This window comes from Taudactylus pleione, unplaced genomic scaffold (assembly GCF_031769625.1).
Source record: "Taudactylus pleione unplaced genomic scaffold, aTauple2 ptg000018l, whole genome shotgun sequence".
Lineage (NCBI taxonomy): Eukaryota > Metazoa > Chordata > Amphibia > Anura > Myobatrachidae > Taudactylus > Taudactylus pleione.
In genome coordinates, this window is record NW_028284420.1 from 8,273,310 (window position 1) to 8,417,488 (window position 144,179).

At 43.5% G+C, this 144,179-nt stretch overlaps 1 protein-coding gene across 1 annotated transcript; it reads right to left on the reverse strand.

The window, feature by feature from the left end:
• Positions 1–1,256: 1,256 nt before the first annotated feature.
• On the reverse strand, positions 1,257–75,151 carry APCDD1L (APC down-regulated 1 like). Its single transcript, XM_088482670.1, has 4 exons — positions 75,006–75,151; positions 15,750–15,924; positions 10,477–11,008; positions 1,257–2,030 (listed from the first exon to the last, which is right to left on the reverse strand). Exons 1-4 carry the CDS (start codon positions 75,040–75,042, stop codon positions 1,272–1,274), a joined length of 1,503 nt encoding a protein of 500 aa, XP_088338796.1. The 5' UTR covers positions 75,043–75,151; the 3' UTR covers positions 1,257–1,271.
• Between the last annotated feature and the right edge of the window lie 69,028 nt (positions 75,152–144,179).

Sequence of the window (144,179 nt, forward strand, 5' to 3'; positions counted from 1 at the left end):
TTTTTCATGTTACCTGAACTAAACATATGAGGAGTGCTCAGGAGAGAATATATTAAAGCCACTTGTTTATTAAAATGGTATGTGTGTACTTTTAAGAACTCCACGTTGTTTGTAATTCAAGTTTCGCATAAATATACTACACTAGAGGGCGCCATTTCTCTCCATTTTTTCACACGTCTATACTATATATAGAGGTTGAGTCTCCCATATCCAAATATTCCAAAATATGGAATTTTTTTTGCATGATTGATATAATTAAACCTTTGCTTTTTGATGGTTCAATGTACATAAACTTTGTTTAGGGCTCAAAATTATTAAAAATATTGTAAAAAATTACCTTTGGCTGTGTGTATAAGGTACTGTATATATGAAACATAAATTAATTTCATGTATGTACATGAACTTTGAGCCACAAAATTATTGGAAATATTGTATAAAATTACCTGCAGGCTGTGTGCATAAGGTGTATATAACACATAAATGAATTATTTGTTTAGATTTGGGTCCTATTCCCAAGATATTTCATTATGGTATGCACATATTCCAAAATACAGAATATTATGATATCCAAAATACCCCCGGTCCCAAGCATTTTGGATATGGGAGACTCAACCTATATATATATATATATATATATATATATTTTTTTTTTTATTTGTTTAGGCAGTCTTAGAAGAAATATATAAATGTATATTGTTTGCACAATTGTCAGACTTCTAATAGATGTCATTAGTACGTTGATTTGGCTCATCGGGGGGTCCTCTGACATAGTGGCTTACACAGGACTTAATTTTAAAACTGTCTCCCGTCAATCTTTCAAAAATATATGTATTTTAAAGTGTTTCGGAAGACCAAATTTTGCCTCCGGTAGCTCATTGTAATGAAGAGACGTATCTATTTCAGGATTACAAACACCTGTTGTATGCAGTTCACTTGCAGGTTGCTTCTGGAGTCCTGTCAGAGAAAGTGCAGTGTTTACAGCATTAGGCCAGCAAATGTCAGCCATTTTGTTTTCCCCAGTGCAGGGTCTGCTAGTTTTCACTTTAGTCTTTTGTCTCTGTGAGAACCGAGACATCTGCAGAGGAAAATCTTCTCTTTAAAAAAAATATATATATATTTTCAGCAAGTGCATTAGCTAGATAGAATACTATGTACAATATCTTTAAACAAAACAAACAAAGCAGAACCTCAACTCAATTTGTTTTAGTGGAATATGTGTCCCAGCTCTGACAGGGTCAGAAAGCTGCACCTGAAAAAACAGCCTGAGTGAATCAGTGCAGTCTTAAAATATGTAATACAATAAACATTAAGAGCAGAGCCCAAAAATGTGGCAAGAATAAGGGTGCAATGTTCAGTGCAAAATCCATAGAGAGACTTTGCTTGGAAGGTAGTGTGAGCTCATCAAAGCATTCGATAAGAGGGGGCTGGTATGATGTGGGCCGTTTGTCGGGTGTCGATGGGCTGGAGCCATCGGTTGGCCTCTCACCCAAGTACAGGAGATGGCGTCCAATGTTGTCTTGCTCAATTTTAAAAAGTTCATATTCAGTGTGTGGAAGGCTTATACCCATCACATCACAGCCTCCTGTTATTGTTATGTCCTGTTCCTCCCCTATGACCCATAATCCAGCCACACCACAGTTTCCAGACGGAGAGGTGTTCAACATCTGCAAAATTTCCTGGCTTAATGGTTTAACCCAAACTTTGCTCACTATAAACACTAGTTCTGTGCCTCCATTAACTTGATTGGAGTTCACTACTTTAGCGTAGTGTCCTTTAGCATGAAGTGTGAAAGTTGGCTGTTTACAGAGAGGGTCAGCATAGTGATAGTAGAATCCTTCCCATGTGCGGTTATCCTCATTGAATATCAGATAGCGGGTGAGGAACAGGACAGCTGGGCGCACTTCACACTGGCTGCTCACCCATTTTCCTATGAGATGGCCTCGTGGTTGCAGAGTCTGGGGAAGGACTGGTGGTTGGTGCTCATCAGCGTTGTATATAATTCCACAGACATGACATGGATAGACATGGTGCTGTAAACAAAATAAGTGGAAGACTGAATTGAAATGCGAGATCATTGTAAAAGATGTTCAGATTTCAAATGACCATTGGATATCTAGATCATTCTAACAATGCATTAACAATTGGTGCAAGTGCTTTGTGCCATGGGTGCCAATTTACCCTAGTGTACGAATCTTAGTGCATTGGTGTAATTCATTCCAGATGTCAAAGCCCTGTATCCCTATTTAAGAGTTTTAATTGCACAGGATGCTCAAAGATAAATATTAATGCACACATCTATGTGCTTATCCACCATAAAGAAATTGTTTAAAAATAAAATGTATTTTCTGTGTATTTATTACATAAGATCAAGTCAAGCAGATGATTGTGATCAACAAGTGTGGATTATTTCTGACATCAGACATTGTATCAATGGACATTTTTGTGTGATGAGTGATGCATTGCTGAACAATCTGATCACTGAACAAATAAATCTAAATGTTGTCGCCCTGTGTATGCTAAAATTCATTGCCAATGATCACTTGGTCAGTGAATTAAGAAGTTGTATCCCAACAAATACACTTATTTTTTAAAATGGCAGGTAATATGTAGCAATATACACATGAAAATAATACTTTCATATATTATGCTAGCTTAAATCAGTTTTTGCCATTACTGCCTAGATGTTGCAATGATGAACCTCAAATAGGGATGTACGGTTTTTTATCTATGTATATAATGCCTAAAGCTACCCATACACTGTGCGATATGCACCTTGGGACGCGACGGAGTGATCCGCTCCCTGAACGCCTGATATGCCGCCGCCCCACCAGCATAGCGCTGCATTGGATCTTACATCGCATCCCCAGATCAAGTGAACATGCAGTAATATCTGGAGGTGTGATGTACGACCCCACGGGAGCACGCACTGTCTGATATCATGCCCACACACGATATCATGGTATTGGTATGATATAGCGGCAATATTGTACCAATCTGTCGGATCGACTGCTATATTGCACCCTGTATGGGCACCATTAGTGATGCCACCAGCACCTAAAATAATCCATTGAATCATTCTCAGGAATATTGAATATGCCCACTAAATGGCTCCAAAGTAAGGACAATATATCCAATATAATACAGGGGATACGTTCAGTATCCCAACGCAGGGGATGCTGGTGCTTAGAATACCGGCGCTGGAATCCCAACACCTGTCAGAATCCTGACTGTCAGCATCCCAAAGGTAAGTAGTGGGGTTGGGGGGAGGGCTAGTATACCTACCAACAAGTGTCGGTATCCTAACCCTGTCGGGATGCCGACATGTGGATTTTGACTACTGGGATCCCGAGCGCCAGCATCACTCCTCTTTAGGTGGTCCAGCTGAAAAATGTACAAAGGGTCTCTCATGCCAGGTAAGTAATTTCTTATTTTTTGTAATTTTTTAATAATATATATGTAAATCGTGTGTGTATATTGTAATAGAAGCACTGGAGAAGTGTGGAATGGCTTCTGTGTGTGTCCCAGGTTCCTGTCCTATGTGTTTTAGCCCCCAGGAGAAGTCTGTTTTACAAACAGGTTTGAGTGTCGGCTTTTGGTAAAAGCCAGAGAATGGGTCCTGGGGGTGTGGATGTGAGAGAGAAGGGAGGGCTCCATCCACAGGGCTGTTTCAGGTGTTAGGCCTTTCAGCCTGAGAGCAGGCTAAAGAGTGATTGCACCTGGAAGTGGCTCATAAGAGCTGTGTAATGTCTTGGTGCAGTGTCTCATACCTGGGAGAGCAGGCCTGCAGGTTAGCTTGCTCTGAGACACTGTCTGATACAAACCTGAAGGTACTGTGGACGTGAACTTGGTTTGTGTTCTGTTAGTGAGGGAATCCTACTGTCTAGTTCAGGGGTCCTCAAACTTGGCCCTCCAGATGCTGTGGAACTACACATCCCAGCATGCACTGCACATAGTTTTAGCATGCTGTTATATCAAAAAGGTGGCAGTGCATGCTGGGATGTGTAGTTCCACAGCAGCTGGAGGGCCAAGTTTGAAGACCCCTGGTCTAGTTAGAGCCCAGATGGGCTAGGAATTATTTTATGTTTTGTTTATTTGATTATTGGTGTTGCACAAAAAAAACTGGTGCCATGACTGGAGTGCTGTTTCCTGGCTGCTGTGTGTAAGGAGGTGTCCATCTACCCCAGGAGAGAGACCCCTACCCCGATCATATCACAATTGGTGGAGAAAGCGGGTATGCACACCGAAAATTGCAGCAAGAGGAAAAGCTCTACGTTTAAAATAAATTTAAAGTGACAGACACCAATTTGTTGTGTGGGATATCAACTCATGTTCTGTGAAGTCCATGAAGGTGGCGTCAGCAGATGCTTAGAGAAGCCAGCTTCAGCTTCCAACCTGCACCTAAAGATAACATGGAGGATGTTGTTAAGGCCTTGCTCCAAGCTACTGCAGCTCAGCAGGAAATGAACAAACTTCAGCAGGAAGCTACCAGAGCTCAGCAGGAATCTACCAATGTGCAACTGTTGGCCTTGGAGACAGCCCAGAGGCAACAACAAGTCACTATTGAGGAAACCCGCCAGGCCTTAAAAGAGGTAGTACAACACTTGGTAGCCCGGTCTGGAGATGCAACCACTGACCCTCCAACCCACACTCGCTCCATACGCACCAGTCATTTTTTACAGAAGATGACTCCAAGTGATGATGTGGAGGCATATCTCACAGCGTTTGAGAGAGCCGCAGAAAGGGAGAGTTGGCCCAAGGAACAGTGGGCAAGTCTTGTGGCACCCTTCCTGTCTGGAGAACCACAAAAGGCCTACTATGACTTGTGCCTGGCTGATGCAAAGGACTATGTAAAACTAAAACGGGAGATCCTAACTCGCTTGGGAGTCACCACATTTGTTCGTGCCCAACGAGTCCACCACTGGGAGTTCCAAATGGAAAAGCCTCCATGCTCACAGATGCATGACCTCGTCCGTCTAACCACAAAATGGCTACAGCCTGAGATGCTGACATTACCACAGATCGTGGAAAGAGTCGTGATGGACCAGTATCTGCGATCGCTACCTGCAACTCTGTGCAAGTGGGCAAGCCATGCAGACCCTAAGTCCGCAGACCATTTAGTTGAATTGGCGGAGAGGCACGTGGCAGCCGAGGAGCTGTTGTCTGCACCACCGAGCACCGATGGCGCATCGGCGGACTCCCATCGACCCTGGTAAGACTGTTCCAGGGTAGAAGGGTGCTGGGCATTGGAATGTACCTAAGACTGAGGGTGTGGAACCTGGAGACAGGCCAGCCAGGTCAGGAAGGTTTCTGCCCCGTAAAAAACGATAATAATATGATTCAGTGTTTCCGATGTGGTGGTTTCGGCCATATTGCGGCTAATTGTTCACTCACCTCTGAACCTATGCAATGTGATACTGCTCATGTCAACCTCAGGTTGTCTTTCTTTGCACAGCCAGCCTGTACTACTGACCAGCAGGCTGAGACAGATAAACACGTGTGTACTCACTGTAGAAGGCAACCGAGTAGAGACGCTGTTAGATTCTGGTAGCCTGGTTACACTGATGAAAGCTTAACTGTTGAACCCCCTGAAGCGTAAAAGGAAAACTGTTGGTGTGACCTGCATACATGGGGATACTTGGTATTATATTACTACAGAAGTGAACATCGAGACACCATGTGGTTCCGCGATAGTCTCTGTGGGTTTGGTACATGGCTTAATGTATGATGCAATATTGGGGAGAGACTTTGCTCACTTCTGGAAGTTGTGGGAAAGCCGATTTTGCACAGTGGTAAATCACCCTGACCCGTTTGAGAAGGTTACTGGTGTAGTAGTAGAGGAAGTTTCTTCAGAGTCAGAAGTGTTCCCTTTTTCTAGTATGATTAGTGAACTAGAGAATGCGGAGCATGATGGTGGCTCGCCAACTGATTTGCCTCCCACTGAGGTGGGAAGTGTTAGTGAGCCAGTTGATCGTCTGCCTGATTTAGAGGTCAGAAGAGAGGTCTTTGCCGTAGAGCAGTTAAATTACCCTACTCTGGCTAGAGCCAGGGAGAAGGTCAAAGTGATCGATGGTAAACCCATGGACCCCGATAGTCCTCTGTCATATCCTCACATGGCAGTATGTCGGGAGATTTTTTTGTATCAAGTGACTAAGAAAGGGGAAGATATTGTGGAACAATTAATAGTTCCCAAAGCATACAGAAGAACAGTGATAGATCTAGCTCATGGTCATATAATGGCAGGCCACCTGGGGGTAGCGAAAACCACTGAGCGGATTTTGCAGAGGTTTTTTTGGCATGGGGTCCATAAAGAGGTATCTGACTTTTGTGCATCTTGCCCTGAATGTCAGTATAATGCTCCCAGACCACATTTTAAAAGTCCTCTAGTCCCATTACCCATTATTGAGGTACCGTTTGAAAGAATAGCAATGTATTTGGTTGGACCCTTAATGAAGTCTGCCCGAGGCCATCAATATATTCTGATGATAATGTATTACGCTACCAGGTATACCATTGCGCAATACGTCAACCAAGTCCATTGCTAGAGAGTTAGTCCATGTCTTTATAGGTCGGGAATACCTAAGGAAATACTGACTGAGCAGGGTACCCCATTTATGTCAAAAGTCATGAAAGAGTTATGCCGCCTGTTCAAAATTGAACAGTTAAGAACTTTGGTCTATCACCCCCAAACTGATGGATTAGTGGAGAGGTTTAACAAGACATTAAAACATATGCTAAGAAAAGTAGTCGACAAGGATGGTAGAGATTGGGATTACTTGTTGCCTTATTTGTTGTTGGCCATAAGAGAGGTTCCCCAATCCTCCACCGGGTTTTCATCTTTCGATTTGTTATATGGGAGACACCCAAGGGGGTTACTAGACGTTGCCAAAAAGACATGGGGGGGGGCAGTCCAGCCCGTATAAAACAGTTATTGGGCATGTTTCCCAAATGCAATACAGAATTGCTGCTGTGGTGCCGATAGTAAGAGAGCACTTGGAACAGGCTCAACAGGCACAGCAGAGGGTATACAACTGCAATGCTCGGTTACGCAACTTTGCTTCTAGGGACAGAGTCTTGGTATTGGTCCCACAGTGGAAAGTAAACTTTTGGCTAAGGACCCCTTTGAAATCTTATAAAAAGTGGGGCAAGTCAATTATAAAGTTTACCAGCCGCGGAAAAGAAAGCCAGAACAGATATACCATGTAAATCTTATAAAACCCTGGAAGGATAGAGCAGCACTGTCAGCTGTCCGAGCCCCTCCAGTAAACCCAGGGCCTGTGGTTCCCAAAGTGACAGTGGCAAAAACCCTGTCAGCAAGTCAACAGCAGGAAGTTAAGGAATTTCTGATCAGAAATAGGGTGCTGTTTTCTGACATACCAGGCAAACCACGGTCATTAAACATGACATAATCACTGACCCAGGGGTTAAGGTTAACCTAAAGCCCTATAGGTTACCAGAAGCCCAAAGAGAATCAGTGTAGAAGGAAATTAAAAAAATGTTAGAGTTGGGTGTAATTGAAGAATCGCTAGTGAGTGGTCAAGTCCCATTGTGCTCATTCCAAAACCAGACCGGAGTGTGCGATTCTGCAATGACTTCCGGAAATTGAACAGTGTGTCCAAATTCCATGCCTACCCTATGCCTAGGGTGTATGAACTAATTGAAAGGCTGGGGACAACCAGATATTTAACCACTCTTGACTTAACCAAAGGGTATTGGCAAGTGCCGTTAACTGAGAACGCCAAAGAAAAGACAGCTTTTTCTGCACCAGAGGGTTGTTTCAATACAAGATGTTGCCCTTTGGGTTACATGGGGCATCTGCTCTGCTACCTTTTGAAGAATGATGGATAGGATTCTAAGGCCCCAGAGACCGTATGCTGCTGCTTATCTGGATGATGTGGTCATTCATATGCCTGATTGGCAGTCTCACTTGCCCAGAGTACAAGCGGTGTTGTACTCCATCTATAAGGCAGGTTGACAGCCAACCCAAAAAAGTGTTCTCTAGGGATGGAAGAAGTAAAGTGTCTTGGATACACCATTGGCAGAGGTTTGATAAAGCCACAGCTCAATAAGATTGAGGCAATATAAAACTGGCCACGACCCCTGAATAAGAAGCAGGTGAGAGCCTTCTTAGGGATTACTGGGTAATATAGGAGGTTTATACCCAATTTTGCCACCATTGCAGTCCCACTGACTGACCTTACCAAAGGCAAACAGAAAGGCATGGTGGAATGGAGTCCTGAAGCAGAGAAGGCTTTTCAGGAGTTAAAAATAGCATTATGTACCCAACCAGTTCTGATGACCCCTGATGTTGACAGAGAGTTTGTTGTACAAACTGATGCATCAGACGTAGGCATAGGAGCGATCCTGTCCCAAAGCAAAGAGGGTGTAGAACACCTGATTTTTTTCTAAAGCCGAACATTAAATATACATGTGAGAAACTATGCTACGGTCGAGAAAGAAGCATTAGCCATAAAGTGGGCGTTAGAAACTCTCAGGTACTACTTGGTGGGAAGGAAGTTCAGGTTGATCACTGACCATGCCCCTTTGAATTGGATGTCACAGAACAAGGACAGCAATGTAAGAATAACAGGGTGGTTCTTGGCATTGCAAACCTTTAAGTTCACAGTAGAACACTTGCCAGGAAGCCAGCTGGCCAATGCAGATGCTTTGTCACGTGTGCATTGTTTGGGGGCTGCAGTTGTTCCACCCCACAGGTCGAAACAAAGGGGGGGATATGTAATAGAAGCACTGGAGAAGTGTGGAATGGCTTCTATGTGTGTCCCAGGTTCCTGTCCTATGTGTTTTAGCTCCCAGGAGAAGTCTGTTTTACAAACAGGTTTGAGTGTCGGCTTTTGGTAAAAGCAGGAGAATGGGTCCTGGGGGTGTGGATGTGAGAGAGAAGGGAGGGCTCCATCCACAGGGCTGTTTCAGGTGTTAGGCCTTTCAGCCTGAGAGCAGGCTAATGAGTGATTACACCTGGAAGTGGCTCATAAGAGCTGTGTAATGTCTTGGTGCAGTGTCTCATACCTGGGAGGGCAGTCCTGCAGGTTAGCTTGCTCCGACACTGCTTGATACAAACCTGAAGGTACTGTGGACATGAACTTGTTTCGTGTTCTGTTAGTGAGGGAATGCTACTGTCTAGTTAGAGCCCAGATGGGCTAGGATTTATTTTAGGTTTTGTTTATTTGATTATTGGTGTTGCACAATAAAAACTGGTGCCACGAAAACCCACGACTGGAGTGCTGTTTCCTGGCTGCCATGTGTAAGGAGGTGTCCATCTACCCCAGGAGAGGGACCCCTACCCCGATCATATCACAATATATATATGTATATAAATATATATACACATATATGTATAAATGAATGTGTGTATATATATATATATATATATATATATATATTAATGTGTTTATATATAAATTTATATCTGTATATAAATGTGTGTGTATAGGTCGGTGATTGCCTCCGGCCAGCGTGCACATTGAGCTTATAGTTATATCTGGACCGGAGCAGCCAGCACATAGTAGGATATCTATTTACAGGCAGGATTTGGAATACAGTGACATACAGGTGTATGATATTTTGATGGGATGCGGTCATAAGCCCAACCGCAGGGATCCGGCGTTCAGAATGCCAACACCGGAATCCCGACACTTGTCAGAATACCGGCGCCGGCATCACAACAGCTGGGATCCCATAGGTAAGTAATGGGGTTAGGGTTAGGCACTAGGGGGAGGATTAGGTTTAGGCACTAAGGGGGAAGTTGGGTTTAGGCACCGGGGAGGGAGGGTTCGGATACCAACCAACGATATCCTAACCCTGTCAGGATGCCGGCGTCGGGATTCTGGCCCTTGGGATTCTGACCGCCGGGTTCCCGAGGGGGGACGTAGGGTCGGGGGTCCCAGAGATATCAGTGTACTGGGCCTAAAGTTTTCTGTTGCCAGCCCTGCCCGTACACATCCCTAATAAAACATATTGTACACCAGGGGTAGGCAACCTGTGGCACTACAGCTGCTGTGCAACTGCACCTCCCAGCATGCCCTGCCACAGTTGTGTTGTTAGAGCATGGTAAAATTGTGACGGCATGCTGGGAGGTGTAGTTCTACAGCAGCTGGAGTGCCACAATTTGCCTACCTCTGTTGTAAATAAAATGGTCGTACTGTGTGCTAAAGAAACAATAAAGCTATAGCAGTAACTGGGATCACTTATTTCAATTAATAAAAGGAAGGCTTTTATAGTTTACATTTATTTATGTAGTGCCAACATATGCTGTAGTACTTTTATGTTTTAGTCTTCAACTAGCCTGTAAGCCCCGTCAAAGTACTATAGTTAGTTGACCTAGTAATGTGTTGTAGATTGGTGTAGGTTACAAGTAGGTAAATCGGGGATGTCAGGCATGCCCTGCCAGCACTTTGCTAGGGCTTGTTCTATAGTTGTAGGGCCTTATGTTTCCTAAACTTAAGTGTAGGTGAAACTCACCAGGGCACTCTGTAGTGGCTGCTGGTATCCATTTGGTCGGTAATGCATTCTTTCCGACATCTCTGTGTGGATGTCTCCCAGAAACAGCTTTTCCACCAGTCCCCCCATTTGCTGAGAGTTGTATTGTTTTTCCAGTCTCACCAGGCTTAACTCATGCATAGTGAAGTTGATGGCAGCAGTACAGTCTCTATCTGCTTTGTCACTGAGAAGCTCATATACTCTTCCTGGTGCCCAACTCCTGCCAGTGGATACAAAACCAGCACATGTCCTGTTCATCTGTGCTCTAATGTTACTCATGGTCTCCTGGCTGTAAAACACAATTCCAACTTTGTGCAAGTGATGGTCTGCCTCTGTAGCCCCCCTCGTTATCCATGACGCTTGACGCAAGCGCAATTTTCCCTTGATCACAAGAGAATAAGAAGGCTGATGGCACTGGGGGTCCATGTAGTAAAATTGGAGAGCTTTAAACAAATGATTAGAATAAAACATGTAGGATCTGGTAAGAAATTCTGGTCCAGGTCGGACTTCGCATCTAAAGGTGGTAGAGTTAGAAAAAAAAAAAAGTTAAACCATATGTACAGTATATGCTTTTATCATTGTCTGCCAATCTTTATTATTTTGCAACAAAAATGTACTAAAATGCTTCCTAAATTAAATGCTGACTTTTCAAACTCATTTGATACTCTATAGTCAGCTAAAACATTCAACTCAAAAAGAAAGTTGTGACCAGGATTAATAAATGTTTATTTTACCGCCAAAGCAGAGGTATAACATCTACAAGTCATCTTAATATCATTTGGGGTATAAGAGTTCAAAAAATAAAAGTATGTCACTGTGTTATTCTACACAGATGCAGTATTATTATTATCATTTATTTATATGGTGCCACAAATGTTCCGCAGCACCTTACAAAGCACATAAACAAGTTGTAGACAAGCGACTTACAGAACAATACAATACAGGACCAGGACATGGATAATACATATTGCTACATTAGTGATCATAACACCCAGATAAGCAACAGAGCATAAGCAACCAAGTGTTAGGTGCCCTAGTGATGAGTAAGAAGTAGATGAAACTAAAGTAGGGAGAAGTACAAGAGGTTAGAGGGCCTACTCATAAGAGCTTACATTCTAAAAGGGGAGGGGAAGGCAAACAAGGGTGACACAGATGGGGAGGAAGGTGTATGTATCAGGGAGTTAGAATGACAGCTGGAAGGTTTTTATGAAATAATGAGTCTTGAGAGCCCGTTTGAAGGATTGCAAAGAGGTGGAGAGTCTGATGGGGAGTGGGAGAGAGTTCCAGAGGTGGGGAGCAGTGCGGGCAAAATCTTGGAGGCGGGAGTGGGAGGAAGTAATCAACTGGCATGAAAGGCGGCGTGCATTAGTTGAACGAAGAGAGCGGAGAGGAGAGTGAAGGGAGATGAGATCAGAGATGTATATGAAGATTGGGGAAGATTGGGTGAGGGCTTTGTAAGTGAGCGTGGAGAACCTTAAATTGGGTTCTAAAAGGGCAGGGGAGCCAATGGAGGGCTTGTAAGAGAGGGGAGGCAGATGTAGAGCGTTTGGAGAGGAAAATAAGCCGTGCAGCAGCATTGAGGACAGACTGGAGAGGAGAGAGATGGGATTTGGGGAGGCCAGATAGGAGGAGGTTACAGTAGTCCAATCTGGAGATGACCAGTGAGTGTATGAGGGTTTTTGTAGCATCCTGGGTGAGATAGGGTCTGATCTTAGAAATATTTTTGTGATGGAAACGACAGGACTGTGAAAGGTTCTGGATATGTGGTTTGAAGGAGAGGGATGAGTCCAGGATTACTCCAAGACAGCGCACTTTGGGGCTAGATGAGATAGTTATACCATCAATTGATAAAAAAATAGTGAGAAGTGAGGTTATGTGGGAGGGTCGGAAGACGATCAGCTCTGTCTTAGACATATTAAGTTTAAGAAATTGCTGGGACATCCAGGAAGAGATGGCAGAGAGACAGTGGGAGATACAAGTCAGAAGAGAGGGGGAGAGATCAGGGGAGGAAATGTAGATTTGAGTATCATCAGCAAAGAGATGATAATGGAGGTCAAAAGAGCTGATGAGTTCACCTAGAGAGGAAGTATAGAGGGAGAATAGAAGAGGTCCAAGAACAGAACCTTGAGGAACACCTACTGTAAGAGGCTGTGGGGGGGAAGAGGAGTCATGAGAGGAAACTGAGAAAGATCGGTCAGAGAGGTAGGATGACAGCCAGGAGAGGGCAGTGTCACGTAGACCAAGGGAGTGAAGGATATGAAGCAGGAGAGGGTGGTCCACAGTGTCAAAAGCAGCAGAGAGATCAAGGAGAATGAGAAGAGAGTAGTGGCCCTTGGATTTTCCAGCAGGGAGGTCGTTGCTGACTTTTGTGAGGGCAGTTTCAGTGGAGTGGAGAGAACGGAAGCCGGACTGAAAAGGATCAAGGAGGGAGTGGGAGGAAAGAAAAGTGGTAAGGCGTTTGTAGACAATCCGCTCAAGGAGTTTGGAGGCAAAAGGGAGGAGAGAGATGGGTCGGTAATTAGAAAAAAGGTTAGGATCAAGGGTAGGTTTTTTAAGAATGGGGGAGACAAGGGCATGCTTGAATGCAGAAGGAACAGTGCCTGATGAGAGGGAGAGGTTAATGAGGTGGGCAAGATGGGAGCAGGCAGAAAGAGAGAGGAAGCGGAGGAGGCGGGAGGGGCTGGATCAAGGGGGGAGGTGGAAGGGGGGAAGGACCGGATAAGGGCCATGACTTCCTCTCCAGATACAGGGGAGAAGGATGCTAGAGTTGGTAAAGTTGATTGGGAGGGGTGATCTGGGAAAGGAGGAGGTGGAGAGCTGGGGGACTGGTTGGATATGATGTCCTGACATATGGAATCAATTTTAGATGTAAAGTAGGTAGCAAAGTCAAGGGCAGAGAGACGAGGAGGGGAGACGAGGAGGGGGTGGGCGAAGGAGGGAGTTGAAAGTGGTGAAGAGACGCTGGGGATTAGAGGACTGAGAGGAGATGAGGATCTTGAAATATGACTGTTTAGAGAGGGAGAGAGCAGCACTATAGGATGAGAGCATAAATTTGAAATGGAGAAAATCTGCCATAGAGCGTGATCTTCTCCACTGTCACTCGGCGGTTCGTGAACACTTTTTTTTCAGGTATCTGGTGCATTTGGAATGCCAGGGTTGAGGAGTAGATCTGCGAGTGTGAGTAGTGATTGCAGGAGCAACAGAGTCCATAGCAGAAGTAAGGGAGGCGTTGTATAAGGAAGTGGCTTGGTCAGGACAGGAGAGAGAGAGGATAGGGGAGAGAAGAGAGTCAAGCAGGGAAGAAAAGGAAACTGTGTCGATAGCGTCAATGTTACGCTTAGTGATGGTGGCTTTTGGAGGTAGAGAAGGAGAAGGAGAGAGGGACAGGTTAAAAGAGAGAAGGTGATGGTCAGAAAGTGGGAAAGTGGGAATTGGAGTGATCAGAAATATCACATCGGTGAGTGAAGACCAGATCAAGCAAATGGCCACTCACATGGGAGGGTGAGGAGGTCCATTGGGAGAAACCAAGTGAAGATGTGAGGGTGAGGAGTTTGGAGGCCGAGGATTCTGTGGGGATATCAATTGGAATATTGAAGTCACCTAGGATAATGGAGGGAAGGTCTGAGGAGAGAAAGTGAGGGAGCCAGGAAGCAAAGTTGTCAAGGTACTTGGAGGGAGGGCCAGGGGGACGGTAAATGACAGCTACTCTGAGGTGTACTGGGTGTAAGGCATGGACTTCAAATGTAGAGAATGTAAGGGATGGTTCAGAGGGTATGGGTTGGTATGAGTAACCAGGGGATAGGAGGACCCCAACACCACCACCATGGCGACCCCCAGGTCGTGGGGTGTGGGAAAAGGTGAGGTCCCCAGAGGAGAGAGCTGCAGGAGAAGTGGTGTCAGAGGGTAAAATCCAGGTTTCAGTAATGGCTAAAAGATTCAGGGACTTGGAGATGAAAAGGTCATGGGTTGGGACCAGTTTATTACAGACTGACCTGGCATTCCAGAGGGCACAGGATAGAGGGACAGCATTTGTTGTAGAGATTTGGATGAGTAGAGAGCTGAAGGGAAGCCCAGCCCTCTCCCTCCCCTTTACAGCTCTCACTGGATGCCTGATAGACACATCATCTTTTCTCCACCAGGACTGTACAGATGTAAGGAGTTTGGGAACCTCTGCTGTAGTGTGTTTTTGGACAACATTTCTGTTTGCTCAAAGAGACTGTTCAATTTATCAAGATAAAACTGGACAAATTCATGTGTACATCAAGTGGGGCTTTCTCAATGGTTGGAAATTCTGAAATAATTAATACATTTAAATATTCCAAGACTAGAATAAGAGACATATGACACCATTGTAATAGCTATTTTGGCCATATCATTACACTTGGTCATCAGATACCAGTCACAATGAGACCTGTTTTTAGATTGAATCCTGTTACCAATTTTAAGGTTAATTCCAATCAATCATTCTGTATAGTTTCAAAAGTTCTGGATCAGGAGTTCTCACCTATAATGTGGGAAATTAGACTCAGGGACAATGTTCCTAAAAGATTATAAACATATTTGTGATAGGAAGGTTGGTATGAGTTTTTTTCCCCCAGAAAGGCTGCCAACACTATTTCAATTAACCCTTAAATGTGGAGCAGATAGAAATACAAGTTTGGTCATTTGTTCATTTATGCCCCCATAATAGTGCCCTAGATAATGTTATGCCCAATAGTAGTGTCCTAGTTATTTTATGACCCATAGTAGTGTCCTAGTTATAATTATGCCAAACAAAACCCGCAGTTCACATTATGCCAAATTGTAGTGTCCCCAGTTCACAATATGTCATATCTTTGTGCCACAGTTTATATTATTGCCCTTGGGTTCTACATGTTTAACCTGCGGCATACCATCCACTGCGAGGCGGCAAGCTGGTAGAAAGGGACAGTCTGATGGTGATGTGAGCTGGGTGCAGAGGAGGTTGGCTGATCAATGCAATACAAATGTTCAGAGAAGTGAATGTTGTAAAGACAGTTCCAACTTCAATTTACCCTCATAATTAAATTAAGAAATAATTGAGATTTAACTGAGCAGTATTTTATAAGTAAACAATAAAACATTGAAATGAATTAAAGCTCACTACTACAATGCCTGCGACATGCCTGTGGGGAATGGGCCAAGCTTTCAAATGTGCGGAAAAAAGAAAAGTACCACAGGGGACACAATCATACGTTTTGTAAATTACCTCCATAGGCTTTATGCAGTTCTCTTACCCTGTGGAGATCCAATGACCTTCTATGTTTGGTGGCAATATTGCAGAAATACGGGCTCCATCCTGCAGGTGGCGCAGTTGGTATTGACATTGAGGCTCCCAATTCATTTTACCAGAGCCAAGGAACTTGTCAGAAGGAACTGGAACATCCCACAGTTTGTCCCCATACACCATGGCTGCAAACAATATATAAACCACATGCATTAAATGTATCTGTAATATCTGAAAGCTATTTATACAATTTAAGGTTAATTACACTGAAAGGTAGACAAGCAGTGAATTTAATTGATAGCCAATGTATTATATAGGTAATTTACGTTTCTTTATGGTTCTAGTACAGGGATGATATTCGTTGATATACTGTATATTGTATGTAATTGGTTTTCTCCCTTGATATACCACCTCTTGGTGTACACAATTCATTTTATTTGCTTGGAAATCGCATGTACATTATTCAAAAGATCCTGTTGCCAGGTTAGAGATTGGGGGGTCTATTTACTAAGCAGTGTTAGGAGACAGAGTGAAAAGTGATAAGGTGCCAGCCAATCAGCTCCTAACTGTCATCTCACAGGCTGTGTTTGAAAAATGACAGTTGAGAGCTGATTGGCTGGCACCTTATCACTTTTCACTCTGTCTCCTAACACTGTTTAGTAAGTAGACCCCTAGGTTCCTTATTCAGAGTCGTTAGTGTAAATTGAGACCTTTTTTCTGCGTTTTTTTTTTAAACTGTACCTGACCATTTTTTTGCAATCTGCATCTTATTTTGTTGAGTGCTCCTGTGCTGTCTCCTTGGTTGTGACAGGGTCTCCATAGTAAAGGTGGTGAAATGCTGTGCATGTGCGACCTCCAACCCAATGCGCCTTCGGTGCATGCACGCCTTACCACATGTTCTCCGTCCTCCATGACATGCCCCTGAGTGTCTGTCGTAGTGAGACCATGCCTCAGAGATACCGGTCCCACATTTAGCAGCAGTTCTGCCACTATAAACCATTGTGCCACCAACGCTGGCCGAACTGCAAGTCCCACTGCCACCACTACATGTACCCTGCGGGTGCATACTACAAACACTGCATACTGCCTTTATTAACCTGTTCCTGGCTGAATCTGTCTTCCATTGCATGTTCCTGTATTGTATTACATTAACTGTTGGTTGTCTCACATCCTGCTGTTCTACCTGGTTAAAAAAAAACAATCCCTTGTTAAGATATTCATTGCATGGACTGACCTTCATCACAAACCGCTAACACTTGTCAAAGTAGGTTCTGCCAATAATTTTGTATTAAGTCTGACGTGCGGCTCTCTATGACTAGGGGGCTGAGACCATGGCTGGAATTGGGGTGCATTCGTGGTAAGTGGGAATGTATGAGAGTGCAGTGAGCATGCAGTCATTACTAAAGCATAGTAAGAGCCTGTTCTGAGCATGTAGTTTTAACTTAAGACAAACATGATGGCCGAAAAGTCTCAAACACAGCCTCATGGAGGGGTCTAAGGGCCTGATCCAGAGGCGGTCGCTATTTGCGAGTGCTCGCTCTGAATCAGGGCGGATGTTTTTTAAAAAAAATCTGCCTCCAGGCCGCTCTTATAGCTGTGGGTGACCACCCACAGCTTTTGCAAGCGGCCTGGCGATGGTCGCGATTATCGCAACCATCGGGCTTGTGACGAGACCCTTGTGGTAGGGTCTCAGTTCCGGAAGCCCGAGTGAACTTCCTACTCTAATAGAGCAGGAAGTTCACTACTGACATCACTCAGTAGTGAACTTCCTGCGAAGGGACACACACAAACGGCAGGCGTTCCTTCATTTGTCCAGCCACCTCCCCCTCCCCGCCTACAAAACAGGGCGAGCTGTCGATCAAATAGACAGCCACCCCGTTTTGTAGTGAGCCCTGGAGCGAGTGAGGCTCTCACTCGCTCCAGGGCTCGCGCACGCTGTGTGTGCGCACTGGCCGACCATCGACCTGCTTACGAGCGCTATACGCTCGCGAGCGGGTCTGAATCAGGCCCTAAGTGTAAAGTTGATAGTGTTGCATATGAAGCTGCTAATGATGACTGCATCCAATTGGTCGCAAATGTGAAAAACACTCGCATTTATTCAAATACATGAAAACAACTGGAGCAGTGCTTAAGACACTTTTAACAAGGAGGACGTTGGAGCTTGAGATTTGAGGATGCGACTGACACAGAGTTTGGTTGCAGAGTGGAGGCTTTTAAAAAAATCACATATTGCAATTAAGTTTCATAGAGTGACTTGTGCACAATGCATGTATCAAGAATCATGCCCCATTGTGGCGCCCCTTTAACACTTGGGATATCATTTATAAAGCGTACCTGAAGCATACTTACCTATATTCCGGGAATGTCCAGGAGACTCATAATTTGTATTCACCCGAGCTTCCAGAAGAGTGGGTAGATCTCACGTATCCTACCTAATTCCTAGTGAAGTGAGCAGGATAGGGAGTGTAATGCTGGGAATTGTAGATCTGTGGGGTGAGGGAGGGGCCAATATGACACGATTCTTAGACACAAAGCGCCTGGGCCATCCCCTCAATGGCCAGCTGCAACTTTTAGAGGTTCACTGAGCAAGAGTGTAAATTATATATCAAGTACCTCTCTTTCATTGAATAAACTTTTCAGTTTTTCATTAAACACTGCAGTTCTCCGCCATAGGCTGGAGGAGAGTGAGGCCCCCATTTATTAACGATAATAAACACCAGTTATATTTTTAGTTTAGTATCACTGTGATACAAACGAAATACTTACCCCACCGACAAGGTCCCGCGAGGTCCTCTGCTGGGCTGCTGGCAGCCGAATGCTCCAGCTTTATGCGCATGCGCGGCTGTCCGTCTGCACATGTGCATGACATGGGGACCGGGCAGTGTTGGTAGGCTTTGCTGAAGCCGTAAAGGCACCACCCGGTCTCCATTGCAGCAGGGCCGGATTAACAATGGGGCGGGTGGAGCTACAGCTCCAGGCCTCCCTTTGAAAATAGGCCCACATACACTGGCTGCGGTGGAGACAGGAAAAAAAATACTGTTTTTTTTCTTGTCACCACCAGCCCAGCTAACCTGCCATGGCCGCCTGCAGCTAAGTTTATCCCTCTCCCACACCCCCTTGCCTACCTTCCATCCCTTCCCCTCGGCCGGTGGACGGACCGGCCAGCCGTAGCCCCACCCACCTCCAACCCCCTGGAAGCTCCGCCCCCCGACTCATCCGAAGCTCCGCCCACTGACACCTCTGCTCCCACCATCCTGTCACCTAGCTCAGGAAACAGGAAGGAAGGCAGCCCAGCAGGACCATATTAACCTCCCACAGGTCAGTGTAATGTCTGGCCCCAGAGTAATTATTAATATATATAGAGAGAGAGAGAGAGAGAGAGAGAGAGAGAGAGAGAGAGAGAGAGAGAGAGAGAATGTGTGTGTGTATACATATATATATATATATGCTTTATATGTGTGTATATATATATATATATATAAAAAAAGTCTATATATATATGTGCGTGTGTGCGTGTATGTGTAGATATATATATATATATATGAGTGTGTATGTATGTAAGTATATAAATATAGTGTGTGTGTGTATGTATGTAAGTATATATATATATATATATACTGGGGCATATTTATAATGGGTACATGGTGTGCGGTGCACACGGGCCCCTGGGTCCAGGAGGGACCTGCACCGCACACCCTGCACTTACCACTCAGGAGTCCCACGTCAGCGCCGGTGTCAGCACTGGAAAAAATGACTGGAAAAATGCCGCCGTGGCCATTTTCCCGTTGTTTTGCGCATGCTCAGTACAGGGGAAATGTTCGTCACAGCCATTTTCTTGGTGACCTGTGCATGCACTATAGACTCTGGACACACTCTAGTGCCCAAAGTCTTATCAGTGCGGCACTGCGCTCAATGGACTCGATTCCCGGCGCTATTCAATTCAGCGCGCTAAGTCGGGGAATGGCCATTCTCGCACCTTAAACAGGGTTTTTAGGCGCGAGAACGGGCATTCTCCAACTAAACTTCCCGGCGCGATGCTGTTTTCCCGGTGCTAAGGGCAGAAAACAGCATCGCGTCTGGACTTTTGTCGGATTTCAGGAGGGATGCGAGAAGAGATCCTTAGTCGGGCTTAGCAGTGCGATGAATTGAATAGCTCCAGGAGCTGATTCCCCGCGCTATTCACTTCGCGTTTAATAGAATTGAGCCCCATGTGTGTATATATAATGTATATATATAAATTGAGAGTGGTGTTTGGAGGAAAGGCGTTAAGGTAGGTGCCAGCAATACCTTCCATGGAACTAAACACACCCTCAGCACAGGCCACACCCCTATGTAAACCACACCTACACCACATTGGTCATGACCCCACATCACCAGTCACACTGCTGCGGCACTTGTCACACCCCCAACAGCGCCACACAATAGGCCCCTCATGAATTTCAGCTCCAGGCCCATGTGGACGTTAATCTGGCACTGCATTACAGGCAGAGATATATACATTAAAATGAGATTATTAGTATCAATTCCCTATGGCTGCATGCATTTTCTGATAAGTATCAGAGTGTTTTCATCAACAAAGAGATTTTACTGACGACTTTGGGGCTTATTTACATTTGGTTGTAAATTAATTTTATGACACGCCTCTCACATGTAGCAGTACACGTCCACTTTACCGCTGCACTCATAGATGTTGCTTTCACAAGTAGGCAAGTACTGTATGACAAGACCTGATTTCCAGCTCTACACTGGTTCAGAATGCCCTACAAAATGAGCCCTACACTGACCTATATCTCATTACAGTAACTTTGCACTGCCAAATGAAATTTTGTTTGTGGACTGCTCTCTGTTTCTACAAGCTGCTGCTTCTCTGCAAATGTGGGATCTAATTCTGCAGACTTACTGAATGTGACTATGCGTCCCAGGCAGTTCAAGGCATGCAGTAGATCTAAAGGTGCATTTGTGGTGCAGAGCTCCTCTGTGCTTATAGCTAAAGTCGCATTTATAAGTGCTAGTAACATACAGAGGCCCTGATTCAGAGCCGGACGCTCTGACAGAGCGCTCGCTCTGAATCAGGGCCGTCCCTGCTCCTTTTTGGAGCGCTCGCATAGCTGTGGGTGACCACCCACAGCTATAGCGAGCGGCCAAAATGATGGTTGTGATGGTCAAGACCATCGCGACCATCGGGCTTGCGACGAGACCCTGCGGTAGGGTTTCGCTGCCGCAAGCCCTGGAGTCCTTTTGGCTCTATCAGAGCCAAAAGCACTCCCACTGACATCACTTGTGATGTCAGTGGGGCCGGCCCCAGATGGTAGGCATTCCCATGGGAATGCCTCCGTCAGGGCAGCGACGCCCCCGGCACGCACACCAAAGGGGGCGTGCTGTCAATCACCATCGACAGCACGCCCTTTGGTGCGAGACCCATGTTATTCGGGTCTCGCACATGCGCACTTGGGCAACATCGACCCACTTGCGAGCGCTCGCGAGCGGGTCTGAATCAGGCCCAGAGTTCAGTAATTTAAAGGAACAGAAGGATACATTTCTATTTTATTTGACATGCATGCATAATGCAAAAGCCTCTATGGGGAGAATTCAATTAGCCACAGTACTTACCGCAGGCTTTTAGCGCCTGGGTTAAGTGCCCAGAGCTATACCATTACTGTTTGTAGTAAGTCCACGCTAAGCCCTGAGGGTGCACTTAATGCAAATTTCTGTTTGCAACCTGCTGAGGTGCAAACAGAAATCTTGGTCAAGTGTACCCTTGGGGATTAGTGCAGGCAGTAATTGAATAGCTCCGGGCGTTAAACCTGGGAGCTAAAAGCCCGCTGGAAGTCCAGGGGGTAATTGAATCCACCCACCCATGAATTTAATTATGGCAAACTCAATCCCCAACTTGGTGATAGACTATCCTCTGATGGTATCATAATTAAAATGAAATGTCTAAACTTAATGAGGAGCCGAGTCTGTGAAAAATATCAGTCAAGTAAGAGAAATAGCCAAATTGCCCTTACAGTCCAGGTTTTAAGGATATCCATGCTTGAGTCTAGATGGTAAAATCAAATTGACTGAGGTACTAATTAAGTCACCTGTGCTCAAGCATGAATATCCTTAAAACGTGGACTGTAATAGCAGAGTTTGGGAACCTCTAGAATAAGCAATGGATCTGACATTTTAAATTTCTATACAGATATCAAAAGTGTAGATCATTGGTGCTCTAGGCCAGGGTTTCACAACTCAAGGCTTCAGGGACCCTCAACAGTGCATGTTTTACAGATCTCAGTATCACAAGTGAAATAATTAGCTCCACTGTGCATCTTTTAAAATGTGTCAGCCAGTAATTAGGGTTGCCACCTATCCAGGATTACTCTGGACTGTCTGGAAACCAGTCAATCTGTCTGGAGTACAGATGCTACCTAATCCCAACAAGCATCTGGAAATCCACTGGCTACTTAGTCACATCCAGCCTTTTTTTTTGCTCCCATCCATGGCCTGCATCCTCTTCTGGCCACCTGACTGCAGGAGAAGAGGCACTTGCTCACATCACAAGCCCACTCAGTTCTGGTCTGACTTAGATTACTGGTGGTCACCTGGGGCACCCCAACAAAACCATTACTGTGTTTGTACTAAGCACTTGAAAAGGTGATCAGATCCCAAGTGCCAACTTGCTGACAGCTGCAGTACCTGTTACGCACAAATTTGTCAGCATCGCATCTCCCATAGAAATCTATTGGGCATGCAGCTGTCTGCGGGAATGGAGGAATCTCCGATACCTGCTGCATTCTCTCTTTCATACATCTGGGGAAAACTTAATATTTTCCGAAAACGGGTAGAAATATACAATGATAAATGGGCCCTTAAACCTAATGCCATATGCCGTCTGTGCAGTGCAGCTACTGTGTGTGTGCGTGCACTGCGCCGTGGAAGGTTTTTTTTTCCATATACTTTAACATTAGACATTTTTCAATATCACTACTTTTGCACATTATGCATAAAAAACACAATAATACCAGAACTGGGATGTAGTCAGGATACCGGCGGGCACTATCCTGCCCGACGATATCCCGACACTGACATCCCGACATGGGACTAAAGATAGGCATCGAAATCCTGATGCCTATCATTAGCCCTACTACAAAATCTCGACACCCGGCATACCGAATGAAGGTAAGCCGGGTGTCTTAGCGTGTAGCCGCGAGGGTTAGGTTTAGGGACCCCCAGGGGGACTTAGGGTTAGGCACCCCCCCTAAGTCCCCCTGGGGGGGTTAGGGTTAGGCACTCCCTCCCCCCTGGGAGGGATAGAGTGCGGGGAGGGGAGTTAGGTTTAGGCATTAACGGGGGGAGGTTAGGGTTAGGCACCACTAAGGGAGGGTTAGGGTAGGGAGAGGAGAGGGTTAGGGTACTTACCTGCTGCAGTCAGGATTTCGATCCGTCTGGCTGCTGCTGTCGGTATTTGATTCAGCGGCTAAACAGTCACCGGCATTACATACAGATTCCACCGGAACTACATCTAGTTATTTCAATTATGAGATGTTAGTTCCTAGTTGCCAGCTTTTCATTAATATTACCAGTAATATTCTGTAATTTATCCATTACTTGTTGTGATATCTAACACCATTTGGTAGCTGTTGCAGAGCAGCCAGAAGATTTCTATTGTTCTGAACAAAATGTACTGCAGAGTCTCCTGCCTGATCCGGCAGTGGTTGAGGGAGAACCAGGCAAGCCACTAGGCTGCTGCTCCATCCTCTAATTGAGACATTGGAATGGTATTTTTTATTGTGCGAGGGCAGTGCAAGGCAGATGCGACAGTGAGTGGATCAACCACCATGCGAGTCGCGGCGCAAACCTATCAGTCAGACTAGTTATTTAAGTCAAAAAATTTTTTTAGCCAACTTGTCTGAACAATTTATCTTACCAATATGTGTGGCCAGCTTTAGGGCATGTTGTGATAAGTGGCGTCGGGGTACAGTATAGCTGTTTTTCTTATTGTTGGAATTAAGGGTAATACTTATGCAGCCATTGAAATCTAATTGCTCATGGCGTCCTGTGTGAGAGGCTGTGTGTCTTTAGATGCAGCCGCTGTTAGCAACACACCTGCATCTGCCTAAGCACCCCCTTTTACCTCCAAGGAAAAAAACACACTCCCTGCATCCAGGTGTGGTAACAATCGCGATACATGCACAGTGTGTACTTAAAACATCAGCCAACTGCGTCCATATCGGCATAGCCTGCGACTGATCAGGCCCTGTGTGCCTTTGCTACTTTAATAGAGACCTGTGTAATACTATTTTTCCACCAAAAGTCTGGGTCCGACCTGGTTTTACAGACATGGTTCTAACCCAGGTCAGACAACATTTATACCCCTTTTACACCAGAGCAAAAACCTGGGTTTTTGCTGGGTCTACCCGGGTCGCAGCTCAGTGTAAAAGGGTCCCTGAAAAATAACCCAGGTCAAGTGACCCAGCAATCCAACCCAGGTAGCTACCAGGGTTGGACCCAGGATGGACCAGGGTAATGGCGTAGTGTAAATGGTTCAACCCGGGTTATCTGACCTGGGTCATGCCTAAAATGAGCTGATTGGTGGTTGTGGGGCATTCACCTCCCACTTTTTATGACCTCACAGGTTTAGCAGGGCAGACCTGAGTTCAGTGTGAACAGGGCTGACCTGGGAGTAACCCAGATCGAAGCTGCAGTGTAAATGGGTCTGACCTGGGTCTGACCAGGGTTGGAACCATGCAAAAACCCAGGTCGGACCTGGGTTTTTGGTGGAAAAGAGGTATTACACAGCACCATCGATCTGGGTTATTCTCAAGTCAGCTCTGTTCACACTGAACCTGGGTCTGCCCTGCTAAACTTGTGAGGTCATAAAAAGTGGGAGTTGACTGCTCCACAACCACCAATCAGCTCATTTTAGGCATGACCCAGGTAGGATAACCCGGGTTGCGCCGTTTACACAGCACCATTACCCAGGTCCATCCTGGGTCCGACCCTGGTAGCTACCTGGATTGGATTGCAGGGTCACTGACCCAGGTTATTTTTCAGGGACCCTTTAACACCAGAGCAAAAACTTGGGTTATTGCTGGGTCTACCCGAGTCGCAGCTCAGTGTAAAAGGGGTATTACACAGTAATGCTAGCTACACACTGGCATCTTTAATGCCTTTCCTCTCTGTCTGAGTTTGTCTGCAGGAATGGATTTATTACATTTATTTATTCCAAGGCACACAAATTGGAAATAAAGTAACAGGAATAACACATTTGTCTTAATAATATTCTTTAAGCAGATGTGAGGTTTGACCAGACAGGCATGTTGGGCTGCATACTGCCATTAGACTTTAAGCTTTCTCTTGCTGACATAGAGGAGTATTACCTGTTCCTGAGTGCAAACCACCACATGACATGTCTTTATGGCCCAAAGAAATCCTCTCTGACACTACTTGTGCTTTCATTTACTTTCTAGTATAAGGCTGAGACAGGATGGCACCCTGTTAAACCATCTAATCCTCTCTGAGTCTCCAGGAGTACAGTGCTCCTCTATCACATAGCGGCAGGAAGATTACAGCAATTCCCTGCATATTATCCTTTTCACTAGGCTGACCTTTAATGCACTTTCATTTGTTCTGGTGACCATATAGATGATGACATTGTATATTGATATATTTATAAAGGGCCATATATACTCTATAGCAATGAGTACCCAGGTGAAATTGCAGACAATATACGTACAAAACAACCTTACATAAAAAAAGCTCAAATGATTCATTTATGTACAATACTGTGCAAAAGTTTTAGGCAGGTGTGGAAAAAATGCTGCAAAATAAGAATGTTTTTAAAAAATAGAAGTGTTAATAGTTTATTTATATCAATTAACAAAATGCAAAGTGAATGAACAGAAGCAAAATCTAAATCAAAGCAATATCTGGTGTGACCTCCCTTTACCTTCAATCAGCATCAATTCTTCTAGGTACACTTGCACAAAGTCAGGGATTTTTAAAGATTATAGTCAGGTGTATGATTAACCAATCATACCAAAAAGGTGATAATGATCATCATTTTCATATGTAGGTTGTAACACAGTCATTAACAGATACAGAAACCACTGTGTAGGAGGCTTAAAACTGGGCGTGAAACAGCCAAACTCTTCTACAAAGTTGAGGTTGTGGAACACAGTTTCATGTCATACACCATGGCAAGACTGAGCACAGCAACAAGAAACAAGGTAGTTTTACTGCATTAACAAAGTCTCTCCCAGGCAAAGATTTCAAAGCAGACTGGGGCTTCAAGATGTGCTGTTCAAGCTCTTTTGAAGAAGCACAAAGAAACGGGCAACGTTGAGGACTGTAGAAGCAGTGGTCGGCCAAGGAAACTTAGTGCATCAGGTGAAAGACACATCATGCTTACTTTCCTTCAAAATCGGAAGATGTCCAGCAGTACCATAAGCTCAGAACTGGCAGAAACCAGTGGGACCCGGGTACATCCATATACTGTTCGTAAAAGTCTGGCCAGAAGTGGTCTTCATGGAAGAATTGCGGCCAAAAAGCCATACCTTTGACATGAAAACAAGGCCAAGCGACTCAACTATGCACGAAAACATAGGAACTGGGGTGCATGAAAATGGCAGCAGGTGCTCTGGACTGATGAGTCAAAATTAAAAATATTTGGCTGTAACAAAAGGCAGTTTGTTTGCGGAGGCTGGAGAGCGGTACAATAATGAGTCTCTGTAGGCAAAAGTGAAGCATGGTGGAGGTTCCTTGCAAGTTTGGGGCTGCATTTCAGCAAATGGAGTTGGGTATTTGGTCAGGATTAATGATGTCCTCAATGCTGAGAAATTCCATCATGTAATACCATTAGGGAGACATCTGATTGGCTGAAAATGTATTCTGCAGCAGAACAACGACTTCAAACATACAGCCAATGTCATTAAGAACTATCTTCAGCGTAAAGAAGAGCAAGGAGTCCTGGAAGTGATGATATGGCGACCACAGAGCCCTGATCTCAGCATCATCAAGTCTGTCTGGGATTACATGAAGAAAAAGATGGATTTGAGCAAGCCTACATCCACAGAAGATCTGAGGTTAGTTCTCCAAAATATATAGCAGAAGAAGTTGTAACTCGTGCCCTGGACTGCAGCTTAGTTCAATCCTCAGGAACACCCCTCCTATATATTTAAACAGATGACACACAGAATTTTTGGGATAGTCCACAAGACCTGTCCTAACAGGTGGGATTAAAGAAAATTAAATTCCTCCAGTACGTGTTCCTTCTCCAGTCAGTGAACTTCCCTCTTGATTTCTTACAATCTAGCTGTATTATGGATGGCACTCACCATAAATCAGAGGTTAAGGCTCATTGAAAGGTTTATTTGATGTTCTATCGTAATATTCTTATACTCCAGCAAAGTAACTTCTCTCCACCCCTTGCAACTAGATGGACATGTACTCACCAGTGCACCCCTTGGTTCCTTCACAAGCAGGTTTCTTTTGGTCCTGGACACACAACCCCTGAAATCCTCAATTCTCAGACAGGCATCATAGTCTCCATAAAAAAATGATTTGTACAATCCACATAAAGTAATACATAAAAATAGGTGAATATCTGTCCAGTGTTACAGCCCAAGGATGCAACTTCACGTACCCGGGAAGTGAAGCTACAATCATTGTCAAGATGGAAAAGACATAGGCATGAAAAACAACTGGAGAGTCAAACAGATAATACCATTTCCACCATCATCTACGTGTTTCAGACCAGAAGTCCTTCCTCAGGATGTCAGTGATGGAACAACATCCCTGCCAAGTTTTGGCTGACACAAATATTAACGTAAGACCACATTTGGAAGTGGAAATCAGGACCGTACTGCTTAAATCAGAACTGCTTGTAAGTATGGTAATTGGCAAATATCCAAAAAATGATTTTGAATTATTTACTAATATGTTAATTTATTAATCTTCAGTAAATTTACTGGCAAGCAGAAAAAGTGAAGTTCATTATTTACCAGTCAGGAAAGGTTAAGAGCATGTAGGAGTTGTGTATTGGTAAATGTTAGAGACATGTAAGGGTTATGGACATGTAATTGTTAATGGGCGATAAGCGTTATTGGCATGTCATTGTTAATGGCTGATAAGGGTAATGGGCATGTTATTGTTAGGGACTGGTAAGGTTTAAATGCTACAAGGTAAGTGGTAAGGGCTGGCAGAGATTCAGCACCTGTAAGGGCTAGGGAAATATAAGGGTTAAGACTTGTAAAGACTAGGGACATGAAATGGTTAGGAACTGGAAAAGTTAGGGGCATGTTAGGTTTATGGAGTGATAAAAGTTAGATATACAGCCATGGCCAAAAGTTTTGAGAATGATACAAGTATTGGTTTTCACAAAGTTTGCTGCTTCAGTGTTTTTAGCCCTTTTTGTCAGATGTTACTATGGTACACTGAAGTAAAATTACAAGCATTTCATAATTGTCAAAGGCTTTTATTGGCAATTACATTAAGTTTATGCAAAGAGTCAATATTTGCAGTGTTGACCCTTCTTTTTCAAGACCTCTGTAATTCGCCCTGGCATGCTGTCAATCAACTTCTGGGCCACATACTGACTGATGGCCGCCTATTCTTGCCTAATCGATGCTTGGAGTTTGTCAGAATTTGTGGGTTTTTGTTTGTCCACCCGCCTCTTGAGGATTGACCACAAGTTCTCAATGGGATTAAGGTCTGGGGAGTTTCCTGGTCATGGACCCAAAATTTAGATGTTTTGTTCCCTGAGCCACTTAGTTATCACTTTTGCCTTATGGCAAGGTGCTCCATCATGCTGGAAAAGGCATTGTTCGTCACCAAACTGTTCTTGGATGGTTGGGAGAATTTGCTCTTGGAGCATATTTTGGTACCATTCCTTATACATGTTAGGGTTATTGACTGGTAAGGGTTAGGCAGATATAAGGGTTAGGATCTGGTAAAGGTGTGACACATGTAAGGATTAAGTATATGAAGAGACTGGTAATTGAAGGTTGAGGTAAATATCCTAATTTGTTTCACTTTTTTCTTTTTTAGAAGCTCTCCTATCCAGAATACAATACAAGATAACCTAGTGATTATCCTACAGTTATTGTGGCATAGGGCAACTGTCACTGCCTTTGTATTAATATGGGCATCCTTTAAACAATGAGGGTAGACCATAGGGGGAGATGTAGACTGAGAAGAGTGAGAGGTCCAGGAAAGAGTCGTAATCTTTGTAAGACCTTGTACACATGGGCATGTATCAGTATCCATGGAGTGTTGCACCAAAGTAACTTCAAACGTGCATGTGAAGGCACCAAAGAAAAGGGATAATTAGTCTCATGGGGGAAAGAGCTCTCTGTACACACATATACTCACTATGAATGTTGATTAAACTTTGAACGTGGGGCAGCTCTACAAGCTACATCACCTCATCTCCAAAGGCTGCCAAATATTTTACATTAATGCCCGTGTTTACAGAGAGCGCTGTCATCAAAAGGATTAATGATCTCTGAGCAAACCATAGGGTGTAGGCCAAGTATGGAAGGAGCTGTTTGCTAATTGCTAACTAAGTAGTAGATGCATAGACACCTGTCAGGTGTATCTCTTGCAGGTGCTGGAGGGCAGGTGCAACGAAAAGAGATTATGACAATCAGCAGTACTAGCTAACTACTTGTGGATTGACCCCTACTGCAGTGCTGACAGTACTTAATTCAATAGTGTGAAGGGCTCACCAGGGAATGCAGTGATAGGGGCCTAAACTTAAAGGGTGACTCCACTGAACAGAAAGGGTGTGGCCAGCCAACACAGAAGGACAGTCAACCATTAGAGAGGCCATTCAAAGAACAGGGCCCCTTTATAAAGGAAGAGGTTGGTGTACCTGCGCACTGAGTGAGATGATCACTTTGTGTTAGTGGCAAGCTGCCGCACTGGATAGCTGACTCTATCAAATAAAGTATGTCAAATGGAAGAAGGTAGTGCTGCGCTTAACCTGATTGATGTGTACAGGCAAAAAGTAATGTTCATCTGTGTATTGTCACATATCTTAAATACATATCAATTGTCAAAACCAGATGACAAGAAAAATATTAATAATATCAATGTCTTTACTTAATTTTGCAGGTAGAACATACAACAGTCAATAATTTCCTTAAATGACCTCTAACAATTAATATATAGATTGTTATCAATGAGGATACAAATAAATTAATAAATAGTCGGTAGATGATTCCAAAAGGTGCTAAATCAAGAATGCATAAAGGTATGTACAATAAATACAGAACATTGAGACTGATATTGATGTCCAGCATCCAAATGTGCTTGGAAATGGGGAAATTAAATTAATTAATTAAAATGATCAAATATAAGGAATACTAGATGGTGGTTATTAATTACTTAATTAATCAACTGTCCACAGGGGCTAGTTGCAAAGATGTGGTATGCAATAGATGCCCGGTAAGTATCTAATGTCTGCTGAATACAAAGTCTATTCAGAACTTAGAAGGATCCAGTGGAATCTTGTAAATTAGAATTTATACGGTGAAACCAATGTGTCAATAGTCCATTCATATAGGTGATTGTGGCGTCCCGCTATTCACCTAGATATAATAGTTAATATAGGGAGGTGACCCAAGTTAGTTGCTGATGGTAGTATTGCCCAGGGTAAACTTGTTGTGGTAAGGTAGTATGGTAGCCGGAGAAGTGCAGGAGTGCTCTGGACTTCGCTCTCCTCTGACCGGGAATGGATGCCAGTGATGTACCTGTCTCCAGGCCCCCACTGTGACTGTGCCTCTGTCTGGGTAGGGGATGTCGCGGTAGTGGTTCCTCCGAACCAGTTGCCGGGTACCCCCTCCAATACTGAGAACTTACCTTGAATGTTCTCAACAGCCGACCGCTCCTTCCCCTTACCGACTCAATGCTCGTCTCCTCGAGCATTGAGCCAGTAAGAGGAAGGAGCGGTCGGCTGTTGAGAACATCCAAGGTAAGTTCTCTGTATTGGAAGGGGTACCCGGCAGCTGGTTCGGAGGAACCACTACCGCGACATCCCCTACCCAGACAGCGGCACACCTCTAATACAGTTTTGATAATTGATATGTATTTAAGACAAGTGACAATACACAGATGAACATTACTTTTTGCCTATACACATCAATCAGCTTGAGCGCAGCACTACCTTCTTCCATTTGACCCCTTTATAAAGGGACAGGGATGTGTCAGGACCACTCTTTGATTGGCAGGATGGCTAAACCTGGTGTAGTTCCCATAGAAACAAACCAAGCACCCAAGTTCATCCATGGTCCTGCTCCACCAAGTCACTGATCCCTAGTGTAGGGGGTGGACCCTCAGGCAGTGGGGCCCACCAGGGATTTCCCATGTACACCTGTGGGCCATTTAAACCCTGTGTGGCTGCTATATGGTATGAAGTTGCATATGCTACTTGAGATGTGTTTGGCTGAACATGTGCATGTAAATGTGGGCATTTTTTCTTGCTGACAAATGTGTCCAACAAACATGTAAACACCAAACCTGTACAACAAATGCTCAATAATTAATTGTTATGACTCATGAGCACAAATATATACATCATCATAGCAAATTCCAACAGTAAACAATAGAGTTTACATTTTTTAGGGGGTCATATTCAAATCTGCAACGTGTGATTCTCTCTCATTGGGTATTCTCCTATGTATCTTTTAGGATAATACATACAACTTTTTTATTTTTTAAAAACAATAGTCTTTTGTTTAAGAACCTATGCTCATGTACAGACAATTATTTGGCTGAAGTTTTCTATTAATATGTTATTATGGTCTTTTTAACAGCTTTTGAAAATAAATTAATCTTGGAATGTTATTATCTATTTAAATCAAAACATTCCCAAAGTCAAACCTCTTTCCTTGATGCATATTATTGGGATGACTTTCAAATATCCAACACTTTTTGATCTGGCTCACACAGAGTTTATCAGTGTTTTACTCTGTACATTAGGCCAGACATTTGTGGGAGCCAGCAGACCTCCCATGGGTGTCCCTTGACACTGATTAAGCCAAACAGAACAATGGAATTCATATATGGTTGAAGAAATTACCAAGCCCTAGAAAATGAACTTAAGTATTAAAAGCTCTTTCTAAGCTATACTATTAACATTGTCACATCATATAATGCTTATAAAAATGTTATACTGTGTACTGTTTACAGCGGAATATTGGTTATTCGTTCATACTTTTTTGGTAACTTACAAAGAGTAGTATTTAATTATATACCTTTTTCATATAGTCATTGCATATCTTTTTGATGAAATAAACATATTGGGGGAGATGTATCAAGCTCTGGAGAGAGATAAAGTGGTGAGAGATAAAGTGCCAACCAATCAGCTTCTGCACAGCCTATAAAATGGTAGTTAGAAGCTGATTGGTTGGTACTTTCTTTCTCGCCACTTTAATTCTCTCTGAGGTTTGATACATCTCCCATTGTGTTTATACCTTATTGTACTCCAGATGGTGCCACCACACCATAGTCAACATATATTTCTACGATAGTTATCAACACTAGGTACTCACTATCCTATACAATATTTAAGCCAAACACGTATATAAACACAGCACATACTAAAATACAAGAGAATTATACTATGTAATGAAAAATCACTAATGTTTCTGTCAAATTCTTGGTTTCCAAATAGATGAACCAAATTGTTCTTCATGCTAATTGCATCAACATGCAGAAAAACCAGAGTAACTGTGTTACTGGTTACCTTTGAGTATACAACTCGTACAGTTAGACAGTCTATACTGTGGCATGTCTGTTGATTTTGTTGGTGCAACATCCTCCATCTCTATGATGTTACCTTGGAGTAGTATTTACAGGCCAGGCATTGCCTATACTAGTATTTACTTATTGTGAAACTGCACCTGATACATTATTAGAACTTTGAGTTTAAATCCCAGGGAAAAGTACCAGCTATATGTAAAAATATCATCAAGCTTGGTTCTGATCATTTATGTTGCGTATTAGTTTTGTAACATTATCAAATTAATATTTTATTATTAACATTAATAATGTCAAATTGCAGTGCTCAATAACTTGTTTAGTAAGTATAATAGTACATTGTGTGCATGGTAAATCATATTAGCTTGTCTGAGCATCAGCAAGACATAACCCACTCATATTTAGAAGTACAATACATGCAGAGAAATGACTAAGTTACATTTGCATTTAAAATAAATTCCAGATATAAATAGAGAATTTTGTTTATTTAATAGAGGAAACACATTGAACTAGTTTTCCCGGCGATAACACTGTAGTTTTAGCTTTATCTGGAGTTGCCCTTCATATGTTTGTTATCACTTTATTTCTGGATTTATCATCTGACTCAATTCATGGCTGAGCTGATAATCCACACATGCAGTTTCCTTGTCTTGCCTGGATAAAAAACAGATTGTGTGTATGTGTTTTGTTCCTGCAATACAGGGGTCAGTTAGATCTTATACTTTGCTGTCACCATCGTACTGAAAGAGGCTCACAACTTACCTCATATATTTAAGTACAGATGTTTTACTACTGTGGATTCTAGTGCAAGAGATGAAACATATGAACCCAAAGTCGGACTGGCCCACAGGGGTACGGTTTGACCCACTGCCTAAGGGCCCACCTCCACTTCTAGGGATCAGGTTCCAGCCTGTGCATTTGCTTAAAACATTATACATAAATTACATTATGCTGCACAGAATTATGGAGTATTTTGTACGGAATGGGTATGCAATACCTACAGTTGGGATTCCTCCTATCAAAATACCGACAGCGGCATTCTGATGGTCGGTAACCCTCCCCCCTACTCCCACGAACCCTCCCATCTTGTAGCCTCATTCTAACCCTCCCCACCCATCACCATTACCCTACCCATTAGTGCCTAAACCTAAGCCTCCTCCCTTCGTGCCTAAACCTAACCCTCCCCCCTTAGCGCCTAACCCTAACCCCCCCAGTGGTGCATAACCCCAACCCTCCCCCCCTAGGGGTGCCTAACCTTAACCCCGCTACGCTTCCTAAACCTAACACCCCCCCCGCGCGGCTAACAGCTATGATGCCCTGGACTTATCTCGTTCGGGATGCCATCCTTCTGGATTTCAACGCCCATCTTAAGTCCTGTGTCGGGCTTCCCCTTCAATCTGCTAACTACATCCCATTTTGTACAATGCGTTGCAGTTGTTAATCTGGTACATGCAACAGCAGTATATACTATATATATATTTCTAAAGGGGCCCAGACCATGCACTCTCTAATGGTTAGCCATGCTAGCGGAGGCTGGCCACACCACCTCTGAAGGCTGACTACATCCATAAGTATGGGCCCCTATCACTTTCCCCAGATGGCCCTTCAAGTTCCAGTCCAACACTGTATGTACCTCTCTGTTGCCTTATATGTAAAGCTGTCACAATTGGGTGTACACTTGTATGTGGGTTTCATTACTTACTTACCATAAACTGGATAAGATCTGATGAAAAGAAAAAAATCACAGGTTTAGTTTTTCCACTATAAATTAGGGATGTGCGCCGGACCATTTTTGCCGGATTTGGATTTGGTTCTAATTCGTCGTCCGGCTTTGGATTTGGATTTGGATTTGCCAAACTGCGGTGACTGGTTTTGGATTTGGATTTGGATTTGGATTTTTTTACAAAAATTGACAAAAAAAGCTAAAATCACATAAATTGGTCTTTTTTTTCTTCCTAGAGTATTATTAACCTCAATAACATTAATTTCCAGTCAATTTAGACCATATAACAGCTCATAATATTGTTTTCAACATTATTGGCCAAAGGTTGCAGTGAGCTGACTGGTTCCTAAGCGACAGAGCAGCGGCACAATGACACAGACACCACAGTATAAAGCACATCTATGACACATTGCCACACAGCAGTGGCAGAAATGAAAAGTAGTGCACCCACCCAGTGGGGTACGGCCAGCAGAGTCACAGTACTTGTTTACATAGTGGGCTACGGCCCAAGGAGTCACAGTGCACAATCTTATTCACATTACACCGCACGTAGGGCCTGATTCACATTACACCATAAAGTAGTGTCTCTTATTTATGTTACGACACACAGTAGTGCCCCTTTTACACAATGCCCACAGTAGTGCCCCTTTTACACAATGCCCACAGTAGTGCCCCTTTTACACAATGCCCACAGTAGCGGTGTTCTTTACACAATGCCCCCAGCAGTGGTGCCCCCTATGCAGTCCCCTTAGTAGTAGGGTCCCCTATGCAGTGCCCCCAGTAGAATGCCCCCCAGTAGAATGCCCCCCATTAGCAGCCCCCCCAGTAGTATGCCCCCCATTAGCATGCCACCCAGTAGTATGCCCCCCTTTAGCAGGCCCCCCCAGTAGTATGCCCCCCCAGTAGTATGGCCCCCCAGTAGTATGGCCCCCCAGTAGTATGGCCCCCCCAGTAGTATGGCCCCCCCAGTAGTATGCCCCCCCAGTAGTAGGCTGCCCCCAGTAGCAGGCCCCCCTCAGTAGTAGGCTGCCCCAGTAGTAGCCCCCCTGTAGTATGGCCCTCCCTGTAGTATGGCCCCCCCAGTAGTAGTAAGCCCCCCCAGTAGTATGCCCCCCCAGTAGTAGTAAGCCCCCCCAGTAGTATGGCCCCCCAGTAGCAGGCCCCTCAGTAGTATGGCCCCCCCAGTAGCAGACCCCCCCAGTAGCAAACCCCCCCGTAGTATAGCCCCCCCCAGTAGCAGGCCCCTCAGTAGTATGGACGCCCAGTAGCAGACCCCCCCAGTAGCAGACCCCCCCCAGTAGTATAGCCCCCCCCAGTAGAAGGCCCCTCAATAGTATGGACCCCCAGTAGCAGACCCCCCCAGTAGTATAGCCCCCCCAGTAGCAGACCCCCCCAGTAGTATAGCCCCCCCCAGTAGCAGGCCCCCCCAGTAGCAGACCCCCCCAGTAGCGCCCCCGGACCATTGACAAGTAAAAAAATAAAAAAAATAAAACTTACCTGATTCCCCACTCCCGCGCCGTCCGCTCTGCTGTCACACGCTGCGGAGGGAGCCGGAAGACGGAGCTCATGTGTGAGCTCCAGCCGGCTTCCTCCGTACAGCAGCCAATGAGAATCTGTGTGACTCTCATTGGCTGCTGTGACAAACACACAGCTGCCGCTGGCGGCTGTGTGTCTGTGTCTGTGTAGGGCAGAGCGCTATCACTGCGCTCTGCCCTACACAATAGGAGCCCTGATGTCGGATTCTCTAGTGAGAATCCGACATCAGGCGGCCGCCGTTCGGCCCCGAATGGGGATCCGAGTCAGGCGGTGAACACCCGAACAGGGTTCGGGTGGACTCGGATCCCCAATGTTCGGAGCGGTTCGGATTCCACAGAATCCGAACCGCTCATCTCTACTATAAAGTAGAGATGTGCGCCGACCCCCGTGTTTTGGTTTTGGTTTTGGATCATTGGTTTAGCAAAACCTCACCTCCGTGTTTTGTTTTCATGTTTTGGTTTTGGATCTCGATTTTTTCTTAAAAAATCAAAAAAACAGCTAAAATCACATAAAATGGGCTTTTTTTTGTTCCTACAGTCTTAATAACATCAATAAAATTTATTTCCACTCATTTCCAGTCAATTTTGACCACCTCATAGCTCACAAAATTGTTTTTTTCATCTAGTTATAGGGCCAAAAGGTTGCATCCAGCTTGCTGGCTCAAAACTGATTGATATAATTATTAATAGAGTTGAGGACTGTGTAGAGATGATGTTTGGGATACCCTTGAGGATTGAAGAATTGATAGTTGATAGTTGCTGCAGCCCCTGGCTGTAAAATTGATAATAAATGAATTAAAAAACAATTCATTGGTGCATCCCTGGGCTGAATAATTAATAATAATTTAATTAAAAAAGTAAAAAACAATTCATTGAGTGCAGCCTCTGGCTGAATAATTAATAAAAAGAAATTAATTGGTGCAGCCCCTGGCTGTTAAATTGATAATAAATTAATTAAAAACAATTCACCGGCTGCAGCCCCCGGGTGTAAAATTGATAATAAATTAATTAAAAATCAATTCATTTGGTGCCATACCCGGCTGAATAATTAATAAAAAGCAATTCATTGGTACAGCCAATGGCTGTTAAATTGATGATAAATTAATTTAAAAATAAATCATTGGTTCCTAAACCAACCATAACATTAATTTAAAATGTCAGGCAGCAATGCCCCAATCAGCACATAATGGAATGGAAAAAGGTGCAAGATGGAATAGTCCGTGGGCCTCCCACCCACCCTTATGTTGTATACACAACAGGACAGTTTAACAAACCAATCATTTCAGCGACAAGGACTGACATTAATAAGGTTTTTTTAATGTCTTGTACAGATTTGGAATTGCTCTTCTAGCAAAGTGGAAACTAGAAGAGATCTGGTAGTGAGGACACAGGACCTGAATTAACTGTTGAAAACCCACTGCAGTAATGGCGGATACTGGACGCACATCTAATACCAGCATAGCTGTTATGGCATCAGTAATCCGCTGTGCAACAGTGGTGATTGCTGTCATACTTGTTTGTCCTAGCAAACGATTGTTTGACAGTTAATTATTTTTTGGAGGATACGCTACAAGTAGTCTTCCTCCTGGTCTCCTTCTGGGATGAAGATCCACTGACAGCAACAGCAGCAGCAGCAGCAACGGGTGTAGTCATCAAGGATCCTTCTTAGGAATCATGGATAGGAGAGGAGTCAAACATGCTTCGAATACAAACATTGGATGCAGCAGGACTACTCCAGATGACGAATGAGGATGTTGATGATGCAGGTGTTGGAGATCGAAATCGCTTGGATCTCACAGAGAGGGAGCAGGTAGGTGACACTGGATTTGTTATGTTTTGAGTTTTGGAACTTGGCTACGTACTTTAATATTTGGTGAATGCGCTCCAAGTGACGTAACATGGAGGAGGTTCCTAGGTGGTTTATGTCCCTCCCTCTACTCACTCTGGCATGGCAACGGGCACATATGGCTTCACAACTGTTGTCCTGTCAGGGTGGAAATAATTCCACACGTGAGAAGTGGATTTTTTTGTCTTTTGTCCCGGCATGACAACAATGGGCTTTGGCTTTTCAATCCATGGGCAACAGCTGTTGCCTTACTTACACAAAGGACATCCTCGGCATCAACATCCTCATTACCAACATCTTCACCATCAACATCCTCATCATCCTTAGCGCCTTCAACTACCAAAAATCCTCCTCCTCCATGTGCAATTCCACAGAAGCATCCTCAACGACTACATCTGCAAGATGTTGACTGCCCTTCCCCACATTTACAGAGGGCACACAAATGTTGGAACTTGAAGGATCCTCCAGTACACTATTATTTAGGTCTGGCTCACACATGGCAACCGCGGACACACTTGCACTCTCCTCTGGGATTTGTGATTTCGATTTCTCAGGGCACACAGTTGTTTTTTTCCGAAGGGCTATCAGAATCAGCAGTCTTCCTAAAGAAAGTCCAAGGCCTTATCCTTTCCTTGCCACTTCGTGTAGTGAAGGGCATATTGCAATGTTTTGTTTATCTAAAGGCAACTTGCTTTTGATTTTTTTTTCTTTACTTCTGTAAAAGTAGCTTTATCATATCGATAGCGTGACTAAAGCCCCGGGGCATGGGCCTTCATAGAGGACGAAGAAGTTGACGGTCTTGCACTGCTGGCGGCAGCTACAACATGTGGTTCTCGGCCTTGCTCTCCTGTCATGTGACAGGCCTCCATATTTTCTGCAGTCTTGAAGCAGTTGCGTTGCGTTGCCCACTTGATAGATCTTGTGCGACTAAGCCTAACACGCACAGACAATTATTTATTATTAGAAAAAAAAACAAGTTTTTTTTTTTTTTTCTGCTCCAGAACTTTGAGCTGGAATCGGGCAGCACTAGCTTGCGTTGCCGACTTGCTGTATTTTGTGCGGTTAAGCCTAACACACACACAGACAAATATATATTACAGAAAAAAAAACACAACTTTATTTGGGTCCAGAACTTGGGCCCAGATGGACGCAGCAGACAGCACCAGCCCAAATGGATCAGAACTAGCCCAGATGGATCAGCAACAGCCCAGATGGACGCAGCAGACAACACCAGCCCAGATGGATCAGCAACAGCCCAGAGGGACACAGCAGACAACACAGCACCAGCCCTGATGGATCAGCAGCAACAGCCCAGATGGACACAGCAGACAGCACAACACAAGTTACACAACACCAGCCCAGAATGGATCAGCAGCACCAGCACTTCTCCCCAGCCCTACACTACTCACCCTCCCTGTTCAGTCTCCACAGCCGGAGTGAAATGGCGCCCGCCGCGTCCCTTATATATAGAAGAGACGAAAGCTCATGAGCCGTGAAATTTTGTCTCTATAGTTTTGCCTCGATTTGGAGATCTGAGTCGGTGGGAACAATCTGAGCCCGCTTGGATCTGACTTGGATCTCCTCAGTTTGGGTGGGTTCGGATCTCTTAGATCCGAACCCGCTCATCTCTACTATAAATGCTTTCTAAACTTTTAATCAATGTGATACATTTTAGAAGTCTAATTTGTGTTAAGAAAGGGAATTATGTGAAAGTATGTTTACGTAAAGCATTCTTTCATCCACTGTCAGGAGCCGTAGCCCAACTGGTGGCGACTCGCATGCAGGTAGTCTCTGCCATATTTTGCGCAGTTCTGGCTGCTCATTGCCACTTACAGGTTTATTGGCGATCACATGATTGCAGTTTCATCAATCTTGCTTGGAGGGCTTGCCCCTAAGAACCTCCCTATTATTCTCAATCTGTCCTTCTAATGTCAGCTGTGCAAACATTCTGTATGAATTACTGCTAGGTTTGGATATATATACTGGAATATGCTCTCTACTACCTGTACTGACCATTATCTACATTTAGCGGTATATGCTTACTTCCTGTCTACCCAAACCAGTAACTTATCAACTAAACTAAACACTCTTTCAAAGTACACACTGGAGGGGGGGCAACTCAGGTAAAATAGAGCCAGTTTGTACAGGGGCCTCCAAATTGCCTCTTTTTCCTGCCAGTACAGCTACGGACTGTCTGACATCCCTACTTGGTGCTGCTACTTTGTTGATGCAGGTGCGGCTACTGCGCATACATTTCGCACACAAACACAGAAAAAAAAGAATTGTTTATTTTTTGTGGAGCGCACTTTGGGGGTTACACCACCCGTTAACAGACAGGCGCACGCTTGGTGCTGCTCCTTTGTGGATGCAGGTGCAGCTACAGTGCACACAATTCACAAAGACAGAAAAAAAAGAAGAATTTTTTATTTTTTGTGGAGCGCACTTTGGGGGTTACACCACCCTTTAACAGACAGAGGCACGCTTGGCGCTGCTGCTTTGAGGATGCACGTACAGTGAACACAATTCACAAACACAGAAGAAAATGTTTAATTTTTGTTGGAGTGCACTTTGGGGGTTACACCACCCTTTAACCGACAGACGCACGCTTGGCGCTGCTGCTTTGAGGATGCACGTACAGTGCACACAATTCACAAACACAGAAGAAAATGTTTCATTTTTGTTGGAGTGCACTTTTGGGGCTACACCAGCCTTTAATAGACAGATGCATGCTTGGCACTGCTGCTTTGAGAATGCACGTACAGTGCACACAATTCACAAACACAGAAAAAAAAAATATTTTTTGGAGTGCACTTTGGGGGCTACAGCACCCTTTAACGGACGAGCCAACCGGCCCTTTACTTATGACACAGGCGCACGCTTGGCGCTACTTTGTTGATGCACGTGCGGCTACTGTGCACACAATTCAAAAACACAGAAAATAATTTTTATTTTTGTTGGAGTGCACTTTGGGGCTTACACCACCCTTTAAGAGATGAGCCAGCCGGCCCTTTACTTATGAGACACAGGCGCACGCTTGGCGCTGCTCCTTTGTTGATGGACGTGCGGCTACAGTGTACACAATTCACAAACACAGAAAATAATTTTTTATTTTGTTTGGAGTGCACTTTGGGGGTTACAGCACCCTTTAACAGTCAAGCCAGTCGGCCCTTTACTTATGACATAGGCACACGCTTGGCGTTACTTTGTTGATGCACGTGCGGCTCCTGCGCACACAATTCGCAAACAGAATTTTTTTTTTTTTTTTTTGGAGTGCACTTTGGGGGAGCACCCCTGATGGACAGATCACCCCCTGGACAACACTACAGCACCCCTCTAGGACTACAGCCTTTATGGGGCACTGCACAACACAGTCCAGCCAGCCCCTATAGACTTTGGAGTGGACACAGCCCCTATGGACAACTGACTGCACAACACAGCCCAGCCAGCCCCTATGACAGCAGCACAACACAGCCCAGCCAGCCCCTATGGACAACAGCAGCACAACACAGCCCAGCCAGCCCTGGCTCCCACCCTCCCTCTTCACTGTCCACAGCCGGAGTGAGAAATGGCGCCGACGCGGGGACCTTTTATAGAATCCAAAACCCACGAGATCCGGAAGGTGGGATGATGACGTTTTTCCTCAATTTCAGTTCCGAGTCAGGCGGGAAAACCCGAGCCGGACTCGGTTCCCGGCTCGGATCGGGGGGGTTCGGATTTCAGGAATCCGAACCCGCTCATCCCTAATAGCAACCAATCAGCTTATAGCTATTATTTACAGTATCTAGTCTGATTGTTTGCTATGGGCAACATCTCTGCCTGTCCTCTATAGAAGGTTTACTATCTAAGCAGCAGTAGAGAGATAACAGTATCTGCAATACAGCTTCCAGCATTACAATTACAGCTGCATATACTATTATTTTGTATATGATGGGCTTATCTTGAGTCCAGCGCTACCACCTCTATGTAAATCTACCACTGCTTTTTGCTCTCCAATCTAACCTCCCACATTTGTCGTAATGAAAATAACCTAGATAGCCAGCAATGTGCAGGAAATGCTTGCAACACATTTGAGTGAGGAGTACAGATTTTTTTAAATGACAGATTTACAATTTGACATAATTACTGGCATAAAGAAAATTGCTGCAAAGGAAAATGTAGTGCTGCTCATAGGTAGTAATCAGCCCTTTCATTTATGCACTATAAAAGAGATATGCAGAATATGGTTGGCTACATATTCTTTTTCCTTTGTGTCATTTTTAGAAATGTCTTGAATATGATGTCACTGAAGGAATTGTGAACAATTAATGTTTATTTAAAAGGTACAAAAGTGTCACAAGTAATCAGTGCAGTTCCTAGACATTTCAGTTACATGGCCAGGCAGCACCCCTGTTCTCTCTGACACCTCTACAACCTGCCCCCATCTATGGCAACTTTACAACTTCTCTATTCCGTGGCTTTCACCATCACCTATACAGCCAAGTTAAATTCATCCCCACCTCTCACCGGCACATCTACTTGGCTCCTCTCGGCTACTGTTCCCTCCAGGTCACATGCAGCACAGCAAGGGAGAGAGCTGACAGGCCCTCCTTACTGTCCAGAGACCATACCGCTGAGGCAAATACAGTAAGGGGGAGGAAAGAGTCCAGGATCTCCGTCGGCTGATGGAGATTTCCTGGCCTCTTTTGAGCAACTGCGATTGTCTGTTTGAGAGACCCCATGGTCACTCAGCCGGCAGAGGACCACACAGATGATATGATGCTGCTTCCACAGACAAATTTTTAATTGCATGTGTGCTATTGTTTAACACTGGGCTTGCTTGGACATTCACTCCACATTACAGATCCTGTGATATAGGCCCTCATTCAGACCCACTCGCGAGCGGCTGTCCGCTCGCAAGTGGGTTGATGGTTTCCACTGCGCATGCGCAAGACGGAGGGAGCTCCGTCGTGCGCATGCGCGAGACGCGACGAGCGAATGACTTTCCTTCGCTCGGACTTTCCTTCGCTCGATGTTGACTGACAGCACGCCCCCTTTGGTGGGCGTGCCTGCCAGACGGAGGCGTTCCCAAGGGAACGCCTACCGTCTGAAGCCGGCCCCACTGACATCACTAGTGATGTCAGTGGGAGTGATTTTGGCTCTGATAGAGCCAAAATCACTCCTGGCCTTGCGGTTGAAAAACTCAACCGCAGGCTTTTGCTCGCAGTTTCGATGGTCGCGATGGTCAAGACCGTCGCGACCATCATCCTGCACGCTCGTATATGCTGTGGGTGGTGACCCACAGCTATACGAGCTTCCAGGAGGACGCTCCATATTAATGGAGGTGGGCCCTGATTCAGAGCGAGCGCTCTGGTCAGAGCGTCCGGCTCTGAATCAGGGCCATAGTGTACTGTATAGCTGTCTGCACCTTGGTGCTTTTTCGCTTTCCTTCTAATTGCCTGGACTGACTATCTCTGTTTTGCTACCTGCCCTGATCTTTGACTGTTTTGCTACCTGCCCTGATCTACCTGCCCTGATCTTTGGCTGTGCACAACTGAGTACTGGTGATCCTTATAAAATAAAATCTAAGGTCTGATGACAAGGAACAGTACAAGCAACCTGGGTTTTGGGATTTATCCAAGAGTGTTTAGTCATAACAAAGGCATAACATTTATGGCATAAGAAAGGACCATTTATGGCTGCCTGCAGCGTGTAAACAAACTTACTGTCTACAACAGAAATGTCTTTATCCAAATAACATTATTTTGAATTTATTTTTACATTATACGTACTGCACAACCCACATTATTTTGTAGCGTAGTGTACCTTTATGTATGCAATGCAACATATGGACATAGGCAGTGTTTTTTTTCTGATGGTACTCATTTGCACACAATAACCCTGATCCCAAGTCAGACTCTTCTGTGGCTGCTTTTCCCTATGGCTGCGGCATTTTACTTACTTTAATAAGTTAATGCCACAAATGGCCAAACTGAGTCGCAAATCTGTGCATATATGAAAGTGCAAGCCTATACAGCCACCTGTTCGTCTTTGTATGCAGCGGCTATGCGAAATTATGCTAGTGCCACAGGAGGCATCTAGTGTATAAAGACACCTACTGCCGGCATCTCAGATCCGAAGGCAAAATGGAGGCGACACGCCTCCATTTTCGGAAATGGTCACCAGATCCACCCCGGAACACCTGCAGCCTGTCAATCAATCTGCGACGTCGCAGGAAGAGATATGCAGGAAGAGATATGTACATGCACAGTGCAGCTTCTGCACACATCTCAAACCACTGATGTACAAGAACATTGGCGTTCCATACATCTCTGAATTAAGCCCATGTTTTACAATTCAGATGCATGCGCAGTCAGCTGGAAAATGGTAGATGCGTCCATTTTCAGTAGCAGCATTTTTTTTATTGTTGGCATAATTTCAAATTTAGCTCAAAAACTAGTTCCAAAAGCAGAACACATATTATAGAATTAGGGAATGCCAATAAACTAGTTGTCTTAGATTATAGGTGTTATCAGCTACAGATAATGCCAATTCAATGACACTCCCATTGGTCAACTTATCATAGAGAATTTACCAAGCACTATATATATGTTTTTTGTTTTATTTCAAGAAGACATGGGTACTTTGATTTGATCACTAGCCATACCACTGCATAATCTATTTAGGAGTATTAGGGGCCTATTCATCATCACTTAATTTTTACAAAAGCAGGTGAAAATGAACATTTTAACCTGCAATTGTAACAATTAAGTTATTGGGCCATTCATCAAGAAGGTTCCCCTGGCAGAATGGCCTGCTGTCCCCATACACTAGTATCACAGATATCTCCTGCTTACCTTCCTCTGGCAGAATGGCCTGCTGTCCCCATACACTAGTATCACAGATATCTCCTGCTTACCTTCCTCTGGCAGAATAGCCCGCTGTCCCCATACAGTAGTATCACAGATATCTCCTGCTTACCTTCCTCTGGCAGAATAGCCCACTGTCCCCATACAGTAGTATGGGGACAGAATTCATCAAGCTTGAATGTGGGAGCATTCGCCATCTTCACTGCACCTTTTAGATTGCAACCCACTCCTTCCATAAGGGAAGGGCCCCGACGTCCAGCGGAAGGAGCCGGACAGGGGCGGAGGGATCCGATAGGATCCCTCCGCCCCTGTCCGGCTCCTTCCGCCGGACGTCTAGGGCCTTGTGTGCATGTGTGACCTGCAGGTCACGCATGCACACTAGTTTCACTGCTCTGAAAGGATCAGTTAAAAAATTCAGTGCTCCAAAAGGAACAGTGAAGCCGCTCGCGGGGACAGTTGATTTTCACATCAGCTGTCTCTGCGCCAGAGCAATGATGAATTGCTCCGGCGTACGCGGCAAGTTAGAATGTTAATTATTGAGGTCCGATAGTTAACATAATGAATAGACCCCTAAATGTAAAAAGGCTCGGACTGGGCTGCCGGGGATTCGGGGGATTCCCCGGTGGGCCCTGGTGTTTAATAGCCACACCCTCTACTGCGAGAAGGCGGGGCCTAGCCGATGCCTAGCCCAGCACTAGCGCAGTTTCTTAAATACTGTCTACAGCAGCTTGCCGGGGCCAGGCTGTCATCAGCTGTTGACTGACTTGGCAGTTGAGGATGTGCAGCAAGCAACTATTTAAAACTACAAGTCCCAGCAGCCCCTGCTGGGGCCATACTGTTTTGTAGTATGAAGCACACGTGCTGCAGCTCTTGTGAGACCAGGTGATTTGGACAGGAGAAGAAGAGTTCTGCTGGGATGTGGCACACTGCCTGTGAGGAGAGGAGAGCGGGCCCTGCAAGTGGAACTGTGGAACTCTGGGATTCAAGAAGATCAGGGCAAACAGAAAACAGTGCAGCTCGATCAGTCTACACTCCTTCCAGCAAACAGTACAACCAGGACCACACTCTCAGCTCCTCACAAGGTATCATTCTGTATTCTGATATTTATCAGTAAATAGCACTAATTAAAGTTAGGTCACCCACCCCTCTCTGCAGGGCCGGCTCCAGGGCTTGGAGCACCCTGTGCCGGTACCTTAAAGGGCGCCCTTACATCGTGCGCGGCTTTGCCGCGCGTGGGTGAAAATGGGGGCATGGCCTAATTACCATAGGCCATGCCCCATATGTGCAGTAGTTTGGGGGGCGTGCCCGCATGGCACACCTCCAAATAACATCAGGCTGGGGGAAGCCTCACTAGCTGGGCTTCCCCCAGTTATCTCCCGTCACTGAATGGATGCCGTGCGCATGCGCGCAGCATCCATTCAGACTCTGGCACCATTTTATAACTCATGGGCTGGCTGCTGGCACTGACAGGCAGGCTGTGTGTGGTGGGGTGAGGCACGCCGGCACATAGTCACACACACAGCCTGCCCTGCCAGTGCCAGCAGCCAGCCTTGGTGATGCATTCACTTACCATCTCTCCTCCATCCAGGCCTCCATGACCGCCCATTGCTGCTCAGCTTCAGGGTTGCTGAGTGAGCCCCACTCGTGACTTGTCATCCGGTCACTCGTTGCCTGGTCCGTCCGTCAGCGCGCCTGCGCTAGCTGGTGAGCTCGGCATGACAGTGACAACCAGGGCTGGGCCAGCCAGGCAAAATGCCGGGAGAAAATCGGCGCACCCTCTGTAGGTGGTGCCCTCGTGCGGCCGCTCAGGTGGAACATGCCTGGAGCCGGCCCTGCCTCTCTGTCTGTGTGTAACTTCCTCAGTGCCATATGTCCATTACAGCTTATGTTTGTTGCTATTTGCTTACACAGTTTTTTGTATGGCTGGCTCTGGATCACCCTCTCTGCATCACTTTGTGCCCAGCCCCTCTCTGCTTGCCTAGGTCCTGTTAGTAATGCAGTTGTTTACCCCCATGTCTGTGCCCACCCCCAGTCTATGTGATGATACCTCTTTAACTGATTTTTCTAAATCCTCTTAGCTCCTCTCTGTGTGTAGCACCTCCCCCCTCAAAAATATTTTAGTAATATGCAATTAGAGATTTCAGCTTTAATAAAAATATTGGACTAGCAGCTTTGCAGTTACATAAGTTTTTTTCATGATAAAAAGTCCCCAGAGTGCTTATATTTTGTGATTTCTTTGTGTGTATGTATATCTATGTAGATCTATCTCATATCTATATCTATCTGTCTGTCTGTCTGTCTGTCTATCTCATATCTATCTGTCTGTATAGCTCATATAAATCCATACATCTCATATCTATATATCTCATATCTATATGGGGCCTATTCATCATCACTTAATTTTAACAAAAGCAGGTGAAAAAGCACATTTTCACCTGCAATTGTTAAAATTAAGTATTGGGGCCATTCATTAAGAAGGTAAAGCAGGAGATAACACAGATATCTCCTACTTACCTTCTGTTTTCGGAATGGCCCGCTGTCCCCATACACTTGTATGGGGACAGAATTCATCAAGCTCCGAAAATATAATATTTTCGGAGCTTGACTGCGGGGGCATTCGCCATCTTCAGATGGTGAATACCCTCGCTTGTTCTTCGCCGCCCTCTCTTCCCTATGGGAAGAGGGTCCGGCTTGCAAGAAGGGATCCTTTTGGATCCCTCCGCCCCTGTCCGGCTCCTTCCGCCGGACGTCGGGCCTCTTGTGTGAATGCGTGACCTGTAAGCGCGCATGCACACCGCCGTCACTGTGCAGTGAAAAGATTCACTGCTCCGAAAAGGAGCAGTGAAGCCGCCCGCGGGGGCAGCTGATTTCACATCAGCTGCCACTGCGCCGGAGCAATGATGAATTGCTTCGGTGGCCGCGGCAAATTAGGGTGTTAATTATCATCCCACCCCACTGTCCCTATGGGGCTTTGTGAGTGACAGCCCTTCTCGGTAGAAAGGCACACTGCCCCTGATACTGCACTGATTGGTGTATATAACTGTTGCTCCGTCTGTTACCAGGGAGCCAATTCCGAGGTGGCTGTTTGGTGCAGGTCCTGTCTTTGGGAGACATGTCAATTTGAAGCACAAGATAAGGATGGATGGCATTTTTGTTATAATGTGACTCTCTCTATTTTTCATACACCATCACATACAGTATACAAAGGGCTGCTACTGATTGTAGGTATGAAGAGCTTTAGAGTATATACAGTACATATACTGTTTCAGTACCAATATAAGAATTAAGCCAGGACTTTGAAGAATAGTTTTCAGGGGTGCCATTTATTTAATTTGCCCTGGGTGCCATCAACCCTAGTTACACCTCTGGGAGGAGCTTAGCAATGCCGCTGCAAGGGCTCCTTTATTGCCGAGCAGTGATCTTAAGAGGATACGCTGTTGACTGACCTTGCTGACGGGGGTGGGGGTGGTGGAGTGCTCAGTGAGGATATCATATAAGCAGCTGTCTGCACCACTGATTCCAGTGGTGATGTCACGCGCCATCAGCAGGGGGAGCAGCCCAGACATAGGGGAGCCTGGAAAACAAGGAGTGTAAGGAACCTCAGCAGCACTAGCATACTGAATGGCCTTAAAATAACCCAACAAGGTTAGTAGTTGTTATAATAAAAAGTAGACCCAAGAGGAAATGTTTAATTTAAAATTTTCTGTACATAGGAGGTTAGGTTACTGAAAAAAACAGGCAGTGCCAGTTTACATAAACTAATTAAATTGCTGGTTTGTTAATCTTGTCAGATTGTGTCCCCAAAATATAATGCAAAGGATTAACAAAACAACAATTTAATTTAATAGTTTGTGTCAGCAAACATAGTAAATGGCCCCCAACTTGAATAATTTTTAAAGTTTGTTTGACTTTCCTGCAGTCCACAGAGTACCAGGTTTATTATTAGTACTTTTTGCTATTGTTAGGCAGGTATCCTCTACCAGGGCTGGATTAAAGCTGGCCACACATCTAAAGATTATCTGTCCAACCAGCCAACTAGTTGATTGGTTGGTTGATTTGGAAGTTGATTGCTTCCAAACGCTGGAAAATGGACCAAAACTGTTGTTTGAACAAATAGTTTAGAGCAAACATTTAACAAACTTGTCTGAAGACCATTTTCATCTGTTTTCTGGCATTTAGGAGCAAATTGCTGGTCATCATTTACTCCCATTCCTTACCAGATTTTCATTCCAACCAATCAACTAGTTGGCTGGTTGGATGTAAGTTGGTCTAGTGTGTGGCCAGCTTAAGACTTGTGGGTGCCCCAGAGCAACTAGGTTATTTCGCTCTTATAATGGCTTGCCACACCTTTCTGGTCAGGTGGCCACACCCCTTTCAGCAACTGGCCACACCTCTTAGTGTTTGTGGGCCTCTGTGTGGGCCCTTCATGCCCCAGTCCGACACTGGCTGCTGCAGATGGTTTCCTTATTCCACAATATGTCATTACTGTGGTAGCACAGTATTTTAATATAGGTTCAGATGCAGTCATGGCCTAACCATTTTTACTGTCCACCCCAACCAATGAGTAACTACACATATAAATATAATTTGGACAACATATTGTAATGAAGCTACAATAGTAGGGTTTTTGCTACACATGTGGCTCCCCACCAGGCGGGTCTCAAGTATGGTTAAGAGTCAACATGAAAGTACCTAAATACTGTAATCCAATAATCCATATAACAATCTTCTACATAAATATATATATACTGTGTATATAGTGGTGTTCAGCGTTGCATACAACAGAAACAGTAACGGAGGTGAGCCTGAGGCTTTGTAAAACATGTCAAGTATTGCTATGATAGTTACTCACCAGGTGTATTTTTATTCTGATTGGTTCTTTTGTCACTAATTCTGATTAGTTTTCTGATTGGCTTGTATTTTCACATGACCCACTTGAGGTCTTATATACCGTATATTAGGTTCTTGCCAATGTTTAAATTAGATACCCATGAGAAAGAGAGAGAGAGAGAGCAGACAGGGCCATAACAGGGCGGTAGTGCACCGAGTGCCGGCCCGCCCCCCTGAGCACATGACGTTGTGCCGAGGCGGCACGGCCACCAGCACCAGGAATTACGGCTCTGCTCGGAGCGTCCTTAGGAAGCTCCAGGTGGCTGTATAAGCTGCAGGGTATTTGCCCAATGGACACTGCAGGGCCATAGGGCAGTGATGGTGCCGCCTCCAGGGCTCTGTGCCCTGGGCGACGTCACCTCTTACACATCCCTAGTTATGGTCCTGAGAGCAAAACATTCAAAACAGTACTGAAGTTATGAAACCTACATCTGCTATATAATTCTTAAGCCTGTCTTAAGGATAGAAAGTGGTATTAATCTACTCTACTGATACCACATCATTGTGATTTATCTATTTTACTGGCTTAAGACCAGGTTCTGAGTTCAGGGCCATCAAGAACAGTGGTAGCCCTGGGTACAGGGAGCAGGGCATGATCAAATTGCAGAGACGTGAACACCCCCCCTTCCAATTTTGTTTTTTAAAGTACTATGTTGCGCGGTGCACTGGGAAGGGGACAGATTTGTCCCTCTGACCCAGGGGGCAGATCCAGGGGGAAGGGGGATGATCGGTGTTAATGGCACCCCCTGTAACACTTGGAGAGAGAAAGAGGAGACTGATACTGCTCAGTGGCAGGAGCCTCCCTGGACCCTCCGCAGCCCAGCACACAGCAGCATGTGTTGGGCTGGGTAGAGAGACTGCCGCCGCTGAGCAGCAGCAGTCTCCTCTTTCTCCCTGCCCCATATGCTACTGACCCTCCAGCCGACCCGGTCGTAGGGAAGTAGTACCATACTAGCCTACACTCCCGGACCGGCCGGGAGGCTCCCAAAAATCGGGTGGCGCTCCAGGCTTCCCGAAAGAGTGGGCAAGTCTCCCGAGCCAGACTGAATTGCGTCATCATTCTGGTAATCACGGCATTGTGTAGCAGGGTGGGGGGGTCGATGGCGTCATCACGCATATCGACCCGCCCAGATTCCAGCGACACGCCACCCTGTTAAGTCGTCCTTGAGGGGGCAGCCAGAAAGTCGGCAAGTATAAGTAGAACCCCAATCCCTCTCTGTACCCCTGGCTGAGTTATTTGCAGCTATGAGACCTTCTGGTTATTTATGCTGAAAATATGAAAAAAGTCCAAATCGCGGTGTATAGTTCTAGTAAAATGGACACAAATAGAAACTACACTCTGGCAGAACATGAGATTATGGGCCTGATTCAGAGTTGGGAATAGAGTGAGATATCTCTCTCAACTGTGAACCTGAACAAACCATATTGCAATGCAAGGGGTGTAAATTAGGGATGTGCAGGCTCGGATAGGTTCGAGTTTGCACGTGGAGTTCGGATTTTTCCCTCCAAAAAAACGGAACTCAGAACGAGGCAAAACGTCATCTTACATGGACGAACATCATCATTCCTGGTCTTTTGTCCAGGAATGATGATGTTCGTCCATGCAAGATGACGTTTTGCCTCGTTCTGAGTTCCGTTTTTTTGGAGGGAAAAATCCGAACTCCACGTGCAAACTCGAACCTATCCGAGCCTGCACATCCCTAGTGTAAATACATTTTTTTTACATGTGGGGTAATTACTGACTGCTTTTGCATGTTGTCCACAAATACTGCACAGCTTTATTATTACACTGCACTTTAGATGTCAGTTTGGAAACACTCCTCCCAAATCTAAATCACTCTGCACATTTTACATCTGCCCCACCTGCAGTGCAGCATGGTTTCACCAAGATGACCAGTTGAGAGAGATATCTCACTCTATTCCCAACTCTGAATCAGGCCCTATATCACACACTAAAACATTATCCACAGAATGGGGTCATAAGATCATCGCCAGACAAAGCTTTACGTCTTCCTTCCCATGGAATTTATCGAAAACATAACAGTTTTGAGCTTACAACAACAGCTAAGTCTGGCCCCACAGGGCTCTTCTGAACTCTGTCTTTTTTTGTTCCTTTTAATTTGGACAAGATTTGTAGATTTGTGAGTGTAAAGCTGTTCCAGCAAGCTGACAGCATTTCTTTGGATGTTTGAACTGTACTAATGGAGGTCTAAACCAAATTCATCAACGGATTATGTGTGCCACATCTGGCCAGGTACATATAGATAATTTTAGAGTGCTGGAAGAAGGAGTGTCTGTGGTATAAGATAGCAGAGACGTTGTGTAAATATGTTAGATATGAAAGTGCTGGAAGGTGTGTCTGTGACGTAGGTGGGACTAAATCAATGGAAGGCAAGGCCAACACAAAGTAGCACAGTGCTGTGTCTAGCACAAAGTAGCACAGTGCTGTGTCTAGCAAAAATCTAGCAAGAGTAATGGAAGGTATGTATGTGATGTAAGAGAGCAAGAACATAGTGTGTGTATATATTTGTTCGGCTACGTGTGTGAAATGAATCCTGTAATGCTGAGTACACACTACATGATGTGTAACCAGCACAACATCGTCGGCTTCAGGACTCGGCATTTGGCAAGTACCGGGTCAGACAGGGAGGGATGTGATATGCTGATGCCGGGTCAGACAGGGAGGGATGTGATATGCTGCATTCTGCAGCATGGCATCGTTAGCGATGTTGCAATAGAACCGCGGGAGCGCACATTTCATGAGTACACACTAGACGATGTAAACGATATGTTGCTCTGATCCGCGGGATCGAACGACATATTGTCTAGTACAGGGCCGGCCAATACGTCAATCGCGATCTACCGGATGAAGCCTCTGATCACTTCAGAGGCCAGCGTACCCAGTGAATCAGTGCGCAGGTGCGTGGGTGACGTCATCCGCGTCACCTGCGATGTGAAGAGTCTGCGCGCCTGCTGGATCTAGTTAGATCCAGTCAGCGGCAGGCATCGTCAGCGTGGGAGTTTGGACCTGCATGGAGAGGTAAGTACTGCACAGGGGAGGGGACATCAGTACTGGGGGCACAGCATAAGAAGCACTACTTGGGGCATTACTGGGGGCACTGCATAAGGGGCGCTACTGGGGCACTACATAAAGGTAACTACTGGGGGCACTGCATATGGGGCACTACTGGGGGCACTGCATAAAGGGCACTACTGGGGGCACTGCATAATGGGCTCTAATACAGGGGGCATTGCATAATGGGCACAACTACAGGGGAAACTACTTAATGGCTCCGGGAAGGAGCAGCCAGGTCGGCTTAGCAAGGAGGCGGGGGTGGCAAAAGGGGCGTGTCCTGAGACAATACACACTTTTAGGGGCTAGAGGTGGGGCCACATACTCGCATCATTTTGGCCCCGTCCCCGCTACACAATGCCGAGATATCCGCCATTGTGGAGCGGGGGGCGGGGTCACGATGACGCGATTCAGTGAGAGGTTTTTAGTTTTAAAAGTAGATCACTAAGTCCAAAAATCTGGCCACCCCTGGTCTAGTGTTAACCCAGCTTAAGATGGTGTGTCTGTTACATACGAGAGCCGTAAGGGCAGCTCATACACACTGGCAGGTTCATAAGATATTAGCATACAATTTGTACCAGCTTCAGGCAGGAGCAAATTCACTATAGTGATGATGGGCAGTTATGACATTCTAATTGTGGATGATTGCCAAATTTCCTGCATGACTGACACTTCTTTTATTAATCACACCGATATCAGCTGATTGAGCGAATGCTTGTTTGTGGCATTTTAGGCAGCAGAAAAAGCATTCTGAGAGAGTATGCTAATGAAAAAAATATATAGAGAGACTTTTTGTAGAAAAAAATATATAAATATTACTTCACATCATAAATTTGGTTTACTTTAAATTAAGTGAATATATTTTTTACTTAAAATGTAAGTAAGCGTTCAATGTTACATGGACATTTGGGTATACAATATAGCTAGACTTACCATACTATCCTTTTAAGCCAGGGTTTATGTGAATTACACAGGTTCTGTTTCTGATTAAAACCAAGTGAAATGCAGGCTTCAAGTCAGCCACAGAACCTATGTAATTTATAAGTGTCCCGGTGTAAAGGGATTATATCAGGGGCGTATGTATAATGGGTGCAGGGTGTTATCTTATACCTCTCCATTGCCCCATGTCGGGTGTGTTAGCCCTGCACAAAACGTTGGAAAATGGCTGCCACGGCCATTTTTGAGGTGTTTTGCGCAAGTGCAGTGAGGAAATCAGCACAGTAGACTCTTGGCACACTCTAGTGCCCAGAGTCTACTGATGCTGCGTCTGTGATCAGTCTGCTGCCGGTCGCTGGAGAGAGAGAAGGGGGCCCCGTACGGGGAATGAACATGGGCCCCCTCCTCTCTTAAGACGCCCCTGGATAGTATAGTAAGCCTCCAAATATCTAGGAAGATAAAAAAAATATATGCAAGCATTACCACATACAAGTTCCTGAATATGCAGTTTCTCATGTGTACTAAGCACAGGAATACATCGTCTCGGTAGGTAACAACATCTTTATTTGGCGTTACCCAATAGAAGCCTATGGTCTTCTTTTCGGGATGCCCCCTGAGAGGGATCCAATTGGATCCATCCCCGCTCCCCCCACAACGCGCGTGTCCTTCTGTGCATGTGCAAAAGGATGCCTGAGAGACTTTTGGGTAATAAACCTGCAAGTCCTTCTATTGCAAAAGACAGCTCTTACCGGGAGAGCTTTACTCGATTTTCTAGGATTTTCTAGGTACCTAGGTCAATTTGATTTAACCACCTGAACTCAAGTATGGATATCCTTAAAACATGGAATGTAATAATGGAGTTTGGGAACAACTGTATTAGTGATTAATGAGATGCTGGTGTTTAATCATAATATTCATAATAACTGTGCCTCTGCTAAATAAGGGGTTGTGCAGTGGTTATTATACAACATAATAAGATAGTAATGGTGATGTGTCAGCACACCATAACTCCCCAGTGGCCATGTTAATATCAGTATCAGTTAATTGGTTAGAATTAGTGATATTTACCAACTATAAGTACATTGAGGAGATCAATGTATTTGCATTTGGATCTGGCTTAGTGGTAAATATGCATGCTGGAAATGTGGGCTGTATGCTACCGATCAATGCTGCTTTCTCACTATATGGGCGCTGCCCTGCATATGGCCGTGCTATGGCTGTACTAACGCTTTTCTTACTCTTGGTGTAAATGTATCACTTATGCTGTTGAAGTGGAGCAGGCCATAGTATCTCTGCATTTTTTTGCGCTTCTTATGTGTGAAATACACCACTTTTTTTTTTTTTGCAAAAATTTTTTTTTAAATGAGGTGGTATGTCTGAGAGTGCAGGAAGATTGTGTGTCATATAAGCGTGCTGGGAGAAAGTGTGTCTGTGAAGTGAGAGAGCAGGAAGGTGTTTCTGTTATACGAGTGCATGTATATGGTGTGTGACATGGTATGTGTGTGTGTCATATGAGGGAAAAAGGCATTTCAGTAAAGGATGGCGGCTGAAGATAGTGTATCTGTAACTGGAGTGCAGGGAGATGCTGTGTATGTGATATAAGAGAGAATGAACAATGCATTTCTATGATATCAGTGTGACATAAAAGTACCTGAAGGTGGTATGTCTGTGACATACAAGAGCTGGAAAATGATGCTGAAGGTAGGTCTGTGACATACAAGAGCAGGAAAATGATGCTGAAGGTAGGTCTGTGACATACAAGAGCAGGATCAAGGGGTTTCTGTGATATGAGTGCAGGCAGATTATTGGCTTATTTACTGAAAAGGTTATTTGGGAAATCATCAGAAAACAGTCATTTATGCGGGAGGGGATGCAGTGATGAGACCGGCGGCCATGCTGACAGGGGGAGTCCTGCAAAACTGAAGTGCCACCAGAATGCATGCAGGAGTGATCACTTGTAGTCCCTTCATTTTCAATCGGAAAAGCAGCACCCACAGGTTTCCGTGAAATGTATGAATCTTTACCCGGTGTTTTAGCCATTGTAACCCATGGCCTACATTTCCGCATATTCTGCGTTGTACTACACATTAGTGCTGCTTGAAATTCTAAGGTCAAACACACTGAGAAGCCGCCGCTTAGTATATCATAATCTAACCCTTTTAAAACACAGCATTAATACAGCCAAGTTTATTAAACACAGTTTTTAAACATTTGTTTGCATTGAAAATGAGTGATCTTGCAACTCAAACAACTCACAGACACATTGACTGTCTTCTAGCCTTCCAAAGACACGTTGCCCACTCGACATAGGCAATTTAACACTTTGCTTTCTGGTTACATTTTGCATCACTGTGTAAAGCTTCACACATCCAGAAAACATTTTTGTATAAGCAATAATTCATTGCAACAAGATTTTTTCTAGCTACTTTCATTCTTACACGAGAAGGAAGATTACAAATGCTGCATTATAGGGGATTTTCATTTTTTTATTTAAAACAAACCTAATAGCAAATGAGATATCAAAACAAATATTAATAAACTTTTCTTTTGTTTATGCCTTGGTTGTGTGTGAGGGAATCGGTATAACATACCGCCGGACTTAAGCCCGGCGGATGTTATACCGACGCCGGAAGGCAGAAGATGAAGATCCTGACAAGGTACATATTAAAGCTAACCCTAACCCTCTCCCCCCCTAACCCTCCCTTAGAGGTGCCTAACCCTAACCTCCCCCCTAGAGCCTAACCCTAAGCTCCTTCCCAGGGGTGCCTAAACCTAGCCCCCCCTCCACACACCTTAAACCTGACCCCCCTTCCCCTAGCCTAACCCTCCTGGGGTGGGTGCCTAACCCTAAGTCCCCCCGGGAGCGCTTAACCTACTCCCCCAATGCGGCTAACCACTCCCGACGCCCGGCTTACCTTTGTTCGGTATGCCGGGCATTGGGACTTGGCGTGGGGATAATGATAGGCGTCGGGATTTCGACTCCTATCATTAGTCCCATGCTGGGATTTCACAGTCGGCATACCGTGTGTAAGTGTATATAGGTTTAAAGGCATACCGTGTGTAAGTGTATATAGGTTTAAGGGAATACCGTGTGTAAGTGTATATAGGTGTAAGGGCATACCGTCTGTAAGTGTATATATGTTTAAGGGCATACCGTGTGTAAGTGTATATAGGTGTAAGGGCATACCGTGTGTAAGTGTATATAGGTTTAAGGGCATACTGTGTGTAAGTGTATATAGGTGTAAGGGCATACCGTGTGTAAGTGTATATAGGTTTAAGGGCACCTGCACATATATGACTGTTGGCAGGCCTGGTGACTGGTAAATTAGGACACATGGGCCTCAGGGCAATGGTGATCGCGGTCTAGCAAAACTCCTAATATAAAAAACTTTGAGATTTACAGAAGAGGACACAGACAGGAATTGCAAAACACCATGTGGAGAACATTATTTCAAAGATGATGATACAGTGAAATGTATAGAATGTTGTCATTTCAAGACTTTATTTAAACATAAATATGATTATCCAAAATGTTGATGATAGATTTTCAGAAAAAGCTTCTATTACATATTCTTGCAGTTTTCGAGAGTTTGTGGTCAAGACCACATTGGCATAAGTTCGTGTACAAAAACAGGTCATGGTTACTTTCTGGAAGACATGTGGAAAAGAAATATAATTGTATTAAAGGGCAAGCATTCTTTATTAATTAAAACATAAATGGAGTTTGTTATAATGGCCTGGGGTAGGGGCTAAGCCCAATATCGCTGTCCCAAGGCAAGCTACTTCTACAGATGTGACGGGCGGCAGTATCCTCACTCTCTCAATAGTGACTTTGCCATATCAGACCAGCAGGAACTATAACCCCCAGTCAGAAATACACTGCTAATGCTGCTCCAAGATCACTTACCTCAGACTTCAGGGGCTCACGCAAGAGGGAGGGTTTCCAAATGTTTGATTTTAGAGCAAGTGTGGCCAGGACGACAGAATTAGCACTTAACAAGCTGTAGGGTGCCTCATACAAAGTGCAGTGTATGTAATACCTCTGACATACTCAGGGCCAGCAATCACTGTAAGCCATTAGATGTGTAGGGCCAGCATGTCTGAGCTGAATGTTGTTTTTTTTATTCCTGATGTGGGCATCATTTCACAATCCAAGTCCCCTGTTCTGTGGAGCATTGTAGAACCCTTGAATCAAGACTATCTGGCCAAAATCGTGGCAGTTGGAAGCAATGCACTACTACTTTATGAGAGGCCCAATGTCATTCTTAAACTTAATATTGTTTGGGGATCAAGCGTGAACCATGCAGTAATGCTGAATAGTAGTCTCCAAATAAATGCTACCATTGGCTGACAAAGTTTTCAATGTAAGTGTTATGAAGTATTGCCTTCTCCACTACAAATTTGAAACTTTTGAAATAGCTAAAAAACAATGTTTTAATGGCTGCTGAGATGGGTCAATAAATAAAAATAACAAATCTATAACATCACTGGTCAAAGACCCTTTAATATAGCACAATCCATTTGACAGAAACTGCTCTGTTTTTTCTATGTTAATTTAATGAATTGATGTCTCATCAATTAATTAATTAATTCTGCAGATATATGCAATAGAAAATTAAGGGGTCTATTTACTAAGCAGTGTTAGGAGACAATGTGAAGGCCAATCAACTCCCAACTGTCATTTTTCAAACACAGCCAGTGACATGGCAGTTAGGAGCTGATTGGCTGGTACCTTATCTCATTTCACTTTGTCTCCTAACACTGATTAGTAAATAGACCCCCTAAGTCAGAAGTTCAGGAGTAGAGCACTTTGCATGAATGGACATATAAATGAAAGAGATTATGTTGAAAAGTCTTTAGGCATGTTCCAGTAACTGCATTCATCAGTCTGAATAGAACACTGCCATTACCTAGGACTAGTTTCTGTTCACTGCCCATTTATACCCTTTTTATATTCCAGAATAGTAAAAGAGAGACTATCCACCCTATAATTTGGATGACATGTCAGCTTTCAGCAAAGGAATGGGAACTATTGTATGCTGGACAGATTTCCTCCCTGATTTGCCTAGGATGCTACCAAGAGAGTGGCTCAAAGAAGACTAGGCAAACTAAAGGGAGATAAACGGAATAAAAATTGTCTGGAATGAAAGAATCACATGATGAATTGATAGTTTTTGATATGCAGTTTTATCTAAAACTGAATTTATAATGGAAAGTTCAAAATAATGTTTACACATTACATTAATGTGTTTCTTAATAATGAACATATGGAAAATATACGGAATAGTCATAATTTACAGACTGTCTGTTATGAGAAGATAACCGAGTATGAACGATGAAGGTTTATGGAGACACTGAAGTTTATTTTATCATTGTCCTCACTCAAAACCTCTCTAATGAAAACGTGGTTAGAAAAACATGAGGACAAAATTTAAAATGGAAAAGAGTACTGAAGCGAGGAACATGTGAATATAAAAATGGGAGAAAATAAATTAGTGAATAAATTAAGAATTGGTGGAAGAAAGGAGCGTAAATGGAAAATTAAATTTTACTGACAAGGAAAAGAATTCAGTGCTGTGTTTTGAGTCATTATTATGTTACAGCAAATAGTCTTCAGACTTATAATTTGCAGGAAGAGAAAATTGTAGCCACAGGTAATGTACCCTCACCTCCTGGGATTGGCCTAAACCATGCTTGGATCCTAGTATACGTTCTTCTGAAATGACTGGGCCTAGATGATGTGAGTGAATGTGAATAGTATCATTATGACCTTCCACTACCCCCATACCCCACTGCAAGATTGTACAAATCTCAGTACAGCCCAAACAATTTTGTATTTATTGCGACTTACATATTTCATGCGGTTTGCAAACTTTGTAATACATCAAAGGCAAAGCTGCACTTTTCACCACACGAAGTTAAACGGCCAAAGGTCAAACCACATTGTTGGTTTTGATAAATACAAAACATACAGTGCTTCATACAGTGCTTCATACAGCGGTATGCAAACCCGAATGAAAAAAAGTTAAATATTTCAGATCTGGTTTTGATAAGCGAGATTGCTCAAACCACATGATTGGAAACCATGCTAATTAATAAGGTTAGAACCCATTCAGTGACAATCTCGCTATCTCGTTGGTCGCAGCTCCTTAAGACCAAAAGATAAAAATAGAAGTAAATAAAACACAGACGCAATTGTAAAATAAAGTTTAATTGAATAAAACCCTCCCTTAAACCCTTTGTAAATAAACACACCCTACAATCACACATAGTATAACCTACTCTCCCCTTATAAATGTTGTTATTGGCTGAACTGAACTTCATTTTCTAACTTAAACCCCTGTAGGAACTAGAAGAGCAAAGACATCTCTAGACTCTTCCTAATCGATCAAAGGTGACCTTTATTCATACAGGCTTGATGGACATGGTAGTACGATCAAGGAGAGTATTGATGAAACATGGCAGACATTGGGAGACTTGCCGAATCAGGTCTGATGTCAGACTCCAAGTAAGAAATATTCTAGATCAACTTTTTAATTATGTAAATCCAGCAAAACTTATTAATAGAGTTTTGGTTGGGCTATCTTTAAGGCAAAATATGAAATTATTTTTATTTATTTAATTTTATAGGGTAACATTTCATGTAACTACAGTACAAACAGAATAGAATAATTTTATTATATTCATTAAGTGATACAGAGGAAGTTATGTCTGTCATAGGGAAATTGCCTTTAAATCAGGTACATTCTTGATCTACCCAAACACTGCTCAGATCCACCCATAACAAGTCCAACCTAAGCTATATCCATTTCTGGCATGTAATACTCCTTTTATGCTGCTGATAATATGGTCTGTTAGCAGGGGTGTAATACGGCAACACAGCTCACTTACCAAACCTGGGTTGTGGGGCTGCCATTGTGTTTACTACCTGCAAGTTTTCCTGCGGGAAGTGAGTGTAGCATGCACATGGTAATGGTAAGTGTGACAGTGCATGAGCTCACGATGAAGGTTTTGTGGTAACACTGAAACGGCTGCCGGGCGTCCTGCACTGGATGGTGACTTGCGATGAGTATATTTTCTATGATGCTGCTATGCTCTTCCCATTAACACTGTGCTAATTATATATAAGTCCCTCCATGCCTTGACATTATTTGGATATGCACTTTTTTGCACTTTATATATGGATGCTAATATACAGTCAGGTCCATAAATATTGGGACATTGACAGAATTTTCATATTTTGGCCTCTATTCACCACCACAATGGCTTTGAAATGAAACAAACAAGATGTGATTTAACTGCAGACTTTCAGATTTAATTTGAGGGTAATTACATCCAAATCAGGTGAACGGTGTAGGAATTACAACGGTTTCTATATGTGCCTCCCACTTTTTAATGGGCCAAAAGTAATGGGACAAACTAAACAATCCTAAATCTAACTTTCACTTTTTAATACTTTGTTGCAAATCCTTTGCAGGTAATTACAGCCTGAAGTCTGGAACGCATAGACATCACCAGACGCTGGGTTTCATCCCTGGTGATGCTCTGCCAGGCCTCTACTGCAAATGTCTTCAGTTCCTGCTTGTTCTTGGGGCATTTTTCCTTCAGTTTTGTCTTCATCAAGTGAAATGCATGCTCAATCGGATTCAGGTCAGGGATTGACTTGGCCATTGCATAACATTCCACTTTTTAGCCTTAAAAACTCTTTGTTTGCTTTTGCAGTATGCTTCGGGTCATTGTCCATCTGCACTGTGAAGCGCCGTCCAATGAGTTCTGAAGTATTTGACTGAATATGAGCATATAATATTGCCCGAAACACTTCAGAATTCATTCTGCTGCTTTTGTCAGCAGTCACATCATCAATAAATACAAGGGAACCAGTTCCATTGGCAGCCATACATGCCCACGCCATGACACTACCACCACCATGCTTCACTGATGAGGTGGTATGTTTTGGATCATGAGCAGATCCTTTCCTTCTCTTCTCTTCCCATCACTCTGGTACAAGTTGATCTTTGTCTCATCTATCCATAGGATGTTGTTCCAGAACTGTAATGGCTTTTTTAGATGTTGTTTGGCAAACTCTAATCTGGTCTTCCTGTTTTTGTGGCTCACCAATGGTTTGCATCTTGTGGTGAACCCTCTATATTCACTCTTGTGAAGTCTTCTCTTGTTGACGACTTTGACACATATACATCTACCTCCTGGAGAGTGTTCTTGATTTGGCCAACTGTTGTGAAGGGGTTTTTCTTCACCAGGGAAATTATTCTTTTGTCATCCACCACAGTTGTTTTCCGTGGTCTTTTGGATCTTTTGGTGTTGCTGAGCTCTCCGGTGCGTTCTTTCTTTTTAAGAATGTTCCAAACAGTTGATTTGGCCACACCTAATGTTTTTGCGATCTCTCTGATGGGTTTGTTTTGATTTTTCAGCCTAATGATGGCTTGCTTCACTGATAGTGACAGCTCTTTGGATCTCATATTGAGAGTCGATAGCAACTGATTCCAAATGCAAATGTCACACCTAGAATAAACTCTGGACCTTTTACCTGCTTAATTGATAAGGAAATAACGAGGGAATAGCTCACACCTGTCCATGAAATAGCTTTTGAGTTGATAGTCCCATTACTTTTGGTCCCTTAAAAAGTGGGAGGCACATATTGAAACTGTTGTAATTCCTACACCGTTCACCCGATTTGGATGTAATTACCCTCAAATTAAATCTGAAAGTCTGCAGTTAAAGCACATCTTGTTTGTTTCATTTCAAAACCATTGTGGTGGTGAATAGAGGCCAAAATCTGAAAATTCTGTCAATGTCCCAATATTTATGGACCTGACTGTACACACACACACATGGCACAGCACTCACTGCTCAATTACCAGTAGCTTCTGCTTGGCTGTACAGAGTGTCTTTCACTCTGTCAGCCACCACGTACATGTACACTGTTGTGTAAATGCATGTACACAACAGTGTGTGTAAATTATGTATTGAAATGTCAGCATCACACACACAGTAACTGCAGCTGCCAGCAGCCACAGTGTTAAAAAGAAAACATTGGAAAACATCTGGGAAACATCGGGGGAGAAATCTAGCGATGGTGAGGAAATATTAGATCCTCACCATTGCAGGGTTAAACGTCAAACATTGGAACCATCTGACTGATGGTTCCGATGAAACAGCAAATGATTCCCATCCCTACTGCAGTGTGCCAGGTATTGGTAGCCAGATGCTGTGGTTGTGCTGCTGCTAAGAAGGACCCACCTATAGGTGAGAGATGCTTGGCTGTGCTGGCTGCTGCAGGCGCTGATAGCGGGACAGTCAGGGGAAGATGACCGATGCCAGCAGAGGGAGATTGCTGCTGTACTGTATCTCAGGCTCAGTCTTACCTGACCTCTTCAGTCTCATCTTGGCGTGTCCTGGCTCCTCGCAATGTGCGTGTGACGTCATGATGGGTCACACGCACAACTCACTGTGTAGCTGATAGCTTGCTGGGACTCAGCAAGCCCTGCACTCTGACATTTTTCAACATTGTCGATGGGCCCTCTGAGACCCGCCGGGCCCTAAACAGCCGCTTGGGTTGCCTTGGAGTAAATCCACTTCTGCTTGCAGGGGTGCCACAGGTTGGTGGTCCAGGACTAAATAAAATAATTTATCGTCAATGTGATAGGCTGTGGTGGCAGCCAATCATAAAATATGTGGACAAGCAAAAGTGCATTGCTGCCTACCATCACATAACTTAACCCAAGGATGACAGGTAATCACAATTTGCCTAATTTGCATTTCTCAATAATTAACTTTTGGCCTAGGGGTGCTGTGAAATAAATGCTAATACTCTAGTGCGCTGTGACTCAAGAAAGTTTGGGAACTTATACCTTATACCATACAGTATATACATGTAAATATAAATATAGATAACTTTCATGAGGATGTGAACGGGATTTGGCGCTCGGGATCCCGGTGGTCAAAATCCCGACGCCGGCATCCCGACAGGGTGAAGATATCGACACCTGTCGGTAGGTATCCTAGCCATCTCCATCTCCCTACCTTAACCCTCCCTCCCCGATGCCTGAACCTAACCTCCCCCTAGTACCTAAACCTAACCTCTCCCTGCCCACACCGTAAACCTAACCCTCTCCCCCAGTGCCTAACCCTTCCCCTAGTGCCTAACCCCAACCCCGCTACTTACCTTCGGGATGCCGGATTGGGATTCTGACAGGTGTCGAGATTCTGGCACCGGTATTCTAAGCACCGGCATTCCCTGAGCCGGGATACTGAACATATCCTCTTTTCATGCTGGATCAACCTGTGTTGTAGCTTTTGAGGACACTGCCAATGTTTTGTTTATGCTATGAGTGTGCCATGTGATCAGTTTACTCCAATAGTTAAAGGACTGCAGCCATCTTAAGAAAAGGATTAGATGACTGGACCAGACTGCATAAACCTCTCCCTCCTCAAATATCTGCTCTATTAACTTAAAATATATGTGTGTGAAAAAGGCATCCATAACAGCTTGTCATAGGAGAGAGAGAATAAGCTAGGACAGCCATCAGAAGGCAGAAGGCATGTAAGGTAGGCAGTCAGCTATGTGTAACAACAGGCATGTCCTGCCACATGATAAGTCAGAGGTAAATAACCTGTGGGCTTCCATCTAGTAGGATATGCTGGGACATGTAGTTCTACAATAGCTTGAGAGTCACAACTTGACCAGATCCTGAATGCTATATCATCCACTGGGGGGGAGGGGGGTGTTGGAGAGTTAGCTGGGGGGGGGGGGGGTGGATTATTATATGACTAATGTAAAGTGTATGTGTATATACATAAAATTACTAGCTTGTTGCTTTAGTGCATGTTTGTACAGTCCTTATAGTAATCACTTTTTCTACATAATGGTGACTAAAAGTCAGAGGTTAGAAAGATAGAACAATGTGTTTATTAAAAGGTTGAAAAGCCAATAAAGGAAAGTCACCTGAAGTTGGATAACCTTTTTAAACAAATAATTTTTATTGTAGCTGTGAGTAGAAAATAATATTCTACTTGGGAAATTGTATTCATTTTGCGTTAGAACCAAATAACAATACCCAGAGTAAAGGTACAAGGGAACACAGGGCAGAAAGGGTAGGGAAAGATTGCAGCTAGACTAACCAAACAAGCAGAAGACATTCATGCCAAGCAGTCGCGCCAAAAGTAATCTTGTGCTCCTGCTTCTTGGCGCTCTCCCAAGGCTGCTCGTACTGTCTAGGCTAAAACCAAAGAATCAAAAGAAACCTATTGGTCCAAACAGTTGATTTGCCCAGCCTTCATTGTGGCACAGATGGAGCCCCATCTGCCCTCACCATAATCTACCATCACTGGGTTCCCAAGGAAGTCCCATGCTGGATAGTTATAGTCTCCCATTGCTGCTTTTGGCATCTGTGCAAGTAGGATACCATTAACCATCATTAACCAGGGCAAGAATGCACTTATCCATAAGCCTGAGTATTATAACATTAACCATTTGCATTAACTTGCAATGTTGTCTCCTGGATTACAGTCAATCCATGATATATGTTGTCTTCTTGTAGACAAGAATTAAACTGAAGTTTGGAGGGCTCCAGCACAGCAGCAACAGCATGGAGACTGTCACCCTAGGATATAGCCACTTACTCCATTGAACTGAGGGCCTAATTCAGACCCGCTCGCGAGCGCTGGGCACTGGCAAGCGGGTTGATGTTGGCCCAGTGTGCATGCGCACGTTGGAGGCGGCTCCATCGTGCGCATGCGCGAGACCCGGATAGCGACGTGCCTGCCCAGACGGCGGCATTCCCATGGGAACGCCTACCTTCTGGGGCCGGCCCCACTGACATCACAAGTGATGTCGGTGGGAGTGCCTTCGGTTTTGATAGAGCCAAAAGCACTCCAGGGCTTGCGGAAACGAGACCCTACCACAAGGGTCTCGTCGCAAGCCCGATGGTCGCGATGGTCTTGACCATCGTGACCATCTTCCTGGCCGCTCGCTATAGCTGTGGGTGGTCACCCACAGCTATGTGAGCGGCCAGGAGGCCGCTCCTAAAAGGAAAAGGGACGGCCCTGATTCAGAGCAAGTGCTCTGTCAGAGCGTCCGGCTGTGAATCAGGGCCTGAATGCGACTTGGAAGGGGTGTTCTAGACTTTAGAACCAGGTCTCTTGAATGTAATTTGGGCCAGAGATTTAAAGATTAAATCTCTCAGTCCAGATTTTGTGGCGCCAGAGTGGAGAGTGGACTGAGATGGCGCTAAATACACATATCAGAATAAAAATAATTTAATAATGATGAATGGTTTTATAAAATGCAAAAAAATTGAACAGTGCTGTTTAGGCAAACAATGTATTGTAACAATAAAAACTGATACAAGTAAAACAATGTCTCTACAACAGTGAGTAAATCAAGGAAAAACATATCGCGGCGGCTCTGCTGCACAGCCGATGGTAGATAAATCTGCAGATATATCTGTCCAATGTGCTGTGTGCAGAGCCGTCAAGAGCCAAGGCGGGCCCCGGTAATAGGGGGCGTGGCCTAATCTCGGGAGGCATGGCCACGCCCCCTTGCCGAAAAATAAATCAAAAAGATTTGCAGCGCCGCGAAGGGGGTGCGCTCTGAGCCCCCTCAGCCCGGCGCAAAGCCGTGGGGGGCGTGATTAGTGAGATCGCTCCCCGGCACAGGTATAGGAGACTGCTGTGGCTGCTGCTCAGCAGCCACAGCAGTCTCCAACTGCAGCTCAGCACACGCTGTGTGCTGGGCTGCTTTGAGGGAGGGGGGGGCGGCGTCGGACCCGGGCCCCCGCCCCCCTCAGGAAGCCCGGGCCTGGGTAATCTGTACCAGCCCCCCCCCTCTCGGCGCCCCTGGCTGTGTGTACGGGCGATCAGCCGACTGCCCGTACACTTGCAGCAACAGCCATAGGGAGGGGAACCACTGACAGATAGAAGGTGATGGTTGTTCAGTGTGTATGAACAACCATCATCTGCATATATATATATATGCTAGGTGTGTACCCAGCTTTACAGTCCTTCTAAGATCTGCATGACCAATAAACACCATTCTACCTAGGAGATCCTGCATGATGCCTATTTTCTGCTGTAATCTGCAGATAAGTGCTAACACTAATCTGTTCCCCCGGTTGTCCTGTGTTAAACCCATTATGTTGAGTCAATGCTCTGCTTGTGCCACTGCAGTCTTCATCCTAAATTAACGGTCAAGAGGAACCAGTCACAGTCACCAGCAAAGTGATGCTGCAGCTACACACAACACCTAGAAGTAAGTGGTTCCAGGTACCAGTGAAGGAACCTGGTGGTGGCCGCAATTTCTCTTCTATAACTTGCGTGCAGTTGGCACTTGCAGTTGGTGAGTGCTAGTTGCTAACACCAGTAGGAGTGTTTAGTAACAGCAGTTTACTGACAGCAAGGGGAACCCCAAGACAAATTTGTAAAACCAATGAGTAAACACTAAACAGTGGACAGGGTGACAGAATAAGCCCATCTTGTCACAAATGTATTTTGTAAATATTTTGAGAGGAATCCAAACGTTTAAATAAACTCATTTTAAATAATTTTTAAAGCATTGCATTAAGTTGAATTGGGCTATGTTTGGAAATTTGGGAAGTGTTGTCTCTCATCTATCTACTCGTGATTATAATATGGGGGGGGCTTGGACTGCACACCCTATTTCTAAACATAACAAGAGGTGCTACCATGCTGAGGCTTGTAGTGCCACACAGAAAAACGCAAAATGCAAGTGCACACTCTAAGCACTAAGGGGTATATTTACTAAAGTGCGGGTTTTTAGAAGTGGAGTTGTTTCCCATATCAACCAATCATATTCTACTTAACATTTATCTAGCACCTGCTAGAAGATAATAGCAAGAATCTGATTGGTTGCTATGGGCAACATCTCTGCTTCTAAAAACCTGTACTTTAGTAAATATATTTCTAAGAATACTGATTATGGGTGATTATAACTCTGAATAGGAGAGACATCTGCTAGGCAAGGAAGGCATCGGTAGAGAAAAAGGGCACATTGGTTGTGTTTTTCTCACAGTTTATCTGTATTTAGATAAAATGTGATCAAAAGCTTCCATCATTGATCTTATTGAGGTACTGGCAAGTGTAGCTCACGTCTAAGATAAAAACGTCAGACAGAAATGGCTTTTGTCCCAGGCGTGTATGTGAGGAATTCAGAAGATTTCATTCACAAGTGTGAGAAGTTAGTGAAATAGATCAAATCAAATAGATGTTTTCTCAGAGCTGGTATGTAGTGAAGAGGCAGAGGGGAAAAACTATGGAATAGCTGAATATAGTGATACCAGATAAGTGCTATAAATCCAAATATACTGTATATCACATACACATTATCCATGTTTCAATAATTCACATGCCTGCATTATGATTTAGTCAGGCATGTTTGTGAATGAAATACAGTCAAACATGCTGTATTAACAGTTAACACTATCGCCCCCTCACCCCCATGTCATATTTTTGCAGGAATGTCCTGATTTTCCTCAATACCAAAAATGGTCAAAGCTACTTGGGGGTGTGATTGAAGAAGATCTGGGGCATCTCCATTGGCAACTAGCCCTGAAACGTTGATGAATACGTTATTATATCCATATTATATTTGCGCATCATACAATAATAGACTACTACAAAGTTCTTATGTGCCATTGCACCCTGCTTATTGAATACCATTATGTTGTCCATCTGGTTTTCTGTCTCATGACATGGCTTTACTTTTTAATTGGTTTTCTTGGCATGTATCAGTTTATGGAGTTTATATGACACTGATATCTAGTTTGGTAACGGATCCTTACATGTAAAGTAACGTTTATATATTTCAAGAAGTTTATTTATATGAAAGCCCACTCTCAATGAAACCTTGACCCAAATATAACCCATACAACTAGTGAAGCGGCCGAAGCTCCACCTTGAGGAAAGTTGCCAAGGAAAACTCCACTAAAAGACAGGAAACCAACAGGGGACTGAAAACACACAGACAGCTCTAGATGGAGCAGCTGGGTCTTTTACATGATATGGCTCCCCATTATAATAACCTGGCCTGAATTAATGTATTTATATGGTAAAGGGATTTTGACATAGCTTTTTCTCTCAGTTTGGCAGGCATCTGACTGGTGGCATTCTCTCAATCCCCTTTATAGTTCCGATTTTCTGCAGCAGAATGGGTCAAGGTTTACCAATTCCAGAGTATGGCTCAGTGAATTCACCAAGTGCCTCATGCTTCAGCGTGGCCACTGGTCCTAGTGATTGCTCATGACTACTGACTGCCTCCACTAGCTTTATGTGACAGGTATTTATACAGGGGATGAAGCAATCCTGCAAGTGATCTGTGTAAAAGGGTGAATTATTATTCTGAGTAGCTTCACTAATCAGGGTATTTGTGGTTGAGTACATATTTGTATTCTATTATAAACAGATAGAACAGTAACATTTAATCCAGAAGACAGTTTGTAAACAGAACATTTGGATTTGTTACACTACTTATAACACCACATCCAGTTTCTGAAATGATATACATACAATGCACAATTAATCAAGGAAAAAATATCCAAAAATCCTGTCTGTAGATTAATCAGTTTGTGTTTATTTCAGGTTAAAACCACAAAAAGACAGCATTGTGCCAAAATGAGCAAATGTCCCAGCCAGCTGCTACTTTTTACTGAGAGCTCTAATCTCCCTTAATGAATCTTCCATGTCTGACGTGATTAGTTATCCACAATGCACAAATAACAAACTGATTTGTCACACTGCACTGGATGCTCACAGAGGAGGCCGCCATCTTCTGGTCCTAACCAATACTTCTAAGAATAAAGGCTATGGATTCGCTAGGAACGTGCGACGTCGCTGAGACAAGACCCTTTGTACGTCATGCACCTATGATGTCTCTAATTCCTAGTAAATTCATAGGTTCAATATTGGTTTAGCCCCAAAAATGACTGCCTCCACTATGCATAAGTGACAGAGAAATGTTGAGCGAGAAATACAGCTTCTATATGACATTTAGAAACTCATTTTACACACTGTGCTGTATATGTAACATTTCAGGCATAGTACCCCTCAGGGCCGGCTGGTATAGACTTGGAGGCGCGGGATACAAAGGTAGGCACAGGGTGCAGCTACCCCTGGAGCCGGCCCTGAGGGGTACTATGCCTGAGATATTACATATACAGCACAAGTGTGTTAAATTAGTTTCTGAATTTCATATATAGGCTACGCCCCTAAGTGACGTCACTTGGGGACATGCCCACATGGCACGCCTCCGGTGTAACGTCAGGCTGGGGGAGAAACCCCAGCACTCCGTCACCAGCTGGGCTTTCCCCAGCCGTCTCCCAGCACTGAATGGATGCCATGCGCATGTGCGCAGCATCCATTCAGCAACTCTGGGGGTCCGTCACCCAACCTCCCGACCAGGCCAACCGCGGGACACTTTGGCTCACAGGTGGAACAGTGCTGTCCCGCTGAAATTGGGATCTTGGGAGGGGTGCTCCCTCTATGGGGTGGTGCCCCTGTTCAACCGCACTGGTTGAACACCCCAAGAGCCAGCCTCAGTACTCCTGATTCTTGAGCTAAGTGATTTCTTCAAGGTGCTAAGAACTTCACTGTTATTCACACAACTTTTCCCCCTTATTGTGACATTGTCCTCTACTGACTGTTAAATTGCGATTCATTTAGCGGCTTGGCCATGGTATGCCGTTCAGGAGTGATATATCGACTCCAGCACCATCGTAATTTTTAGCACCCCAAAGATATACACAGGAAAAAATATGTTTAGCCTACTCTATTAAACAGATATGTCTACAGCTGTACATCACAGGATGTTTTTGCGGCACTGCATTGGTCCCATAGTGTTGGAATACAGCAACAACATAAGGCTTAATATTGCTTGAGAAGTGACATTAGAGCGGTGCAGGTTGTACTGCTGCTAATGTTTTGCCATATAGGCTCTCTAAGAATGTTATGGATATCCTCCATGTTATATACATTATACATTACACATTTTATATATCTGTATGGTAAAAGGCTAAAGCACACTAAAGCAAAGGCATATTTATAATGGGTCCAGGGTGTGTGGGGCACACCCTGCTCCCATAGTATACTTACCATGTACCGGCAAGCGGGTACCTCCTCTGCAGTGCTATCATCCCAGTGACATCTTCGGCCATACTGTTATAATGAGCTGGCTCCATCTGGGAGCAAAGACTGCTTATCATGGACGTTTTCCAGGGTCACAAAATTAAATAACTGTTTAAATTTCCTCCCAGTGTAACTCACTGCTGAATCCTTTGAGAGAGAAGTTTTCAATTAAGGGCCATATTCAATTAGAGGCGAAATCGTCCGTTTTTGCCGTAGTTTGCGAATTGGCTGTCCGATCGTCCGATATATCGGCCACAATCAGCCGATTTGTGCATGATTTCACCAACGATGGTGAAAAACGGCCGTTTTTCGCCTAAAAACTGGAGAAAACTTTTCTCCAGCCTAGGGCAGGCGAAAAAAATTTGCAAAATCCCTATTTTTGTGTAAAAATGTGGGGATTTCTTACCGAACCCTTTGGACAGCACCCCTAATGACATTTTTTTTCGTAAGTTGCGTACTTCGGCAAAACATGGGCGCTGAAATTTCGGTCTAAATTTTTTTTTTCTCGGGAAACATGCATTTAACGTATTGGGTCTGGTATTTCGGAGGGCCCTAAGGCCGCGCCAAGTGTTTTAAACATCGCACGTGGTTGGCGCAGGTGGTTTTTTAAAACTGCTAAAAAACCGCCTGCGCCAGCCACATTCGATGTTTAAAACACTTGGCGCTTCTTTATGTCCCTCCAAAATACCAGCCCCAATACGTTAAATGCATTTTTCAAGAGAAAAAAAAGTACGCAATTTACGGGAAAAAAAATTGCCAAAGTATCATTAGGGGAGCTGTCCAAAGTGTTCTGTAAGAAATCCCCACATGTTTACACAAAAATAGGGATTTTGAACATTTTCCACCTTTTAAAAATGGAGAAAAGTTTTCTCCATTTTTAAATGAAAAATCGCGATAATAAAAATTGGCAATATTATTGCGGGTGCGATAATATCGCCAGTAATTGAATACGGCCCTAAGGTTCCTATAGTTCCAGGGTATCTGGGAACATCACACTGAATTATTAGGTTGGAACTCCATTCCACTCCACTGTAATCTGTGTGTTATCTTTGTACCCCTAAAATGTTTAATCCTTAGGTATCTCTCATATTACCACTTTATCGTAAACTCTTTGGGATTGTATAATGTTTACAGCTAGAGTCTAACATTTTAGAAGGTTCATGACCCTTATGAAAGTACTTGGCCTGTTGCCTTTATATGTGCATGGAACTTGTCTGTGTCACTCCTTATATTTTAAAGTAACACTGCATTATTTCCATTATAATCTGCTCTTATCAGAATCTCTTTGTCATTAAAAACCATTATTTGTAAGGTGCTCCAGAACTCTGCAGCGTCAGCCTCTTCTAGAGGCGGGATTGTACAATCATTGTGGTGAGGTGTCTACTTTCATATCACTAGGTTCCCATCCACGAATCTTAATATTACTGTAGATTGCAAGTTATATGGTGACTTGTACAGTACTTCTTAACGACTGCTGTAAATTGTTAGCTCCTTGGAACAGACATATAATGCAGTTTGTGCCTAGTTGTGGTATGTGTATCCATTAGGACTGTTACAGGGTAAAATGCCATCACATTGTAAAACATTCAGATAAGGTTCACATTATAACACTTCAGACTGCTTGGATTAGAGTACTGCTTTATACAATAACAATGCACACTACTTAAGAAAGATGTCTTCTAAAATGTTAGATTACTACAGGCCTCCTTTTAATAGAACATTGTTTATATAATTCGATTGCAAGCATCTATTATTTATTTTTTCATTGAAAGCTTCTTGGATCTCTTTTTCATTGGAGCAGGTAATCTATGCTTTGGCAGCTGTTGTGGAACTAGAAGTTCCAGCAGACCTTGCCAGTCTTTAATTGAGCTTCTTGGTTTCACAATGGCTAAAGATATACTGACGCCTGCTTCAAACAGTATACATGTGCTATGAAGGGATGTTATTAGTGCTATCTACATGAGCAAATATGGGAAAGGTGTAATTGACCGGAGGACCTAAGAAAAATGTGTCTCTAATTCTATTTACAGAATACCTAAGTGGTTTACTACAAGGTACAAAGGGCAAGATGGATGAATTGGCACAGATCAATACACACTCCATATGTTTCATTCTATACTAAACACATCTTATCCAGTTCCTTCAATGATAATTTATTTTACTGTATGCTTGTAATAGGTCGTCTCACAAGTACAATACAGGTCTAGCAAGTACAATACTATGATAAATGTATGCAGAATTGTAACGGTGTAATCTATAAATCATCTATCGCGCTCAATCTACTTTCTACATATTAGATTAGAAATCATGTTGAGTTATGTAACTGATACTTTCACCATACTTTTAGGGATGCTTGTCACCTATGGATTTGCACAGGCATCCGTCAAAATATGGTCAAAGTTGGTATGTTCTAAATGATCTATTAAGAATTTGATTGGTCATCACTAGAACAGATCAGATCCAACAAATCTAGACTAATGCTGGGCATACTCTCTACAATTATCTGTCAGATATCTGCCCAATCTGGCTGGTTGGATTGAAAATCTTTTAATGTATGGGAGCCAATGGCAATCGACCATATGGTCTTAAACACTGGAAAATGGCTAAAAATGATTGGTCAAATTGGTTAGATTCATTTGATTTAACTAATTTGTCTGGATGGCAATTTTTGTCCCTTTTTCAGTGTTTGTTAGCAAATGGTTTATTGTCATTGGCTCCCATACATTACCAGATTTTCATTCCAACCAGCCAGATTGGACAGATATCTGAAAGATTATTGTATCGTGTATGCCCAGCATATGGCTAGGTACACACACCAGCCATGCGCCAATGATCCATCCAATCTTTAAATAACCTGTCAGTTTAGAAACTAATGCACACATTAGTCAATGATTGTTCCAATAGGAATGACCATAGGCTACCACCTGATTTGCTGCTATGGAAATACGCTCATTGTTTTGAAAAATCTCCTGCATGCCGCCCTAATCAGGTAAACCGTCAGTACCCCGGGTTCTGCATACACACACTAAACAATTCTCGGGCCGATTGGTCGGAAAGTGGCTCTTTGTCCCGATTATTTTATAGTGTGTACCAGCTTAAGTATTACTCGCCAATTGATCACTTTTGCTATAGTGATATGTGTGGGGAGAACACACAAGACACAAATATGGATCTTTTATGTGGAATCCTGATATCCTAATATCACCGAAACACCAGTAAATCTTTTCTGCGTTTTGAGATAATGCCATAAACAAAAGCGGTTTATCCGTACAGTCACTATGAAGTGTTATACTAAACCACATAATGTGTGACAAAACACAGTGGCATCCTTTTCATTTTTAATTTAGTATAGTTAAGAGTTGGTGCTCTAAATTATGGCAGTCCCCAAGTCCCAGACATTTCAGATAATAAAGCCCATCCTTGTGCAAGGGAACTGTCAGTATTTATCTAGAGCTCCAGAGAAAGTGCTGTTATGCACAGTGATTTGTTTTGCATCATATAATACATTGAATGTTAATAATACCAAAATGCAGTGCAGAAACATTACTTGAACACTGTTAATACATTTTTGTTCGATTTTTCTATTGACATTGCAGGTTTTAAAGCGTTGTTTTCCCCGAAATGGACCCAGCGGATGAATTTTAATACGCAGTCTAAACAGAATATGTTTGCAATGAATGGAAGCAGATACATGTATAATTCCTATATCTGTAAGGTAACTACAGTTCACCTCAATTCAAATATAATAGAACGACTAATTACATTCATACATATATTTGCAAAAAGTTCAGGAGCTTGTCAGATACAGAGATCTCAGGGATAAATACAATTATAATGGGGAAAAATGTATTTCTTGTATAGCAGAATTCTAGTTGGACATTGCAGATAATCTCTCTCAGTCACAAACTGCTGATAACAGAGATGAATAGCTTGTACTGCATGTACTATATCAAATATCTAAAGTTTTGTCAAGGTCTGGGAGGATTTATTATTACTAATGCTCTTTATATAATCTACTTTATACTTTGTTTGGTGTCCACTTAACAAAATGAATACCTGCTAATACTATTAAATACATCACTAGTCTGAAAGCTAGGTACATAAGAATTAAACGTTGGGAGAAAATATATATCTTATTTCTATAATTATGAGTGTAGAGACACGTCTATACTGTCCTCTGGTTTTTGATCTTATTACTTTCAGAACATATATTGTTGTGTGGAAGATTGTATTGATAATAAAAGTCTCATGTTTTAGCTTGCAAGCTATAAGGTAGTACAATATTCCCACATGTCTGAAGCATACAGTAACAAGGTTAGACGACCAGAATTCCCTATCAGACATTTAATTTCTGAATCTCAAATTAATTCAGATATGAAAGGGGTAGGTAACCTTTGGCTCTCCAGCTATTGTAGAACTACAAGTGCAGGAATGGGCATGCTGGAACTTGCAGTTATATAACAAACCAGAAAGACACAGATTTCTATCTTTGACATAGAAGATAATTGCTTTGTTGCCTACCTAGGAAACATCCCAGGGCGCAGTAATGCTGTGCCATCACACCCAGCTACTACTTCTTCCAGGATATCAGAGTCTTGATAGCAGAAGTAGTTTTGGATCCAGGATAAGTGAAAACTTTTCCCTGATGAGACGGTTTGCACTCCTGAGCTGGCCAGTGTCAGCACTTGGTGTGTAACACAGGGGCTTCTGATGTGGAGGAACTCTGTGTTCTCTCTGATCACATACTAATGTGTTCATGAAGGCAGTCTGTCCACAGTGTGTTGTTAGATTTAATGGAGCTTGGCAGTTATAGGTTAAACTAAGAAGAGGTGGAGACTTTGCTGGGTCCTGCAGACTATTATTACAATGCATCCTGGCTGTTCATTCATAGTTTCAAGCTCTCACCTCATTCCACTCTCTCACCCACGCAATACACTGACACATATGTACATGCTCAGGGATACGCACTGACACACACACCACACATATATGTGTCCCTTTACATAGGACCCTCTCCAAGGACCAAAGGCTTCTAAGGTCACCCAGGGATGAATTCTCAGAGATATATAGCCAATGCAAGGATATAGGTGTAGATGCTTATAGACTGTACGTAAACAAATATACTTTTATACAGATATATATATGAACTATACAGACATAAATGCAGGAACACACACACACAGACTTTATTGAACATGTGAATATACATCAAAATACAGTTTTTTTTCTTTTAGATACTACATATTTACCAATTAAAACTACTCTAGTAGTAATTAGTTGCAGAGCCAGAATATTTTATTTTTATTCTACTATAATGGTACGGTAAATGTCATACACATCAAAGGGCTGATGAAGAGTTGGATGTACATCTGTTTTATTTGTGCACAATATGTACCCTTTTTTTTGCATTAATTTATATTTCCATTTTGACAGAAGCAGAAAAGAAGATCCCCATTTCATGTAAAGGGAAAACAGCACCTGTTTGAATGTATTTCAATGCACTTCATATTTGTATTTAAGTTTGCATTTAATTATTTTTTATTTGGTCAATGCAACTTGCAGTGCAAATGTGTCCAACTCTGGGTCTAGATACTTGTGTGGAAGTACCGTGTACTGTTTGCAGGTCTTCATAAAACCATGCAAGCAAGCCCAGCATATTAGCTATGGGATTCTTCATAATATGATATAACATTCACGGGTCTTTCATTTCACATAGGGCTGTACTGTTTATTGCTGGTCTGGTTGCGTTTAGCACAGTAAGGGCATGCACCCTACCATCCCTCTCACCGATGTATGGTTTCCATGATCAATGATCATGGGGCTAGTGCAGGGGCTGATTATATTAAATTATAAGGGGATGGGGCGCAGAATGGCATTTTTTTTAACTAATTAAACATCTTCATAACACTGGTTATACTAATGAAGTGTATATTCTTGTTTATTTAAGCTTTTACTTATTTTGGATGGTAAGTAAGCAAAAGGTGTCAGCACTCTTCAATATCTTTATTTAATGAACAATGGACACACTGGTAGTATTTCACAGCTGCAAGCTTTTCATCAAACCACAACAATCAATCAGGCTTCTGCTGTAATTATCAAATTTACACTATTAAGCAGATTAAAGCTAATTGCTGATTGGTGGCTGTGTACCAGTGCAAATGGTGCACCTCAATGTAATATTTACAAATGAGCTTTCATTTTGCAACAAGTTAGTCTATGGCTCAGCAACACTTTTTTCTGATTTGTGCTTTTTACAGTAGGAGCTTGTTTTTGTATTTTTCTGTTGAAAAGTAGTAATTTAAAAGGCAAAAAAAAACAGCAGAAAAAAACACACCTTTGCATCCAAATCCATATTGTTCCAAGGATGGGCAAACTGTGTACAGCAATACGGTCAGAATACCTGCGCCAGACAGCCGACAGCAGTCGGATCCCGGATCCAGAATCCCAACTGCTGACATCCCAACGGCAAGTGTTAGAGTTAGGATTAGGTTTAGGGGTTAGGGATAGGCTGCAGTGGGGGGAAGGGGGTGTAGGGTTAGGCTGCAGGGGGGGTAAGGGTAGGCTGTGGGAAAGGTGGGTTAGGGGGAGGATTAGGGTTAGAATACTTACCATATCCTGTCGGGATTCTGACTATCGGGATGCTGCTGTCGGTATTCTGGCATCTGGCATCCCGGTTGCCGGGGTCCATTGCCCGACCTGAAAATCAATTAGCTTACTAATTGATTCCCCAGGGCTATTCAGTTAGCCCCAAAAGAAGCCCGCAGGCTGCACTTAACTGGGATTCTTTTTCCGGGTCTAATCAGACCTGAAATTAAATACCCAACAAATCGACTGTTAACGGGTGAAAAGACCCTGTTAACGCATAGGTCTGTAAATGTTTCACGGATTCTATGTGTTAACGCCAGTTAAAACCCCTTTCGGGTGAAAAAGGGGCTCTATTTGAATAGCCCCGTGCGTTAAAGCCAGAGGCTATCACCCTTTTTCACACCTGTTAAATTAATGGGTCTAATTGAATTCTCCCTCATAAAATGTACCCAGGCTATAGTCAAGTTTTCCAAGTAATTACTGAGCATAAGAAATGCCTCCCAACATTTAAAAATCAGGCGAGAAAACCCCATCCATGCTCCGTCCAAACCATTCCCCAAACCTTGGCCATGTTCAACCAACCACATTGCATTAAGTGAAGTCACTCCTGTGCCCCAATAGAACACACACCTTTTTTGGTCTGTGAATAGAGAAAGACTACTCTAAAGTATGATACAGCCATCATCTATTTAGGACTGCCATGTGTTCTGGTTTGCTCAAGACAGTCTACTTTCTCCTACCAAAATCTTTAACTCACAATACTTATTTTTCATAATTTAAACTTCTCATGAAATCAAATTCAAAATGTTAGTAGCAGTACTGTTATTCTTTTACACAAGTGACAATAATAATAATAATAATAATAATAATAATAATAATCATCATAACTGCTTGCATACTAACAATTAACACCAATTATCAAAGTATTAACACAATTAACTTTGTTTCAGACCATAGTGAACAATATTATCTAGAGATAGCAACAAGGAAAATATATTATATAAAGTTTTGTGATAAGGTCCTTTAAAGTGGAGTTTTCATCTAGGTGTACACAAAGTGGAGGCAGCCATTCCTGAAAATGCAGCCAATCAATTTACTAGAAACCAGTGACATCACTGAGGCAAAATACAAACACATAGGGATCTATTTACTAAGCCGTGTTAGGAGACAGAGTGAAAAGTGATAAGTTTGTCATAAGGTGCCAGCCAATCCGCTCCCAACTGTAATTTTTCACACACAGCCTTTGAGATGGCAGGTGGGAGCTGATTGGCTGGCACCTTATCACTTGCTTATCACTTTTCACTCTGTCTCCTAACACTGCTTAGTAAATAGACCCCATAGGCATATAATTCCCCATAAGCGATGTTAAAAGAATAAGCTAATATATCGCAATACTCTAGTGCAATGACTAATTGATTATGTCTGTGAGGATTCGGAATTAATGTAAATTCATTTACTTTATAACAATGGTTCATTTACCAGTGCAAATGTTACACATAAATGCAGTGTTAATAAAATAGACCTAGAGAAGTGTTTTTAAGTACACTGTTCAAACAGATTTTAATTGAGGTATGGTTTAGTTGACTCCCTCTAGTGGTAGATGAGTTGAAATACACTGTTACACTGTACACAAAGAGGCCATACAGTTTGAGATAGTCACAGTATTATTATTAGAGATGTGCGGGTTCGGTTTTACTATGTTCTTTTCGCCACATTAGCGCAAGTTCAGGTTAGTTGGGATTTATCTTTTTGGCTATCCAAAACACGTGAGAGCCGGATAGCCAATAATATAAATCCAAACTAATCCGAACTTGCGCTAATGTGGCGAAAAGAAAGGAATAAAACCGAACCCGCATATCTCTAATTATTAATATTATTATTGTTATTATTAATCATTTATTTATATGGCACCACAAGGGATCCACAGCACCTTACAAAGTAAATAAACAGAAACAGTATGATCTAAAGGGGAGTGGGAGACAGACAGGGGTGACATAGAATAGTTGAATAATGTTGGCCAGTGATGTAACATAACTGTGAATTTTTTCTTACACGTAAAGGCATATTTCCATTTTTATGCATTTGTCAGTGTGTAATTGCAGTACTGAATTTATTTCCCAGTTGTATAGTTGTTAACAGTTTGTAGCTGCTCCTGATTTCTAGTGATAGTTATAGCTATATACTCTCCATCAGTCAAGTTATTTTAATATGACAATGATGTTTGTGTAGCTCATGCAATATATGCGTGGTCTATGTATTGGGTGTGGTCAAGGCGAACAGGGGGCTTGACTAATGGATTAAGGGCATGGCTAACTGGATAATGAGGGATAATGAGCATGAACAAGGTGTGTATCTATGCGTATCACATTTTCTTTCTAATTGGGAACACTGTCTGTACAGTTTTTTCTCTATAACAACAGGGGTCTGTTAGGAGGAGGCAAGTAACTGAGTTTAACACCAAGATTATAACTTCAAGTGTAAAGTTACTAACATGAGCGCATAATGCAGTGGTTCCCGAACGTTCTTGAATCACGGCACCCTAGAGTATCAGCATTTTTTTCATGGCACCCCATGGCCAATAGTTTGTTATTGAGAAATTTAGCAAACTTATTAACTTAAGTACATTGTGCTTACCTGTCATCCCTAGGTTCAGTTCTGTGGTGGTGGACGCTGTTGCACTTCTGTTTGTCCACGTATTGTATTATTGGCAGCCACCAGCATTGGTTTTGCCTATGACTTAGACCATAAATAATTTGGATTGATCCTAGACCACCAACCCATGGCACCACTGCAAGTGCCCAACGGCAACCTGGAGTGCCAAGGCACCCAGTTTGGGAACCATAATGTTGTAAATTTTGCGTGATTTGGGCAGATATTATGATGATGATTATTATTAAACTTTATTTATAGAGCACCACAAAGGGCTTTCAGAGTACATATACAGATACACTATAGTACACACAAATAGGATGTATAATGAAAAACATTGCGATACAAACAAGCTAGAAAATAAACAAACAATTGTAAATACACAAACATAATAACAACCAAGTCAGTTCAGGCTGAAGCCTCTACCCAAGTTGATGTACATTAGGTGCAGTGTCCCTGGTCGGTGCTATTGTATCATGGGGCCGATAATGGTAGAAGTGAGGAAAGGATGAGTACAGGTGGGAAAAGGGTCCTGCTCGTGAAAGCTTTCAATCTATAGGGGATGGGCAGACAAGGATGACACAGAGAGGTAATTCATCTTTTGATGGTACAATAAAGGGTGATTTAGGATGAGATACGATAAGCTTTGGTAAAGAAGTAGATTTTGAGAGACCATATGAAGATAGGGAGAGGAAGTGAGTTCCAGAGGTTGGAAGCAGCCCGGCCAAAATCCTGGAGGCATGAGTGGGATGAGGTTATCAGGTGATAAGGGGTTTTGGTCGAACTTGTCCTGATTTTGGGATGCATGGTCACATATCATGGAGTGCCCTAATCCACCTAGAGTGCTCAGTCTGGCATACATCAAAATAACCATGGTGATTGTATAAAAATGAGGGTAGCTAGGCACTTGTAGTTCATTACTGAGAATGTTTGTGTATTAGAAAACGTTAAAACCTGCAATAAGTTGTTTATAGAAGCAACTACTGCAGTCTGCACCTATTCTTATATAAAGGATATACCTACATCAACTGAGACGGAATCCATATGATATACCGGTGGACAGGATGTCGGCGTTCAGAAGACCGACAGCGGCATCCTGATGGTGAAGATCCCAACAGGTGCCGGTAAGTAACCTAACCCTCCCCCTCTCCTCCCCTAACCCTCCCTCGGTCGATTCCTAAGCCTAACCCACCCCGGCAGGTCCTTAATCCTAACCCCCCCCCATTCCCAGCCTAAGCCTAACATGCATACTTACCTTCGGAATCCCGGCGGTAGGGATGCTGACGTCGGTATCTTGATTTTTTCAGGATGCCGGTGTAGGCATTTTGATGGACGTCGGGATTCTGGCGTCGGTTTCCGGCATCTTGATTGGGATATGTAGAAAAAATTACTTATTGGGTTCATGCAATTCTGTTTGTCAACAATACTTTTCAGATGATTGATATTACACATAGAAATGGTGAGCGAAAGTAGATAATTTACTGTTAAATGCACACTAACTTTATATGTGAAACATACTGTTCATATTGAGTGTTGAATGTAGGAAAATACGGTTGTTATAACATTTTATTTAGTTCCTATAATAGTTCTAGTAAAGGTGCCTATCCATTAGGCGACCTGAAAGTCTGAACATCTAGCGGTCAGACCTTCAGGTCGCCGAGGTGCGGTGCCGCACTGAACGGAGTTCACTGAACATCATTCAGTGAGGAGCCCGACCTCCTATCTCTGAGCATGCCGAACCTGATGAGTGTTGTCAGGTTGACGGGCATGTAGACAGTCGGGGTCGGCAAGGACCCAGTGTGCATGCGCATCGCTGGTCCGTGCCGCCTATCCATTACCCGACTTTGTGTACAATGCGACCAAAACCTCCTGATTTTGGTCGGATTGTTCACAAAGTCGGGTATTGGATAGGCCCCTTAACTCTGTTTGTGGTGTTTGCAATTCAGTAGACATGTCATTGTTTCCCTTCCCTTCCCCATAATACAGTGATATCCTATCAAAGCTCTCCATATCAGTCTTATTGAGAATTGATAGCTATTTCAAAATATAATAGTGTGGAGCTATGGTATATTGACAAGGAATATTAATAATGGTGGGCATGATGTAATTGGAGAACTTGGCGCGGCCCCATAGCTGACATAACCATTTTTGAATAGGCACATAGACTGCATGGAGGGATAACATAAAATGATGTCTTCACACAATATGGACTGACTAGATGAACTAAAAAAAGACTCCAATAGATTAAGTGCTTGTAGGATTATCGTGCACAAACAAAAATAAAGCTGACATATCCCGAGAAGACACACCAAGTATTAACCTCACCAGCTATGCATTTTGAGAATTAGATCTCTTCTAGAGGTCTCCCTAAAGTCAGCAGAAACACCCCAGTGAAATCAATCTGTACCTAGTTTTGTGGGTTGGTGTTGTGCTTGGTGGAAACCGTAAAAATGTCACTTTAAAATCCACCTTTCATTCATTTTAATGTTTCCAATTTTCTCCATAAATTACCTTTTTCTGTTATGTTTTCACTAGTGCAACCACATGCCCAGGAGAATGACAAGCAACTGATTCTTCACATTCCTGCACATCTTATGGAAACTCATAAAATTATTCCTGCCTGCACTTCACGCCAATGCCACACAATAATATAACAACGTCACTAAATACTTTCCAGTACCCTTGATTGCAAATTTGGGACAGATTGGACCAAACCCTAACAGGCTCAGACTGAGCTGCCGGGGAGTCGGGGAAATCCCTGGTGGGTCCCACTGATTTGTAGCCACACCCTCTATCGTGGGAGGGCAGAGGCTATGGTGACGGTGGCTATAGCAAGGTACAGGCTGCAGTCCAACTGCTTGCTGGGCAGTCATCAAGCCTGTTTTGACTGACCTGGCAGCTGCTAGGTTAATGGGACTGGCAGCTACAGGGGCACTGCATTACTGGGTAATAAATCCCATGAGACTCTGCAAAGGGGTCAGGGGAGCATGTTCTGAGCTCTGATTGGAGGAGCCCATCCAGAGGCATCACAATGTGGGTGTGGGAGGTGCGTGCCGTACCTGGGTGTCCCCCGCCGAGGGGTGACACCAAAGTGCTGACTCCCCCTCAGTGACAGAAGCCAGGTGCTGCACCTCCGGGACATAACGGGGGTTCGGGCCATGATTAACCGCCCCTACCTGCGAGACCCTGCCCCCTACATGTGAGGTCCCACCCCGTTTTTGGCGGCACATGGCTTCACCGCATGCACTACAGGCTTCCCCTGCACCTGGTTTATCTAACGTAGGGATGCCACTGAGCCCATCACATGCTCTTCTGACCCATGAATATCATCTTCAGCAGCCCCATATTAGTAACTTATTGTGAGACTCTGCCGGCTGACTGAGGTGGCTGTGGCTTCTTGTGAGTACACTGTGGTATAATGTGGGTGCACTAGAATTTGGTATAATGTTAGGTCTCTGCAGTGTGGCATAATGTAAGGGCAGTACAGTGTTGCATAATATAGGGGCAGTACAGTGTTGCATAATGTAGAGGCTCTACAGTGTGGCATAATATGGAGGGCACTACAATTTGGCATAATGTTAGTTGAACTACAGAATGGCATAATGGGTGGGCACTATATTGTGGCATAATGTTGGTTTCAGTAATGTTGCCAAAATGTGTGGGACGCTACAGAGTTGTATAATGTGGGGGGGACTATAGTGTGGCATAATGTGGATGCACTACAGTGTGGTAAAATGTGTGGGCACTACAGTGTGGCATAATGTGGGGGGCACTACAGTGTGGCATAATGTGTTGGGCACTACAGTGTGGCATAATGTGGGGGGCACTACAGTGTGGCATAATGTGGAAGCACAACAGTTTGGCATAACGTGGATGCACTACAGTGTAACATAATGTTGGGATCACCATAGTCTGACGTAATGTGGATGCACTACAGTGTGATATAATGTGTGGGCACTGCAGTGGCATAATGTGGATGCACTATAGTGTGGTATAATGTTTGGGCACTACAGTGTGGCATAATGTGGGGACACTACAGTGTGGTATCATTTGTGGGCACTACAGTGTGGAATGATGTGGGGAGCACTATAGTGTGGCATAATGTGGGGGGCACTACAGTGTGGTATAATGTGGGGGGGCACTGTATTGTGACATAATGTGGACGCACTACAGTGTGGCATAATGTGGGGGGCACTGTATTGTGACATAATGTGGACTCACTACAGTGTGGTATAATGTGTGGGCACTGCAGTGGCATTATGTGGATGCACTACAGTGTGGTATAATATGTGGGCAGTACAGTGTGGTATAATGAGCGGGCACTGCATTGGCATAATGTGGATGTACTACAGTGTGACATAATGTGTGGGCACTTCAGTGTGGTATAATATGTGGGCACTACAGTGTGGCATAAAATGAGAAATAAGTGATGGGATGGGGGTGATATTGGTGGTGGTGGGTGGGAGGGTTATCAGTTTTGCACATTTATTTATAACAATTATATAGGAAGTTCTTAATTTATCATGTGTGAAGGTTTCATCCCCTGTACCTATGTATACCACTTCCCCTGTAACTTACCTGCCATAGTATTATGAACAAACCACTAGCCAAGGAAGATAATTTGCAAAAGTTTTCTGTGACCTTTCAGGAGTGTGCAGGCACGACATGCACAGTGCAATTAATATGGCTGTATACAGGGGTGGACTGGCCCACAGGGGTACAGGGGAAATCCCCAGTGGGCCCCACTGCCTGAGGGCCCCACCACTTGCTCTAATGTCAGGCTGTGGTTCAGACTGTGCACTTAAATTATATTGTACATTGTTACTCTATTAGAGGATCAGTTACATGGTCTCTAATTTCTGTCCAAGCCTCTGTGGGGGCTGGCCTTATCCCCTGTGATAACTGACCACACTCCAAAGCATGGGCCCCTTCAACTGCATTCCCCTGATGGGTCAGTCTGACCGTGGCGGTATATAGTAGTTGAAGATTGAGCTCCATTTGAAAATGTTGTGTAATGGAAACATTTACAATAATATATAATAAAAGGTGGGTGGGGTAGATAATATATATGAAGAAAGGGTGGAAGAGAGAAATATTGCTTACGGAAATATCTTTACGGCTCTGCTGGTTCGCTCGTGTGGACTTTAGGCAGCAGGGAGGAGGCTGAGCCAGAAGAAAAGCCCAAGCGGCAAGATAAGAGGTGTAAGGAAGGTCAGACTTGATCGAATATGTTGTTCCATGTAGTTACAAATAGAGCACCAATCCTGCACCAGCCATCTATTTTGTAATAGTTTACAGTTTCGTTTGTCCTCTCTAGTATAGGAAGAGAAGACATTGTATCAGTTTGGAAAACTGACTATACACAATATTAGTCACTGCATTGTTTGATACAATTTGCTACTTCTAGGAGCTGATGAAGGCATTTAACCTTAAGAAATAATTATTTGCAACATAAATAATAGAATAAACTATAATAAGTAATGAAACACTGATTATACTGAAATAATGACAAATTGGCGACGGTTTTATTTTGCACATTAATTTTCATCTCTTTTGCACAATTCTATCTTTTTATATTTCACCATTTTAGCAAATTTAATATAGTGAGATTTTAATGCATACCTATTAAAAATATTAAATTTTAAATTAAAACGTGGGTCCCAGTGCACCCATTAAAGCTACTTACTTTTCTTCTTTGTATATGTGATTTCTATATTGTTACATGTGCAGTGGTTTCATTTACCCACAACTGACCAGCATTGTAAGGGTTACTGGGCGGCTCAACACTACCTCCCTGACCCCTTCATACTCACCACTACCTATCTGCACTACCCGCTGACCCCTCCATACCAAACACTATCTCTCTGCACTACCTCCCTGACCCCTCCATACCAAACACTACCTATCTGCACTACCCCCTGACCCCTCCATACTCACCACTATCTCTCTGCACTACCTCCCTGACCCCTCCATACCAAACACTACCTATCTGCACTACCCCTGACCCCTCCATACTCACCACTACCTCTCTGCACTACCCCCTGACCCCTCCATACCAAACACTATCTCTCTGCACTACCTTCCTGACCCCTCCATACTCACCACTACCTATCTGCACTACCCCCCTGACCACTCCATACCAAACTATCTCTCTGCATCTATCTACCCCTCCTTACCAAACACTACAGTATCTCTCTGCACTACCTCCCTGACCCCTGCATACTCACCACTACCTATCTGCACTACCCCCTGACCCCTCCATACCAAACACTATCTCTCTGCACTACCTCCCTGACCCTGCCATACTCACCACTACCTCCCTGACCCCTCCATACTCACCACTACCTCTCTGCACTACCTCCCTGACCCCTCCATACTCACCACTACCTCTCTGCACTACCTCCCTGACCCCTCCATACTCACCACTATCTCTCTGCACTACCTCCCTGACCCCTCCATACTCACCACTACCTATCTGTACTACCTCCCTGACCCCTCCATACTCACCACTACCTATCTGCACTACCTCCCTGACCCCTCCATACTCACCACTACCTCTCTGCACTACCTCCCTTACCCCTCCTTACTCACCACTACCTATCTGCACTACCTCCTTGACCCCTCCATACTCACCACTACCTCTCGGCACTACCTCCCTGACCCCTCCTTACTCACCACTACCTATCTGCACTACCCCCTAACCCTTCCATACCAAACTATCTCTCTGCATCTATCTACCCCTCCTTACCAAACACTACAGTATCTCTCTGCACTACCTCCCTGACCCCTGCATACTCACCACTACCTATCTGCACTACCCCCTGACCCCTCCATACCAAACACTATCTCTCTGCACTACCTCCCTGACCCCTCCATACCAAACACTATCTCTCTGCACTACCTCCCTGACCCCTCCATACCCACCACTACCTATCTGCACTACCCCCTGACCCCTCCATACCAAACACTATCTCTCTGCACTACCTCCCTGACCCCTCCATACTCACCACTACCTATCTGCACTACCCCCTGACCCCTCCATACCAAACACTATCTCTCTGCACTACCTCCCTGACCCCTCCATACTCACCACTACCTATCTGCACTACCCCCTGACCCCTCCATACCAAACACTATCTCTCTGCACTACCTCCCTGACCCCTCCATACCAAACACTATCTCTCTGCACTACCTCCCTGACCCCTCCATACTCACCACTACCTATCTGCACTACCCCCTGATCCCTCCATACCAAACACTATCTCTCTGCACTACCTCCCTGACCCCTCCATACCAAACACTATCTCTCTGCACTACCTCCCTGACCCCTCCATACCAAACACTACCTATCTGCACTACCCCCTGACCCCTCCATACCAAACACTATCTCTCTGCACTACCTCCCTGACCCCTCCATACCAAACACTATCTCTCTGCACTACCTCCCTGACCCCTCCATACTCACCACTACCTATCTGCACTATCCATGTGACATTCCATGCCAAACATTACCTATCCTTTGTCTGTACTACCACCCTTGCCCCTTCATACCAAACACTGCACAGCCTCCATAACCCCCTCCATGCCCACCACAACCTCCTTAGCCCACTTAACTGACTGCCATGCTCTGTCCATTGCATGCTAGTTCAGACGGGGAGTCTGTTGACATTTGCATATTTTCCCACATAGGGCCTGATTCATATTTGTGAATAGAGTAAGAAAAAGCAAGTAACTGTGGGCCTGATTCATGGCTGCTCGCAAGCGCTTGAGCGCTCGCGAGCGGGTCGATGGTGTGCTCTGTGGACGCGCAGCGGCCACACTGCGCGTGCGCAAGCCCCGGAGCAAGAGAGAAAATCTCTCGCTCCGTGGCTCACTACAAAAGGGGCGGCTGTCGATGGTGATCAACAGCTCGCCCCGTTTTGTAGGCGTTGCGGGGGGGTGGCTTCACAAATGGAGGCGTTCCCAAGCGAACGCCTGCCGTTTGTGGGCGGCCCCACTGACATCACCATCTGGGGCTTGCGGCCACGAGACCCTACCACAAGGGTCTCGTGGCCGCAAGCCCATCAAGACCATCGCGACCATCATTCTGGCCGTTCGCAATAGCTGTGGGTGGTCACCCACAGCTATGCGAGCGGTCAGAAGGCTGCATAAAAAACACCCCAAAAACACCCAGATTCAGAGCGAGCGCTCTTTCAGAGCGTCCGTCTCTGAATCAGGGCCTGTGCCCCTTGGTAAAACCATGTTGCACTGCAGGTGGGGCAGATGTAATATGTGCAGAGAGATTAGAGTTGGGAGGGGTGTGTCCAAACTGATATCTATATTGTAGTGTAAAAATACAGCTGTCCAGCATTTGTGTGCTACATGCGAAAGCAGCCAGTATTTACCTCACATGCAAAAAAATGTATGTATTTACACCCCTTGCATTGCAACATGGTTTGCCCAGGTACAGTTACTTGCTCTGTCTTACTCTATTCCCAAACCTGAATCAGGGCCATAGTCTGTGTGAGAAATCACAGCTGTGAATGTAATCGCGTACAACTCTGAATTAGGCCGTACTGTATATGTCTCAATATCCCCAGCCAGCTATAGGCCTTAGAATGGCTGCTATGGCATGTAGTTCCACAACAGCTAAAGAACCACACGTTGTGTTCACATTATCATCTCCTAATTCATTGCCACATGCTGTGCAAATAATGTGTATTCTAGATATAGGATGATGGTAATTATATTATTGGGGCATAAAATTAAGCAACAATGACAGGGATCTACAAATCGATTATCTTTAAATGGCTATGGTTAAAACAGAAGAAAAGAATGGAGTATGCAGAATTGTGGAATTATCTGTCTTATGTGCTCAATCTTTCTGATGTCTGTCCAAGTCCCTGTCTTGCTTAATGTCATGCACATATTCTGAGATCCTTGTTTCATGTCAGTGACAATAGGAGTCGTCAAATTGCAAACGGACAGTTCCTGAAGAGACCTCCTAGGGAGTGTTGAATAGATGTGTCACGCTCGTTTTGACATCTATCAATCACACAATTGAAACCATTCAGTGATAAGTGTCTTATTTTGGATTCTTGCAGGACCTTTGCTGCCCTTCATGTACTTAACTCAGGGGGTCCTATTGTAGAATTGCCCCACAGCCATCCCTATGATAGATTACAAGCCCAGCCAGCCTCTCTGTTTTCTGTTTAATCTTCTTCTGACAGGTTTCGGTCACTCGGATCAAGGCTTGGTTAGCAAATGGCAGCCGCCAGCTGTCAACAAGTTTGTTCATATCTCTTTGTAGCTCTAGGTAAAATGCTGCAAGTCTAATGAAAGAAGCACACATTGTTTTGTTACTGTACACATACTCCTATTCGCAAATAACAGTGCTATCCTTTTGAATGGCCATGCATTGTTTATGGCACTGCATGGAAATGTTGCGATGTAAAATATATTTACTTTTTCTTTTAATTATTTTTTGGGTTGTTGATTTTTACCAAGTACATATATTTTGTATAATATAATAACACAACTTAATAATGTGGGAGAAGGTGTTTGAGAGGCATTTCAGCAATGCAATAACAATATGTATTAGCTAAATTATCCAAACATCCTTGTATGAATAACAGGGGTGATGATTCATTAATTTGAATTGGGACGTAATAATCACTTCATCCTGGTAATTGCTATAGGAAATGGTTATTTCACTGCTACAGGCATACTCCCAGAGTAACCACAGTATTTAGGCTACATACTGCCATAAATTATCATGAAGTTATCAGCATATACAGAACGATTTATATAGTGCACGTGTGTGTTACTGTGTTGTAATTGTGTCCACATGTGGGACTTTGGATAAGGAAAGCGGAAGGTGGGACCAGATCAAGGACCCTAGTTCTACAGGACTGCATGCCATCCTTGTGCCCATGATGTATAATCCAAGCACATAGTGAATGTTGCTTTCAGGTCCCTGGCTTGAGCTCTGCGTTCACATGATAGAAAGCTGCAGAGTATTATTTCCAGGCTAATTTGGGGTCTGTCCTATTTTCCATGAGTCTGGACTGCTACCTGTTGAACTTGGCTTGTATTGATTTGAATAGGAATTTATAGCTGTCCATGAAGTAGCCCAGCAGAAGGAAAAACTTCCCAAGATAAACAAAAAAATCTGGACACACAAGTGGTTAAACTATTTTGTTTGTGCTCTGGCAGATGTGTTTGTGGAGGATTATTTAATCCCTCTGCTGGCATGCAGGATAAAATTGATGTGCCAGCATCTGGGAGGGGATACTAAGGGGATCTGAACCTACAACCCTATACATATAGAGCCCTGCACCTTTAGGACATGGCCATGCCCCTAGAGAGGTTACTCTGTGAGCTTTATATACAATATATACATCCATTTCTAGTATTATATTCCATTGAGCTCATGATGACAAAAAAAAATAATTTTGCATTTTAAGGCCAAACCAGTGTACAGCATAACCCAGCATATAGTCTGGGAGGAACAAGAGGTTGATACATACTGTATGGGTGTAACAGGAGAGTAAAGAGTACAGAGGTTTAATTTTATAATCCAGGTGTCCCACACTTTCAGTGCCAATTTAAGAGTAGACAAGGAGGGGGGGGGGGGGGTGAGGTCGACATGGACATGAAGTTTGGGAAAATCCCATAAAGAGAAGAGGGAAGTTAAGGATAGAAATGTGGACATATCCAACCAAGCAATGGTGTCAAGAGTGGCAAAGGTTGCAGTGACTTGAGCATGGTGGGAGGCCCAATAATATGGATTTATCTCTTAATGCAATGCAGGTGGGGGTATAAGATGTTAATTTAATGGTGGGTGGAAGCTATTTATTTATTGGGCCTGATTCAGCATGGATCGCAATTGCAACCGCATCTGCAGATTGTTTGATTGTTGCGTACTGCGTATGCACCGGACTGCGCGTGGCGGTAATCCCATGTGATACCGGACAGACTGTGGACTTCATCGCAGAGTGAGTGACAGGCTGTGACCATTGGGGAGTGGTGATGGGGGAGTGGTTGGAGAAAAGCAGGCACGTCTGAATGCCGTTGCATGGGCGTGCATAAATTGGCATAATTAAATTAGACTATTAATTAAATGTGAATGTTAATTATTTAATTTCTCGGCTGTTTGGATAGAAATATGTTTATATTCTAAATGGGAATATTGTTAATTTTTAATAGAGGCAGGTTGGGAGGGAATAGGACTAATTACTAAATTTGAATGATATTAATTTAATGTTTAAGATATTTAGGGGGAAAAAAGATACAGTTATTAAATATGAATACTGTACTGCTAATGTTACTGTTGGGGCAGGTTTTCTTGTTTAATATAAATACTAATAATTTAATGTTGTAGGATGTTTGCGAGGGAAATTGGTCTATTTATTAAATGTGAATACTATTTTATGTTGGAGAAAACAAGTCTGTCTATTAATTGGGAATGCTATTAATTAACTTAATGTTGGGTTGTGGTATGCAGCAAGGCCTAATTTTAAAAGAAGGAAGGGCTTTAATTAAATGTCAGGGCTGGTTGGGGAGGAAGGTTTAGAAGAGTGTCCAGTCATTGCTAGACTCCCCATATTTCATATTCCTATTATTTTTCCAAGCAGGGCCCCAATATTCTATGATTCAGGCAAGAAACAATGCAGACAGTGAAAGCTACAGTTGGGAGAGAGCAGTACATGCCACTGAGCTACCCTGATATTTTTGTGGCAGTTCCAGTTACGGGTGACCGTCCCACTCAGGGAAGGTATATCTTGCTACGTATTGTTAGTCTCGTGAAATGGGAGCAGCAAACACCTAACACCCTTCAAATACACAGTATTGTCTGTGTATTTGAAGGGGACAGACAAGAATGGGTTAGAGATCCCTAGCACTGTGAAAACGATAACCACGTCCCTTGCGTTAGGGTCATGCCCACTCTAGTGGCATGGAAACACTCTACTAGTAACAGCCAAATGTGTTCTCAGGAAATGATTATATCACAAGATAATGTGTGTGTTATTATTTCCTGGATTTTTTGTTTTTTTAAATGTGCTTGATATTTCTCTTTAGATTTCTATGTGCCCTCCACATTTTTGGTATCCTCGAATAAAATGTATAATTTAATATTGAAGGATTAAATTCCTAGTGAAGTGGGCAGGATGGAGAGGGTAATGCCCGGAATCAGTGATCCATGGGAAGAGGGTGGGATCAATATGATGTGGCTCTCACAGAACCCCATCATATTGGCTAGCCCCCACCACATGGACCCACGATTAGTGACATTTTGCCATGAGGGGGTCTAATGATACAAAGCACCTGGCCCCACCCCCATTGTCAACTGCATCTCCCCTCTGGGCTTTTCCCAGAGACAACAAAGATTGGCAAGTATGAAATAACATGAATACAATTTTTACTGCTTTTTATATTTGCATAAGATGCATGCCCACAGAAAACACCTTCCATAGAATTAGTCTGTGCCTAAATTTGTGGATTTACAAACACTTAGGGGGAATTCAGTTAACCCTGATCATTTTTCGGACGAATAAAACGGGACTTATTATTATCCGTTCTTGGGCCAAAACACATAGGATCTGAAATAAGGTCACGGACTTATGTTTTTCACGGTCGTGATCTTGGGCAGGTGAAAAAAAATCCCCTGTTAACTGCCGGCTTCAGGGCTAATTGAATAGCCCTCAGGGGATCCATTAGCGTGATAAATTAGGATAAATGAAATGGTGGAAGCAGTAAAACTGTCAAAGTTCATCTGCTATAGAACCACATTCTTCATTAATTTAATTAAAATAGGTTTGACTTTCCCCACCCCCAAATCTATTGGTTGGTTTAGCTCTCCTTCAGTCTTAAATTAATAGTCAAAGTGAAGGAACATTGGAAAAATCTATTATGTATAACTTTTGCGTGTTCAAATGTTTTATAAAATACAAATATATTCCATTACAGGTTGAGTCTCCCATATCCAAATATTCCGAAATATGGAATATTCCGAAACACGGAATATTTTTAGCATGACTGAGAAAGTGAAACGTTTGCTTTCTGATGGTTCAGTGTACACAAACTTTGTTGTATTAACTTGGGACTGAGTGGTCAGATCTGTAAAAAAAACGATATGCGCTTGCCTGTAAAACAGGAAATGCCCTGTGTATGTGTCTTATCCACCTCTGCCAGCTGATTTAAATAATGCTGTCCCAAATAAAGAAATACATTATTTTACTTGATTGCGATACTAGACACATAAATTCATGCACATACCCATAAATGCATAAGCCAGAGGCTGCACAATAGAGCATTTACACTGCTCGTATTCTTTTCTTCTAAAAGTAACTATTTTGAAGCCGAATCCACTTATACATAGATTTCTCTTATATGTTAGGCTTGTTGATATCTGGAACACTCCCCTTTCAGTTGTAAATAATATTTTTTTTAATATACTTCATACAGTTAAACATGACTCAAACAAAGTTATATTTAATGCTAAATTCCATTTCTGGAATCAGTTTGACAATCCTATGCTGTAAAGCAGAGCTGATATGTATGCTGAAAGGTCAGAAGTGAATTGTTTTAGGATAAGTGCTGTCTAACATGCAAATTCACTATTCTTTAGCATCAGCTTTAAGGCTATATAATGTCTGAACTGATCTAAAGGACAGAAAGCAGCTCTGGTGCCCATCCTGCTGCACTCTCTGCTTTCTGTCCAAGGCTAGGTATTTGTGTTTGAAATACCCGTATCAGATACCACTTCACAGAGTGTTACCATCATTTATGCAAATGTGTCATTTCCCAGGAGGCCTTTCTGCACATTGGAGAGCCATTTGTGAGCTCTGCCTAATTTAAACAATATGTTTATATGTGTATACAAAAGAGGCCTGTTTCTAAACAGAGTATCAATGTGCCCTGCAATAATATACAATGTTTCCTGCTTGTGCATAGCCCTGATATAATTGGACACCCAAAAGATGGATATTCAAAATGCACTTAATTTATCTGTTTTTTTTACAGTTCATTAACATACGTCTACTTTGTTTAAGCAGCTCTAGTTTACATTATTGTGATTAGTCTTGTTTCACCGAAATATATTTTCAAGCTCAGACAGTTATTAACTTACTTTTGTTTGGAGATTGTCAGGAAATAACTTGTTTTTTTGTCCATCCAAGCAAACTTGTTAGTTTGTTTTTGAGAAAACATAATGGAATAAATGTACATTATTTTTAAGGGTTACTATATGGGGTAAATGTATAAAAATGAGAAAGGTACTGTACAACAGTAGAACTACTTTACATAACTAGTACAAACTCAGAAATGTACCCCACATTTAACTAGCTGGTTATTCCAGTATAGTGATGTGTGTACAGATGTAGCCATGCTGATCTATGCCGCGATGCGAGCGCATCACAGCATGGATGGCACGACTAGCGTGCCAGCGCTATGGCGTTCGCATGCGTACGCACGCGCACACCATAGACTTTAATGGTGTAATCGCCGGCTGCAAGTGCTCGCAGCTTGGCGATTGTTGCGCTATGCCACAATGTGTGCGTACGTGCGGGGGCATTGCGGCATAGATGAGGCTGGCTCCATCTGTATATATATATATATTCAGATGTGTCCTCGCTTAGCTGGCATTAATATGTTATGCAGGGCGATAGGCCTGTCGTGAGTGAGCAGCCAGGCCCTGTGCAAATCTGCTAGCATTGGACATCTTTATTTGCCAAAAATGCATCTAAGTCTCAATTTAATGCAACCAGGTATAAAAATTTGATATGCAACACTTGTATATCTGTGTGTGACTGAGTCTGAACACGGACCTCTGGGGGCGATTCAGACCCGGATGCTAAGGTGCGCTCTCTCGCAGCCAAAAGGGACCGGGTATGAAAATTCCACGATCGCACTGTCTGGTGTAAGGACACCCTCTATGTCTTAGAGAGCGACGGCAGTCTGTCTGAAGACGTCCACTTTTCTTTCTTAGCATACGTCATTTCCAGGAAGTGTATGATTAATCAGAACCATCGAGAGCCATCGGAGCAGCACGCAGCGCTTGAGGTAGACCCTACCCTGCCGCAACCACTGTGATCACGGCAGACTGATATACAACCAAGTGACGTGTACAATGACGCTTCCATGATAATTATGCACACCCATAAAACTCTGTTTTGAAGCCCACACATGCCTGCATTTGCAGCACCACTCCCCCGTTCACAAGCACCTTCCCCTGTTACCACCAACAAATGAAACTATCTGTCACTCAAAGTAGCGTCAAGTCTGTGTACTACGAGCTCACGATTCCCGGATGCAGTGGCTGGTTTGCGCATACGTATTTTGCCGCATGCACAGATGGGCGACAATCGCCCATAGCATGCATCTGCGGCTTCGTGTCTGGGTCTTAACGATACTGGATCAGAACCTCTATACACACCTTCCTATACCTTCTAATGTCCTGCCTATACCTTCTAAGGATGACGCTAGTTTGCGTATGCAGTCATACCATAAATAAAGACTTAGACGTGGAATCTGGGTTTCCAAAGCACAAGTGATATTCAGGTAAAAGTTCAGACAGTTACATGCAATTGATCAAGACACAATTTAGGCGCAAAAGGAAATTATACAGACCCAAGTACAGTATACATACGCAGGTGCTTCCGACCCAGAGATAGGCATCAGCAAGAGACCCCTCGTCATTCAGCATTCAGCACGAAGACTCAGAACCAGCGTTCGTGCACTCATATTTATGCCCCCCCAGAATAAACAGGACAATAGGGAAGTCTGTTGCTGATATCATTGGTTTTCAGTGGTGAAGCATCTGTTACGACACATTTAACAGGCTGGTTCAAACAGACTCTCCCTGCCTCTAACAGCTGGGGGTCTTCCTCTTCACGCCTCTCGTAGCATCCTAACAGTTGTTTCTAAAATATACATTTTGTTGCTTGTAGGCTCTGCGATCCATAACTCGGGAATGCATGATGCGATCTCCCCACCGATAACACCGGAATACTGTAAAAAGGATATGCATCAGTATAACTCCAAACATGACTTGTTTAGCATGTATAATACCTTAGTTATCAAATATCTTTATTTCTCAGCATTTAAACTAACTGAACCAACTTAAATCATATACTTTAGAGCTTATTGAACCTTATGTGTGAATATGTAATGTGTGGGTATTCAGGGTTTGAAATAAGGATGCTAGTTAACTTGGCAGATGCGTGCGCATAAAGCTAATAAAACAGCGGTTTCATACAAAGTCCTATGCATTCGCTAATATGCGACTAGTTAACAGCGCAATTGTGTGTGTTAATGTGTGTATGAGAAATGGTGAAAGATGCAAATGCATGGTGCTATTAGTATTATCGCCACATGTACTAAAATGTGAGTTTATCTAAAATGGCGCTTAGGCGGCCATTCGCAAAATGGCGTCTTGCGATCTCATTTTCAAGATGGCGTCTTGCGGCCAGTCGCAAGATGGCATCGCCGCGATTAAATTTTAAACTGAACTTGTCTCAGCCAATTATTCAGCTTCGACAGTCCACCCTTTGATAGCAAACAACATGCTATCACAATCTGCTATTAGAATTTAATTTAGGCTTACATTTACATATTATTTGGTGTTATTATGGGATGGCACAAGGTGGTTCTTTATCCATCAATAATGTGTCTCTGGGTGGGGACATAAAACTACTATTATACGCACACCGCAGATCTTGGGAGATAATGTGAAAGGTGTGGGAATGCACCAGTCTTATAATAGCAGTCTTGAAGGGGAATTTGAGACTTTACATCATCTGAGGTGTTCTATGAATAACATTTCAATAATACATTCTATGCATGTCTAAATATAATACATCAAACGATTGTATTTCCTAGTTCAGGGTTGTATTGCAGTTCTATATTTACCTCAGTATACATATTATCATTACTTCACCATCATAGTTTCATTTTTTCGTTTCACTCTGTTTTTACATTTTCCACACTTCAACACAATAGGAACACACCGGACGCATATGCCAATTATTATGATGACAATCAGTATAAGTATTAAGAATTTGCCTATGCTAGTGATCACTTCCTGGACCCATTCCCCTAGACCTGAGAACCATTTCACTGGGTTCAGCCATGACACCCATCCTTCTATCTTTTCCCCTACTTCAGCCACTGAAGCGTTATGGTTCTTGCGAAATTCCCACTTTAGCTGCAGAATTTCATCCATCTTCCAGCCTATCACCTCCTTAGGGTCGCTGGTATCATTGGTGACATAGGTGTAACATTTTACTCCAAATTGGGTGGCCAGTGTTACGTAATACCCTCCAGTAACAGCAGTTAAATAATTGAACACTAGCCTGTGTTGCACCAGTTCTTTCTTGTACGCTTGCAGTTCTTTCCCTGTATACCTAAATGTGTCATCGTACATCTCGGTGATATTATCTATTAATTTAGCAAGTTCCTGGATATATCTAAAATTTAATGTACCCCGAGCGATCCTGGTGGGGTCCAATGCGACCAGAACTTGAAAGCCAGTTGTCTCACTGATTAACTGAGTGGCTTTATGTATATCACCAGGTACCATATTTCTTTTGCCTCTGTGTTCATATTGTGTGTGAAGATATGGTGACGGTGTGTTTTTATGTATACCCAGCATTTCAACATGTGTGAGGGTCATAACTTCTGGGACTACTCTTCCCAGGTAACACAAACCTTCGGAACTTGGGGAGAGCCATTTATACGCTTTTCTTCCACAGATGAAATATACATTATCAGGGAGGACATAAGGAATGGTATGCATCATTATCATTAAGCACATTTCCCTTGCAAACAATCCTATTTCTGGTTCTTCCATATGGTACATGCAAGTTTCTGGTTGTATTATTTTAGCACAATAACCATTTGGCACCTTACCAATAATTTCTTTGGTGGAACTCAATGTGTATTGATACCTAAAATGTTTCCCACCAGACTTAATGGAGCGCAATAGATCATGGTTTATGGACTCATTATCAGCTCTTTGTGAGAAGGTCATCGTCTGATTATTCCCCGTCACTTCCCAACTCCCGAGTTTATTGGGGTTGGTTATGTTTAAACACAAAAGTGATCTATCTACTTGGAATTGATAGAGTTTGAAATGAGGTGGTTTGGATGAGAGGAATTTTCCATCCAATGTTTTCCCTTTTTGTAATTCTAAAATTTCCGTGATATTCAGCGGAAATGGCACCAACCCTACGTTATGCTGTTCCTGGGGCACATGTGAACACACCCAGCAATCAGTTTGATTTAACACTTTGCCTACCATGCTATGATAATCCTCTAGATGCCCACCCCAGTACGGATTATATTTAGGTTGGCACCGTTGGATACAATTCTCATCAACTAGGGACCCACAAAGCTCACAAATACAGGAATCTTCAGACGATAACCCTCCACACCTTCCCCGAGTATCCGGAATGACAGCTCTTTTAACAATAACAGTACTAAGATTGGAAAGACACTCCCCTGGTTGGCATTGCACTCCTCCTGATTCCACTCCATCAGCACTGCCATCAGCTCCCGTTTCCTCAATCAGTCCCCCATCACAGACACTGGATATCCCCGGACTGGCCAGGATGGTGAACACTCTAAAAGAGAATATGAAAATGAACACAGCAGGCCCGTCCATTGTCACAACAAGACCTGCAAATTTCTCTCAGTTCAGGTATCTTACTACGACCTTTTCAATCCTTCCGGAACAAGCTCGCGAGCGACAGATCCACACTATCAGCTTTGTCTCCGACTTGTTTCTCCACCGGTTGATTGACCTTTTTGCAGTGAGTGGAATGGACCCAGGTATCTCTCTCGGCCACCTTCAAAGATGTAATACTCGTCAGCAGCACCTGGTACGGACCTTCCCACCAATCAGTCAAACTACCTGAATACAAGAAATTTCTGATCATTACATATTCTCCTGGTTCAACATCATGACAGTTCGTTTCAGGCATATCATTAGACAACAATTTCAGTTTCTGCTGCTGTTGCTTTAACTGCTTACTCATTGATATAAGATACTTCACAGTTACCTCGTTGTTACCCTTTAGATCTTCCTGTGGACTTATAATCAAATGAGGTTGTCTACCGAACAATATTTCAAATGGGGACAGATTCAGAGGAGGTCTAGGAGTGGTCCTTATGCTATGTAGGACCAAAGGTAAAGCTTCTGGCCATCCTAGTCCAGTCTCTGCCATGATTTTACTTAGCTTATTTTTAATAGTCCTGTTCATCCTCTCTACCTTGGCACCGGCTTGCGGTCGGTAGGGGGTGTGAAGTCGGCTATTAATACCCATCAGCTTACACATATTTTGAAAAACATCACCTGTGAAATGGGTTCCCCTGTCACTCTCGATGATTTTAGGGATACCGTACCTGCATACAAATTCCTGAACTATTCTCTTAGCAGTAAATGCAGCAGAATTAGTGGCCGCTGGGTAAGCCTCAACCCAGTTAGAAAATACGTCTGTGCACACTAATACATACTTAAGGTTCCTGCAGGGTGGTAATTGGATGAAATCAATTTGTATCACCTGGAAAGGTCCATCAGTCGGTGGAATGTGGGATGGTTCGGTAGGGATCGCTTTCCCTATGTCAGACAGGACATTGCTATCTTCTCTGCTTGTGAAGAAAAACCTGGTGCGCACCAGTATGCCCTCACCAACTTGCACATACCCTGTTTACCCAGATGAGTCAGACCGTGTGCTGCCTCAGCCAGGCTGGGGTAATATGCCTTGGGGGCTACTGGCAGTGGCATCACAAGGGGGGTGCGGTGGGTGCGGGCCGCACCGAGTGTCACCCTCCAAGGGGGTGACACCAAAATCTGACTCATCCCCGCCCCCCGCTCAGCAGAGCCTGCACTGCAGGGAGACGCCAGGCTGGAGAGGCGCTCTCCCTGCAGCAGCTGCTGAGACAGGTTTTAATTCTGCCGGCTGCCGCTGCGCCTGTCACACTGAGACAGCCAGCGGCAGCTACTATACAGTAAGTGCTGTGCTCTTCATACAGTCCCCTACATGTGGGGGGGGGGAGCGCTAGAGGCACGGGGCTGATTACCTGCTGTCAGTGTAAAGACCATCAGCCTGACTGAAGCCGCCGGAAGCCGCCGGGGTGGATCATGGCAGCTGAGCTCCTGCTCCTCCTCTCTTCAGTGAATCAGCTCACTCCCTGCCTTACAGATCATCACGCTGGGAGCAGGCAGGGACAGTCTACAAAACATTTGCCAGTTTACAAGTGTATTCAAATACTGTTGATTACACTTGAATACTGACAAGTAGTTTGTACACTGTCCCTGCTTCTTCCCAGCATGACCCTCTGACCTCCCAGTCAGAGTGGATGAGAAGGAGCTGGGAGACAGCATGCAGCCAGCACAGTGACTATGCTCTAATGTATACAGTAGGTGTAATGGGAAGTAACTAATTCAGTGAGGAGAGAGTGTCTATGCTGGGGATGGTGTATTAATGTATGTGCGTGGGTATACTCATTGTGTTTCTGTGTGTATAAGGGGTGTATTCATGTTATGTGTTATATGTGGGTCAATGATGGTCTCTGCATTATCTGGCGGTTACTACGATGCTCTCTATTATCTGGCGGTTACTACGATGCTCTCTGTATTTTCTGGTGGTTACTACGATGCTCTCTGTATTATCTGGCGGTTACTACGATGCTCTCTGTATTATCTGGCGGTTACTACGATGCTCTCTGTATTATCTGGCGGTTACTACGATGCTCTCTGTATTATCTGGCGGTTACTACAATGCTCTCTGTATTATCTGGCGGTTACTACAATGCTCTCTGTATTTTCTGGCGGTTACTACGATGCTCTCTGTATTATCTGGCGGTTACTACGATGCTCTCTGTATTATCTGGCGGTTACTACGATGCTCTCTGTATTATCTGGCGGTTACTACAATGCTCTCTGAATTATTTGGCAGTTACTTAAATGCTCTCTGTATTATCTGGCGGTTACTACAATGCTCTCTGAATTATTTGGCGGTTACTACAATGCTCTCTGTATTAACTGGCGGTTACTACAATGCTCTCTGCATTATCTGGCGGTTACCATGACGCTCTCTGCATTATCTGGCATTTACTACGATGCCCTCTGTATTATCTGGTGGTTACTACGATGCTCTCTGTATTATCTGGTGGTTACTACGATGCTCTCTGCATTATCTGGCGGTTACTATGATGCTCTCTGCATTATCTGGCGGTTACTACGATGCTCTCTGTATAATCTGGCGGTTACTACGATGCTCTCTGTATTATCTGGCGGTTACTACGATGCTCTCTGTATTATCTGGCGGTTACTACGATGCTCTCTGCATTATCTGGCGGTTACTACGATGCTCTCTGTATAATCTGGCGGTTACTACGATGCTCTCTGTATTATCTGGCGGTTACTACGATGCTCTCTGTATTATCTGGCGGTTACTACGATGCTCTCTGTATTATCTGGCGGTTACTACAATGCTCTCTGTATTATCTGGCGGTTACTACGATGCTCTCTGTATTTTCTGGCGGTTACTACGATGCTCTCTGTATTATCTGGCGGTTACTACGATGCTCTCTGTATTATCTGGCGGTTGCTACAATGCTCTCTGAATTATTTGGCGGTTACTTAAATGCTCTCTGTATTATCTGGCGGTTACTACAATGCTCTCTGAATTATTTGGCGGTTACTACAATGCTCTCTGTATTATCTGGCGGTTACTACAATGCTCTCTGTATTATCTGGCGGTTACCATGACGTTCTCTGCATTATCTGGCGGTTACTACGATGCCCTCTGTATTATCTGGCGGTTACTACGATGCTCTCTGTATTATCTGGCGGTTACTACGATGCTCTCTGTATTATTTGGCGGCTACTACGATGCTCTCTGCATTATCCGGCGGTTACCATGACGCTCTATGCATTATCTGGCGGTTACCATGACGCTCTCTGCATTATCTGGCGGTTACCATGACGCTCTCTGCATTATCTGGCAGTCACTGTTACACTCTATGCAATACAATAGGGGTCATTACTTCTGGGGGTAATATTATAGGGGGCATTACCACTGCCATTGTGGGCACTATTAGGGGGCACTACTACAGGGAGCATTACTTTTGATGGCACTACTACAGGGGGAATTACTACTGAAGGCATTACTACTAGGGGCACTACTAATGGGGGCATTACTACTAGGGGCATTTCTACTAAGGGCATTAATACTGGGGTCACTACTATAGGGGGCACTAATACTATAGAGGACACTACTATAAGGGGCATTACCACTACCGCTGGGGGCACTATTAGGGGGCATTACCACTGGGGACATTGCATAGGGGCACTGCATAAGGGGCACCACTACTGTGGGCACTACATACGGGACACCACTACTGGGGGCATTGTGTAAATGTGTCTGCTGGACTGGTATTTGGGGAGAGTTTGTGGAGCTGCGCATCAATTTTATTTATTTTTTTTGGTGGGGGGGTGTCACCATGAGTTATAGCACCGGGTGACACCAACACTAGTGACGCCTCTGGCTACTGGCTTACCATGTCCGTCCCTCCAGATCCCAGAGGACTCTTGCCCACACCCCTTGGACTTCCAAATGGATTTTTCCTGAATTGAACTCAAATTTTGCATCTCAATTAATTTCAGCATATAAGTAGTTTGAAATGACATAATTGTTTCAGTTGGAGGAAACATTTTTAACCCTGCTGCCCATTTTGCAGCTTCATCAGCTCTGTTGTTGCCCAGTGACACCGGGTCATCCTCACATGTGTGGGCTTTGCATTTAATTACTGCCACTGCTTTGGGCAGTTGGATTGCTTCTAGAAGGTGTTTTATGTGTCGGGAATGTGCAACTGGTGTGCCTGCTGCTGTCATAAAATTTCTCAGAAGCCATAGAGCCCCAAAATCGCACACCACCCCGAACGCGTACCTCGAGTCAGTGTAAATGTTAGCAGATTTGCCTGCTGCCAGTTCACATGCTCTAGTCAGTGCTACTAACTCTGCCACCTGGGCTGAGTGAGGAGGACCGAGAGGTTTAGCTTCTATGGTGTCTGTGTCATTTACAACAGCATAACCTGTACATAATTCACCTGTGTCTGTTTGTCTATGACAACTCCCATCCGTATAAAAAGTTACATCCACATTCTCTAAAGGTGTGTCATGTATGTCAGGTCTAGCAGTAAAGGTCTGATTCAGATGTCATACAATCGTGCGTATCATTATGTCTGCCGAACTCACCTCCCGCCAGCAACTTCTCTCCTTCCACCCTTTGTACATCATGTTGTACATATGGTAGGTATGTTGCTGGATTCAGCGTACTGCAAAGTTTAACAGTAATATTTGCAGGAGCGATTAGAGCTAGTTCCCAATTGGTGAACCTAGCCGAGGAGACGTGTCTGGTTTGAGCTGTGTTTAACAGAGCAGATACAGCATGGGGAGTGTAGACAATCATATCATGGCCCAATACTACATCCTCACTTTTACTCACCAATAAAGCGGTAGCTGCTACACTTCTCAAACAGGTGGGAGTGATCTTGCTACCGTGTCCAATTGGGCACTGTAGTATGCTACGGGCCTACTAGCATCACCATGTTTTTGTGTAAGGACACCTGCAGCACAACCATCGGCTTCCGTACAATACAAATCAAAAGGTTTTTCATAATCAGGTATTCCCAATGCAGGAGCTCTTGTCAGACTATCCTTAAGATTAAGGAAAGCCTGTTCTGATTCCTCTGTGTGTATGACACGATCGGGTTTTGAGGAAGAGACTAATTCCTGTAAAGGTAAGGCCAAAATAGAAAAACCTGGTATCCACATTCTACAGTATCCACACATTCCCAAGAAGGTACGAATTTGCTGTTGATTCTGCGGCAGTGTCGTGTTTTGTATGGCCTGGATTCTATCTGTTGTAAGGTGTCTTAACCCCTGGGTTAGGCAGTGTCCCAAATATTTTACTCTGGATTGGCACGGCTGTAGTTTGTCCTTAGCCACCTTGTGTCCTGTTTGTGAGAGATGAAGTAACAAAAGTTTGTATCATTCAAACATGACATAAACAAGTCAGAACATAGCAATAAATCGTCCACATATTGAATTAGAACAGATCCATTGGCAGGTTGAAAAGATTGTAAACAGCCGTGCAATGCCTGGGAGAAGATACTGGGTATTGTAAACCTCTGTATGTAAATGCGAAAAGATACTGACAGTCAGGATGGAGAGGCACAGAGAAGAAAGCTGAACAGATGTCAATGAGAGTGAAATGGGTTGCATTTGGTGGGATTTGCATCAAAATGACAGCCGGATTCGGCACTACGGGGAATTGGCTGTCTATTACCTTATTAACACCTCTAAGGTGTACCAGCCTATAACCCCTCCCACCACTCTTCTTCACTGGAAAGATGGGACTGTTGGCTACACTAGCTGTATGAACTAAAATTCCCTGTTGCAATAATCACTCAATTATTGGAAAAACCCCTAATTCTACCTCCTGTTTTAGTGAGTACTAGGGATTTTTTGGAGCTTGCCTTCCGCTTTTTAAACATACCATTACAGGGCTTACGTTTGCCATTAATCCAGTGTCCTGTCCATCTTTAGTCCAAAGGGAATCTGGAATTAGCGACAACATTTCATCTACCTGTGATGCAGTTTCATTTAAAACGGTAGAATGATACATTATCCTTTGTGGAGTGTCTAGCATATTCCGCACCTCGTATACCATTCTCTCTGGGATATCTAAAAATACACCATCAGGGGTGCAATATATAACACATCCCATCTTACATAACAAGTCTCTGCCCAGTAGGTTAGTAGGAACCGCAGCAGCCTGGAAAAAGAATGCCTGGTATGCAACGGCCCAATAGTAACCTCTGTGGACTTTGTTAAAGGATAATGTTCCACTTTACCTGTTACACCCATTGTTGGTACTGTCTCGTTGGTCACCTGCAAATTAACAGGAGATTTTATCACCGACCTGGTCGCCCCTGTGTCTACAAGAAAAGGATATTCAGTACCAGCTACATTAACCATCATGACCGATTCTTCCCTAGTACTTCCCGTTAACCTGACCATCTGTAGACTACAGGTATGACCTGACCCCTAGCGTTAGCTACCATTCCCCAATAAAGCATTTACGGCTACAATTGGAGCTGGTGCCTGCTGAACATTTGCTGGCCTCTGTGCATATCCCTTATGGGGATATCTAGGTCTTCCCTGATGTGGGATCCCTACTCCTTTTACTGTACAGTTTCTACTTAAGTGTCCTGTTTGTTTACAGTTAAAACAGGTTTGTGTTTCGGGTGAAGACATGTGGTGTTGTGAGGTTTGCGCAGAGGGTAAAGGTGGTGGATATGGGTAAGGATAGGGAAGGTAAGGGTATTGTGGGGGATAAGAGGTTGGTGGATAGCCTGGGACCTGTGGTTGCATCGGGCTAGTGGGATAGAGTTGTGTTTGTTGTTGAGTGGGGTTAGTGAGAGCACATACTTGTTCAGAAGTGAGTGTGTGTGCAAGTGCAAGTGTGTCTGTTGGCTGTGGTGTTACCGTCATTCCCTCCAGAACTTGTATACTGACAGCCATTAGTTTTTCGCTCTGGGCTTCTCTCTTTTTGGAGATGTTTTTATCATGTTCAATGGCAGTTTCTATGAGGGTATCTATTGTAAGTCCCCGCCAGCCAGGCTGTGAGGTCTGAACCCGAGTTTTTAAACTCTCTTTCAGACCGTCCACAAGTACCGTGTGGTGAGTGCTATGTTTCATCCCCCTGTGGTGAGTGCTATCTTTAATATCCTCATTCCCAGTGTACTGGGTGATAGCCTGCAGAGCCCGATCGCAGTAATCTTCTGCAGTCTCACTCTCTTTCTGCTTAATGGTGAAAATTTTGTTCCAGTTAACTACTACTGGAAAATATATACCCAATTGAGTAACAATGTTGGAAATGTTACCTTGGTTTACTTGGTCTGTTAAGGGAACGTCATCATCCAATACACAATCCGTGATAAATTTTGTCACGTCGGTATTGCGTGGCAGACAGGCCCTTAACTCCACACGCCAATCTTTATTAGTGGGTTCATGTGAACTACCCAAATTCCTCAAAAATCTTTGACATTTGGCTAATTCCTTTTTGGGATCGGGGAAATCATTTATGATGGAATTTAGTTCTGCTCTTGTCCAAGGACAATGCATTACTACTTCCCTCGTGGGCACTATACCGCGTCTGCATTTCCATTTGGAACAGTTATTGTCCGAATGGGATGCAGACCGGTAGTGCTGCTACCTTTGACCTGATTACCTGGCTGGAGGTTTAGTCTGCTGCTGCTACGTATGGTATGAACAACTTCCTCTATGGGTGCAGAGGGCATTAACACTTCCCTTGCTGTTACCGATGGAAATGGCGGCACCACTCGTGATTGTGGTGATGCAGCATCTATCATCTGCACAGCATGGGAAATGGCAGACATTACAAGAGGCTCTTCATCCGCATCATGAACATTTTCTTTATAATTGCTTAAGAGAGGGTACAAGTTGCTTGTTACATTTTTATGGGTATTTTTGGTAACTGTACTTGCACTTCCATCCACATAAGGTGGGGAAGGTGAGCGTGAACTGCTGGCAATACTCTCCATGACGCTACCTTATCGCACGTGCGCGCCAATTTGCGGCTCGCCCGTATTGCAATTTAGCGTCGCAGATGTATTTTCTGACAATGTGCTCGCGACGCTAGTTTGCGTAGTTTGCACATTGTTAAGCCACACATCCCCTTCACGCTGCCACAGTTTTAAACATTCAAAATATTTAACCTTTTTCTCTCGGGAGCGCATCAAACTGATGTGATCCTGGACATTGTCTAACACATTTTTATCAAAACTACCAATTCTGGGAAACGGTCTAACACTCTTCCTCGTCATATTAAACCATAAATCACAATACCTTATTGCATAAGTACCGTACTTGGTATGCATGATACGACGGGCCGATCCGATCGGCGCCTCCATTAGCAGCACATCATTGCCTAACATCTCTACTGTTTGCCTGGCTCCCATTCTGAGACAACTCCTATGCTTTTCAATAAAGATTTAAGCCGGTGAAAGACAATCAAGACACTTTCACTTACCTGTGGACGATTTAAGTCGGCGGCGCCCACACACCTGGATAAGATTTAAAAAAGGCAACTTCCACACCCGGATAAGATTTAGTAAGGCAACTTCCACACCTATGAGAGTTTATATGTCGGCTACTCTCACGCACCTCTCTACAACGAAGACAACATGTACACCTGCTACTGTGTATAGAACGGTAAAGCTGCTTACCGAGCGGCTAGACTAACCCTTGCACCTAGCCTTTAAGGATCATACGATACCCTTAACTTTGTTCAACAAATATTCACTGTTACACACTTTTTTCCTGCGCAGAAAAATACATGTTAACCCATGTATTGGTAATAGAAAAAAATGTAAACCTCAATGGCTTTGTTCAAACACGTGGCAGCACAACCGGAAGTACGTATACGCTATTGTGCGACCAGTCGCATACACAATAATGCGACTACCACACAACCGTATAATGGCTTTTTAACTGCGTACACAAAAGTGTGTCTTTTTTGCTATGTGCAAACCTGCGACTTAGTCGCGTACTCAGTACTGCGACACCCCTTTAAACGTAAGGTTCTATCAACAGAGGAAAACAAACTTTTTCCTCTCTTGTCCCTGGATTCTAGTGAGCTTCCTTGATTCACACGAAGACGGATAGCGATTTTTCAGCACAAAGCGGTTGCAGGCAAATCATGCATGTGGCCACTCCACCCTTTGCTGAAATATCGATGACCGTATGTACCATGTGAGCAGGTAAGTGACTTCACTACAAGCCCCCAACTAACGATACTGGATCAGAACCTCTATACACATCTTCCTGTACCTTCTAATGTCCTGCCTATACCTTCTAATGTCCTGCCTATACCTTCTAAGGATGACGCTAGTTTGCGTACGCAGTCATACCATAAATAAAGACTTAGATGTGGAATCTGTGGTTCCAAAGCACAAGTGATATTCAGGTAAAAGTTCAGACAGTTACACGCAATTGATCAAGACACAATTTAGGCGCAAAAAGAAATTATACAGACCCAAGTACAGTATACATACGCAGGCGCTTCCGGACCCAGAGATAGGCATCAGCAAGAGACCCCTCGTCATTCAGCATTCAGCACGAAGACTCAGAACCAGCGTTCGTGCACTCCTATTTATACCCCCCCAGAATAAACAGGACAATAGGGAAGTCTGTTGCTGATATCATTGGTTCTCAGGGGTGAAGCATCTGTTACGACACATTTAACAGACTGGTTCAAACAGACTCTCCCTGCCTCTAACAGCTGGGGGTCTTCCTCTTCACGCCTCTCGTAGCATCCTAACAGTTGTTTCTAAAATATACATTTTGTTGCTTGTAGGCTCTGCGATCCATAACTCGGGAATGCATGATGCGATCTCCCCACCGATAACACCGGAATACTATAAAAAGGATACGCATCAGTATAACTCCAAACATGACTTGTTTAGCATGTATAATACCTTAGTTATCAAATATATTTATTTCTCAGCATTTAAACTAACTGAACCAACTTAAATCATATACTTTAGAGCTTATTGAACCTTATGTGTGAATATGTAATGTGTGGGTATTCAGGGTTTGAAATAAGGATGCTAGTTAACTTGGCAGATGCGTGAGCATAAAGCTAATAAAACAGCGGTTTCATACAAAGTCCTATGCATTCGCTAATATGCGACTAGTTAACAGCGCAATTGTGTGTGTTAATGTGTGTATGAGAAATGGTGAAAGATGCAAATGCATGGTGCTATTAGTATTATCGCCACATGTACTAAAATGTGAGTATCTAAAATGGCGCTTAGGCGGCCATTCGCAAAATGGCGTCTTGCGATCTCATTTTCAAGATGGCGTCTTGCGGCCAGTCGCAAGATGGCGTCGCTGCGATTAAATTTTAAACTGAACTTGTCTCAGCCAATTATTCAGCTTCGACAGTCTGAATCAGGCCCTCTGTGTGGAAAAAAGCTGTGGCATCATTGCACTTCGTGTGCTGATTCAGAAACACAGTTGCACACAGATATACAAGTGTTGTATAACAAATTAATCAGCACAGACTCAGATGCATTTTTGGAAAAAAAAATGCAAAAAAGACGCGGCACTGCAAGTGGACTTGTAAAAAATACAGTCAAATACACAGCTGGTATCAACGTTTCGGATTTTACTCCGTCCTCAGGATACAGAAGAAAAGCAAGTACAAATAGACAAAGCTTACCTAAATAGCCCCAGACAGGAAGAAGGTGCCATGGACCAGACACCGTTCCGACAGCACTGGGACCCCCATCCTTTCCGGTCACGCATTACATCCGGACACGTATCTCAGACATCTTCACGTATGCCCTCCAGCCAGGAAGTGCGGATAAGGAGTGGACGCTATCCTCTCACATGCACCAGTATGTTATTTATCTTAAAAACTGTCCATGTGGACTTTATTATATAGGAAAGACCATTAGGACATTCAAGGAGCGTATGTGTCAGCACAGATCCGCCATACGAGCTGCGCTGTATCCTGATGACGCAGTAAAATCCAAAACATTGATACTAGCTAGCTGTGCATTTGACTGTATTTTTTACAAGTCCACTTGGAGTGTGTTATGAGCTGCCGCTGCACGTCCTTGCCAAGCTTCTCAGTCGTTGCCAGGAGACCGGGATGTCTGGACACATTTCCGGCCAGCGGCTCCCCGCTTGTCACTAGTCAACTGGACGCCTGGCGCTGTGGAGGGTTATGGGCCTCTCAGGGACGCAAACATGCAGCGCTCCAGCTGCACGATATCCAATTGATTAGGGGACTTGCCTGGGGCTGGCCTCTGATTGGTCCCTCTTCCTTTATATTCCAGTCAGCCCTGCATTACCCTGCCTGCTATAATCTTATGCAAGTATACGTTGGAGAAACAATTAGCCATGCTGCAGTATTTTGGTGGTGGTAGCACTTCAAAGAGTGTAATACGTGTGACATCCACTGCGGTTACAGATTTTAACATAGCCAAAGCTACTGAGATGTTGCAAAATGACAGTTAACTTTATGCGAACTTTCAGTTTCACTTGGCATCTCATTCGAACAGGTTCAGCACATTGTGACAAAGGAACTGAAAATGCATCGCATGTGTGCCTGGTGGGTACCCAGAAATCCCACAGAAGAGCAGATGCGATGACGAGTTAAATCATGCAAGAACACCATGTCGGAGAGGATACCCGATTTCCTGACAATGATTGTGACGTGTGACGAATCGTGGATTCGTCATTATGATCCAGAATCCAAACAACAGTCCAGTGTATGGAAACACGCAAATTTGCCTCCGCTCAAAAAAATCCATGTGATTCCTGTGGAGTGTAAGGTCATGCTTCTGCTGCTCTTTGATCCTACAGCACTGGGTTCCACGTGGACAGACAATTAATGGTGATTACTATGCAAACGTCCTGAAAACAAATTTGTGTGGAGCCATGAGGAAGAACAGACCACATTTTCTGAAGAAACATAGTTTTTTGCTCCAAGACAATGCCCGGCCACATGTTGCTGCTGTCGGCAGCACTGACTGAAATTAATGGGACAGAACTGGAACACCCTCCATATAGCCCAGACTAAGCGCCCTGTGATTTCTGGGCATTCCCATCCCTGAAAAAACAACTGTGTGGAAAGAAGTTCTCAACAGATGATGAAGTGAAAAATGCCACATCTGCAACACTGCAAAAGTGACGTCACAAAACAGTCTACTGCACGTCTTTGAATCATTGTTGAAACACTGCAAAAAATTTATTTAATGTGAAGGACGCTACTGTGAAAAACAAAAAAAATCAGTCTCAGTATGAGAGAGAGAGAGAGAGAGAGAGAGAGAGATCCAATATGTAATAGTAACGCAGGTGCCCTCCTCACATAAAAGCCATGCTGCACGGGATTTAAGTCATGTAGAAATCTGGCAGGCAAAATACGACAGGAAGCCAGTGTTCACCGACTTTTCAATGTTTATATGTAAACATTTTCACCAGGGTCCTGAAAATGTTTTCATATAAACATTGAAACATAGGTGAACACTGGCTACCTGATGTATTTTGCAATAAGTGCCGCCTGCCAGATTTATAAATATATATATGTATTGGAGAAAGTGAAGCTAATAAAAAAGCGACCAATGTGCTAATAAATACTTTGATAAGATGCTACATGAGTCATTAGAATGAGACTCCTGGTTCCAGCCTTACATGAACTTACCTATTTGTGATCCAGATAAGCCCTCCATTCTTTATCCCTACCCTTTTAATTTTTAATTTTTATTTGCATTTCTCTATTTTTAGATTCAATTAATTATTGTATTGCCCTATATGTTAGGGTCAGCTGTTATTTGTAATAAATTACTCTTTTTTAATTATATTTATATTTGTCATTCATATAGTACTATATGCACTTTATAACACTTTGATATCATATTCATTTGCGTCTATTGCACATATTATCTCAGTCTTGCATACTTGCACATTATTTATTTATTTATTTATTCTAATGACTCATGTAGCATCTTATCAAAGTATTTATTAGCACATTGGTCGCTTTTTTATCAGCTTCACTTTCTCCATTTAAATTTTTTAACAAATCACCATTATTATCACATTGCTGTAGAGCTGACACCTATACCATAAGGGAGTGCTTTTATCTTTGGCGCATTATATTTATCGCCCTGTGATTTTATATGAGTTTTGAATATTGATTTTATATATATTTTTAGAAAGTAAAGTGTTCTTTTAGTTCACTTGGCGCTGTAGTCTATTATATATACTATATATATGTATTGTTTTAAAATATGTAATTTTTACTCCTCTGTGTATTTTTATGACTGAACTATGGTTTTGTGAAAGATTTTTATGTTATTTATTAAGTACACTAATTATCTTAAAGCTGTACTAAATAACAAAAGGACTGTTTACATATTCTGCACAGCACATGGCACTTTTCAGCACTGTTTGCACAATTGGAGATTAATTAGCTGCTGCTAAAATTAATTTGTGCAGTTTTATTGATTTTGTTGATATAGGTTAGGCTTGTTTTTTTAATATGAATTATATATGAATAAATGGTTTTAAAACTATTTGTGGAAACTAACACTATTTATTATATTTTAAATTAATCAATTAATTAATATAACGCATGTATATATTGCACATTTGCACTTTATTTCACTAAATAAGCCAACTTAGATTACTTATAGTCTGTTTTTGCAACACGCGGGTCGCTTGGATTGACTATATGTACACATAATTTAACTTGTGGGCATTTAACCCAATGTTGGTCTATCTGACACCTGTTATTTAAAGGGAGTGCGGTTGCCATACACACTTTTTAATGGTCTTGTTGTACAGAGTGGACTTTTACTGGGTTGGCGCTATTGCCATACATTTATTATATATATATATATTGTATGTATGTGTATATATATATATATATATATATATATATATATACACACAGTCAGGTCCATAAATATTGGGACATTGACAGAATTTTCATATTTTGGACTCTATTCACCACCACAATGGCTTTGAAATGAAACAAACAAGATGTGATTTAACTGCAGACTTTCAGATTTAATTTGAGGGTAATTACATCCAAATCAGGTGAACGGTGTAGAAATTACAACAGTTTCTATATGTGCCTCCCACTTTTTAAGGGGCCAAAAGTAATGGGACAAACTAAACAATCCTAAATCTAACTTTCACTTTTTAATACTTTGCTGCAAATCCTTTGCAGGCAATTACAGGCTGAAGTCTGGAACGCATAGACAACACCAGACGCTGGGTTTCATCCCTGGTGATGCTCTGCCAGGCCTCTACTGCAAATGTCTTCAGTTCCTGCTTGTTCTTGGGGCATTTTCCCTTCAGTTTTGTCTTCATCAAGTGAAATGCATGCTCAATCGGATTCAGGTCAGGGGATTGACTTGGCCATTGCATAACATTCCACTTTTTAGCCTTAAAAAACTCTTTGGTTGCTTTTGCAGTATGCTTCGGGTCATTGTCCATCTGCACTGTGAAGCGCCATCCAATGAGTTCTGAAGCATTTGACTGAATATGAGCATATAATATTGCCCGAAACACTTCAGAATTCATTCTGCTGCTTTTGTCAGCAGTCACATCATCAATAAATACAAGGGAACCAGTTCCATTGGCAGCCATACATGCTCACGCCATGACACTACCACCACCATGCTTCACTGATGAGGTGGTATGTTTTGGATCATGAGCAGTTCCTTTCCTTCTCTTTTCCCATCACTCTGGTACAAGTTGATCTTTGTCTCATCTGTCCATAGGATGTTGTTCCAGAACTGTAATGGCTTTTTTAGATGTTGTTTGGCAAACTCTAATCTGGTCTTCCTGTTTTTGTGGCTCACCAGTGGTTTGCATCTTGTGGTGAACCCTATATATACACTCTTGTGAAGTCTTCTCTTGATTGTTGACTTTGACACATATACATCTACCTCCTGGAGAGTGTTCTTGATTTGGCCAACTGTTGTGAAGGGGTTTTTCTTCACCAGGGAAATAATTATTTTGTCATCCACCACAGTTGTTTTCCGTGGTCTTCCGGATCTTTTGGTGTTGCTGAGCTCTCCGGTGTGTTCTTTCTTTTTAAGAATGTTCCAAACAGTTGATTAGGCCACACCTAATGTTTTTGCTATCTCTCTGATGGGTTTGTTTTGATCTTTCAGCCTAATGATGGCTTACTTCACTGATAGTGACAGTTCTTTGGATCTCATATTGAGAGTTGACAGAAACTGATTCCAAATGCAAATGTCACACCTAGAATCAACTCCAGACCTTTTACCTGCTTAATTGATAATGAAATAATGAGGGAATAGCCCACACCTGTCCATGAAATAGCTTTTGAGTTAATAGTCCCATTACTTTTGGCCCCTTAAAAAGTGGGAGGCACATATTGAAACTGTTGTAATTCCTTCACCGTTCACTCGATTTGGATGTAATTATCCTCAAATTAAATCTGAAAGTGTGCAATTAAAGCACATCTTGTTTGTTTCATTTCAAAGCCATTGTGGTGGTGAATAGAGGCCAAAATCTGCAAATTCTGTCAATGTCCCAATATTTATGGACCTGACTGTATATATGTTGTTATTTTGACGTTGAAATCGGTAAATGTATATACACATAAACTATAGTAGTGGCACACAAGGGCATTTGTACATAAGCAACAGATATAAGGAATATTTTTAAATGTTTCAGTTTTATTATTAAAATTTTCTTCTTAACAAAACTCGCCTTACATCTGATACCCAGGTATCTAGTAGGACACACTGAGCCCTAAACACTTGCTTAGACTCAGTGGCGTAACTAGGGTATTTGGAGCCTAGGGCAAGATGAAAAACTGAGCCCCCCCCCCTATGTGCATGCGCCGAAAGTGGGCATGGCCACATGCCACAAGGGGCATGGCCAGTGAAAAATGGGGTATGTCAACATGACACACCACCATTTCTTGTCACTCTGGGAACATTCCTTTCCATTCCATATGCACCTTAATGCCCCCCTCTTGAAATGCCCACTGTAGTAGTACCCCTTATGCAATGTCCCCAGAAGCAGTGCCCCATGTAGTAGTGCCCCAGTAGTGCCCCTTATACAGTGCCCCCAGTACTGCACCCTTATACAGTGCCCCCAGTAGTGCCATTTATACAGTGCCCCCAGTAGTGCCGGTTCTACAGTGCCCCCAGTAGTGTTCCCCCTATGCAGTGCCCCTTATACAGTGCCCCCAGTAGTGTTCCCGCCTATACAGTGCCCCTTATGCTGTGCCCCTTTTGTAGTGCCCCCCTATGCAGTGCCCCTAGTAGTGGTCACCCTATGCAGTGCCCCCAGTAGTTCCCCTTATACAGTCTCCCTTATACATTGCCCCCAGTACTGGTCCCCCCCTATGCAGTGCCCCCAGGAGTGGTCCCCCCTATGCAGTGCACCCAGTAGTGCCCCTTATGCAGTGCCCCTGATACAGAACCCCCAGTAGTGGTCCCCCTATGCAGTGCCCCCAGTAGTGGTCCCTCTCATGCAGGCCCTCAGTAGTGCCCCTTATACAGTGCCCCCAGTAGTGGTCCCCCCTATGCAGTGCCCCCAGTAGTGTTGTGCCACTATATAGTGCTGTCATGATGTCTTTCCCATCACCCACTGCGGGAGCCGGAAGGTGGAGCTCATGAGTGAGCTCCAGCCTGGCTCCGGCAGTGGGTGAAGCAGCCAATGAGAGTCTGTCTGACTCTCATTGGCTGCTGAAGCACACACACCGCCGCCGGGCAGTACGAGTGTAACACACCGCTGCCGATGTGTATGCCCCCTCCCCCCCTGCACTGCTGTTCCGAATGGTGCCCTGGGCATATGTGCTCCAGCCATCCCCCCTGGTTATGCCACTGCTTACACTGCCTAATGTGCAATACAGCTCTGCTCACAATGACAGTGCAAAAACACTCACACAGTGTAGTATGCAGTATTCATTGGGCTAGTGCTACGAATGGTAGCAGTGTTATTTCCATTACCGCATTATTGCTTTCCCCACTTGAGTTGAGGCTTATTTATCAAATAATATTTGCAAGATATCCCTCAAAAACACCCATTTTCAGGGGTGCCCACATATATCAAGAATCCTTCAAATGTGACATGCAGGGACCGCAGCAGAAATCTCAGACATCCGCGGCTGTTCCAATATCCAAAACAGTCCCCATATAGGGGGGGGGCTGCTAGACTGTTGAATTTATGAAGCCATGTATTCCAGAGATGGCTCATCTTCAGACGGTGTTAGAAACTGTAGCCTACGGGCTACACCCCACATATCCAAAGGAACTCGTCTTGGTAATGGCCACCGCACATGCGTGGTCAGCAGACCACACTTGCGCATTAGCGCTGCAGGGTCCTGAGAGAGAAGTGATTGCATAAGTGATCACGTGACTTCTAACACATCGCAGGGACAAGCTACTTTTGGAGCCCCTGTCCCTGCGTGTAATTAATGATACATCTATACATCTGGGCATTCCATTATTTCTTACTGTCACGAATAGGAACAATAAGAAATTATAATTATTGAGTCTAAAACCTGATATGCCCTTTTGAATACCCTAATCATTGTATTTTTGAGTTCCATAGACAGGAGAAACATCATCCAAATGGATTTTGATAATTATTTTTAACCAAAACTACAGTTAAATGAATGCAATATTAGCATTCATATAAGCATGTTTTGTGTTTGGTAGTCTAGCATGTAAACTAAGACATGCACTATAGGCCTCATGCACAAATTGGGGGCAAAGCAAAAATGAGCATATTTGCAATTTGGCAAAACCATGTTACACTGCATGGGGGGCAAATCTAAAATGAACAAACAGATTTAGAGTTGGCAAGGGCATGTCTGAGTCCTACCTAGCTGAATTCCAAAGTTCAGTGTGAAAACAAAGCTACATGCAAAACAGACCATCTTTTTATCTTTTCCCTGCATTGTAACAATGATGAGCTGCTCAGCAATATTTGTGCAGTTTGTGCAACTTATTTTAAGGACTATATATATTTATTGTACTGAGCAGAACAAACAACTTACATCCTTTAGAAAATGTGAAAGTTTATTGTGATACGGACTAACATTCCAAATGAAAAAGGACTGACATTACAAAGCATATTGAACATTGGTTCCAGCGCCCTCTAAGGTTCTTCTATCTATCTATCTATCTATCTATCTATCTATCTAGTGATAAAGTCACTGGGTGTTATTGATGGGAGCTATGTATGTCCCAAGTTCTTACTTATGTGTGATAATCATCAGGAAATAAGCACCATTGATTGCCAGACCACCTGTGAGAGGCTGATAAAAGGTGCATCACTTTTTCTAGTCAGTTTTTCACTGTCTTGGAGGAAAAGGCTAGAGGCTTGCTGATAGACACTGGTTTTTTTTTCATGTAAGTGCTGATATAAATGCTGTTTTGTACATTAGGTCCTTCCACCCAGGGAGAAGGAACTTTTTGTTAGTTAGAGCTGGACAAGCTAGGATTTACTGTTACATTTTGTTTATTTTATGCTTCCAAATGAAACAAGCTGTGTACACTTGTACTGAGATACTGGACTGGTGTGCTACTGATTAGCTGCTGCATGAGAAGTGCTGCCGTTTTCACCCAAGAGACAGCGGGCAAAATTTACTAAGCAGTAAGTTCTAAACCCCAGTGGTTTGGTGGCGGTTTGACGGCAGGTTCTTCTGTTCTAAACCCCGGGGGTTTGGTGGCGGTTTGACGGCGGGTTCTATTCTGTTGTAAACCCTGGGGGTTTGGTGGCGGTTTTGCAGTGGTTTCTAAATGACAGCCCTGTTCTATTCTATTCTAAAATGTGCTTTGAAGGCAGTTTTGCAGCGGTTTTGGCCTTAGTAAATCTGCAGATAGCAAAACTGCCACCAAACCGTTGTCAAAACACATTTTAGAATAGAATAGAACAGGGCTGTCATTTAGAAACTGCTGCAAAACCACCACCAAAGCCCCGGGGTTTAGAACAGAATAGAACCCGCCATCAAACTGAGACCAAACCGCCGGGGTTTAGAACCCGCCGCTTAGTAAATTTTGCCCAGCATCTCAAACTTGATCTTGCGACACATAGCTATGCCAAGAAGGTACCCACCTTTTAAAATACTTGATAAAAATGTGATCAGATGTTTTAGATGTGGTGGAGCAGGCCATGTTGCTTCTATTTGTCCAATTACCTCTGAACCTGTGCAATGTGATACTGCTTATGTAAATCACAGAATATCTTTCTTTGTTCAGCTAGCTTGTACTGCCAAATAAACAATTGTGTATAACCCTAAAAGGCAAACGGGTAGAAGCTTTGTTAAATTCTGGTTGCCAGGTTACTTTTGTAAAAGCCGAGTTGGTGAAAGACCCTACCCTGGTAAAGGCTAGAGAGAATGGAAAAGTTGGTGAGGTTAATTATAAGGTGTACTGGCTTGGGAAAAGAAAGCCAGAACAGATCTCTCAATTAGATATTATAAAACCTAGGAAGGATAGAGTAGCTCTGTCACCCTCCCGGCCCCTCCAGTGACCTCAGTACCTTTGGTTCCCGAAGCAACAATAGCCAAAACCATCTCAACTGTCAATGGCATGGGGTGCCACAGGGCAATTGCAGGGGTGCCACGGGTTGGTGGTCCAGGACCAAGTTAAACGATTTATGGTTAATGGTCAATGTGATAGGCAAAACTAGTGTTGGTGGCTGCCAATCAGAGGTGGGCTGGGCCGGGGGGCAGGGTGCCATGTGCACCCTGGGCCGCAGCGCCATATACTATCCAGGGCCGCGGGCAGACTGTGTCTCTGTGACACACAGCTGCACCACGCGTTTAGCGCTGACCAGACGGAGTTCGGTCAGCGCTGTACAGTGACTGACGAACACACAGCCGCCGGTGCCGGCAGCAGTGTGTTTATTTAAAGTAGCAGCCAATGAGAGTCTGTCAGACTCTCACTGACTGCTGCTACACCCACTGCAGAAGTTGCTCCATCTTCTGGCTCCTGCAGTGGGTACTGGGAGAGACGTCATGACATCTCTCCCATAATGCAGAGCGGGCCGGCCTGGGAGGACGGAGGAGCAGATGGTGGCGGCGGGAGCAGGAGCGGGGATTCAGGTAAGTGTTTATTTATTTATTTTATTATGTGTGTGTGTGTCTGCTGTGGGTGGGTGGGGCACTACAAGGGGGTACTCACTATTGGAGGCACTACAAGGGGGGGACTACTACTAGGGGCACTACAAGGGGGGGACTACTACTGGGGTCACTACAAAGGGGGGACCACTACTGGTGGGCACTACAAGGGGGAGACTACTACAAGGGGCACTACAAGGGGGGACTACTACTGGGGTCACTACAAGGGGGGGGACTACTCCTGGGGGCACTACAAGGGGGGACTACTACTAGGGCACTACAAGGGTGGGACTGCTACTTGGAGCACTGCATTTGGGGACCACTACTAGGGGCACTGCATTGGGGGGCTACTACTAGGGGCTCTGTATGGGGGGGACCTCCACTGGGGGCACTACAAGGGAGGGAACTACTACTAGGGGCACTACAAGGGGGGCTACTACTAGGGGCACTACAAGGGGGGGACAACTACTAGGGGCACTGCATTGGGGGACTACTACTAGGGGCACTGCATGGGAGGACCTCCACTAGGGGCACTACAAGGGGGGACTACTACTAGGGGCACTGCATAGAGGGAGGCTACCACTGGGGGCACTGCATAGGGGGGGCTACCACTGGGGGCACTGCATAGGGGGAACTACCACTGGGGGCACTGCATAGGGGGAACTACCACTGGGGGCACTGCATCGGGGGACCACTACTGGGGGCTCTATATAAAGGGCAATAGTGGGGGTACTGCATGGGGGGACTACAACTGGGGCCACTATTTCAAGGTCACTGTATAAGGGGTGCCACTATTTGCACTGCATGGGGGGGGACTACTACTGGGAGAACTATATAAGGGGCACTGCATAGGGGTACCACTACTGGAGGCACTGCATAGGGGGGACTACTACTGGGGGCACAATATAAGGGACTTACTACTGGGGGCAGAAGGGGCACTACACAGGGGGGACCACTACTGGGAGCACTGAATAGGGGGATCACTACTGGAGACCTTCATAAGAGTATTGGCAGAGGGCCTGATTCATAGTTGTATGCAATACCGAATGTTTATGGAGTGGAGTGATTATCGGTAAATCAGGGCCACCGTCTTGTACTTGCCCCCCAGGCTAAAAGTTGCCAGCCAGCCCCTGCTGCCAATCATAAAGTATGTGGACAAGCAGAAGCACATCACTGTCCACCATCACGTATCTGAACCCAAGGATGACAGGTAAGCACAATTTACTTAATTATCATTTTTACTGCATTTCTCAATAAGAAGCTTGTGGCCTAGAGGTGCCGTGAAAAAAATGCAGATACTCTAGGCCACCATGACTCAAGAAAGTTTAGGAACCACTGAAATAGTGATTTGTTTTCTGAAATTCCTGGCAAAACAACAGTTATTAAACAAGACATAATTACTGAACCAAGGGTTAAGGGTAACCTAAAGTCCATTTGAATACCAGAAGCCCAATGGAAGGCAGTGTGTAACGAAATGAAAAAATTATTAGAGTTAGAAATAATTGAATAGTCACAAAGTGAGTGATCAAGTCCCTTTGTACTCATTACAGAAACCAATGGGAGCTTATGCTTCTGCAATGATTTCTGTAAATTGAATAGTGTCTCTAGGGTTGATGCCTACCCAATGCCTTGTGTGGATGAACTATTTGGCTGGAAACAGCATAGTACTTAACCACTCTAGACTTTTTCTGCATTGGCAGGTCTGTTCCAATGCAAGATGTTGTCATTTGGGTTACATGGGGCACCTGCCAGCTTCAGAGGTTGATGGCTAAAATTCTAAGGCGCCATAGACAGTATGCTGCTGCTTATCTTGATGATGTAATCTTTTATAGACCTGATTGGCAGTCTCACTTACCCACGGTGTTGGGCAGTCTCACTTACCCAAGGAGTGTTGGGTTCCATCCATGAAGCAGGATTGACAGCCAATCCAAAAAAAGTATAGTGTAGGAATGGAAGAGGTAAAGTGTCTTGAATGCACCATAGGCAGTGGTTTGATTAACCCCCAACTTAATAGAATTGAGGCAAGATAAAATTGTTCATGACTCCCGAATAAGAAACAGGTGAGAGTTTTCTTAAGAATCACGTGATTTTATAGAAGTTTATACTCAATGTTGCCACTATTGCTGTCCTTTTGATTGACTTTACCAAGGGTAAACAGTCAGTTATGGTTAAGCAGAATTCTGAGGCAGAAAACCTGTTTTGAGGATACCTGACTTTAAAAATGCTTTTGTTTGAGGACTACATGTATTCCACACCACTGGACCAAACAGGAAGGGGGAGGGGGGGCTGTGATAATGGCACTGTTTAAGAAATTGATGGTAAGTTTACATTATATGTTGCAGGTTCTTAATTTCTGTGTGGTAATCCCCAGGAAATATGAAACCTTGATTGTCAGACCACATGTGAGAGGCTAATAAAAGGTATGCCAGTTTCTCTGGTCTATCTCTCCCTGCCTGGGCAAAATAGCCAGCTGAGGGACAATAGCTTTCTTTGATGTAAATTTGATGTAAGTGCTGAGTTAATTTCTGTTTTGTTTGTGATTTGGACATTAGGTCTTTCACTCGGAGAGTGGGAGTGGACTGGTGTGCTATTGATTGGCTGCTGCATGAGAAATGCTGCTGTTTACCCCCAGGAGATGGCAATTCTACTTTAGTAAGTGAAGTACAAAATGCGTTGAAGAGACACAATACAGCACAGAAGTACGTAAACTCGGGCAACCCCCTACAGGCTTCCCCGTTCCGTCATCCTGTAGTGTCATTTCCAATTATCACAGACTGGGTGAAATGGTTAGAGCAGGGTGTTGGCAGACTCCCAGTGGGGACACCCTGGCAATGCAGACAACGGGCATCAGCTGGAGGAACAACATAGGGTCAGGTAGGGTAAGAAACATGAGAACTGTTCCAGATTACACCGGCAAAACATAATCCTCAAAGGAGCAATAAACATTCAAAGTCCTCTCCCTATCGTATCTTTTCCATTCTATGTTAGCTTTACTTCTCTACTTCATTCTATCGGTATTACCTTAAGCATTTCATTCTATGTTTAATTTCATTTTTACTAACAACTTTTATCCCCCCTCCTTTTTTTCTTTTTTCCTTTTCCTTTTCTTTTTATTATTTTATATTTTATCTTCTACTGTTTATTTTTTATATTGTATATTTGTTTTTTAATTTCAGTTCAAATACATCCACATTTTGTGCGGTAATTTGTTACACTATACTAGGCTATAGTTAATTATTGCCAGCATAAACAAGCACAATATATTTAAACATAGTGACGCTAATATATTAGTAGTGCGCTCGTCCATTATGTTTTCTTTACATTGCCCCTCTAATCAAACCGAGCAGAAACATACATATTTCAAGTGTTTTTCTTAAAACCTATTAAAATTCTACTCAATATTTGAACCTAAAATTTATTTAAAATTAGACATAACAATGAGGAATGTACATGTATCTAAATTGTTTTTATGTTGTATCTCCAACATACACCATCCTCTCAAACAAGAGAATTCCCTTAACTGTTGATTCGGAATCGGTATGAAATACCGCCGGTTCCATTCCCGACAGCGCCTGGCCGACAAAAGCAGAATTCCTGGCAGTGGAAGCCCGACAGCGCTGGAAATCCCGATCGTCGCTAAGGTAAGTTTAAACTAACCTTAACTAACCCCCTAACCCTAACCCTTCATAGGGTGCCTAACCCTAACCTCCCCCCCAAGTGCCTAACCCTAATCCCCCCTCTAAGTGCCTAACCCTAACCCCCCCTTCCCCGGTGCCTAAACCTAAGTCCCCCAGGGGGGTGCCTAACCCTAAGTCCCACCACGGGTGCCCTAAATCTAACCCCCCCTGCGGCTGTCAGCTCGCGGCGCCCGGCGTCGGGGAAATGACAGGCGTCTAGATATAGACGCCGGTCATTTATCCCACGCCGGGATAAAGCAGTTAGGAAGCCGGCTGTCGGGATTCCAGCAGCCGGCTTCCCGATTGTATACCTTGATTCACTGGACTATTCACTCTACAATACAGTATATGTATTCATTAACACAAAATAAACACAATAACATAAAACAATAATAGGGGTTATAAAAAGTTATCAACATAAGATAGAAAAGTAATATAATTATTCAGTGGTCTTATGTGCGGCTTGTTATTCACTGAGAAGATTATACATTGGGGTCAGGGCTAGAGCTTGGGTCAGGAGCTCTCTGTAAAAAATTATATCACTGATACCATCAAATCAGAGGTGAAGAAGCTGACAATGTATACTTAAAGCCTACGATTTCCCTATCATACCTACTCTGAATGGTAGCTATAATCTGAAGAGGTATGCTGAATTCTTCCCTTAATTAGTAGGCTAAGGCAGTGTAAGTCACTATAAAAATATGAAGCATAACAATAATTATGTGGTTGGAGATCAGTAAAGAGAGAAGCCTTATTTAAGTAATGCAACATATCAATGCAAATACTTCTGTCCAAAGAGGATGTACCACGGTACAGCTTCAGAAAATATGTATTATGTTTCTAACTTCACTAAATTCCCTCCAACAAAACTAGAGTTGGTGGTCCAAATTGTATGAAGTTTATCTGGAGCATGATATAGCCTATGAATATATTTCATAATGGTTGGTATATTTTGTACATTCTAAAATCTTTCATTCCTGTCCTTGTCCACCAGGAAAATGTGCAGATCCAATTCCCATTTTGTTTGGTTAGCCAGCATTTTCTCATCAGAAAGACTGTTTACCAATAAGTTTTATTACCTTAATGGATTACTGAGGAGAACTTACAGTGGAGGTAGGTCAGTATATCAGAGCAGGTGCTACGGTACATGACTGAGTCCAGTGGCAAATCTGTAAGTACTTACAAAAGTGTCAGTAAGGAATATGACATTGATCCTGACTTGGTATACTGTAAGTAGAATAATACATTTACTGCAGAGTGGCAATTCCCTGCATAGACCAATTGGTTATACCTAAAAATTGGATGAAGTGAGAGAGAGTGCGGTTGATAGACAGAAGGACAGAAGATCACATATGTCACATGAGTTTACCATTTTGTCCGGTGTAACAAGAGGAACTAGTACACTGTGTAACTAACTATACATTCTATAATTATACATTCCATGTATGTAGTCTTCATGCCCATCACAATGACCATGTTCAATTAATATAGCAGTGGATAGATAGTGATATTACAAATCAATTCAAAATGAGAGCTAGAAATAAGAACATAAATATTTTTGTAAATGTATAAAATGAAATGACTTTGAATAACACATTTTTCATAAGAAAGTTGCTCGGTTATGGTAACATTTGGCTTGTTCTCCTCTGTAATTTGTGGCTAGGTCTGTTGCTAACAGTGGGGCTAATGCAGAGCTGAATGTTTGTGAGTAGTGTCTTGTGTGTTTCCACACTGCACATGCTACAGAACCAAATACGAACAATGCTGAGCTATACACATTTCATTTACATCCCAAGTTGTGACTGATGGGGTGTAACTGGGCTGTAACGTGGCTTTTCCATGTAGGCAAATTTAAGAGTGTATTAACTTTTAAATAAACATAAACACCCTGGTATTGAAGAAAAAGAATATGTGGTTTTCTTGTCTTTGAGTGACGATGTTCCTCATTTTATGTAAAAAGACTCCATGCCATCATCAAAGTGATTATCAATTAACAGCCTGATTAAGGGATGGACGCAATGTCAATGTTTATGCAGTTGAGCGATTATCGGTGATCTGAGTTGCACTGCACATGCATTAGGGGTGTGCACCGGCCACTTTTCGTGTTTTGTGTTTTGGTTTTGGATCTGGATCTTTCTTCGTGTTTTGGATCTGGATTGGTTTTGCCAAAACCACCCTTCCGTGTTTTGGGTTCTGGGTTTTGTGTTTTGGATCTGTATTTTTTTTTTAAAAAGCATAAAAACAGCTAAAATCACAGAATTTGTTGGTTTCTCTGCTCCTATGCTATTATTAACCTCAATAACCTTAATTTCCACTCATTTCCAGTCTATTCTGAACACCTCACACCTCACAATAGTGTTTTCATGTCCAAAAGGTTGCACCGAGGTAGCTGGATGACTATGCTAAGCGACACGAGTGGGCGGCACAAACACGTGACCCATCTAGGAGTGACACTGCAGTGGCAGACAGGATGGCAGTTAGAAAAACTAGGCCCCAAACTGTACATAATGCAAAGAAAAAAAAGAAGTGCAAGATGGAATTGTCCTTGGGCCCTCCCACCCACCCTTATGTTGTATAAACAGGACATGCACACTTTAACAAATCAATCATTTCAGCGCCAGGGTCTGCCACACAACTGTGGCTGAAATGATTGGTTCGTTTGGGCCCCCACAAAACAAGCTGGCAATTAATGTGTCCCTGCACAAACTGGCTCTACGGAGGCAAGATGTCATCCTCATCCTCCTCATCCACCGATTCCTCACCCTCTTCAGTGTGTACATCCTCATCCTCACAAAGTATTAACTCGTCCCCACTTGAATCCACCACCACAGGTCCCTCTGTACCTTCTGGAGGCTGGTCTCCCTGGAAGAGCTGATAATTCATTTTGATGAACATCATCTTCTCCACATTCTGTGGAAGCAACCTCCTACGCCTTTCGCTGACAAGGTTCCCGGCTGCACTAAACACTCTTTCGGAGTACACACTGGAGGGGGGGCAACTCAGGTAAAATAGAGCCAGCTTGTACAGGGGCCTCCAAATTGCCTCTTTTTCCTGCCAGTACAGGTATGGACTGTCTGACATGCCTACTTGGATGCTGTCACCGATGTAATCCTCCACCATTCTGTCAATGGTGACAGTATCATATGCAGTGACAGTAGACATGTCAGAAATTGTTGCCAGGTCCTTCAGTCCGGACCAGATGTCCAAACTTGGTCCTGCCTGCCCTGCATCACCGCCAGCGGGTTGCTTAGGATACCTAAGTTTTTTCCTGGCAGCCCCAGTTGCGGGAGAAAATGAAGAAGGAGCCGTTGACGTGTCACGTTCCGCTTCAGCTGACAGTGTGTTCACCAGCAGGTCTTTGCACCTCTGCAGGCTTGTGTCGGCCGGAAAGAGAGACACCACATAGGCTTTAAACCTAGGATCAAGCACGGTGGCCAAAATGTAGTGGTCTGATTTCAACAGATTGACCACCCTGGAATCCTGGCAAAGCGAATGAAGGGCTTCATCCACAAGTCCCACATGCCGAGCGGAATCGCTCCGTCTTAGCTCCTCCTTCACTTTCTCCAGCTGCTTCTGCAAAAGCCTGATGAGGGGAATGACCTGACTCAAGCTGGCAGTGTCTGAACTGACTTCATGTGTGGCAAGTTCGAAGGGCTGAAGAACCTTGCACAACACGGAAATCATTCTCCACTGCGCTTGAGTCAGGTGCATACCCCCTCCTTTGCCTATGTCATAGGTGGATGTATAGGCTTGTATGGCCTTTTGCTGCTCCTCCATCCTCTGAAGCATATAGAGGGTTGAGTTCCACCGCGTCACAACCTCTTGCTTCAGGTGATGGCGGGGCAGGTTCAAGAGTGTTTGCTGGCGCTCCAGTCTTCGGCACGCAGTCGCTGAATGGCGAAAGTGGCCAGAAATTTTTCGGGCCACCCAAAGCATCTCCTGCACGCCCCTGTCGCTTTTCAGAAAATTCTGCACCACCAAGTTTATTGTGTGAGCAAAACATGGGACGTGCTGGAATTTGCCCAGATGTAATGCCCGCACAATATTGGTGGCGTTGTCAGATATCACAAATCCCCAGGAGAGTCTAAGTGGGGTAAGCCACTGGGCGATGATTTCCCTCAGTTTCTCTAAGAGGTTGTCGGCGGTGTGCCTCTTACTGAAACCGGTGATACACAGCGTAGCCTGCCTTGTAACGAGCTGGCGTTTCTGAGATGCTGCTACTGGTGACGCTGCTGCTGTTGCTGCGTAAGGTGATACATCTACCCAGTGGGCTGTCACAGTCATATAGTCCTTAGTCTGCCCTGTTCCACTTGTCCACATGTCCGTGGTTAAGTGGACATTGTGTACAACGGCATTTTTCAGGACACTGAGGACACTTTTTCTGACGTTTCTGTACAGTCTCGGTATCGCCTGCCTAGTGAAGTGGAATCTAGACGGGATTTGGAACCGGGGACACACTACCTCCATCAATTGTCTAAATCCCACTGCACTAATGGCGGATACCGGACGCACGTCTAACACCAACATAGCAGTCAAGGCCTCAGTTATACGTTTTGCTTCAGGATGACTGCTGTCGTACTTCATCCTCCTCGCTAAGGACTGTTGGAGGGTCAATTGTTTAGTAAAAGTAGTGGTGTTCCTACTTCCTCTCTGGGATGATGAACGACTCCCAGCAGCAGCAGCAACAGCAGCAGCGGCAGCAGTAGGCGTAGCAATGCAGGATCCTCCGGAGGAATCCCGGATAGGAGAGTCAGTCATGCCAGTGATATGGCCTGCAGGACTACTTCCGATCCTGACTAAGGAGGAAATTGACGAGGAGGGAGTTGACGGTGTGGTTTGCAGGCGCTTGGATACAACAGGACAACGGGATTTAGGTGTCCCTGGACTGCTTACGGTCTGAGCCAAAGTTTCTGAACTTGACAGTAACTTTTTATGAACGCGCTGCAGGTGCCGTATAAGGGAGGATGTTCCTAGGTGGTTGACGTCCCTACCCCTACTTATTTCACCTTTACATATGGTACATATGGCAAGACAGTTGTTGTCCGGATTTGGATAGAAATATTGCCAGACCAAAGAGGTGGAATGTTTGGTCTTCTGCCCAGGCATGACCGTGATGGGCTTTTTCATCCCACGGACAACAACTGTCTCCCCCGGAGCCTGATTTAAACAAACCACATCACCATCAGAATCCTCCTCGCCAACTTCCTCCTCAGCGCCAGCTACACCAGTATCCTCATCCTGTTGTACTTCAACAGTGACATCTTCAATTTGCATATCAGCAAGTGGACTGTGGGTGCTCCTTTCAGCACTTGCAGGGGGCGTGCAAATGGTGGAAAGAGCCACCTCTTCCCGTCCAGTGCTGGGAAGGTCAGGCATCGCAACCACCACCACACTTGGACTCTCCTTGGGGATTTGTGATATCTTCTTAGAAAGCACAGTTCTTCGCTGTGCTTTTGCCAGCTTAACTCTTTTGATTTTTTTAGTGGGAGGAGTGCTTCCATCGTCATGTGAAGCTGAACCACTAGTCATGAACATACTAGGGATCGACCTTAGCCGTTCCTTGCCACTCCGTGTCGTAAATGGCATATTGGCAAGTTTACGTTTCTCTTCAGCTGATTTAAATGTCTTTTTCAAGGTCATTTTCCTGAACTTTGCCATTTGGGATTGTATGTGCCCTCTACTATGACATTGGGCATCGGCCTTGGCAGACGACGTTGATGGCATGTTATCGTCTATGTCATGACTAGTGGCAGCAGCTTCAGCACTAGGAGGAAGTGGTTCTTGATCTTTCTCTATTTTATTTTTATCGGAGAAAGTTTGGTCCTCCATTTATGTTATATCGATTTGATATATACGTGCGGCTAAACACAGAAAATAATTTTTTTTTTGGTTTGGACTGGAGTGTACTTTGTGGGTTACAGCACCCTTTAACGGTCAAGCCAGCCGGCCCTTTACTTATGACACAGGCGCACTCTTGGCACTACTTTGTTGATGCACGTGCGGCTACTGCGCACACAATTCACAAACACAGAAAATATTTTTTTTTTGGTTTGGACTGGAGTGTACTTTGGGGGTTACAGCACCCTTTAACGGTCAAGCCAGCCGGCCCTTTACTTATGACACAGGCGCACGCTTGGCACTACTTTGTTGATGCACGTGCGGCTACTGCGCACACAATTCACAAACACAGAAAATAATTTTTTTTTGGTTTGGACTGGAGTGTACTTTGGGGGTTACAGCACCCTTTAACGGTCAAGCCAGCCGGCCCTTTACTTATGACACAGGCGCACGCTTGGCACTACTTTGTTGATGCACGTGCGGCTACTGCGCACACAATTCACAAACACAGAAAATAATTTTTTTTTAGGTTTGGACTGGAGTGTACTTTCGGGGGTTACAGCACCCTTAACGGTCAAGCCAGCCGGCCCTTTACTTATGACACAGGCGCACGCTTGGCACTACTTTGTTGATGCACGTGCGGCTACTGCGCACACAATTCACAAACACAGAAAATAATTTTTTTTTTGGTTTGGACTGGAGTGTACTTTCGGGGGTTACAGCACCCTTAACGGTCAAGCCAGCCGGCCCTTTACTTATGACACAGGCGCACGCTTGGCACTACTTTGTTGATGCACGTGCGGCTACTGCGCACACAATTCACAAACACAGAAAATAATTTTTTTTTGGTTTGGACTGGAGTGTACTTTCGGGGGTTACAGCACCCTTTAACGGTCAAGCCAGCCGGCCCTTTACTTATGACACAGGCGCACGCTTGGCACTACTTTGTTGATGCACGTGCGGCTACTGCGCACACAATTCACAAACACAGAAAATATATTATTTTTTTAGCACTTGGGGGGAGCACCCCTGATGGACAGAGCACCCCCTGGACAACACTACAGCACCCCTTTAGGACTGGGACACTGCACAGGACTTTGGAGTGGACACAGCCCCTATGGAGAACTGACTGCACAACACAGTCCAGCCAGCCCCTATGGACTTTGAAGTAGTGGACACAGCCCCTATTAACAACAGCAGCACAGCACAACACAGCCAGCCCCTATGGACTTTGAAGTAGTGGACAACAGCAGCACTACACTACACTACACTACACAGCACTAACTCCCACCCTCCCTCTTCACTGTCCACAGCCGAGTGAGAAAATGGCGCCGACGCGGGTACCTTATATAGGATCCAAAACCCGCGAGACTCGGAAGGCGGGATGATGACGTTTTGCCTCGATGTCAGATCCGAGTCAGGCGGGAAAAGTCGAGCCTGACTCGGATCGGACTCGGATCGGGGGGGCTCGGGGGGGTTCGGATTTCAGAAATCCGAACCCGCTCACCCCTAACATGCATCACGTCTCTTTACAGACGGCAGTCGCAGTGAAGATTTGGCCGCAGTGTGATTGACAGTCAGGGGTCATTTGTGGGAAAAAACGGGGTATTGGCGAAGAAAATGTAGACGAGCCACAACCATTTTGGGGGGATTCAAATCCCGACAGCGGAAGCTCGGCAGAGAAGGTCCCGACAGGTGAGTTGTTTTCTATTTACTAACCTAACCCCCCCTAACTCTCCCTTAGGGGTGCCTAACCCTAACCCTCCCCCCAAGTGACTAAACCTAACCCTACTTCCCCTAGCCTAACCTTAACCTCCTGGGGGGGTGTCTAACCCTAAGTCCCCCCCCCCCCCAGAAGCCTCTAACCTAACCATTCCCCCCCCCCTGCGTGGCTGTCTGTGCCCGGCTTACCGTTCGAAGGTAAGCTGGGTGTCAGGCTCCTGGCATAGGTCTAATGACAGGCGTCGGGCCCCCTGGAGTCTCTAACCTAACCATTCCCCCCCTTGCGCGGCCGTCCGTGCCCAGCGCCCGGCTTACCTTCGATCGGTAAGCCGGGTGTCGGGCTCCCGGCGTAGGTCTAATGACAGGCGTCAGGATTTTGACGCCTGTCATTAGACACTTGCTGGGATTAGACAGTCGGGATACCGACAGTCGGCATTTAGACCGTCGGCATCCTGACTGCATACCATTTTGGGGACAAGTTGCAGACTGGGACTGCGATCCCATACGCAGTTGCAAATGCTCCACTGTCTCAGTTACAGAGGCCATTCTGACTAATCATGTGGTTATTCAGAACTTTGATAATTGACAGATCTGCGACTGATGGTGCGTCTTCATACACAATCGCTTGGATTTGCAAGTGTTATGCATGGACAATGGCACATCCCTTGTTCTGTATATTCTGCAACCCATTGTTGTTCAGTACTTTCTCTGTGCTTTCTAGGCGTGTTGAAGCCGATGGTGGCAGCCAAGGCAATGGGTGAGTGCCTGAATTGCAGTGCACAGGCTCGGTGTAGGGGCAGCATGACTTCTTTGAGTGCCCTACTTCCTCATTAGTAGAGGTTGAAGGGAGTTGTCAGTGGGGGTGCTCCAATGTGCATGTCAGGGACAGTCATATTAATTCATTATATAATAAATTATAACCATTCACACAAGCCACTGCATTACAATACACAGTAAGGTACTACTGGATGTAGGTGCAAACAGAGCAATATCTCATAGTAATCAATAATTTGCTTGCATTTTTTCTACCTTCCACTAGACTTATCAAAACTAATTGCATATAAATCAGTAATTACCCCCCATAGCAGGACTCTACTTTGTCAACTTATGATCTGTAATGATTCTATAACAGTTGTGGCTGTTCTTACAAGGTACCATTTCTCCATTACGGAGAACTTAATGTGAGCAGTATACTGTTCAATAACTATAGCTGGCTTATCTGTTAATAGTGTGCATATTGTTAGGTGTATTCATAGACATTCTTTCCTTGCATTTCTTACTGACATAAACATTAACATTAGTGTTGTGTACTGTATTAAACAAAATGCTATTATCAGCTTAATCATTGTTGGGTCACCAGGTAGAAAAACACTGCTTTATACTATAGCAATAACAAAAGTTATGGTTTTCATGTTCTTTTGCTTCCTTTTGCTAGGACTAAACACAGCTATTTCATTACAGCCCCAACCCTAGCTATGGGCACTGGAGTTGAGGAACCCTGCAAAGGGGAACAATATTGAAATAACTCCTTTCATCGTTTTAGTTCAGTTTGTGTTGGAACCACCACTATTTTGGGACTGCAATATTTACAGTTTCCTAGAATCTGGCCAATAATCGTATTAGAGCCCACCATACAGATAAAATGACTATAATTATTATTTCATTATGTGCTCAGCATTTCACATCAGAAAAAATGTTTATACAAAGTGATGCTTTTACCACATTTACTAAGTCATTTTGGGAATGCTTTCGGCTCTATTGAGATCAATGACAGAACTTTTTTTTGCTTTGAAACAAAGTTCCAGGAGCTTTAAGTGCCAAACCCTGGTCAGAAAGTTGTGCCGATGACGCTGTCACCCACTGAGATTGTGTGTTTCCATCTGTGTTGTTAGAGTGGTTTTCATTAAAGATCTATATGAGGACCAACCCTTCCCACAAAGGGAATTCCTGCTGTCAAACTTGACTGTGAAGGAGGAGAAGAAAACAATAGGATACTTATTAGCATACAGATTTTAATAGTGTAGATTTATTAAACACTACAATTAATTCCTAGTGTATATAGATGTTCTCCATATTATATTCTGGGTAAGCCAGATATTCTAATGACTAGAACTAGTAGTATGGTTCATAGTAGATGAAAAGTAACCAGTTCTAGGGCTGCTCTGCTTAGACAATGTATTCTAAATGTGTTTATCAGATGACAGGTAAGGCAGAGTCATATAGCATAATATGCTGCTATTGTACAGTAATGCTGACACAGAGGGAAGGTGGGAGAGTCTATAGAAGATGAAATGTGATTCTTCAAGTTGTTGGACCAGAGTAAAGCTGATGAAAGAGAAGGAAATGTAAAATTCCAGAAATAAACAATACAGTAAATGTCTGGCAGTTATTGAAAAGCTACAGTATATGCTGAATTCAGGGATATTCCAAGTGAATTATTGGAAGCTGTACATCTCTATAAGATAACATAGACCATAAGCTTACCTGTGTACCCTAGGTAGTATAAACCCTAGGCATAACTGTGTACAGAACCCTGGTCATATGATGTATTCTCCCAAGAAGATCATATAGAGTCCAGGAATAACAATGTGTCTGTGTAAGTTTATATAGAGCTGTGCATCCTTAGAAAATCTATGTATACCCATGTGCCTTATAACATAGAATAGCCTTATACATAGCTATGAGTCCAAATAAGGTACCTTAAAGCAATAGTGGACAACTGGGAACGTCATTCAATCTCAAATTGTTCATGTAAATTTCACTTTCTCTGGTCTTCTATTGTCTAACTGTGGTTGAATGCTGTTCATTACTGGTCTTAGGCCTAGGAATAGTGTTTGTCCATTAGATGTATGGGTACCTGCATAGTGCAACCTCCCTAATGTGGATGCAGTTCTCATCTGTGTGCTTTATTGAAACTGTCTTTTGGAATGGAATAAAATTGTGATCTAATATGATCCTGTGTTGTAGTCATATAATACTGTGGATTTTATTGATCTCTGTTGGTCTAATGCAGGTGTTGGCAACCCTTGCCACTAATTCCACAAGGTGGCACTCGAGGATGTTTTTTAGTGGCACTCGGTGTTCAACCCTCTACTACAGCGCTTCTCTCAAGGGGAGACCTTTTAGGATAAACCCTCTCCAATCCGGAGAACCAGAGTGTGGCAGGTATACACTGCAAAGCCTGGGCCTCCGGTGAGTGAACCCTGCTACAGTTAGTCTAGTTTACACTCAAATAACAGTAAATAACAGTACAAGATTCTGTCAATCTCTGCGCTGGAAATCATTATCCTTACTTGAACAAGCTAACTTAAAAAATAGTAAAGACAGGGAAGTCACTAACATTATTAGTACATATCTATCACTTTTGCAAATGTTTGTGTATGTTGTAAGTGGGGGCACTTCGGAAATTGTTTTGGCTTGTAATACTGAAGATCTGGCACTGAAAGAGAAAATCATTGCCTACACTCTGTCTAGTGTGTACTACATGAGATGGATGTCCAGGCATAGAAGAGTCCCTGGAAGATACATGTTGACAACCATGACAGATGTAAGACATATTGGGTCTGATTCTGAGTCACATGCAAACTGACTGTATTTGCGGCTGCAGCTGCAGAAATCAGATTTACTATATTATGTTGATGCGAGAATCCATTTGGATAATGCAGGGGACCCAGCATCTGCAATCGTAAAGCAATGCTTCTGATTGATTCTACCCCAGCCACAGAAACAGTCATCATTAGTATCGGCACTTACACCAGCCCCATGCTAGGTGCAAGAGATCAGTCAGATACAGGCTTCCCTTCCCCATACGCACGATTAAGAATCGCTCAGAGCTGTATTGTATCCATTTCCCTACCCTGAAATGCCCATTTTCACGTTAAGACAGATTCAGCCAAGTTCTGTCCGACTCAAAATGGGACGGGCATATGTACAAAGGCGTAAATTCGCATCATGTGCTGTTGCAAAAACTCACCATTTGCATCCGTGCAAAGATCTATCTGACTCAGAATCAGTCATATCATATCCACTGGAGCTGCGATAAGAAACTATCTGGGGCTATTGGAAGATACATCATGAATGGGTAATGAGTTAGGAAGCGCAATATTGTTAAAACAAGAATGTCTAGGACTTTGCATGTATATAACACCAATCTTGTTACCTAATTTATCAGTTCAAATTTGCCAAAATGTAGTAATTTTAGAGTAATTTTACACTGTTTTTAGAAGAAAATCAGGGTTATGTCAGGCCAATGGAAATTTTCTTTTTCATTTATCCATTTAAGGAACACATCAAGTTCTTACAATTTTATTAGATATTTACACTTTCTCCTATTTTGTTTTGTTATAAAATTATTAGGAACATTGGGCATACAAGCATGTTTCCAAAAACTACTTTTATATTATGTTTGCAGCAAGAAGTCACATTAAAGGAGACCTTTAGCTTTTTAAACCAGATATATTTTAAGTGATATTAAAAGGGTTACACACTATATTTATCTCAAAGTGGCCAGGGGAACAGCAGGGTGTATGTTCATGCCAAAGTGGTCATCCGGGGTAGGGTGAAAGTGTCATGCGAGAAGTACTGCAATGCGGCCAATAGATTCTTTACCATTTAAAACCAGTTTGAAAGCTACAGATTTTAATAAATTGAAATCTCAGTATTGAACATTTAAAAAGTTTTGTTGAAGATAAGATAGCAAATCATTTCAAACATAGTTGTAGAGATATATCATAAAGAATAAATAAAACATTCATGGCTGTAATTTAAAGTATTTAATAAAGAAGTTAGTGAAAACCAGTTTGTGTTGCATGTTTAATTGGTTTACTAAAACTTCCTAAATTGTATTGTGTTCTGAGTGGCAACATCATATGAACCAAAAATTAAAGGAACTGCGCTATACCAATCATAATAATAACTATAGATGTGTAAACACAAATGCAATATATACAAATGTAATTTATTAAAACATATATTATTTATGATAACATTAGTGCATGGGTCCCAGCATGGTATTTAAATCTGATAAAAATAAGTAATATACTTATATCATATACATACAAAACAAACTATATCAGACAGTGTTATAAGAGCAAGACCCTTTCTTTAGATCCAATATGAAAAGAAGTAATACTAAATGTCCTGATAAACACAGATTAGATGGTCATAATCCTTGCTATGGAATATAGGAGCTCATTTAGACCCGCTCGCTAGTTGCGGCCGCTCGCTCCCAGCGTATTTAAATTCTGCAAAGTGAGGTCAAGGCAGCCGCTTGCTCGGCGAAGGCATAAGCACGCCCACTATGTCTTTGCGAGTGATCACTTTGTGTTTATAGATGCCCACCAGCCTGTCTTTAGCTGCCCACTAGCATACGTCATCTCCAGGAAGTATATACAACCATCGGTACATCGAGTTCTATCGGATCTGACCGCAGCACTTGCGGGTGACTCTACCATACCGCAAGCACTTCAGTATATAATTCAACCAGGTGACGTGTAATATGACGCTGCCTGTTAATTATGTATGCCCCAGAAACGGCGTGGAAACACTCTGGCACACCTGCGTCCGCAACTACACTCCCCCGTTACTACTGACCTGCCCCTGTTACCACCCACAAACGGCCTCTCCTGTCACTCATTCCACTGGGCTGTCTTTGCAGGGCGAGCGTGAAAAATCCGATCGCTCATACTAGTTTGCGCACGTGCACTGCGTACTACACTCATTGGAACTTTAGCGAACATCGTCTGCAATGAGCGGCCGCTTGCTAGCGAGCGGGTCTGAATGAGCTCCCTAGTGTCACAAAGTTCCAAACATGTTTCAAAAAAATGTAACATCCGCTTTGTTGGAAAGATTTGAATAACTTTCATTCATTTAATTAGCGATAATGTCTCCAATAGTATGTAACTGTAGTGATCACATACGTTCCATTAGAATAAATGCCAATAGTAGCTGGGTAGTATAAAGCTGCTTATGATTGCAGCATGTGTAGATTAGTCTCAGAGCCGTCCCAATACTGCTGTGGCTGTCTCCAGGGTCCGTGCTAATTGCCGGCGTCTCCGCTCATACAGCTTGATGAGACCGCCGTTTCTACCCAGTAGAGAGCAGTGAATGCCAGATAAACACGTGTGCCAGCCGGAGCTCCCGTGTATCCTGCAAGCTCTGCAGGAGGGTGGACAGGCAACTGAGTGCTGATGATAGTCTCCATAGCCACCTGATGTTAGCGCAGTGGAATGGAGTCTTTGTAGCCGCCTGAAGTTAGCACAGTGGAGTATGCAGGCTTCCTTTCTGGGTCCCTACGATCAATGGCAATAATGATGTAGAGGATGAGATAGCAGTCTTCTTAATGCATTTGTTTACACCCTGGTCACTTCGTCAGAGGTAATTAGCAGGAGGCAGCTTATTTTGTGGAAAAAAAAGGATTGAGGCCTTCATCCCTGAATGAATTTCTAAGAGCTGAATGCTGTTACTATCAGGAATTGTTCTGCCAGTCAACATCCAACAACAGACTAAATCCACAAGGACAGCACCTACAGTATCCTCCCCTTCCGCTTCCACTCAAATGGGGTCTACTTCACAATCGTCTTAGGCCCTTTGAGCTCCAGTCAGTATAAACAGTTGTGACCAGGTCTTAGTAGAGTCTACCAGTCAGATGTAATCTTCTTCTGCTTATGATATGCCACTTAAGCTGATCTCTTTGAAAGAGAATTTGTGACAGTGCATGCTATTAAATGAAGCCATTAGTACTGTACATTAGTATTGTTGCAGGCAATTTATTTGATCGTCCCCAGCCAACCCTCAAGTTATCTTCATAATTGTACTTCTCTGTTGTGGATTCCAAGTAGAAAGGGGTTGCCATATCCACAATAATTGGACATATTTTTTCATCCAGTGGGGAAATTTGTAATTATGGTCATTATGGCTGACTCTATTTCTTGTCGATTATCCCAAATGTTGTTATGTTACAAATACAGGAAAATCCCCTTGCCTCTGTACTTTTTTCCGCCACGTAGACCAACATCAGAACCATATTATATACTGTAACTGGGAAACATTTATTTAGATTTGGATCCAAAAGTAGATAAATTGCATTTGGCAGTTTGCACATGGAGAGTCACTACATTTAGGAGTCCTGGAAAATTTTCTTGTTGACTCCTGTTAGTTAGAAAATGGCGAAACTATACTTTCTCTTCATCTGCTACTTTGGTATAGCCTTCTATATATTTTTTACCTAAAGGATCCAGAAAGCACAAAATGTTGCATTACCATAGATCAGGGGTGGGGAACCTTTTTTCTGTGGAGGGCCATTTTGATATATATAACATTATTCGGGGGCCCCTCCATGTGATGTCACGTGGGCAGGGCAACAATCTCTGGTGATTACAGCAATGCTCGGGAGCTGTAAGGGAAGCATTGTGACGTCTAAGGCGTCCTAAGGACGCTCCAGGCGGCACTGCTGCATAGATTCTGGCTGCAGGGTGCCATTCTAGGCACCCTGCTAGCCAGATGAGGATAGCAGAAAAAAGCTCAGAGGGCCAGACCAAATGATTTCCGAAGGCCTTATATGGCCCCCGGGCCTGAGGTTCCCCATCCCTGCCATAGATAGATCACTCAGTGTTATCCAATGCTAAAGCTCTGAAAAAATATTTTATATTTAACTTGACTGAAGAACACTTTTATTAGAGGGAAAGCGTCACTTCTACCTAAAGTGGATCTTCAAGAAAGTTACTACTCTCAAGCCAACTCAATGTGATCCTCTCAAAAAAAAAAAAAGCTGTTAAATCCCTTTAGTGGCTTCAGCAAAAGTTTTACAAACAACAAGGCAGACACACTTATAGCAAATGAGCTTAGATGGAAATGCTTTTATAATATAATATCTAGGGACAATTATCTTGTTGACCTCCTTCATTCATCTGAATCAAGTTGGATTTTCTAGAGGCCATCAAGCCCTAAGTAACACAAACAGTGCTGTTGATCTGGTGTAAAGCTCCCCCTCGCGGCTCTTGGTTTGCATTTAGTGGGGTTTTATGATGAGACTTTTTGGCTGCAACTGAAGTTTTTAGAAGAAACCTCATATCCCAAGAGCCTTTGTCCTTTGTCCTTAATCTAATGAAAGCATTTTGTCTTTTAAACCCGTTACCTATCTAGAATATGTGTGCCAATGGCAATATGACTCTGTGATCTCTAATAAAATTCCTTGTCCTACACAAACTGGTATAAATGATCTACAAGAATGATGGAATGTGGTTACAAATGCTAAAGAAATTGTATTCTTGAAGTTAGCCTTACATGCAATAAAAATGGAGAAATAATTTTTGGTGACAGAGCTTAATAAGAAGAATGTGCATTAGATTGAATATGTGATTAAAGTACGTCTAGATAATAGACTAAATTTAAGAAAGCTGGACGATTGCTCAATCATCAATGTCCAGAATATGTTTGAGATGCAATGTAGGGACATTCTACAAACTGTAACCTGTTTTCTCTGGCACACAAGATTTGGTCATTGATTTCTCCACTGTGTATAAAAATGTAAAATGCTAGAAATTCTATAAATATACTATAGATGTCAAGTCTCAGATATTTGTTATAGCAAACAATAAACTGGTGAGTTCCAATTGCAGAATAGGACAATTACAGTCTCCTCAATACGTAACTCAAATTGACACTAACTTTTACAAGTACAGTTTGTAGTGCGGAATAGAAATAATAGAAATGTCCAGAGGGTTGACAGAAACACAGAGGTTGTCATCCAAGGCTTGGGGTCAAGACCCAGAGAGCTAATCTTCTAAAGCTATGGGTTGGGAGGTCATTCACTAGTAAGCAATTGAATGGTAAGCAGAAGCCTAAGCAGCTGGTCTAAAGAATCAAGTTCAGGCAGGTGGAAAAGAGTTTGGAGAATGATGTGCAAGTTTTAGTAAAGATACTTAAAATAATTGATCTATCCTTCACATGGAATTTGGTAAATGGCATTCAAATGTTACACTGAAACAATTCAGTATATAATTCTGCTAATATATTTGAAGGTTGTCCTAGGCAAATATTTTTAATTAAGTAATCACACTTGTTGACCTAGATGATATTGGTATGGAAGAGACCATAGTTCGCTTGAACTAATTCTAACATTAAACTGACATACAATTTATGATAATGGCTTGTTATACAGACATACAGTAATACAAGTTCTCACTTTATGAATGAAATATATCAGAATATAACTTCAACTCTCTGAATATAATATTGCTATCTAATTCTAAACCCAACCACTCATTGGCAGATGCTCTTCTGTAACAAAATTAGTGTCCATTTTAGCCACAAATAAATGAAGGCTCATCTAAAGGTGCATTTAGGGCATTATTCTAAGTCGCGTGTAAAGCGATTGCAATTTCGATGCTTCCAGCAATCAGAAATCCATGCAAACATCCGTCTATATTCTGAGTTAGAAAGATCTATGCAACCACACTGCCCACAGTACTGTGCTTGTGAGAATAGCCATCATCACTATTATCTGCTTAGCAGCAGCCGCAACCCTGGTGCAAGAAATCTGAATGAAATCAGATGGATCGCTGCATTACGCTCACCTCTGAATAGTCTGCACCTCTGTGTTGCCAACAGGACTCTTCTACGTGCAAATGCACCGTTGCCAGAAAATGAGGAGTGACCATGATAAGTACGACTCTGAATCACATGTAAGTGCTCTAAGTTTCATATGCAGATCGGGATTCAGTTTGTAAAAATTGCAAGATCCATCCGCATTCAAAATTTTAAAGATATAAAAATAAATTTAAATGAACCCTATTGTACCCAAAGCACACACTCCCAGCAGTTCTTTACATACCAAACACCCCTTTCACCCCATTATCTTTAACCATTGTAGTTTACTTACCTTAGGACTCCTTTCCTTGTCATTTTATCATAGCTTACCAGTCTACTGAGACTGCAGTTGCCTGCTCCCTGTTATTTTTCACAATATTCTATGAAATCCTCTAGTACATACAGTACATACAGAAAATCAATATGGGGCAACATCTACTACTACGTCAGGGCACAGACTTTTGGATCCACCCTCGTAACTTCCATGAACTATTCTGCCCAATGACTTCCCTTTTACACAGTTCACACATCATTTCACCTATGTTCTCTCTCTATACTCACACAACCCACTAACCCCAGGCCAACATTGCTGTGTGCCTGGATCATATAGCCCACTAAGAACCTTTGCAATATGTAGCATTGGTACTACTCTTTCAAATTCCTACATCCCCGTTGATTGTAAGCTTGTGAGCAGGGCCCTTTCACCTCTTTGTCTGTTATTACTCAGTATTGTTTTATTACTGTTTTGATCTAATTTGTAAATGACAACGGATTATGTCGGCGCTATATAAATAAGTTAATAAATAATAAATATGCATTCTAACTTGGGTAAGGTGGCAATTTGATATACTGTCACAAAACGGTACTCAATGTTGTCTTACTGGATCTGGCAGCACAGCCTGATGGCCCACTCTCGTGCTTCTTCCCCTTGCTGGAACTCACAGTTGAACTCGCTGCATCTGGTCACAGCGCCTCCCATAGGGACACATGCACTGCTCTCCTATCCACTCGGACTAACTGTTTCAATTCAAACCTGCAGCCTATATAAGGCTGACTCTGAGCACTATTTAGTATCAGAGTATTAGGTCACCATAACTACTCCAGCGTTTGTTTTTTTTCCTGCTTCCATGTACCTAGACCCTGCTTTCTCTAGACGATGACCCTCTGCCGGTGCCCCAGAACTTGGCTTGTCTCACTGTTCTGCTGCTTTACTTGTGCCCATGACCTAGGATTGTCTCACCATTTTGCATCTTGCTTGTGACCCTGACCTTGGATTTCCTAACTACGCTCCAGCCTGCTGAATCTGTACCTCGCTATTGTTCCATACTGCTATAGAGCTGTAACTTACAGACTCCCGGTCCATCCCGCCTTGTGACAGTTCTTGGCAAAAACCACGAGGGGGTGGAATGTCCATTAGACTCCGTGCCTTGACTCTGCCAGCGCAAATCTAACAGTGCCCAAAGCACAAAAAATATTATTGTATACTGTAGCCAAAAACATGAATGCTGCTGGAAGTCCCCTCTCCGAAGTATCTACTTTAACACTTAATATTTCAATTTATGCAGCTGCAAGTTATACCAATCTCCCATGGTGTCACCACCAGAAGCAATGGGTGGTCCTAATCTTCGTATTCCTAATCCCCCCAAATATGACAGGGATCCTAAAATGTGTTGGGGACTCCTTAATCAATGCTTTATACATTTCGAATTTCCTCCAGTGGCATTCATTATTTTCCTATTGTTTGATTAGGTACTTGCACAGGCATCTTCCTTGTGGGAGCGCAATGATCTCTTGCTTCATGATTGTGCTGTCTTCCTGGAAGCCTTTAAAAAGGTTTTTGATGAACCTGGTAGAGTGGCTTCTACTGTGGACAGTCTCCTACGGCTCCACTGAGGAAGTTCTATTATAGGACAGTATGCAGGTCAGTTCCGTACCTTCGCTTATGAGCTTTCTTGGATTAACAAAGCCATGGTCACCATCTTCTGACAGGGCCTTAATGAAAGAATTAAAGATGAGTTGGGCTCAAAAAAGCTACCAGCCTCTCGTGATGATTTGATCTTGCTGTACAATGAAGTTCAAGAAAGAGATTCTACTAATTGTATGGAAGTAAAATTGGCACCCTGCTTTCAAATCCATGTGGGGCAACGGCTCCCCTCTCTAGTTGTTTCAGCAGAAGAGCCAATGCAAATTTGTCATTCTAAGTTGTCTCCACAAGAATGAGAGAATCTTTGAAAAATAATTTGTGCCTTTACTGTGGAACTCCTGGCACATGGTAGCCGTTTGTACCTATCTGCTGAAACACTCAAAAGCCTAGATGGTAAAGAAGAGGCTGTTCTAGATTCTTTTTGCTACTCTCCAAATGTAAAAATATCCCCTACACCAATATAATTTAAGATTCATAACACAATTCAAGAGATTTCCACATTTGTACATTTTGGAGCAACTGAGATATTTTTTTGTGCTTCTTTGGTCTCTGAGTTAGGACTTCATACAAAACATTTTGTCCTACCTTTACACTTTGTGGGCATTGATGGGAATAAGGTTTCGAAAGGACCTGCATGTGGGGGCTCTTCTTCAGGAAGAGTTTTTTGGTCATTCCTCAGGCCATTAATCCAATTATTCTGGACCCACCTTGGCATCAGCACCATTTTCCTCGAGTGGACTGGAATACTGGTTACATTCTAGCATGGGGTTTTATGTGCCACTCTCATTGCCTGCAAAGGGACAAACCCTGTACCAAGTTCCACATTTGCTTAGCTCAACCTGACCCTCTTTTTCTCCTCAGCACCAGATGTGTTCAGCAAGCAACAAGCTAAAAAGCTTCTGCCCCATAGGCCTTGGGACTTAACATTAGATTTAGTTCCAGGAAAAACTTCTCCCAGGAGTAGGGAATCTCCACTATCCATATCAGAAATGCAGGCTATGTCTGATTATATTAAGGAAAATATGAAACTTAGGCCCTCATTCAGAGCCACTCGCTAGCGGCAATACGCTCGTTCCGAGCGACGTTCGCACATCTGCGCATGCGTACGGTTTTCAGTACGCATGCGTGAACCAGTCAGTGCGGCCGAAAAACATTTGTACGCAATATAGCGAGTGCCTGCTATTTTGAGTGACAGAATGAGGCATATGTGGGTGGTAACAGGGGAAGGTGCTTGAAAACGGGGAGTAGAGATCCGTTCGCAGGCGTGCTTAAAGGTCAAAACGGGCGTTTTATGGGTGTGCATAATTAATATAGCAGCGTCAATGACCACGTCACTTGTTTTTTTTTAACTCAGAACTGCTCGCAAAATAGCGGTTGAAAAAACCAACCACAAGAATAGCGAGCAGTTCATATCCTGTTCGATGTACTCGATTAATCTAATAAATAGTGGACATGACGTATGGTGCGAGCGGCCAGGGGGCGTTTTTAAGAAATAAACGAGCGTATGTTTTGCTCGCTCGTTCAGACTTAAAGGTGTGAACAGACTGCAATGTGCGAACGGATCATTTGCATAGCCACCCCTTGTTTTTGAACGAACTAACGCAAATAGCGAACGGCTCTGAATGAGGGCCTTAGTTTTATCTGTAAGTCTTCTACGCCAGCAGGAGCCAGCTTAATTTGTGAAAAAAAAAAGATTGAGGCCTTCGTCCCTGCATGAATTTCAAAGAGGTGAATGCTGTTACTATACTATTCTCTTTCCCTCATTTATGAATTATTTGATTATTTAAAAGGAGCTCTGACTTTTACCAAACTAGCCCTCTGTGGAGTTATATAATTCGATCCATATCAAGTCTGGGGATAATTGGAAGAATGCAAGACTGCTTTCAACACCAGAGTTGGTCATTTTAAATATCTGATCATGCGCTCCGACTCAGTAATACTGCTGCAGCCTTTCAATGTTTCATGAATTAAATATTTGGGATCTTCTCTACAAATATGTGGTTGTGTATCTTGGTATGTTGATTTTCTCTAAACATTTTCTCTCATGTTCTGGAAGTTTTTCTCGCCTCAGAATAAAAACATATTTTCTTTACAGTAAGTTGGGAAAACGCTCCTTAGAGCAGTCAAACATTCCCTTTCTGGGGTATATACTATCTGCTTGGGGCTTCAGATGGATCCAAAAAAGCAGAGGCTATACTGGATTTGTCACAACCTTCAGGCTTAAACGCTACCCGATTTCTTGGCATTGTCATTGTCTATTATACACAGTTCATCAAAGGATATTGTTCTGTGATACAGTAGCACCAATCACTGCCATTACCCGAAAGGGAGCTGACCCTACAAATTGGCCTCCTGAGGCAGTTCAAGCTTTCAGTACAATAAAAAAGCCTTCCACTCTGACCCTGTCCTAAACCAACTAGACACTACTAAACCCTTTTTTCTTGTGGTGGACATATCCTTTTTTTGGGGTTGGAGCAGAATTTCCCAAAGTCAGAAACCCCTTTGGGTTCTTCTTTAAAACTTCTAACTATTAAATTGGTACTGGAGCAGTGGCGTCACATGTTGGAAGGAGCAGTTAACCCTGTGACCGTCTTTATCGACCACAAGAACCTTTTGATGCTTGTAAATGTTCAACAATTAAATCCTTGGCAAAAATGGTGGTCTCTTCTTCTTTGTGCATTTCAATCTTGTCACCTTTTGTCCTGGAGTGAAGAATAAGAAAACCGATGCAACCTCAAAGATGAAGAAAGCACCACAGAATTAAACCCCATTTTGAAACCTAGGAATGTTGCTGGTTGGTTCTACTCAAGAAGGTTGTAGACCTCCTCCAGAGAAGTAATTTGTGCCTCAAGAATTATGCTTCAAACTCTTGACTTTGGTCTAATATCCCCTTTTCTCTGGCCATGCAGGAGTCTGGAAAACTCTCAAACTAGTCTCCAGAAGAACATCTCTTCAATAAGATGTCAAGGACTTTGTGTCTGTATGCATCATCTGTACACGGCATAAATCT

What these genes read in the sequence shown, in the direction of transcription:
- APCDD1L (XM_088482670.1), bottom strand. Translation starts at nt 75,042, where the DNA reads ATGGCACAGCATTACTGCGCCCTGGGATGTTTCCTAG. An exon ending in CGCCCTGGGATGTTTCCTAG is followed by an intron (nt 15,925 to 75,005) that starts GTAGGCAACAAA and finishes TATTGTTTGCAG; the next exon opens with CCATGGTGTATGGGGACAAA. An exon ending in AGCCACTACAGAGTGCCCTG is followed by an intron (nt 2,031 to 10,476) that starts GTGAGTTTCACC and finishes TTTTGTTTACAG; the next exon opens with CACCATGTCTATCCATGTCA.